The sequence below is a fragment of the Leptosomus discolor genome, chromosome 6, assembly GCF_034619465.1.
Source record: "Leptosomus discolor isolate bLepDis1 chromosome 6, bLepDis1.hap2, whole genome shotgun sequence".
Taxonomy (NCBI): Eukaryota; Metazoa; Chordata; class Aves; order Leptosomiformes; family Leptosomidae; genus Leptosomus; species Leptosomus discolor.
Genome location: NC_141396.1, coordinates 6,803,043 through 6,945,793, shown reverse-complemented (window position 1 = coordinate 6,945,793; position 142,751 = coordinate 6,803,043). Strand labels below are relative to the sequence as shown.

Below are 142,751 nucleotides of genomic sequence, written 5' to 3'. Positions count from 1 at the left end.
TACACCATGCTACGGTCTGTGATTTAGGCTCTAGTGTTTGCAAATCATTTATGAAAACTTTCTTTTGTTTCATCTTGTAAAACTTTAATTCAGCTGCTGCCCAGAGTGTTGTTAAGCTTGAGGATATTAAGTGCTGCAATGGTTTTGTTTTAAAATCACAATTCTAATGTGTTTTAGGCGTTTTGAACTCCAAAAGCATTCTCGGAACATGGAACATTTCTCATTACCAAAACTGATGCTGAAATAAACTGTGGGTGTTTTTTTTTTTTAAAGTAACCCAGCTCAGTCTATGGTTTTCTATAAAACCTTTCAAGTTGAAGGGATGTAACAGGCTTCCAGACTTCGGACAAAATGTTTTGATGCTGCTGATACTGAAGAGGCAATTCTTTCTTAAATACTTTAATGTCCCTTTAACTGGCATTACTACCGTGCACTGCTTCATGTCAAGTCAGGGTATTATTTTTATTTGGTTTGGTATATGTATTTGTGCAGGTCATTGCACCTCCTGTTTATGAATGATACCATAGAGTGGATTTCTCAGCCTAAGTGTGGCTAAGACAAATACCAGAGGAGTCTGATGGAAAATGTACAGCCTTAATAGATGTGCTGTTATGCCCTGTTGAATTTTGTTGTTGTATTTATTTTGCTCAGAAAGAGAAAACAAGTAATTAGCCAAGAAAGCTCACAGCTGCATAGCATACTCCCCTCTCTCCTATGAACACACAGTCTATTGGTATATACAAAACTGGCACTAATGAAACATAAATAGATCCTTTTCCTGTATGGAAAAGACTTTTAGCATTGAATGGGAATGAAAGCAATAGGATTCTTTGGAAATCCTGAGGATGTGTGCTACCCGCCCCTCGATGGCAGCCTCTGACCAGCCCTTCGGCGGGACAGTGGTGAAGCCGGCTGAGCTCTGCTGTCACAGGAGGAGCGACACAGCCTGGCCTGGGATACGGGCTGCCAGGCTGAAGAAGGGCTGTGTGTCAGCTGGCTGCCAAATATGAAGTGAATTTTATCTTCTTTCTGGAAGTACTGTACCCTGGGAGCGAAATGACTTTTTTCCACCCAAAAACTCCAGGAGGAACCTTTCTTGGCACAGATGCTCCAACAGGCAACTGCAGCCTCTCCACATGCCAAACCTCCTCCTCCTCCCGTGGATTTCAGGCCACGTCTCCAGTGTGCTCTGCTTCCAGCAACCATCCCTTGTGCGGGAATCAAAGCTTCTCTTCCTCCTGCCAGCCGTGGAGCCTCCATCCATGGATCATGACCCTTCATCCCTAAGATCAGAGCTAGGTCCCAGCTTCTTTTGCTGTTATCTCCCCCCTCCACTTTAACTTCTCACCTCAGTTCCTAAAAACAGTATTGCACGAGAGTCTTGGCAGGCTCCGAGCAATGCCTTTCAGCACTGTGCTATCGCCTGTGCGCTCCTCCGGGGCACCTGCCCCTCTCTCTTGCTCAAGCTAAAATAGCCACCCGCTTGCAGACCTGGCTGTGTATCATTGGCCATTGCCAGACATGTCTATTCTCTCCTCTCCTGCTTCTCTGTGAAAAATGCCATCATGTCCTCTGTCCTTTCTTCACCTGTGGTTACTCTCGAGTTTATTGTTTCGAGGAACTAACAAGCGATGCAATGAAGTCGTGACATTTATCTCTTTGCCTCCATAGCGTTTCAGGTCAGAGATGCCTTGTGTTCCAGGCATAGCAGGATCTTCACCGTGGTGCCCTGTGCTCTTCAAGACCTTGAATAAAATTCAAATAGACTTTTTGCATTTTATTTTGAAAGCGGGAAAGGCAATTTGGCTTCAGATAAGACAGGATGGATAAGACTGCATGAAATGTAGCAGAATGCTACCCTTCAATACCCTCCCAGTAGGAACAAGCTAATGAATTCCCCATTACTGTTCTTGTAGAGCAACTCAGAAGAAAACGGTTTTCTCGTTTGGTGAAACATGTTTCCTTTCTAATTATTCTGTGCTTTTTTAACAATTACTTTTCTGTTCAGGCAGTCCCCTAGCATCAATAGGAAACCTCTTATTTGAACACCTTTGAGAAGTTCACAGAAGTGGTCAGGGAAGTGCTAGCCCAAGCTCAGCCACATCTTTCCCGTTATCTAGCAGAAACCCCTCCCTCAGACTTTCTGCACGCTGTGTGGAATTTCCTTTTCTGTCTGGCTGAATTTTGGAGAGCCTTAAGCATTGGCAGTGGCTCTGCAAAATTTTTCTGGGGAACTTGGTAGAAGTTGAGCTGAAATGGTGAATTATAATGAAAGTCAAGAATATCATGTCATTCCCCATGAGACTCAGTTTCTGCTGTCGCTTTGCCAGCATTGTGGCTCTGTGTGTGTACCTGGGGCTGCTGGACCCCCAGCTCCGCAGAGCTGCTCTCAGTGAGTCCCTAAAGGTTCAGGATCTTGAGGCTTAAACAAAATGCCCTTGTCTCAGAAAGCCTTCCTTTTCCAGGATGTGTAGCAGGGAGGTGTAGGGTAGCTTATAAACAATGATAAGTTTTCAAGAGATCTCTTCTTCGTATAGGCAGGGGTATCGTGTACAGGAATCATTAAACTGACCCCCAAGCTGTTTGCATTTAGTGGTGACAAATCTGAAATGTACCAGTGACTGAGTTAGATAAACTTTGGAATGCCTAATTGTTCTGTTTTTCAAACGCGCCCTCACAGTAATGTTCAGTGCTTTAACAACAGTTTCCTTAGAAAGTTCAAAATGTTTTGTGTGTCATGATGCCAGAAAAGTTAACTTGTAGGGAAACAAAACAAATATGTAATCCTTAATGGGAAAGGTCACTTTTCTATCCCTTCCTACTACCTGCTGGAAACAGTTGTTTAACTGTGTGTGTTTGGCCATCTGAAGTGGTGCCCCCTCAAGCTTTTCTGTCTGCGTCTCCCTTTTGGCGTGGAGAATTTCAGTCTGTTATCACAGCCCTTGGTTCCTTTGTGTATGTGGAAACAGCTGTTGCCACATATTTATCGTGAAGTCGTGAGCAGCCATGGTGTGCAGCCCAGCAGCAGCAAGGAAAGCTTTGCTGGCCACCCCAGAAAGTAGCACCGTAAGGGCCATTGTGGGTGCGTCGCTCCCCGCGCAGCTCGGGGAGCCTTATCTTGCTGGGAGTGGGGCCAAACTGCAGGGAGCTCTCGCTTTGTTTTCTGTCTTCAGTGGGCTCATGTCCCCACCAAAACTTTGGGCCCAAAATGCAGCAGGCAGTCACGTAAGAAAAAAGCGTCAGGGAAGTGTTGGATCAGGGATAAGATGAGGACGTAGGCTGGTGTTGAGATCTTAATTGTGTGTGCTTGGCAAGCTGATAAGGTGGCTGGAGCCTAATCAGAAACTGGCCAGTCGGCTGTTCTGGGGGACAATTGGTGTCCCCAGGACACAATGGGAGGGGAATTACGTACTTGCACGCACACAGAGAGAGGAAGCCTCCACTTGACAAAGTGGATATTTTTGCATGGAGTTATTTTCTTCTAGGTTTGCCACTGTGTATTGGGAAAGAGACTGCAGATCTCTTTAAAAGTAGTCAGAGGAGCTGGAGTTACGGAAAGGAATCAAAATGGCTGATCACAGAGTAACTGTGTTTCCATGCTGTCTCTGTATGACACATGCACGTTACACACACACACACGCAGACAAATCTGCAGTCACTGATGTAACAGAACATTGCAGAGAATTAGTCCTGTTGCACTAATGGCTGAAACCACTTGAAATTCCTGGGGGAGACACCCAAGAGTTTTTCTTCCCAGCTGTGATTCCTCCTCCTTTGCTGCAGCCTTCCTTGGGGCTCTCAGCTGGCCTTACTGCGGTAAACTCCAGTTGTTAGCTCTTTATTTCAAGGTCCACAAGCTCTTCTCCCAGTGCCATCGCCTCTCGTTCGCCTCACAGTACAGTCTGACATGTGCGTAACCTTCCTTGCTTTGTGCCTTTTGTAATGCTCAGTTCCTGTACAAAACCCCTCTGTCCTTATTTCCCCGTTGGCATCTCTTCAAGCAGTGTGACCTTTTTTATCTCCTGCTACTTGATACGTTCACAATTAAAAAAAGTGATGTTTTGCAGAATGTTACAGAAGACCATGAAGCTTTAGGACCTCTTGTAAATACAACTCAGGAATCTTTTGAGCACACCTGCACTACATCTGGCTCTCCAGTGAAGGCTTAACTTGTTTGCCTGAAGTGTTTTACTTTTTAATTATACATATAACGTGGACTGTTTGTGTATTGTATTAGGCACATAAGAATTGTAGGCAATTGTGCCAAAAAAGAAGTCACGTCTTGGACCGTACTACTGATCTCTATAATCTGGGTAGTTTTTTGTGACGATAACTAGAGCCAGATGGCTCAGAGGAAGGCATAATGCTTTGACTCTCCTGTAATAAAATATTTGAGAAGGGTTTTTTTGGTCACACTAGCCAGGAATCACCGGACAGCTGAAGTCTGATGCTTAGCACTGATTTTTGATGTGTTTGACCCAAACACCCACACGTGCTTCCACATGCTTCCTAATAATTTGCTACAGATACAGCCCAGTCCTCCCTCTGACAGCCTGAACTGCCACACCAAGTGACCTTCTGCAGGCACCTGGACAAAGTAGCTAGAGAAGCAGCTAATCCTATTCTTAGCTCGGCATGCTAGTTATCTGCGAGAGGACCGCCTGCCAGAAATGTCTGGTGACATATTTGTCCAAGGGAGGGAGGTTTTTGCCAAGATGCTGTGTGTGCTGCTGTATGGAGTTGAGTTTAGAAGGAGAAAAATCTGTGAAAAGTGAATTCAAAAACACAGCTGTTGTTAAAGCAATAAGGAGCTGTTCCCAGTAACACACATATATATTCAAGATACAGATATTTTTAAAAAATTATTTTTTAAGTATCAGGAAATTAAACAGTAAATGTTGTGGTGTCAGCCAAAGTTAACTCTACCTAATACTTTTGGCTTGGCCACCAGAGGTGGTAGCAAGCTGTATGTGCAGTTAAAGGCTGTTTTTATTTCATTTCATTTTAAACTTAAAGCCCTTTATGCAGGTTAAACATTCTGGGACTTGTGCTTGACTGTCACCCAGCAGTTTCGGCTGTGTATGTGTAACCCGGCGGTGAGTACGTGTTACAGTTCTCCCTCTGTGCCTGGTCTGGAGCAGTTATAAATTTGTTAACAGCGTCAGGAGGAGAGCCTGGCTTCGCAGCTTGCCCAGAGGCAGCCTGTGCTTGAGAGTCACCCTGCAGTGCCTTTGCTGGCTCGGGGTGGCAGCTGCTTACAGATGCTCGTCAGATTTTTGTGAGCCACTGAGGAAAAAAAAACCAAACCAGTGATTTAAGAGCAATACCTGGCAAGCAGCTGCTCTCTGTCGTCTGAAATGAGGGCTGCTTCACTGCAGGGCGTTTAGTCTGCCTAGGCTCTGCTGGTGAGGTCCTCTGAAGCACCCACTTGCAGGCACCCACCTCACCCCACCGGGGACTCCTGTACCAGGAGCTCCCCGGTGGGAAATCCAGCTTGCTCACTCGCTGTGTTTCCCGTGACCCCCAAAGTCAGATGCTTCAATCAGGTGGTGTGAAGCCTCCCCTGAGCTGCCTGAGTCCATTTCTGCCCACCTCCCTTTGGCTGCATGCGGAGGAGCTCTCCTGTCAGAGCAGAGAGACCTGCCTTCTCTGCTCCCCTCCTTCCCCGGGGACAAAACTCTCCGCTGGTAACTCCATGACGTGGGTGGCAATTTTTTTTTCTCCTATATTCTTTAGCAGTGGATGCCAGCCAGGATTTAGGCTAAGCCTGTAGTGGTCAGGATGACCCTGGTGGGCACGGGTGGAGGTTTGGCTCTGGGAGTCCCTCAGTGGCAGCACTGTCTGGGCTGGGGCTGATGCTGGCAGGATCCATCACTCTGGAGCTCCTCCTGGAGGACCTCAGTCCTTGAAATCTTCAGGTGCTCCTGCTGCAAACTGGGTGCAATTCTGGTGCCGAGGGTAACACAGCTATTTGGGATGTGGTGCCATCTGAAAGGACGTCAGTGTGGAACCAAGAGCTGACTGTGGCTTCTGCATTGTTTGCTCTAACCATAAGCAAAGGTGGAAGCGCATCCCTGTGGACAGGTTTTGGCTGTGTTCATCTGTGCTCTGAAGAATGAAGTCAGAGTATTATTGCTTTGGATTATTAAACCCGTGGATTTCATGTGTGGATATAGTATAAAAAGTCACTTTAGTTCAGCAGAAAAATATTTGGACTAACTAGGCAAGGAATTGTTTTTTATTATCTGGATCTTGGGTAACAAATCAGTTCTGATAAATGCGAACAATATCAAGTCCATTGTTGTTGGCACCTAAAAATAATAGATAAGTTGTCTTGGGCAGTTCTAGTGGATGATGTCCAAAGATGACAGGCTTTTGGTGCTGATAAGTTCAAAGTAAATGTAGTTTTTTAGGTATATAGGAGAATTGTTGTTACTTCTGGGTACTGAGTGTTCCTAGTCTAGTTATGTAAGAACAAACAGTGACGAAGTTGGCTTGGAGCCTTCTTCAAGGTTTATTTGGATCACAAAGAGAGTTCCCTACTCTGTAAAAAGAGAAAACTGGGTTGATTTCACACTTGAAGCCATTCACTATGAATGTCTGTAGCAACACCTGGCAGAGGTCCCACTATCACAGAATGAAGGCACCAAACTGTGTATCAAAAACACAAGAGGAGCAAAGCAGCCAGGCAGGACATCTCTGTCAAGGAAATTGATGCCCCATTCATTCAGCCCTACAGTATATTTTCCTTAGACATCCTGTGCCTCCTTCAGGGTTTTAAAATGAACCATAACAGCCTGTTCCTGCAGACAAAGCCTAGTGCACATTTGTACTCACCAGGTCAAGCTCTTCCTTTGCGTGTGGGCAGAGACCCTCTGCTGAATCAGCTTATTGCAGGGGGAGCTTCACAAGTTAAAGCAAGGTTAAAAAAATTGCACTCCTGCTAATGCATAAAAATGAAATGAAAAGCCACGTAATTAGGCTTTAGAAGCTGTGGTTTTGGCTTATTGATAAGTTTTCAGGTGACTGGCATTTTTGTGGTTTACCTATACAGTGGCTAGGTCTCATCTAGTGAAGTATCAGTGGTATGTAGTGAAGGGGCTGGGGAGAGGTCCAGTTCTGTTTCATGCCCAAACTCCATCGGTGCCCTGCTGAGCCTGTAGCAAGTAATCTTGTCACCTTTGCCTCTATTTCCCTGTTGATAAAATGACAATGGACCCAGTTTCCCACCGGGATGGATGCATCATTTTAGAAGTGCTTTAGGATCTTCATAGGAAAGCCTGTGCTTCTACAGAAGAATAAAAGATATTTACTTCTGTATGTGGTTGTTGCTGTGATATATTCTTCAGCTTTGTATACCCCTCTTACACTTTTTAGAGCAGTCCCTGCTCATAGCTGTTTCTACTGTTTCTGTCCTTGCAGGAAACAGTCCCGTTCCACATTTGACAGTCATCCCCTTCACACCAGAGTTTATATGCAGTTTAATTCAAATTCAATTCAATTGTGCATGGGCTTCACTCCCTTCCACTCGGTATTTAAGGTGGTAGGAGATGAATGGAAGGTGTCTTCATCTGCATAGATATATGAATGGAAACTTCTGAAAGCAGGTGGCCAAAAGTGATGGGGTCAGGAGCGGGTTTGAATAAAACAATAGCTTGAAGGCTCTTTTTGACACCTCAGTAACAGTAGCCAATAGGCATTTTTGCTTCAGCCTTTGAATTTGCTTAGCCTAAGGTACAGACACTACTTTACTGATCTGCTGCGTAAGTGCTACAGTGTTTGTGGCCAGTTCTGGTATCCTCAGCATCGTCCTTCATCATCCTTCATTCCACCGTTGTGAACATTTTCTGTGATTAACGGGCAGAGGGAGCCCTGGCCAGTCTGAGAGCTTTCTCTTGCTGTTTACTATCATTATAATAAGATATTTGACCCATACAATAACAGCATTAGCGTTGGGTCCAAACCAAAATCTTTGGATTCAAAATGCTCTGAACTTTGGGAAATGGTCAGACCCAAATTTTGTGGCTTGGCTCAAGCTCTGAATAAAATGAAACCGAACGTGCCTAGGATTAAAACTCCTTTAGAGTTCTCCTAAAGAGAAGCTTTAGTTTCTTTTGAAAGAGTTTCATTTTTCTAATCTCCATTGTTTGCACCACTTCTTAAGACTTTGCAAATGCAAGTCAGGTTTTTCTACAGATTTTTTTTTTTTCCCAGATCCTTTCATATATGTGGATTAATTTAATAGGCTTCTGATACAGAGGAAGCTGATATTTTCCCCTTTGATTTTGGGGTACTTTTTCACCTCCGTAGTGAGAGGAAGAATTAATGCAATTGTAGACTCGATGTTTATAGGCTTCAAGCCCCTTTTTTTTTTTTTTTTTTTTTTTTTTTTGTGCTGCATAGATAGTTGCATACTTTTATATGCCACTCTTGGAAAAATACTGGTGATATGATTTTAATTTTAAATTGGTCTGACATCTGAAGCTAAACTTCTTAAGTGTCCATCTGATGCTTTCCCTGTGTCCATCTGATGTTTTCCCTTTAGAGACTTGTGTACTATTGAATCTTTGACACACAAGATCCACTGCGTGCCAGACTCTCGATGTTATAGAGAAAACCCTAGTGTATGTGTGGTGTTTAGGGCAAGTGTTAAATGCTACCAGATAGCTAGAGAGGGACTTGAGGGCCCTGGGTTGAACTTCTTTGTTTTGATACTGGTTTGTTACTTGGCAGATGATAGCCTAATTTTCCTGGTTGTTTGTTTTTGAGAAGAGTGCGAGGGTTTTCAGCGTTCCTCTGCAGCAACTAACTTCTGCCTTTCCGAAAAGTCAGATCACAGGCATTTCTCTCAACCTTTCTGTTTATCCCCTTTATAAACAGAGATTAAAGGGACCTCCCCGGGAAGTTGATGTTTAAGTCCTTTGAGGACCTCAGCGACTGGATCTGTGCGAGGGGGAGGTGGTACATGCTTACATGTCTCGGGGACGTGCGAGGCTGGCGCGGGCAAAGAAACGTGGAGCTGATTTTCCTTTCTCCTGCCTGGGTCTGCAGCACTGCTCATGGCTCCCGTTTCTCCCCGCCGAGAGCCTCCCCATCGGTCTGTCTGTCTGCAAAGCCCTGCACAGCCGCCGCGTACCCTGAGTTTCAGCGCTGCCCCTTCGCTGCACCTCCTCGGAGCCGCAGCGGTGACGGTGCTGGGGCTGGCACAGCACCCAGCCCGGTGGTGGGCTCCGCTCCGCGGGTGCCCGGGCAGCCCGGCTGCCTCCCCACCAGGATGGCAAGAAGCTCGGCAGAGGGTCTTGCGAATGCCCCGTGGTCGGGAGAGACCGCGGAGCTGCAGCTGGAGGCTTGTGGGCTGGACCTGACCCGTGGCGGGGCCTGGCTCTGTGCCTTTCCCTTGGAGAGGATGGGGAACAGGAGCTTGGGCACAGCAGCCCCACTTCTGCTTGTTTGCAGCAGCTGAAGACCTGGCCCGGGTAACTGGAAGAAACACAAAACACTCCTGAGCCTGGAGGGGATCCATAGCTCAATTTTGGGCTTAGGATCCTCTCCATATTCTTTATTTCAGTTTTTGTGGGGTTCATATTTGTATTAACTTTAGAGGGCTGTCAGGAGGAAGCCAGATCAGCTCAGAGAGACTGTGGTTAGTGCTTGTAATGCTGAACCCAAGTGCTCCAGTTCCTTGACATTATCACCACTGGGGAAAAAAAAAAAAAAAGGTAAAAATAAGGAAAAAACAGAGTTTGGTACATTGTGTTGATAGTGTGAGGGTGGTAGACATCCATAGGCATATACATTCTAGACATACCTTTACATGTGCCTGAAGAAAAAATTGTTTCAAAAGTGTGCTTCCTGATGCATTGTCCAGACCTTACGGTCTGAAACAAAACAGAAAAGGTTCAGTCAACTAATCCTCTCCTAGAGATAATACCATGATATTTCATGTCATTTTGGGGTTGTTTTTTTTTAGCAAGCTCCGTATGCGTTGCTTAACATTAAAAGGCTAAGGTAAATTACTTTCCCCTAGAAATGCCAGCTGCAATAAATCCTTCCTCCTTGCCACTCCTGTAATGGAGGGCTCGGCATTTTAAAGCCCTGAGCTGTTGACTCACCTTGCTTGCAGAAGTCCCCTTCTTGCCAGCTCAGCTTTCCACTGACCAGTGCCTCTGCTGCTCTGCGCTCTCCATTGATGGTCCTGGGGTGCTTTGCCAGGGACCATTCCTGAGCCTTCACGTGAGGCCATGCTCCCATCCCCAGCTGATCTTCTCTAGCATCTAAGGGGGTATCTTGGCACTTACAGCTGTTCAGGGACGTGAACTAACATCTGCCACATTAAACTCCTCTCTGTCATTGTCTGCAGCCCCTCAAAAACTTTCTTGCAGCTGAATGGCCCATATTTTAGGTGCAGACTGTGCTGTACCCCTGCGAGGGCATGGTTGTATATGTACTTTGTGGTATGTGCTGATTGAGCTCGGTGTGGCTGCTCTCTGATACTGCTTTATAACATTAGAAACGTTTGCTTGTGTGTAATGTCAAGTCCTAGTTGTCATGTTTATTCTGTGGCCGCCGTTGCCAGTGGGATTCAGGCTGTACCTACATGAGTGCTTTTATACATTTGTACATTTAAAAAACCAAGTGCCCCCCACTGTTTCTCCCTGTCACTGGGTCTCTGCCCAGGTCTCTATAGCCAGAGTTCCCTTATATCAAGCTGCCTCTCAATCCAGGCTCATATTCTTTCTCCAGATTGGAAACAAAACGCCCAGCTCCTTTTTGTGCACCACTCACCCGGCTTCCCTTGCTGCACCGGGTGAGGGCTTGGTAGTGCCTCATGTACTCACCCTTCCAGCGCTGGCTGGTAGGGACGTTTCAGTATTATTTAAAAAAAAAAAAAAAAACCAAACAAAAAACCAAACCAAAAAACCACAACAGAGTGGGAGGAAGATATTGAAGCTCTGCAGCGAGGCTGAACTGACAGCATTAAACGCTTATTTGCGCTTTCTTCTGCGTTACCACTGGAAAATGAGAATGTGAGGGCGGAGGAGAGAAGAGCGTTGTTTAGCGGCAACGCCTCTGTGCAAGCCCGCCGCGGGGCTGCGAGGGGCCGGATACGGCGTGGTTCTGCCGGCGGGTGAGCTGCTGGGTGCGAGCGGCTTGGCCACCGCCAGCCCCACAGGACATCAAGGTCGTCTGGCCCCGCGTTAATTCTATTGCTACCAGACTTCAGCGAAAGCCAATACGCGAAGCATTATATAACCCGAGGGGGAGAAGGAGGACGAAAATTGTGGTGCCCACAGATTGAGTGGGGAGGGTTATGTGTGTCGGTAATGAGTAATTTAGAACATCTGCAGACTGGTTTTGTTGGGTTGGTTTTTTTTTTTTTTTTTAAGCCTTTTCCATTTCCCTGCTTCGTGGTAGAGCCGTTTTTAAAAGGCCTGAAGGCAATGTTGTATCCAGCAATAGATGAATTTAAAGACCTGGATGCCTTTCATTTAGGTCAGCGCTGAGATCCAGCGTTCAAAATCAGAATCCAAATTTTGCTTGAATAATCTCAATTTGCCAAGTCTGTGTACATACGGAAGCTCACCCTGCTTCCTCCTCCCTGCCCACCCCCAAACCTGCCGTGTGTATATATAGCGAGAGACCTGCCATTTCCCGTGTCAGCGTTAGCCGCCTGATGTGCTGTTATCTGTTGCTCTATGGAGGAACTACAAATGCAGTCACCAGCGTGGACATGCCTTCTACAGGCTGGTGTGTCAGCACTGCTTTTGGGTCTGGGCATGCAGAGACCCCCAATTTCACCCTCTGCTAACACTTCCCCCCGCATCCCCACAAGCACAGTGACATCAGTAGCACTTACAGTGCCCTTTCCACCCAGGAGTGTTTTAGGATTTTAGGAAAGAGGATAATCCTCTGCTTGCAGAAATAGATCTTCAGGCCATTCTGGAGCATAGCAGATCCCAATTGCTTGGCACAGGGTCAGCTGGACCTGTTTGATATTCAGCTTTCAAATTATTTTTTTTTTTTTGGAAGAACCGATCCATATTAGAGATTTGAGCATGTCATTCCTTTGTTGTCATCTTTCAAAAGAGGAAACATTTCTTCTTTCACATCCTCAGTTTAATCAGAAGGCTGAAAATAGGTATTTGGGGATTCCGGTGTTATTTATCTTTCCCTATTAGGAAATGAGTCACGAGTAAGTGACAACACTGTCTCCAATCAGAGGGAGTCAGAGCTTGTGGATGCCAAGGACTCGTCTGCTAATTATGACTTTATCTGCACAGTCTTACAGCCATTCTCTGAACCTTACCCTGTTTCAGGAGTTGCTTTTGCCTTTTATTATTTTTCTTCCCAGCAAGCTGAAAAGGGCGTTTCACCCTTTGCCACTGAGGGCACATCCTGAGAGGTCCTGAGTGCTTTTTCATCGCGGTAATTGAGGGGGGTGTCGCAGATGGTCAGCATTGCTCAGACCTCCCTCCATCACATACATCGTAGAAACATCTATTGGCAGAAGCACTCACAAAATTACCCATCAATATCTCTGCATTTCAGCTGCCACATACTCATTGCACTGACAGAAAGTCACGTGTGTGGGCCAGGCTGGGATGGCTTTACCGGAAAGGCGTCTGAAAAGTCATTTCTCTTCCTTGGGAGACAGGGAGTGCTCGGGGCATTCTGCTTCATGCCAGTGCCACTTACAGCCAGATCTTTAACTCCTGTTAAGTTTAGTATACCTCTCAAGATGCATGCTGAGTGCTGCTTTAAGATGCTAAATATTAAAACTGAATGTAAAAAAATCAACTATGATGTTTTATTTGTTGCTCAGGACCTTTGCCATAGCACTATAGACCTTTTTTGTTATGTTATGGTTCTGAAATGAATTTGTTTGTTCCCCCTTCAGTGCTGGAAATTAATTATTAAGAGTAGAATAGATTTTATGTTAAAAAATGCTTGCTCTCTGCATTAAGAAGTGTAACTGACTCTAATTCTAGGGGAAAATTATGTTGGCTTTAAGGGCAAAGAAAAGTAATTAAAATAACTGTGTGTGAAGCCCGATGAGATTGGCTGGATCTTGAGGAAAATGTATCTTAATCCCTTGATCTGACAGTCGCCTGGCAGTCAGAGCAGGAAAAGAAAGTCACTGGGGTTTTTTTCCATCTCTGTGAGGTGGGACATGCACATCCTACTTCAGAGATGGAAAATGAACAAATAGGTCTACTGGGCAGCATGACAATCACACACACATTCTTTTCTTGAGAAACTGCACAGAGTCAGGATATTCTCGGTTTCCGGTGATAGGGGTATCACAGGCTCTGCCGGAGTCTCCTCTGGATCTCACAGGGGTGTTTACATAAGTGCCGCGTCACTCAATTGTGGAGGTTTTTATTTTGTGTAGCGTATCCATCATAGTTGTCGCTCCAAGACCTAAACAAAACTGGAGTCCTGCCACCCTGATGCTGTGGAAAGACATAGGAATAAACTGTTTATGACCAAATAATTTGCAGTCTGAGGCAATAAAAAAAATAACAGGTAGAGGAGAGGGATAGGATCTGTTGAAGCATCCATATGCCTGTGCGTTATCTGCCTATGTACATGCTTCGTTTGCATAGAGGAGGAACAGTTTCATTGTAAACATTGTCTTTTCCCATTTTTTAAAAAATTCTCTAGTGTTCTCATCATCCAATGGCTTGAAACCATGGCAGGGCAAGGTGAGGCATTGTTCTCTCTTCTTTTCAAATCTCAAAGAATTCCTTACCATCCTTGGTTTATACCAGAGTTTCTTCCTCTCCCTCTCTGACCCCCAAATGGGGGCTGGAATTGCATCCCCCCGGTACAGGCTACGGGCATTTCTGGATCGTGGAGAGCTTCCACAAAATTACCAAAGCCACGTGTGTCTTGAGGCTACAGAGTTAATTGCCACCTTCTGAAGCTTTGCTTCCTCTTGTAAAGAGCGAGGCTGTGGTCAAGCTGTAAAATAGCAGCTTGAACAAACATGTTTGAAACTTCTGATGTGCACAATAGTTGCATATAGAAGAACACCTAAGGAAGACACAGGTTTTCAGACATCAGGATAATTTATCTGGGATCCTTTCCTATGTACCTCAGCTCCACAGCAGCCTAACCCAGCAGCTCTTTGACAAAGCTGTAGGTTTATGTGTTATTTTCTAGCTGCACTGATGCTTTTGCTAGTGCATCTGTTGGAGGCAGTGGCGTGAGGTGGACTCCATGAGAGAGGAATGCTAGAGGAACTGGTGAAAAGTGTTTGTGCAAATATATGGTTCATGAAATTAAATACGTTAGAGCTGTGGCTAGTACCTGATACCCGCTTGCAGAAGAGCAGTCCAGAGGTAGAAGGATTTCAGTTGCTTTTTTAAGGGCTTGGGTTTTGTCCCTTTTCTATGTTCTTATAGCTCCTGTGGATCCTTATATATATAAACCTCCAAAGGGTATGTTAAGAATCATCCAGGTTAGGGGGCTAGACCATTACTTACACTCTGTAAATGTTTTGTGAAAACTTGTCTTTGGTTCCCCTCCTCTCCCCCATCCCCAAAACAGTAAGCCTGGAGAAGCCTTCCCTGCGTTACCGTGTCCAGTCCCTGCCACTGCCACATAATGTCCAAACACTCCCTTTCCAACCTGATGGCAGTCCCTCTTAAAACTACTTGGATTTTTTGCCTTCACTGCTCTTGTTGTTCCAGATCCTAAGAGCTTTTCTTCTTTTTCTAACCTGAATTCATCCACGGCCACTTCACACCCATTTGTTCCTGTAGCAGAGCTGCCCTCTGACTCAAACCATCCATCTCTCCCCTCTTGCTTACCCCACTGATATACCGTGGCAGGACTCATGTTTTCAAACGCTTTCCTAACCTGTTCTAGTTTCCCTTGAATGCCCTGACCTGGCCCAATAAATGCACATCCTCTGCACTGAGTTTGCAAGGGCTCGGGACAGAGTCTTGTCAGGCTTGCTCAGTTTGAATTTTTCTTGACTTGCCTGCAGCTTTCTTCTGCTCACTTTAGTTGTAATAACAATTTTTCTAATGGGCCACATGTTTATGGCTAATTTGTTTTACTTTTGTTTATCTTTGTATGATACCACTATGGCTTTATGACTGTAGCATAACAACACAGTGCGGAGAAATACAGGCCTGGTACGCTAACAGGAGTCTTGGGAAGTGGAGACATAGGATGTGGTGTAGAGGAGTACAGGCAGGGGATGATAAGTGGCAGGGCACAGGGGTTGCACTGGAGACCGCACAGCTATTAACAACTCCCCCAGTTAAAAAAGCTGGAGCCAGACAAAACTGGTTTTAGGTAACAAAGAAATGGTATCTAGCACACATAAATATATCTTAATCATACATAGTAAATGTAGGTGTAATGTGGAGCTACAGACTAATGAAGAAAGTGCAAAGGTGTGAAAGCATGTTAGCAAACATATAAAAATGACCCCAAGTGGATCCCAGTGTGAGGAAGAAGAAAAGGTCAACGGGAACATTATCTTGCTGCTGGGGGAGGGCTCTAGGTGATGGGGACTCACTGAAACACCCCCACACTCCCAAATGCCGGAGTGAAACCTCTGGCCTTGGGACCCAGAGAGACTGGGAAAGGGAGAGGATACGGCCAGGAAACAGGGTAGAAACTAAGTGTATGTGTGAATATGTAACAGTTCTCACCATACTAATATTCATTCTTTTTCTGTGAATAAAATAAAATAACAAAACAGATCTGGACTAATGCTGATTAGGGTCTCAAGACTTCAGTTATTCCAACAATAAATACTTGGCCTTTTGTAAAGTTATGCTCATCTGTACATACATTTATATATAGGGTGTACTTCCTCTTCACTGATAAAACAAGATTTTGAGTGTAATGAAATAATCAATCATGTGACATCACCTTTCAGATTAAGACTTGGGCTGTAGGCTTACAGCCTGGAGTTGATAAAGGTCCACAGTCTAGTGTCACACGCATCCCACCTAAATAATTCACACGCCCTTCAGCCTGGCCTTGGCTGCCCTTAGGACCCTTGGATGTGAATGCACGTGTTGGGTCTCAGGCTGGGATTACGTCTGTGGTGGCTGTTCGGGGTGCAGTGGAGGAAGTGTGGAAACAAAAGACCCTTGAGTGGCTTCCAAGAAGGCTCTGGGACTGCGCTAGGGAATTCTTTGTGCTAAGTCAAACTAATTCTAAAGCTTCTTTTCCCCAAGTGAGATCTAGGTGATATGTTAAAGTTTCTCTGCTTATAGTGATCAGAATAAAAAGCAGCGTAGTCTGCTGGTAGGTGAGAGCTAGGCAATCTGCTCGTGCTTTCATACCAGATGGATTAAATATTCCCCATATAGCAAAGCCCAGCCTAAGGGCTAGTCTGTCAAAAGGGCAGGCAGCACACACGAGGTGAGGGAGCTCTGCCGATGCTGTGGATTCATGCATGGCCATTGAAAGTATGCCTGTTGTGAAATGGAGATCAGATCCATGTTTGCTGTCCGCGGCTGTGGCCATGAGTCAGACTCTGGCTGTTCTCACTTCCCCACCAAGTCTCCTGCAGCTAAAAAGAAAGTGGCTCAGGCTGGGAAGCAAGAAGTGGGTCTCCTTCGGCAGCACTGGGTTTCCATGCTGCAGGCGGGTGGGGATCTGCTCAGTGCCTTGTTAAGTGAAGACGAGTGATTGCAAAGCAAGCTCTCTTTGGAACAGGTATGAATTGGTCACGTTTTCCTGATTGAAGGAAGATGTGACCATTCTCCTCTAATGAATCTTGTGTCAATATCAGAGATGATTACAGTTGTGGGTCAGAGGGGGGAGATGCCGTCTCGTACATTTGATCTTGGGGAGACTATCTGCATCCTCTTAGGTAGCAGAATAGGACATACAGCACTTGACCATGCTGGGGCTCTCCAGACAAGCAGGTCAGATAGCAACCAGTCTTCTTTCAAAGCGCTTGAAGGGTTCCCGTTGACTTCAATACACAGTCATCTCACATCTTCAAAGCACGCTCCTTGCTGAGAGCAGCCTGATGCTCATCTTCAGGACAACCTGAAGTGCTTTAGCAAAGTGTTTGAGCAGACCTATGACACTGGATATTCCCCGTCTTCAGTTTCTCCCACTCTTTCAGTTGAGCAGAAAGGTGAAGCTCCTGCTGTAGTCTGTGGGGCAACATCAGTTCAGCTTCTTAAAATTCTCTGAGGTCTTTGGTTGCCCAAGTTTTGGCCTAGATGGCCATAAAATTTCAATGTTTGATTTTTTTGTTTGGTTTTATGACTTTTGCTACCTCATGGACTGCCAGACATTGGGGCTTGGGGCGACTTGTCTTCACTTACTATGTTGAATGTTAAAAGGAAATAAAAATTCTCATACTTCAGGCTTCAAAATGCCCTTTAACGCAGTAGGAGAACCTCGGGTACATTTAATGCATTTCGTCTGCAAAAAGTGCTTTTAAACGATGGCTGCATTAAAAATATTTCCTAAAAGTAAGGTAGAGAGCACTGGATATTTATCAACAAATAAAACTGCAAATGAAAGAGGCAGCTTGTTCGAGGTTTATCTCTGAAAATTACTGAAGCATTTACAGAAAGGTTTTGTCAGGTAATTTGCATATTCATAAGCTGTAATTTCTCCAGTTGCTGTATTTAGTTGATAATGCCTTTTTTAATACTGTAATTATTTTTTTTTTAATTTAAGTTATACTTCATTTGTTTGCTCAGATGCACCAAAACAATTGGTGTTTTCCTTGCTTGTTTTAGATTCAGCTATTACATGTTAAAACATCACTTGTAAGAAAAATTTTCATACCTGACAAGTTCCTTGAAGGACCCCCTGGGTAGTTAGACTCTTGACACTGCCATAAGAGAAGCCCACAGCTACAGAGATGCTTAGATTTCATTTGCCCAGACCAGTGCATGCACTCACAAAAGAAAATTGAGGCACTAAAGGTTAATGGAGCAGGAGGTAGGTGCCTGTAAATCTAATTTTAATGAAAATTCTTTGAAGTTTTGCAAAACTTTTAGAGAAACTATAGGTATCTTCTGGAGCGTGAGAGAATGTCCTCTGAAGATGTAGAGAATTTGCAAAACAGACATAGAAAGGTGAAATTAGAAGTGGAAGCTGATGCAAGAAGAGTGCAGTTAAATGCATGGCACTCATTGAGCCTGAGGCATGGCTAGCCAAGCCTGGGGCTGTGCGACGCTGCCCACTCTTCACCTTGCACGGGTTAAGACAAACACAGCACAACCACAAACCCTGTTGCAAGACCCCCAGCACACTTCTGCACTGGGAAAGAGCAAAACGATCAAGTACAGATTGTGGCTTCTAGGGCAGGAAAGGGAAGGGTGGATGAGGAGTCAAAAGAAGGGTGAGAGCAGCCAAGCGAGTTTGTTGCAGCGAAGCCCAGAACCACTGATAGAGTCCATCCATTCCTCTTTTGCCTTGAAGCAATGAAGATTTGTGTCTGTGTGTGAGGGCTACAAGAGAGAAGTTTCTTCAGCAATCCATTCTGCAAATATCCCTGTCTAGTAATCCCATGCTTGGCACTGCAGGCTGCTGTGTTCTGGCTGGGACATGGAAATCCTATTCCATGAGCAGTACTGAAGCAGATGAGATTCCGATTAGAAGAAATACTAAAAGCTGTGAAATTTCTGATGGACAAAAATTGTGTGATTTCTTCTTAGAAAAGGTTTCTCCTCTTTCACATTTTGTCATTGGTTAGTATTTCAGTGAAATATTTTGGTGAGAGAGAGATACTTAGCCTTCCACCTGCATCAGCTGGTGTTCAATTATACAACTTTATAATAACATATAAATCTAAATGATGAAGCTAAGATGATGCATTTTGACCTTATCGAATTGCAGTATTCCAGACCAGTCAAGTCTGAATTGTTTTGATCATTTTTAGTGAAAGTGTTGACAAATTGTGTACCTTCTCATGGAACACTTGGATTTAATGGAAGCATCGTTTCCCAGTGGGAAAATGTGACATCAAACAAAATGTCAACAGCTGCTGGGCTGGAGAACATGCTAGTGGACAATGGGAGAGGAGGAAAAAAAGACACATGTGTCATTGACACACACATACGCAGTGATGAAATCAATTTCAATTTATTCAAGTTGTTCTAGCATCACTTTCAATTACATATGCCAAGGAGAAAGCTACAGCATCCAGCTGTGGGAATCAACAAGACAATTGCGCAGCAGTCGTGAAAAGAACAGTCAGCAGAGAATGATTTGCATTTGCTTTTCTTGACAGCTGATATTTTCATGATAAATTGCTGCCCTTTGTTGTTCTAGTTGCTTTGAAGAATCAACCCATTTAAGGGGGTGGTAACTTTGCCCGCGTTCCTGGCTTCCCATGGGCTAGCACAGGCTGGGGATGAAAACAGGAGGCTGAGACAGGAGGAGAAGGTAGAAGACCATGTGGCAGAGGTAGAATTGGCACAGTAATTAAAGATGTGCTGTAGACAGGGTGCTGCTCCGATGATGGTGTCATCTAGAGCTGTGAGTGCTTAAGGTCGCAGTTTGTCATTCAGAATCAGCGGATTCAGGGTCAGATTGATGGTAGGAAAGACTTTCATCGCTAGACATGAGCTGCTGACCATCAAAATAAATAGGTCTGTGAGGCTGCAGGCTGCTGAGAGAGACAGAGGAACTATGAAGTTAGATATCTTCTTCCTGTGGAGCGTGGGTTTGTGCCAGTGAGAGAGGAGGAGAAGAGAGACTGTAAAGGCAATTCTCATTTAAACTCTGAACCACGTCTGTGGCTATGCCATGGGATTTATTTCCTTAGGGAGTCCTAGAAAGGAGGATGTAGAGGGAAACATTGGCAGCAGGATATGCAAAAGGTGACTGTATCAAATATGCAAAATTGTTCCCCCAGGATTTCCCTTCAGTGGGGTCATATTGTTGTTAAATGGCTTGTTAAATAGGATTTAAATGGCTTGTTAAATGAGGTCCCCAGCTGGGTGGCTCTTAGTGGGCAGACTGGTCCAATTATTCTGGATTTGCCCTCTTCCTGCAGCAGCCTTGCCCTGCTTAATGCCAATATTTCAGCAAAATTCACTTTTACAAGAATGTTATTCTAGCCTAGGATCTGGGCCAGGTCTTTATTTCTGTTAATTACAGATCAGTCGTTCTTTTCCTTTTCTAAATGTTGAAAAAACGTGGTTTATGTGCAAGAATGGCTGATAAGTGATACACCCACAGGAACATTATATTTTTCTAACATCCGCCTCTGTGTTCTTTCTCTAATTTGCCTGCCGCTGTCTTTGCAGAGGATGTGTCTTCTTCCCCTAATGCCATCCCTGCCTTTTAGATGTTTGCCTTCTCTTCAGCCACCCTTAATTCCTACCACTGGCACATCACAGTTTATTGCTTTTTAGTGCTTTATAGAATCACAGAATCATTAGGTTGGAATAGACCTCTGAGATATCAAGTCCAACCATTGACCTAACACCACCATGTCCACTAAACGGTGTCCCAAAGTGCCACCTCTACACGGTTTTTGATCACCTCCAGAGACGGTGACTCCACCACTTCCCTGGGCAGCCTGTTCCAATGTTTGATCACTCTTTCAGTAAAGAAGTTTTTCCTAATGTCCAATCTAAACCTCCTCTGATGCAACTTGAGGTCATTTCCTCTCGTCCTATTGCTCGTTACTTGGGAGGAGAGACCGACCCCCACCTCACTACACCCTCCTTTCAGGCAGTTGTAGAGAACAATAAGGTCTCCCCTCAGCCTCCTCTTCTCCAGCCTGAACACCCCCAGTTCCCTCAGCCGCTCCCCATAAGACCTGTTCTCCAGACCCTTCACCAGCTTCATTGCCCTTCTCTGGACACACTCCAGCACCTCAATGTCTTTCTTGTTGTGAGGGGCCCGAACTGCACACAGTATTCAAGGTGCAGACTCAGTCATTGAATGTGAATTTTGTCTTTATTTCAGTCATTCTGTGTAAATCTTCACTAGAGGTTTAGCGGTAAAACCTCCTTCTCCTTTCTACTGCATGAGTGGGTTTATGAAGCGCAGTGGTGGTCCTGGCGAGAGCACAGCGGGGCCAAGACCGACACACCAGGAGCACCACAAGTACCATTCTAGCCCCTTTCAATAGGTAATCCTATTCTTAAAGCCTGTTTAAGGCGTTTTTTTTTTATAGCATCTTCATCATGTCTCCTGTTTATTTCAAAATAACACATTTGGTCATTGAATAAGACTTTTTTAAGTGCTGAAGTTAGCACCTGGGTTTTCTAAATTACACTGAGACAATAGCAGGAGGCTCTCCACATTAAAACTGCCAGTCTGAGCTGGCTTTATCCTGGTGAAGATGTGTGTCAACATCTGGTCCTCTTTAAGAATAATCTTTGAGGCGTTGGCCAACATTTTCAAAGTGCCTCTGTAGGCAGAGCTGCATCCCCTCCTTGTCACCAGGATTTAAACTTCGGAGTGCCAAAGTCACTGCACATGATGACTACTATGCAAGTTAAGGTGTATGAAGCACTTGTTGCTGTTTCCCTGTGACTGTGACCTCTAAAATCAAGTCCAACCATCGACCTAATACCACCATGCCCACTAAACCATGTTTGGAAGTGCTGCATCGACCCGTTTTTTGAGCACCTGGAGGACCAGCAGCCAAACAATCTCCTTGAAGTGTTGAATCTGTCAGCAGAGGTTGAGCTGGTTCAACATAGCGCAAAGCATGTTGAGGCATGAAAACAGACCTGGAGTGAGCTGGGGCAGTGGGTGCAGCTTGTCACACTTGAACTTTCCGTGTGGAAGAACCACTTTGTTCCTAACTTTCCACATGGAAGCACTGCTTTGTTCCTTAGGCTTACCAAATTGGCAGAAGTGGCGTTCCTTCCGCAAGCCTAACAGCCCTTTCTTCAATCTCATATCTGGTATCCTTTGTATACCAGCAACATTTCCCATCAAAATAACGCCTGTAACCTCTGTGGGGTAACCTCTGTGTCCTGCCTGAAGAGACAAATCCCTGGGCCGTTTTAGCAGGTTGAGCTGGTCATTCTTTGCTCTGCATCTCCACTTCTTCATAATCAGCCTGAAACCTCGCCAGAGAAGGTCCACCTGTGTTTATCCTGCCTACCATTTCAGACCTGAGACTTTATTGTCTTTTGAGACCCATGTTTGAAAACCACCTGTTGCCACATCTGTCCCCAGCCTGGGAGGTCTGAAGACATGTCTTTCCATGGGATGACGTATGTTTGCTGCATACATGTGGAGAAAGGGCCATTGCCGTGCCGTGCCATGGAGGAGGAGCTGTTTGAGATAAGCAGTCACATCTGACTTGGCATGCCTGGCTGGGGACAGGCCTGGAGCCAGCTCCTGACCAGGCACCTTGCTGTTCTGGCCGGCAGGCCTCAGCGCAGGCTGCCAAAAAACCACTGAGGAGCATGAAATCTGTTTTCTGGGGAAGGAACTCACACCTGGGGCTAGAAACACAGTTCTCCTTCCCAGTCCTTTGTGGCTGTGGCCCATCACATGTTGGTTTCAACTTGCTGCCATCCAGCAGTGGCTGTGCGAGTCGCTTCTTCTCCCTCCTGGTTTATCTGGGCTGCAGGGGCGAGCTGTCATAAAATTCTTCACTGGGCTCTTTGAGCTTGCTGCGGGAAGTTTCCCTTGCATCTGGCTGCAGTGAGCTGTTCTGGCCTGGCTGAGTGTGGTGTGGAGATCAACAGAGTGTGGAAAACTCCTGAGAGCTTCTGGGAGGGGATGGGACACCACTGCTTAACATAACGTGTGAACAGAGCCCCAAAGAGATTTCAGCTTCTCTATTGTCTGTGTGTGATACACACGTCTCAGACGACACTAGGCTGGGGATGAATCCTCTCTGACCGCCATTCAGCCAAGGTGAGCGTGGCACCAGAGATGAATGTGGTGCAAGGTGTCATCTCCACATTCTATAACAATTAAGAGCATACAAGTTCTTGAAATAGCCCTGCTTGGGTTTGTGTCAGGGCATTCAGGAGAGCCTCAGCCAGGGATAGGTTATGGCAGCCTGGAAGCTTCCTCACTTCACTGACCAACATCCTGCCTACGGGATACAAAGAGGTCTCTACGGGACACAGGATGCTGATAAATGATGAGCAGGAAATCGACAGGAGTGCAATTATGTTGCCCTGTGGTGTTTTGCATCAACATGCTATGAGAAGCGTACTTGTGTGACTAGGGAGAGCTATCACAGCTGAGGGGTTTTAGACATACACCTCTGCACTGGTCCTTCAGGCACTGGCTCCTGAAGCAAGCTGGAAGGATGTGGAAGGGGCACTGCCATCTGGAAAGGAAGCCCTTGGACAGGGAGCAACTGATAGACCATCTTTTGCTTTGAGCTATGCTTACCAGCAAAGTCACCACCTCAAATATATTATCTCCCTTTACCTTTTGACCATTGTGCTCACAGATGTGCTGCAGTGGGGTGCTTTGAAGGCCATGCCAATGGCAGTGTCCAACCTTCTTGGTAGTATTTGAAGGGTCATGCTTCTCAGGGTGTCCTGGTCAAGGCAGGTTAAGAGTATGCTTGGAAATTCCCAAGATGTGCATATTTGATTCTGTAGACACGTGCATCTTGAAGTGCTGTACCTCCCATTTTCTGAGGTGGTTATTTCTTGGCTGCACAATGCTACACTTCACTCTTTCATTTATGACAACAGAAGAAAATGAGACTGAACTAAAACATCCATCTTTCAAAGGCCTGAGAAATGAATGTGATTCACAGTAAGGATTTCCATGATCAATACCTTCTAGCCTCTGACCAGGGTGGGGTAGCCAGCTCTATCCTTTGAAACTTTATCTGCTCTGTAGCAGATGTTCAACCATGGCCTTCACTCTGCAGCAGCACATCTCCTGGCAATGACCAATGTGTCAGGAGAGAAGCTGGGGAAGCCCTGTGAGGAATGTCCTACGTTGCCAAGAGTTGCGGTGCTTGCAATGAAAAGGCAAGAGAACTGGAATACAAGAAGTTCTAACCTCGTGGATCAGATTACTTACAGGATTTCTTTAAATCCATGAGGAACCCATTTGACACCCTGTCCCTCAAGCTATCACTGTCTGCATCTGTCATGTTCTTGGGAAACAGGATCTCACCTATGGCCGAGGGGTTTTTTAAAGCAGAAGGAAAATGTGAAGACAGGTACCATGTGAATTCAAAGCTTCCCCTCCTTGGATCTACCCTGTATTGGTCCCATCCTAAGGAACGAGTTAGAGAAGCCTGAGGGCTGCTCTGATGAGGTGTGCCTGAAGCATAGGTCTCTGATGTCTGAGGTGCAAGAAGGGCAAGTGTCAAAGAGGTGATGCTATGCTGCTGTGAAGGCTCTGTGCCCTCCTAAGATCTCCATATGTGAGGTAGATTTTTCCACTGTGAGGCAAGCCAGCTTTTGGGCAGCTTCTTCCCATGCAGTAGTACACACACTGCCCTAATTCAGGGGCTGGGCTGGCCCCGAATTTTTAAATGTTAAAAACATTCGTCTTTTATTTCTGTCGCTGTTCAATATTATGGGAAAAGATGTTATCACAGCTAATCCGTGCGGTGTCTGTGGAATTTCTTGGCCTGTGAGGGTTTATATTGCATTGATGTATTCCATGAATTGGGCACAGGTTTTGCTTCCAACAGCGGTAGTTTTTTTCAAGGGCATCCCAATAAGATGAAAGTGTGGTCACTGACAGAAACCGCAGTGTCGGACTACGGTCTTGAGGATGTTTTGGATGGCTCTGTATTTTAATCCTTGATTTCCCCTGGCACCTAGACAACGAGCAATTTATGTGAAATCCTAAGGGGAGGGAGAAAAATGAGAACTGGAGGAAATGCCTTAATTTAATTGATCGGAATATTTTGGAAATTCATATGTGTCCTTTTTTAAAAAAGGAGTTAGCTAGAGACTAGAAACAATACAGTGTAAAATCATACTGAAGCTTTAGCACCACATTTTTCCATGTTGTTTCAGCCTTCTAAACATACTGCATATGCTGAAAAGAACAAAGTGGTACTTAATGGTTGCAAAAAATTAATACATAAGAGCAGTCAACCTGTGGAAGTCACTGCTGCAGCTTTTTGTCAAGGAGTCATAACTTTGTAGGAAGATTTTGAAAAACCTTGGTACTATCACAATTTATAAAGTTTGTGGTTTCGCGTAGGAAGAGTAAGAAAATGAAAATACTTCAGGATATGATCTATCATTTGTCTTTTCCCCAGCATTGTATTAAATATTTCAGTAGGCATTTTCAAATGCTGTTTTCTGAGGTATCAGGCAGAAACAATGAACGAATGTTGTGATCAAGGCTGAGAAACCTTATCCCATAACTTCCAGCTGTGTATGTGACTCATCTGAAAACCACAGCATTGGCTTATGTATATCAAAGCCAATAATTTACTATATTGTTCTAACATACCTTCCTGACTCTGTCTAGGCTGGAGGAAAACAGTAAAGGAGGAGGCTCTGGGCTGTAAATGAGTATCTTGTTCCTTCCTTTGCAATGCCGAAACATTTATGAATAAGCTTTGACCCTGAAGTAGGCTGAGCTGGTAAGGGCCTTTAGAAGTTTCTGTCCATTTATATTTCATTCACAGTGTTTACCTTTTGTCTAATAAAGTGGTTTGTTTTGGGTTTTTTTTTTGCCTTGTGGAATATAATTCATCCGTGAGCCCATAAACCAGCCCTTCTTACAGCACATGCGAGGTTAGCTGTGCCTGTGTGTAACATCAGTAAGTCCGAGAGGTCAGACTGAAGATTTACATTTTGTCTATTTATCTGCACAGATAGACATCACTTTCTTCAGGGCTCCTACCTAGGCCTCATGTACAGATGATTCTAGTACAATGTTCCACCAGGGATAGGAGTCCTGCCATGAAAACCCCTGGCTGTGCTTGCTGGCATACTGACAGCATTCCCTTCCCTCTAGATTTTGCTATAGAAAACTGGTGTTCAGCCTTTAGTTAGTTTATTATATACTTGCATCTTCTCAAATCTACGTTATCTCTTGCTTGTGACCAAAACTTGCTACTGATGTGCAGCCATTACTACTTTACAGCTACACCACCTGTAAAGGTGACACATGATAAAGTGAAGATAAAACATACCCAATATGCTGCAAAGCGGCACAAAAGTGAATGTGAAACAGCATTGAGCGTGAGAATACAGGACAGCTTACACACAAACTTAACTTTAGATAATCTTGGTTAAGCGTGTACCATAGTGTCATCAGATCATGCCGTTGGTCTGTTGTTGCTGTAACGACATTTGTAACAAGCAGCTTTTCTCAAAAGACTGGTGTTTGTGCAGAGTGCTGTATTCTCTGGGTGCATTTCTGAGGGTGCTGAGGCATGTCTAAACTGGACAGCTCAAGGTCACCTTCCAGGCGTTGGGTCCCAAAGGAACCAGGAGCAAAGTGAGGCTGAGAAGCTCTGCTGCAGAGGGAGACACGCTGGCAGGCGAGGCTGTTGTCCTTTTGCTGACTCTGGGCACGTCGGCACATGGAGCAGAGCATGATGCAAAGATCCCTGACCCTGCACAGACCAGGTTTGCTGCAGACTTATAAACAGCAGTTCCACGTTGGGGTGGTGGTGTGCCCAGGCTAAGGAGTGGGGGCTCTTAGCTAGTGCAGCTCTGCTCCTGGGGAGCCCTTGCAGTGTGCCTGGTCTGCCCCGTGCTGCGCTATGTGCTTAGGTTACTGGCTCACAAAAAGCTCATCCGTGGCACGATGCTGAGCCCCGTAGACATCCCCATTTTTTCCTGCAGGAAAGCAATGGATAAGACTGGGTATAAACCCCCTCATGTAACCCACAGGTCCATATCGCTTAAACTCTGCACCGCAAGCAGGATGTAGGTTTTTCTAAGAGCTCCTCAGAGCTCACAGGTGTGATATGCCATACAGAGAGCTGTCAGCGACTCCCCTCCGACACAACCCTTTTTTGCATCTGACCTGCTTTTTTCAGATAATGCTGGTTTTTTGTCTGGCCCAAACAATTGGCTGGGTTAACAGCAGAGTGCCCTGCGTGAGGCAGCTTTCTGATAGCCAGGACTCAGCCGCTGAATTTGAGTAATAATCCCACTGGCTTTAATCAAGAGAGGAGACTGTGAGAGGCTTGTAAATTCCTACAGCAGAATTCTCCATTCTCATTCATGGAGCAGATCTTGCCTCCAATGTGCTTATCTCCCTCCCTCTGTGTGCAGAGCCCTTGACGTCAATGGCAGATACGCTCTTTCGGGGGGGGGGGGGGGGGAGCAGAAGACTGAGGTCACACTCCGCCCTACAAACAAGAGAATTATGTCCCTGGCGTTGAGGCGAGAAGGCTCTACGCTTTTGCACAAAAGCAAAAAGACTTGAAACAATGGTGCGCGTAGAAAAATAGAAAGGTAGACTGCTTGCAGGAGAGGTATTTGGAGCTGTGTCAGCAGGCTGTAGGAGGATGCAACTCTGAGTTGCCTTTAAAAATGTGCTGTTTGGCAGCCATGAATGGTGTGGAGGCTTTTCATTCATTCCCCCTTACAGATCGGGAAAGGGACATGTGTCAGTGCTGAACCCGAACAGCAGTCAATGGCTGCAGCGTGCTGTGCTTGTGACCCAGGACATTTAAATCAGAAATCTAGAGGTCAAACTCTGCAGCTCAGCCATCAGTGACCTCAGTGATATTTATAGATTCCATTAGATTTACTGCAGCTTTTATGAGTAAAAGGTACTCTGCATGGTTAAATTATCAGAGGTTAAGTGTGACCAATTATATTTAACCTAATGATGGATATTACTATTTTGATTTTTTTTTTCCTTGTATTTGAGAGGACCAAGTATCTAGGTTTAAGAATCTCTGAAGAAAATATTATCAAATTAATTTATAAAGCTGCTTTTGTTGAGGAAGTGCTTTGCAGAATTTAACATTTTACCTAGCATAAACTTCGCAAAAGCAACCAGCTCATGCAAATGAAATACTGCCATTTCCCTCAAAGAGCTGTTTATTTCTTCTTCGCAATAAGGAAGTGAGTTCCTAACTCTGCGGGAAACTTGTTGCTCTGCAAATGAGGTTTGTAGTTGTACAGAAATATACCATAGTTCGCCGAGGCCAAAAGCCAAACGAGGTGACCAAAGCCGAAAGAGGTGTCCCTGGGCGCTCCCCGCGGCGCTGCGAGGGAGAAATCTTCTGCAGGACAGTTTCCTCCTGGAGTTGGAAGTCAATCAGCGCGTGGCTCATGCCATGAAGCCTGGAGCGTAAACGGGTAGTTTGTGTTGCTTTCATCCTGTCTCATGTTGCTGCTGAGGCTCTTATTATTCGCCATTTGCCTTCTCAAAATATTGAGCCAGTTAGAAAAGCAAATCTCTCTTTTGGTGAATGCCCAAGGGTGAAGCTGTAACAATGTGTGTTCCCTGCAAGCCCTAGCCGCGGGTGTCACAGTTGCGCTTGGGACTGCTGGGCTAAGCAAAACCAAATTCCTTTTTGATATGTTTTATACCTTGGCCCCGCCACACTGAGTGACCGCTTTTGTCCAGCTTCACAAACTGGGCAGCTGAAGCTGGTCAGCGCTGGGATGGGAAAAGCAGCAGCAGGGAAGGACGGGATGGTGCTTGGAGAACGTCACCCCGAGCGGATAGCAAATGGAGGTGCTGGCTGTTGGATCAGGCTCCATTGCTCACAAACTGTAAACTGCTAGTGCATTATTGAAATGGTGGCTGTAATTCTGAGCGTGAGATACAGACAGGTGTTTCTTGGTTTTTTCCTTGTTAATTGTCAGACAAGTGGGAATTATTAAGAATAGTTGAGACAGGACTACTCCTGAGTGTCATCAGTGAGATTAAATATTAATCTAAGGTCCTTGTGTTGAAATTCTACATTTTTGTTCTTTGTGTTGTCTTTTGCGTGGTAAATTAAGTGAGGTACTCCAAAAGTTTGTGTGCGTGAGTGTGTATGTGTTGGGTGAGATATTTGAAGCATAATGAAGGTTTTAGTACCAAAAGGCCAAGAAGCTGGCACTTCCATTTACATGCCAGCATTTTTGACCCCATCAATAATACTGCTGACTTATTGAAGCCCTTTATTAAACTCATCTGGTGGCTCAGACTGCCTCCTAGTAGTACTGTTTTGCACATGGTAAGTGGTCTTGCTAAGCCTTCTAAAATGAGTATAACAATCTAACTGGTGCCCAATGGGATATCCATCTTGTGTCTGCCTACAAGCACAATAAATTATGCTCTTATACTGATAATTGCTCATGCCTGGATTTGAGGATTACAGAGCTGTGATGCTGATGATTAGAACTGGTCTCTGTCTTTGTGCACAGATGCTCCCTGTGATCCACTTCACTGTCTGCCTTGGCTTTTCCAAATTGATTGTTTTTTGCAAAAGAAGGTAGACACAGGATCCAATTCCGCAAAAGCATTGCAGGCACCTAGGACCTGGTTTAAATTCTGTACAAGACAGGGACCAGAGAATATATCTTCTGATGTCTTCTAGGTAGCTTGAAGAAGTATTCTTGGGTGGTTTTTGTGGTTCTGAAAATTGGGTGGGTCTTAGAAAAACAGTATTCGGAAAGAAATAGTTTCAGAAAATTCAGAAGTATTAAAAAAGCCTGTAAAAATTCACATAAAATTAAAATATGTCTATTCTGAACTGAAGAAACAGAGATAACTACAATTTTTTTCTCTGTAAAATAATTTCCTTGTGCTCCTTAACAAGAATGGTGACAAAGCAACGTAAGAAGTTATGCTTTACGCTTCACTGCCTATTTTCTCACCCTCAGCTTAAAAATAACAGCTCTGTAGCACCTTCTGTTTTCTTGTGACGTCTACACACACTTTATGAATAATCTTCAGGGGGAACTCTGTGCTTGATCTCCGATTGGGATTTTCCCGTCTTACCCAGTGTTGACTTAGTCCTGCTTCCACGGAAGTCAAGAGTAAAATGCCCATTGATTTCAGTGTGAGCAGATTTTGACTTTTCAGAAATGCTCAGCCATATGTGTTCTCGTTTTGGAAGTATCATGTGGTTGCATTTGGCCCATGTCGTGTTTTAGTCACTCAGAAAGAACAAGCGGAGTTCCAGCCTGTCCTCACCTGCCCTCGCGATTGCGAGAGCTGAGGGCCTTAGGGAGGTTTTGAGGGCCAAAAGTTTTGCTGTTGTCCTGTTTTTGGGTTTTGCTTGTTTGTTTGTTTTTCTTCCCAAATTTCCAGAAAACATATTTCTGTTCTAACACAAAGGGAATGCAAACATTTCTAATTTGCTGTGAAAAATAAATCTGAGAAAAAATGTTTGAACTCAGCCTATCTGTTTCATTTTAATAAATGTTACCAAGACTTTTATTTTATTCAGGATGATAATGCAGTATTTTAAAAAGGGTAAAAATTGTTTAGAATCAAAAGTGAAAACACTCTATTTTAACCTTATTGAAAACCTCTTTAATTTTCTCCTTTTAAAAAGAAAATGTTATCAGAATTGACACATCTGTGAAACATTTACTTATGGCTGATTGGTATTTTCTGAGGGAAAAATGTTCCACTGAAAATTTCCATCTGGTTTTAGGCTTTCTCGTTCTTTAATATATTTACATCCGTCAATATCAAAGGGAGGCTTAGGAAATGCTCTCAGTTCACGTTATGTGCTAGGAACTGATTGAGGGCAAGATGAAAGGCTGTTACTTGAGATCGTAGGTAGCTTTAGCTAGGATGTGTCCCTGCAATCGTGGTTTATAGCCTGGTGTGATAATGTGAGTTTCAGCAGCTGTGAATGAGGACCACAGCCCATTAAATCTTACGCTCTTCAAGGGTAATAGCCGCTGGCAGAGGGGCAGGGTGAACGGACCTGTATCTGCTTCAGCCATCTCACCTGAGGCCATCTGTGATAATGAGCTGGAGCCCTTAGTTTCACGAGGTATTTACACAGTCTAACTCTTCGCCTAAAATCACGTGAGAAATCTGTGCTAGAAGGACTTAAAACTAATCCTCCCTGGGTCTGAGGTTAAGGTCCTTTCCTCTGGATTATCTTTCCTAGTAGAATCCCTGTCCTCCCATCTGCTTAGTCATCTGTAAGGTAAACTGAGCGTGCTAGGGAGAGCTCTTCTCTAGTGAAGGGTATAAGCAAATTAGGGAGACAAATGCAGTTAATCTGCACTTTCTCCCACATTCCTTGTGCTGTGTCCTGCTGTCACTGCGTGTTCTCCACTGTAGTCAATGAGGGATTGGCATTGGACAGGCTACAGCCTTTAGCCATGTTTCCTGATGTAGATCTGCTGGTTAAAGGACTTGCTGTCCCCCTAACGTGACTTCACATGCCATCAAGGTTTTCCATGGCTTTGTGAAAAATGAATTTCTGTCTTCATGTCACGCGGTTGTCCTGGTTTAAACACATTGGTTTGAGCAGTATGAGTTGGAAGGGGAGTCAGCTTGTGACTTTGAAAATGTGCAAATCACCCAAAAGACATTTGTCTCGGACGTTTTTATGGTATTTCAGCTGAAGTTCCATGAAAAGTGCAAAAAATAACACTCCTTTGCCTAAAAAACAAAGTCCCAAAACAAACAAACCCATAATAAATAAATGCTTGCCAAGAGTCATAAAAATCTTAAACTGTGATTTAATATCCTGTCTCCCTTTTGTCTTAGTGGAAAAGGTCATATAGATGAAAGACATCTGCTGTTGTATCTCTCTTGGATTTCAGGACAAGACTAAAGTCCTATTCTTGGCTTTTTTTGTGTGAGCAAATTGCCATGAATTCCTTCTATTCAGTTGTCTTAATGTGTCAGCTCTTGAAGAGGATGAACAGGCCTGTGGTCAGTGATTTCAAATGCCAGGCTGCATCCCTTATATTTTATTCTTCAGACTCGGATGCATGCCTATGTCAGCATTGGGTGAAAGACATCCAGATATGACCGGGTTCATCAGAGTGAGCTGGAGCTTCTGACCAAGGCCAAGTCCTCGTGGCAGCTTATGGTGAAAGTTTGGCCATGATCAAGTCAACGAGAAAGGATTTATTCTGTATAGCACAGAGAATGTCATCATAGAGAACTAAGTATAGCCGTGTCAGCAGGGCTGAGCACTGGCACGCAGTTGTCCTCACTGTTAGGACATTTTTTGTCACAGTTTTGCCCTACAACAGGTCTATGTAGGGCTTAGGCACAACTTGGTGCAGGGCCTGTTCGATATAGGCCAGGAGCTGTTTCCAAAACTCCTATACTTACGTATCCTAGTTGTTGGACCCTGCATGCAGGAAACATGAGACATTGCCCCATCCTAATGGGAGGCCTACCTGTCCTGGACATCAGATGGCTGGTTAGGCTGGTGGTGCTGGTGAGGGTTTCCTGCTTGTTGAAGGTGTGCAAGTATGCAGAAGTGAATTTAGGGTTCAGGGACAAGAGAAAGAGAGAACAAGTGAGAGGGAACAGGACTTCGCAGTCCACTCCTAGAGGCATTTTCTTGAAATGAGGGAAGAGCAACAGGCTCTAGGACCTTTTTCCTAGGGTTGCTTTCAAGAGTCAGAAGGTTATGGAGGGGTAGCAGTTCAGCTTGCAACAGGTCAGGGACAGAAGGTGACATCCAAGGCTGATGGATGTTGATAGTCAACAAGAGTTTTGAGGTGAAAAGAGAACAAACCTGGCAAATAAAAATAAGTAGTTAATGCTTGGTATGACAGAGATGGACAGAACTGGGGAAGACAGAAAGACAAGAGACAGCAGGATGAAAGCCAAGGAAAACTGGTCTGACTCGCCCTTACTCTTCAACGTTCTTTTCATCTTCATGTTTTTATTAAATCTATTTAAAATGTAGTCAGCTCTGGACAACAGTGCATTTACAGTCCTTAATTTTCCTGGCAACTTTTTATGATTTTTCAATAATACCACCCCATTTTGAAAAATGGGCCTTCCTCAGAAAGCAGTTGTCTTGATGAGTGGGAAAATTGTGACCTTCTGGAGCCACAGGGGATGAAATCCTATCCCTTGCTGAAAGCAAAGGCGGCATCCCCAGTGACAGCAACGGGCTCAGGATGTCACGGGGAGTGCTTTTGGCTGCTGTGCTGCGAGCTGGAAACTCTTTGGGGATGGGATCCGTGTTCTTGCGCTGCCTTGTGCAAAGAAGTCCTGAATTTGTTGGCCTCCAGACATTGCAAAATAGCAGATGTTAAACAAGTTGTCCTGTGAGCAGTGGAAGTAATGAAATACCAGTGCCATTGGATTCTCTGGTGTCTGGTATAGGGTGAGTGTCAGCCTTTTTCTCAGCAGGTCTTTTTTGCTCTCTCCAGCTCCTTGTTCTCCCAGCGGTAGGAAGGTGATGTGCAACCCCCTTGACAAGTGATCGACAGTTTGGAGTTGGTGGAGGGGATCTGCACCTGCATGTGTACGGTGCACACAGCAGCAGCCTGTGCTTTTTCTCTCCGAAGCTGGGCTGCTTAAAAAAACCTGAGTAAATAGAACATAAAGAATGCTTTTCCTTCTGGTGTCTTAGGTCCTCCCACAACACCAACTGGAAGACTTTTCAAGAAGAATGGGTCTGGTTTTATTTAAATTTTTTTTTTTTTTTCCTAATTAAAGCTGTGCATTTAAACTGTCTATGATAATTTCTTTTCCCAGTTGTGCATGTGGAATGCCTCAACAGGACTGTAAAAGTCATACTAATTTATGTGAGGGCAAAATTAATCTTTAAGCTGGAAAAGCTTTTCTATTTTTTCTTTTTCAAAAAGCTTTTAGGTCCTTAAGTAGAGGGCACTGCTGAAAAGCCAAGAGATGTGTTGGTTTTATTATTTTTGTTAATATACTTTAAAAGCAACTCAGAAGTATTGTACTTCATACCTGAAGCCAAGGCAACAAAGTGCAAACCCCTTTGTCATTTACTAACATGGAAAACATGAAACAAAGTAGATGCACCTTCTACTCTTTTTCCCCTGCCTTTGCTTCTCTACTTCTGGGTGAGAAACATTTATTTTTTTAATGACTGAGAACACTGCCTTTTTAGGCATAAAATACGAATAATTTTATTTGTAATTATTTATTTTTGTTATCACTGTAAGCGCTCTTCCACATCTCCCACGTTATTCTCCCATGAAAAACTTCCATACCAGGAAGCCTTAGAAACCAGCACTTACTCCAGAAACAATCTGCACTTACAGTTTTGTGCAGAGGGGACTCCTCAGTTAGGATCCTTATCTCTCCCTCTCTCAAGGGGCTTGTTTAAGGGCTTGCTGGCATGCGTGGCTCCCGATGAAATCAGCTGGAGTTGTGGGTGCTTGACATAGCTGGACGTGAGGCTATTAAGGTTGAGAACTAGTTCTGCTCTTGAGACACTAGTCAGGCTGTAGGACAATCATTGCCTGCACTTCAAGAGGATTAAATATACAAAAGTATGGGAAATAACTGAAATTCCTAGTATGGTAAGGCTGAAAAGTCTAATGCTCTGCTTGAAAAAAACCCACCCCTTGTCTTCAAGCATGTGAGCCACTTGTATGTTTACTGGTGATAGAGGGAGGATATTAAATCCAGTCATTCGGCTGAAGGTGGAAAACGCAACAGGACAATCCGGCTTCCACCTTCTGCCCCTGACACCCCGTGTGCCCTGTTGGGGTGGGAGAGGCCGAGCGTGGATCCGTGCCGTGCAAGGGGCAGCGCATATCCGCAGGCAGCAGGAGAACCTGCGCCGCAGGAGCGATGGGCCGCCTGGACTCGAGGCTTCCTGCCTCGTGTTGCTGCTGCGTGTCTTTCCCATAAGCACTGTTTTCAGCCGGGGTCCTGTTTTTGTTGTCATTTTAAAATGCGATTTGGAATGTTAACTTCAGCCAGCTGAAATTATTTCCTTTTTGCCCCCTTACTGAGAAGGTTTATAAATATCGAGTTACACAGGAAGCAAGTTCTCTTGTTATCAGATTGTTCTGTAGTCACTTTTCTTTTCCTCAAAAGCATAATGGCAAACTTTATCAGTGCTCAGTCATTTGTTTCCTATTAAACACAAGTGATTAAGATACTGTTTGGCTCACTGGGAGGAGTTGCTGACCTGTTTTGTCTGTAAACCTAGCTTTAACTTAGGAGACACCTGAAACTGGTAGGAAGCGAGTATTAATTGGGTTCAAGTTCCATAAGCACAGATTGCAGTTTCCCAGTGGGATGTGGTAAATAGCCGTCACTAAGATAATATTAATTACGTTATATCCCAGAGCGGTCCCAAGAGGTGCTAAAATAGCACATGTGCCACTTGGGCTTAGATGCTTAGACACAAAGATCAGTGTTTGCCGCTGTGCTGCTTCGCACAGTGCAGAGCAGGCTGCGTCACTGGGGGAGTTGAGTGAGATAAGGAGGCTTGGATTTTCTGTGTAATTGCTTGGGGTTTTGCTCTCGTGAGTTTAAAAATCAGAATGCCATCTAAAGCAATAGCTGAATTTATTTTTTCTGCCCTGACACCCTGAAAAGAATGATAATAACAACCCAAAATATGGATTTTATAAAACGCCTGAACAAGAAAGTGTTTCTTGCAGCAGATATCATGTCTTCCCTGTAGGTTTGTTCATCTCCAGAGCGACTCTCAGTGCCACACAAGGAGTATATATACCTCATTTACCAGAATCATGCTCTGTGCAACCGACTTTGTACCTGATTGTCCCCCTAGCCTTGCAGTGGTGCGCTGCCCTGTGCTACCAGCCCTGTCACAGGAGGCATGGGCTGCACCCTGACCACTGCCCATTCTGAAGCAGCAGCTTATAGGCTTTGGCTGCAAAAGCCCCTCTATTAGTTTTGCTCAGCTGGTAGTACATGGGCTCTGTGGGGTCGGCCATCCGTCTGGTGGTAGCCAGGTGGGCGCGTGCCTACATGCGGGTCAGACCACTCTGCAGCGTGTCAGGCAAACTGGAACTGCTGAGCCAGATGCCTCCCTGAGCCCTTTAGGAGCATATTAAGTCTTTGGGGAGACTGTTTAGCCCTACAGACCCAGCAGCCTTCCTCCCTTGGGTATTGATGAGCAGGAGAAGCGGGAAGCAAGCAAATATACAGTTCAATGATGGCTTGTCACTAGCGTCTCCGTTGTTAATTGAAGCTCAGCAAGCTGGGATGTAAGTACACCGGCCTTGGAGCTAGAATTGACTCTGACCTGATAATCAGACTCTTCCATCTGGGCTAGAAAAAACATGAACCTGGTGGTTTGTTAGGGACATGCTGGCAGACACTTAAAGACAGCAATGCTAAAGGCGCCATTGTAATTAGCTCACTTGGAGACTGAGCACGTAGATTTAGATGAAAACCAGTGTGTCTGTTCCCTGGTCGACGTGACCTCTGTGGAAATACACTGCTTAAAGAATATTTAGACTTTAGTCACCTAATTCAGTGTTACACATCCTTGTTGACAGTGTTACGTATTACTGCTATTAATTAAAGGTATCAGCATGTACCATAATGAGGGGAATGACTTATGACACTCTAGGTCAGTTTACGGATCTCAGAAGCTGACTGGTAGGCTGATACTGTATTTTTTAAAATTGAGAAAGTGCTTGTTCCTTGTTTACATAGCTTAAATTAAACACCAGAGGGGCTCACCTATATTCAGGTGAATGGGAAAGATGTGCCCTTCAGTCTGTTTCACAACAGCTTGAAACTAACATAACCACCTTAAAACAAAGGGGAGCTTTCATCCTTGTTCCTGCGACTTCGCATGAAAATCTGAATTGAAATGACATTGAGCAACAAGAAGAAAATAAGTAAGTAAACCTCATTCTTAAGTTGTTTCAGTCGAAAAGTGTTAGCCAGCTTCACAAAATGTCACTCACTGGATAAAAACGGTCCCCTAGTATTTCCCAGTTTCGTTAGTCCTCCCAGGATGACACTTTCTGCTCAAAGACACAGGGTTATACAGGAAAATGAAAGAGGAACTTTTTATGGAGAGGGAAAATGTAAGGAGAAAATATGCTTTTTATAATACATTCTGATATTATTTTTTTTTTCATGATTTGTCTTCAGGAAGAAACGGGAAGACACAAGCTCAGACTGGTTTCTGTGGTGCAACTCACACTCCTCCAATTTAATTTTTTTTTTTTTAATACGTGTTATATTTAAAGATCTGGATCTGATATTTTTTTAAATATAAGCAAACAATCTTTCTTTCCAAAGCGAGAAGGATAATCCATGGCTGCTCGACTGGACCCAGAAGGTTCTGTTTTGTGCTGGAGTCAGCAGCAGTTTCCTACAATGACTTCGTTTGACCTGCGCTGCTCTGGCGAGCTGGGGCTGGCAACAATCTCAGCTTCAGCCATCAAAACATTCCTTTGTAGCCAAGTGCCCTTCTGCTTTCTCTGAAATATCTGGTGTCAGTTTTAACAAGAGGGGAAACAGACGTTCGTCACCATTAAGTCGTCGGACAATTAAGCCGGTGATCTCTGACCTTCTGCCATTATTGGCTTTCAGAGCCAGGGTAAAGACCCCGCAGATATCTGTTCTCTGTCATTCCCCGTGAGCTGCCCTAGTATTTTATTTACTGAAAGGCTTAGCTTTTGCCCACCACCAGCCGTATGTATATGCTTTGTAATAAAAATTGCTAATAAGCTGTCCCAGACAGTGACATTAATCTCCAAGTGAGGATAACAGCAAGCAAAGGGAACAGCTGGCTGTCAGGAAAGCATGTGAGCAGGAATTATACGTTTATTTAGATTTATGTACATATTAGAAGTGTCTGTCCCTGGCTGCGGCTGCTTTCGGTGTGTTGGGCTAGCTTGGGCATCCGGCACCGCTTTGAACCAGAGTCAGGGTCTTCACACTGGGAGGTGTGGGATCGCTGCGTGGTGATGTTTTCTTCTTCCTTCACCTTCCAGGCTATGACAGTACCTAGGTCTTGCTCTCTCCTGGAGTCCCTGGTGGTAGGATCATTGCTCATCGTGGCCTGTTTCCACGCTGCTCCATGGGGGCTGTTGGCCCAAATCAATACTTTGTTTTAATTCTGGCCCCAGGGCTGTGGGGAGAGCAAGTGAAAGTGCAGGACTTGGTGAGCAATGAGGAAATAGTTAATCCATCCCTGGCAGAAAGCTGCTGTTTTGTGTTTATTAAGATGGTGCTTACCGCTGCCAGCTCTCGGGGTGGGTGGGTGGGAGAGGCGAGACAAGAGTGGGCTGGCTGGTTGCATCATCTGATGCTTACGCCATGCAGCCTTCAAGCCTCATTTTTCAGTTGCTGCTTTTGAAGCACTTCATTAGCTAATCAGAGGAACCCTCTGCCTTTGCTTTGCGACAAGTTTCCTCTTTTTTGTCTTCTACCTCCTAAATTTCTGCTTTTCTTGTTGAGTCCTTCAACTGGTAGCTATAGTAACACCCGTGAATGAGTGACTGTAGTACACCGCTATGACCCACTCCCCTCAGTAAAGCTCTGCCAGGCTTTCACACGCCTGCAATGGCCTGGCACCCCCTCTTATAGGGGTTTCTCCGAACAACAGGGACAGTCTTAGCTTGGGAGCCGGCTCCATCCTGCTTGCTATTTGCAGCTGCAACCCGCAATATATTGTGGCAGAAGGAATGAGTCACTGGCAGAGCAATCTGTTACATCAGATAATCACAGATTACCTCCATTAACCTGAATCCTTTCTGTAACCTTTTATAATAATGATCCTAAATGCTGACGCATACAATTGTGTTACCATCATGTCTTGGGCTGTCAGTGATTTTTGAGGACAATGTTTTCTATGATTTCAGGGGTGATTTAGCAGGGTATGACAGCAAGATCTGCAGAAAGGAGCTGTTGGTACCTTGTTGCCGGACAAGATGATGGGGCCAAAGCCAGGCTTTGTAGCTAAGTAAGGGGGAAGTCTCCCCTAAAGCTGACTGTGTCCATTCACATCAGCCCTGAGCACCCTCTTCCACCCTCACCCTTCCATCCACAGAACACCTCTTTCCTCCATAGCCAAGATGTGCCAGCAGCTTTTCCCCTCTGCCGGCCAGTCACTGCAACTGGCAAATGCTTGCTGTAACCAGGCATTTCAGGGTGTTTTCAACCCCCTCTCCACATTTCCTCTATGGAGTGTGCGAAGGCTTGTCATATGCCTGGGATTTAATTTATGCTTTATGCCTATGTCTGTAACTGAGAATCTGGCGTGTTATTTGACCAAGGAGAGCAGGGAAGATGAACAGGGTCATTATCTGCTTTTGTGGTAAAGGTGTGACTGATCCTGATCTCAAACAGAAGGTGACCCAATCTAAGACATGCTGTATTTTTCTTCCTGGCTGATTCTGGAAGGAAAAGGGATGAAGTGTCACAGAAGAGATGTTCCTGTAAAACAATTCTGGCAGTATAGCCCATACACATGTTCTCAGGAGGTTCTCAGCCTAATTTTCACAATTTTTAGCTTGTTTACATCAACTGTCTGAAAAGTGTTGAGAGAGAAGGGTGAATCCGGCCAGGCATCATTGAAGGACACTTCTTATGGCTGTTGGGCTCTCTCCCTGCACCATGAGACTGATTTAATGGTCCTCTAGACCAGTGTGAAAATACAGAAACACTGCAAGATAAAAACATACTGGTAACACTTCCTCAATGCGGTCCTACTCGAGAGTCCTCATCAGCCCTTTGCTGGGCTAATATCTCTGGTGGGATTAAAGGTGGGAGGAGAGGCTATGGTAATGCAGCAATTCGGTGGAGTATTTACCCACATAGGCAGCACAAAGGGGCTGCAGAGTCACTTTGCATCAGGCTCTCTATAGCTGAGACCTGTGTGTTGCGTCTCTAAACGTTTGGAATCTGCCAGTCTGCCTGCCAGAGAGCAGGACTGAGGACTCAGGTGGACTATCCTGATGCTTGAGGGACTTGCTCTTCTGCGTCCTTCATGGAGACTCTACACTGTTTCTTTCTTCGTTCTTTGGTGGCTGTTTTCCTGACTCAGACATAAACCATCCAGACTGAAAGAGGGTGCTGTTATTTATGTACGGAAAGCAAAACACATCTGGATTTCTAGGTTCTTATCAGAGCATCTCAAAGCTTTACCGATTCTACCAATTAGGTGGAACTAATAAATCAGTCAGGCCTAATAAAACAGCCTGTCTCAAATCATTAATTTTTCATGACATTTACTCAAATTCTTTTCTTTAGCCCTGTTGGTAAGTTTATTTAGGTGAGGGCAAAAAACCAGAAAAGAACATAATTCTCAGAGCTTGGCTACAGACTGTTGATAGGAACAGACTTGGATTCTCACCTCCCATCCAGCTGGATCTCCTCCCCACAGTTCAGAAATACTTCTTATAAAACTCAAATGTCAGGAACACAGAGGCTAAGTTCTTTTTTTAGAGACTGCAGAACTATTTGCAGGAGAGGAAGCCCACACAGCTCTTTGACAGGGACAGACAGAACCCACATCGTTCCCTGCTCAGGGCTGGGTTTTTTGCATGTTCTCCTAGAACGGGCACCAGAGTTTTCAGAAGAGCCAAGCCCTGTGTATTTGCCTGTACTAGAGCCAGGTTTCCTTGCGTGTTCCTTCTGCCTGTCTCGTGCTGCCTGTTGTGCCGTTGTGTCGCCCAACATCAGAATTGCACAATGTTGAGCAACGAATCAGGAGAGCCTTCTTAGACTTCTAGTCATTTCTCTTCATGTCTAACTAGGACCCACAAGTCCCTTCAAGGTATTTTGGCTTTAGGGCCCAGCCCTAAGTACTTTTGGGTTGCTTGAGGAACACCACTGGATCCAGGAGCACTACACATGCCCCTGGGCAATCTCCATGGGCAACAGGCAGTACAGGGACTATATGTGGGTGATGGACTGGGTTTGGAGGCATTGATTAGCATCTTGCACGTGTGTTACTACACTAGGGTAATAAATATATAGAACAGGTCATAAGTTTAAAAAGCCATTGCTTAAAGAGAGATTCCTTCCTGGAAAGATGTTACCAAGCCTATTCAAGCAGGATTTCTGGAGCGGGGATTTGCATTCTTTCTGTGGAAGAATGGGAAGCAGGTCTCCTACAGTCAATGTAAATGTGCAAATTATCTTAAGGGAACTGGTAAGGAATGTGGGAATTTAGATTCACTTGAACGTTTAGCTGTGGAGAGGCCACGTTCCTTGTTTAATTCTTGTGTGCTTCAAAACATGTGATGGTTGAGAACATTTCTGACAAAAGAATCTTCCTTTCTGAGAATGAAGTTTTGTCAAAAATGAAAGGATTAGCAGGAAAGTGTCTACTTAAAAGAAAAAGGGATTAGCTTTTTCTAGCTTCTTTTTGACAATACAGAAACATCATTTTAACAAAGTAAAGAATGTCAATTTACTGTACCCAATGATATAATATCTCTTAATACTCTATTTGATATGTTCTATGATAATGTTTTGACGTTAGAGAACTGAGATGACTCAAATGTTATCAAAATGAAATGGTTTCATATCTTTAAATCAGAATTTTCTAGAACGTTGAAATACTGACTCTAAGCTCCAGTTTGGAGGAAAACTCCGGTGAGATATTTAGCATTTGTAGCAGGGTGATAACCTTGATTCTCAACAGCTCTGTTCAAAAGATTGGTCTCCCATAATCATTGGTACTGAAGTGTTACAGACAAGTGTTTTCTGTTACCTGCACCACTGATGGACAGAGCCTCTTAATACTCCCTAGGTTCAGACGTCGTAGCCTCTACATGTTCCTCCAAGAGACCTTACAGGGCCAGAAACAGCTTCCAAAGGAGCACGGTGGCTCCAGACTCACTTGTTGCATTGTTCTCTCCTGCTCTTGTTGCCAAATACAATGTCAAACACTTTCCAGGCAGCTTTCAATTTGAAGCTGTCAACTCAGTTCATCTCAACAGCCTGTGGAACCACCCTATACATGGTAATGCGTTCCAAACACAACTAAACTGCCTAGATTTGTGCCAGTAGCCTAGTTTACTTTGCGGTCAAGAATAAGAAGTTAAAATTTTGGGCTATGCTTTATTTTACTATTTTAGATGATATCTAGTTGATTTTTACAAGAGTTACTGTTTGTTTAGTTTTTTAATAGTTTGTAAATCTTTGGTATACTTTGTATCTTCTGAATTATTTTTTATTATTATATTTTGTGACATAAACGCCAATGATCTCTTTTTGCTCATTCATCAGCTGCAGATAAACACAATATGGTTAAAATACAAGGCATAAAAGAGACAGAGACTATAATAGACAAACTAAAGCTACTTACGCAAGGGAAAATTAAACTGCATCCAAGGAAATCACCAAACAACTCCCTGTTAACATGCGTGGCAGCAAAACGTACGCCCAGCATATGTGAACTGGCCCACAAAACCTGAAGACAACCTGTTGAAATAATCTCAATTGTGCATTAAAAATACTCAATGGAGAATATAGGCAGACCTGTATGGAGAGTGCCACAATCTGGATGCCCACTTCAGAGCAACAGAGAAAATGAAAGGCATGTTTTTTCAGTTTAGTTAAGATCCTTTCAATGTACTCTGACTAGGCATAAAGGTAGCTACTGTTAAGACTTCTTTATGTTCCTAGAGTAGTATCAAAATGGCCTTGGCAGATGATAGTCAAGCCCTGAGGATCTGTCTTCAAAGACTAATCCCTTAGCTTCCTCTGTCCCTTCGGGGCAGTGGATGTTACTAAATCATATTATTAACATACACATTATTATTAACATATAAAATGTGTTATTAAAGTCATATTTCAGCCACTCATCAGTATTTACAGTACTACTTGACCTCTTATTTAAATAATGGGTGAGATTTCTGCAATAAATATTTGCTTATGAACAGTGACTTCTGTAAGCCAACGCTAATGGGACTTTAGATGCCAGCTGTATACAAAATGTTTTGCCCTCTGGTCCTCTGGTAACCAGATTGCAAAGCCAGCCTGACTGTTGGGGAGAAGCTTGCATTTTTGCTTATGAAATTCCCATCTCTGTGGTTCTGAAGCCTTAAACATGAACTACATCTGCTGTTCATTTCAAAAAAGCAATGGGATGCTTTACACAGCAGTTGCCAGGTTTGTGTATTTGTAGGAACATGCGGACGATTTATGTGCAAACATGCTGTGACAGCAGGGAAGATGGGCACAAAACCGTTATCGCGGTCTGTGACTATTCAGAGGGGCAGGTTCATCAAAAAAGGCTGCAGGAGATAAAGACAGATTAGCATCGATAAGAGGAGATACGTAATGTGATTCTCTTTTGGGGGCATGTTGTGGACTTTTTGTTGTATCTTAGAAGTGAGAGCTTCTGAAGACTGGTTTGCAGAGGTTTTCCATGCTAGTGGATGGTGAACACCTACCTGCTTTTGAAAACCCAGACCTCATACTCTTCTGCTTTTCATGAGGGTGATATAGAAGGGGATTTATAAAGAGGTTCCTTATGGTCTTGTAAATGCTGGTTTTAAGCACAGGTTAGTCTTTTAAGATCTTGTAAGCATAAAACAGGGTTTCTGGGTTTTTTCTTCTTTCCCAGATGAGAAGGGCAGGATGAAGGGCAAAGAGCAAGCAGTGTCTTTCATTCTTTGAAAACAAACCATTTTTATTTGCTAGTAGAACTGAGTGTAGGTGGGACTAATATGAAAGAAGAATGGTGAATCTGCGTGGACTTCCACATGAAGCAGGTCAAAGAAGGGTGAAACTATTTGCCTTAGAGGCTAGATGTGTTAGATATGAAAAATTCTTAGGGAAAAATGATGGGCTGGTAAGTTTTATTCATGCTGTCTCATTAGGAAGAGACACTCCAGGAAAATAAGCAATTTAAAATTGGTGTTCTTTTCCTTCACAAATACACAGTTAATCTGGGACTCACAACAGCATGAGGCAAAAGGGCATGCAACAGTCCAGGGCATTTGCCAGGAGCATAAGAACAGCTTGGATTTAAGTAGCATAGATTCTAAAAAAGAAGACATTTTTGGAAGCTATATACCTTAATGTTTTATTAGCCATATCTAGTTAAGAGGGTGTGGAAGAAAGTTCCTGCTTTCCAAATACTTTAGAAACAGCTTTCTAAGATCTTCCTCTGAAGCTGCCTGTGGTCCCCCCTGTACTAGACAGACCATTTGTTTAATCTAATATGGCAATTCCATATGTACTGTATAGCTGCATACTCTGATGGGAGAGAGTGAGTAAAGGAAGGATGGCAAGCGGAAGAGGAGAAGAAATGTGAACATCTTTTGAGTGGAAATAGGACACTAACCATGATTTTTGGACTTTTAATATTTTTTGGACTTTGTTTCACCGCTTTCACGTGCTGTGTAGTAAAGGCCTTGTGATAAGAGCATACAGAGTCGGGAAGGACTTGGAGGAGAACCTAGCTACTGTTGTGAAATGGAAGATGCAAACTGTAGTTGTCCTTCAGTGATCTGTGGATAGGTTACCTAAATTGTGGGTTAACTAGATTGCAGATAATACAGTTGAAGGCAATGAAACGTTTGGCCATGCTGGGTTAACCAGGCCTGGCAGCATAGGGTGTGCTGTAGGCTTGTCAACTTCGACAAGAACAGAGCAAAAGTATGAAGCCAGCTTAGCCATGCTTAAAAGCCACCTTTCATGGTGGCATGAGGCACAAATGGAAGATGCTACAGGCATGATGCTGGAATGAATTCATCCATCATTGTGTTTAACTCTGGGTTATGAAATATCTTTAATCAGCTGAGCAGCAGCATGGCTTTATCCTGTCCTTAGCAGGATTAACAGTCTCAAGGTGTCAGCTCCTTGCTCTGTCTCTGATTTCTCATGTCATTTTGGACAAACCACTTAATATCTCACTGGCTTAACAATGTGCGGGTACTTTCCTACCTCCTCTCGGTGTCAGAAGAGTAGATATATCCTGAATAATGGAGGCAAAAAATGTAGGTACCTTAGGCTAAGGGTAACTCCTGCTCGTAAATGTTTTACATGTGTGCCTCTGGTTATGTCTCTCTCCTTGCAGGCAGAGATCAGAGCTAGATTTGCCATCCGGCATCACAAGATGATACAAAAAATGCCATGTATTTTTCAGTAGGTAGGATGTAGAGCAAATGCTTTTGTTTCCTGTAGGACTGGTTGACATGTTAGAGAATTAGTTTCAATCCTCGGCTTGCAAATGCTGAGTTGTTAAGTGCATGCAGGGGAGTGGAGCTGAGTTTTCATGCTGTTGCTGGGAGCTCACCTTTTGTCATCATCAGCAAACCAAGATTTTAAAGCAGTCAGACCCTCCAACACTACACGATGGAACTCGCATCTAAAACATGGTATGTCTGCCAAGTCTTACCCTCAGAAGCTGCCTTGAAGATTGCAAATCCTCCTGTCCAGAATAGACAGTGCAAAGGCAGCAATCAAGGCAATGTGTGAAAAGCTTATCTTCGCAACCTGCACAATTACTGACCTATTCAGAGAAACCTCCCCTTTTAGCTTTTAGCTCTGCTAGACAATTTACCCTGCCTCAGCTGTCTCAGTGCATTATGTCCTTCAAAACCCCTAGAATTAACGTTTGGAGCCAGCAAACACTGCTGGCTCCACAAGAAATGCTGAGAGCGGAAAGGTCAGGTCGATTAAAGCACTTGATCAGAATCTTTAACATAAAGACGTCACAGGCAAAACAGTAACGCTACTTCACGCTCAGCTAAGAGCAAATGATTCATCGGGCAAGGCTGCTTATTTTTGGAGGATGGCCACAAAAGAGAAGAGAACACGCTGACTGTATTGATCACGGTTGTAACAGGGGACCACAGAGCCCTTCTCCAGTTTTGATGGAAATTTAATGTCGGAAATACATTGCCCAATGTAAATATATCAATATGTATTTTACATCGAATGCATTTTAAAAACGTTCTGGCCCAGCTTAGAAGAATCATTTCGTCTGCACAAATCTCAGAGCTGTCATTTAGAGTAAAGGTCTATTTTGCAATGCTCTGCACAGCTTGGTGCTGCTAAAGATGCAGTAAGGACTTCTGTAAAGGTGGCTGGAGAGGCAAGTGTGCTCTGAAATCTCCAGTGCTTTGCCCTAGAGGGTAGACCTTCAGTGGGTGAAAGTGTACAGGTACACCCTAAAGGATGCTTTCATCTGGCTTACTCCCACTGCCTCCCGTGTCCAGAAATGATTGGAAATCCTCTTCCAGCAGGCACTGCTCCCCAAGCAGCTGCATACCTCTTGTGCTTCCTCCAGTGCCTGCTCATACCTTAAGCAGAAAGCTCCTGCCTGCCCCCTTACAGCACCCCTCTCTGTCTATTCCTTGGTAAGAGCAGAGTGGGTCTCTGCAGTGGGAGAGGCAGCAAGAAGGGAGAGGCACATGTTTGTACACGGAGGTGGGATTAAGCTGCTCTGACAGCCTAAGGAAGGGGTCCAGAAATACAAATTCAAACCCTGTGGCTCTCAAAAGGGCGTCATTCTGCTGTGACACCAGCCCAGCTGCTTCCCTCCCTCCTTGCCCTCCCCTTCCTTCCCATCCTTCCCCCAGTGCTAATAAATACATACTTAATTCACTTAATTCCCATGGAGGCTTGACATCAACCAGTAGAACTCAAAGTTTACAAGATAAATGTGAGGGAAAACATGAAGCAATAGTTCAGGGAAGAAAATGCAGCCAAAGAGAATGGCTGGTGAAGAGAAGGAAATGGGAATTCCCGGAGGAAGGACCATTCCCCAGAGAAGCGTGTGAAGGGAGGGGATGGAGAAATGCAAGTACAGTGTGATGGGACATAAGGGCAAGAGCACAAAGGAAAGTGCCTCTCGAAGAGAAGAGGGGTGAGTGGAGGTGGCAGCCTGGTAGGCGGGAGCAGCTGTGCAGGATTGCAGCAGTGGGCTTTCAGGGAGATGAAAGCCAATGGAGAACCCCTCAGGTTGCCGAATCCAACCCCTGCAGTCGCTGGTGACCACAGCAGGGTCACGCGCTCTAGGAGAGTCAGTGAATGGACCATCACCGTGCCCACCCCAGCCCACAAAATGCTTCTCAGCGCCTTGTAGCATACCTAAGACCTGCAGTATGCCAGACCAAGTGTGGCATGCTGCAAGAAGAGAGCAGGACAGCCTCTCCGATACTGTGGCTGGAGGGATGAGAGAGGAAATGACTTTAGCAGCAGGGTTTGGGATGCGCTGAAGAGGGGAGGGTGAAGAAGAGTTCATCACAGACCCAAAGGGTACATCTGCATTGCATAACACAGCGTAGTGTGGAGGCAGTCGCAGCTTTCTGTGCTTTGCTGGAGACTAATTCCTGGAAAGGGTAGCATAGATGTACTCCTGATAAACAAGCTTGTTCCTTTATGGCTAGTGCAGATATCTCTGCTCTACATTGCATAACATAGACATACAATAAGTTCCTCTCAATAAGGCATTTAAAAGAATTCAAGGCAAGCTCTGCAATGTCAAAACCATTGGCCACCAAAAGCAAAGGAATAAAAGGTGAGATGCAGAAGGGACACTCCTGCGCCAAAGGTTGTGCGCTGTGTAATCAGAAACACCCCACAGAGAGCAATACTTCACAATTTTTTCCAGGGCTCATGTTTTCTCTGTAATGGTCTGCTACCTTTTGAGTCAATGCTCTCCTAATGTAGCCTGCAATATCATGTAGTACCCAACACACCCTCAATCTGCAATTGTGACTCTACCAGCCCCTCTACGGAATGAACTCAGCTCTGAATTAGTCATTTGATGTGCCAGTGCATGTAAAATAGACTCAAGTGAATCAGATTTTGTGTGCAGGGACTGAATTGCAGTAAATATAGTGACTTGGAGAATCTCAGACTGCATTGGGGCTTTCATGTCTGGAGGGATACTCTTTCTCCATTGGCTGCACAGCCTTTCCAAGCAGGGCAGGCACACAGACGAGGTGGGAATGAAACCCCCAGCACCACACCACACCTCCTGCCCTCTGCAGTAATGCCGATGTGGCAGCATAAAAAATGTGGGGGCATAAAAGAGAAGCCCAGGTGAGGGCTGGAGAATGACAGTGCCCAACAGCAGGTTAAAAAAAAAAAAAAAAAAAAAAAGACAAGAAAAAATCAAAAATGTCCTCTTAGTCTGAGCTGCTTTAGATCTGAGTGCCCATCTAGCAGACACCGGGGAAGAGCACGCACAGCATGTCAGCCTGCATTAGGCTGCTTGGGCTGAAGGAGCCTCATCCTGTAGGCGGTGTGTTGTCTAGTGATACCAGCAAGGAGCAAAGTGAGGTATGCTGGAAACACTACCTTTACTGATCAGAGCCCAGTGCAGAAGGCATCCCCCTTGCAAGCTCAGATATGGCACCTAGAGATGCCAGTGATGCCTGCAGCAAGGTATTTATGAAGGGACATTGATGAAGGAGATTCATCAGCATGGGTCTTGGACTTCATGCAGCCAGAGCTGGAGGAAGCCAGCTAGGTCGTTCGCCTTGAGGACAGTCCAGTTCAAGAAATCTCGGGGAAGAGTGAAAAGGGGGAAAAAGAAGCAAAAAGATATTTTCTCCTTGTGAAGATATTATATTAATTTTCTCCCACTGTTCTCCTGTGAAAGCAGCGGTGACCAGAGTATGTAACATCAGGGGTAACGCCATGTTGGCGGTATATGTAGTGTGATGGGGGCATGGCGAGAACTGAATTTTGGTCTTCAGTTTCCAGCACTTCTTTTGGGATGGAATCAGGGCTCGTCCCAAAACCAGAAGGGGGAGATCCAGGTTGAAAAGATGTGAGCTGTAATTTTACAAGATTATATGATTTGCGCAAAATGGCTTTCGGCTGGGGTGGACATGGTGTTGGAAATGCTCCGTTCAGTGCTGTCGTCTGAACTGGACCTGGTGGGGCACAAGCCTGAACTCCCAACTTTTAGCAAGCTGATCTTCTGCCATATGCCTCCTTCTGGGTCTGTTTCAGTCTAGAGAAGCTCAGACATGATCCATACATCTACCCACAACGTCTCAGCTTAAATTGTTAATGGTATCAGTAAGAACTGTGACTGGACTGGTAAACTCTGGATGGGGCTATATCTCCAAAGAAATCTAATCACGATGTTTCTTTCTCTGCAGGGGGTGGAGGGAAGCGCAAAGGCAAAAGCAAAAAGTGGAAGGAAATCTTGAAATTCCCTCACATTAGCCAGTGTGAAGATCTCCGAAGAACACTAGGTAAGAGCTTTTCCCTTCTTTGGAAGTACTGCATAAATAAAACATGCCATCGAAGCTGGTTCAGCAGCATGGCATTACAGGTACTTATCATTGAATGGAATCAGTTTAGAGATGGGCATGCAAGGCATATACCTCCCACGATGCTCACATCTTCTGGTTCCTAACAAGGCGCTGTGGATCAGGCAGGAGGGACTGGCGTAATGCACTTGGAAGGCAGGGCTTGGGGCTGGCAGCAGCCGGGACCTTTGCTTTGCATGCACAGACTCTGGGAGCCAAAGGGACTTTACCGTTAGAGAATACCTGCTTTATGGGACAGGTTCTTTGATTCAGTACCTACCAGGACCAACAGGGCTGTAAAGAGACATTCAGAAATGAATCCCCTCATCATATCCTGCATTCCCTTGTCATAAGTAGCTCTTTATCAGAGAGGAAGTGAGGCTTGATGAAAGCAGAGAGATTGCTGATGTAGCTGAAGGTTAATATTAATTATAGTCTGATATGAAGTTTGAAGCAGCAGCCACTGCCCTCTACCAGGCAGGTTTGCTCAGCAGTAACATCTTCTATGCAAACCACAACCACAACACTACTTTATGTAGGTTTTTTACAGGATGTGTAACTTTTTTTAAAAAAAATTACTTTGTTTTATTGATGTGAGCCAACCACTGCAAATTTGGAAGGGAGCTTGCAGTGGTCATTTCCATAACACAGCATTTCTCCTGCTCATACCTGCCAAATTTCAGCATTCTTTTGACTGCTGCCTTGGCAAACAAGGCTAGCAGCTATCTCCTTGTGCATTCTCTACCAGAAAGCCCAGTATTACTGGTCTCACCAGAAGAGGTTAACTTCAGCAACTGAGGTTCCTTTTCTCCCCTACACTGACATAAATCCACCCACTGGCAATGAATGAATGAAAGGCAAGAAACCGTAACAGCTGAGATAACGGGCAGCATAATTTGTCTAACTTGGGTGAACTCCTGGGGTCTGAGTGACAGTGCCCTGGCACTATTTACATTCAAAATTCACAGCGTGTTTATGCAGAGAAAATATGTGGAATGTTTTGAAACTCTTTTCATGGTCTCCTTCAGTAAATTTTGCTTCCCTCATCTTCTACTGTAGGGCTAAAAGGTGGTAAAGAATGGAAGGGGAAGCAGGAGAAAAGAGCATAGGTTTTCCCCATTAATGGGCACTCGACAAACAGACAAACTCTGGAACAATTTCTGAAGGTACAAAACCCGGTGGAAGCAAATCTGACTTAATATATTGTAATTTGCATAGAGAATGCTCTCTGTTATTCCATCAACCATGATTCCTACAGGGGGAAAATGGCACCAGAGGAAGCGCTTGCTTTTTACAAAGGTGTAATATCCTAAAATGAGCAGTCTTAAAAAAAGTAACTCCACCAATGAATTCTTTTCCTGAAATGCTGTTTCTGGCATTTTTGGGGTGTCAGCTTTTTCCTAAATGTAATTTGGTTTACATTTTTTTAGTGAAGGAATTGGTGAAACAACAGGGCAAGAGCCCTTGCGATGCTCTCGGTTTATTTGGCTTCACTGCAAAAATTATCTGTTGACTGGGAATTTTAGCAACTGACTTCTACACAGTGGGAAATAGGGTCCCAATCCTTGTTCTGTGGTTCTGATTTTTATTGAGTAGCTTTCCCGCTGAGCTGGATGTGATTACACAAGGAATGAGGCACTGCTAAGCCTGAGTAAGGTCATCTGTCCTTGCTGGCTCTACCGTTTTTCAGTTAATCCAGTTGAGGTTGAAACATCCCAGACAAACAATTGCTGTTTATAAACTTCTCCTTTACATACAGGGGATCTGACACATCTTGGATGAGCTAGACTCTCTGGGTCTGTAGCATTAAGTCATTTGCATGTGTGTGGCTGATCCGAGGTGCTCAGGATGGATCTGTTGCATGTGCAGATCCATTGCACTGGGCCCTGTGTGGCTCATGGGCATCCAGGGGCAAGTACCAGTCATTGCAGTCTGGCCTTAAACCGCTTCTTTTACTGTCTCTGCCAAGGCAGAACAACTCTCTTGGCTTTAAACCATCTTCATGTGCTATTTTCTGCAAGTCCATTATAAGGATCTCAGGATTTCAGGTGATGACGTGTCTCCACAGGCAATTTTGTGAGGGAATGTACTGAAATATCTTTCTTGAGCCATCAGCTGAACTGCTTTATGGCTTGCAGGGGATCCAGCTGCTCAGTGTGTCGCCCATGAGTCCCTCCCCTAACAAATCCTTAGCCCACTGGTCAGTGCCAATCAAATTTGATAATGAAATAGAGACCCCGGAGAGGCTTTTTCCTCCAGTCTCTATGGAAATAGGCAACCAGCAGAGAAGAACAACTCTATACAAGGAAAAGGCTACAGCCTCAATTCAATGTGTTTAGAAATCAAGACAAACACTAGTAGGTTCTGCTCGTCACAAACCTCTTTGCTGTGTGTCAGCCTCCCAGCGCTTTTGGTCAGACACAGTCTTGCCACTTTACCACATGTTTAAAAAAAAATAAAAATCACACTGAGTCTTAGAGAGTTGCATGAAGTGGAGGACTAAGCTGCTGAGGTTTTGTTGTACTCCTCTTTTCTGGATGCTTCCCAAGAGCCTCTGTGGAAAAGCTGGAGGCAGGGATGGGATGGACCTTTTGTTTTGGAGTGGGCATGCACTGCTGTGAAGAAAGGCAGGGCTTAGTTTAATGCAGCTGTAAGCCATGGATGGAAAATGGTGCTGTTGTGATTGTGGCAATACAGGCTACACGTGTGTGCAGATGCCCACATTTGGGTGTAAAAACGTGTGTGCTTTTGCACCCCACTAAGGTGTACTGAAAAGAGTCTGTGTCTTAAAAAAAATAGTGTAGTGTGAAAAGAAATCTGTGAAAAACAGGAAGGCTGAAATAAACCTAGGGTCTGCGACCTGTGTTGACACAATTATGAGTCAGTTCATACCTTTTGGTTCCCTCTGTGTTTACAGGAGACTCTGTGTTTGACTATCCATCATCTGGTGTCTTACTGAAAGACTTGCTTAGTAAAGCCCTTTTTTCCCCTCCTGCTTGTGCACAGAAACAAAAATCAAAACACCCGAGAGAAACACTGTTTTTTGATAAATAAACAAATGCTGGAAACATCTTTGAGTGCTATTTAGCCAAGGAGCTATTTTTTTGGATTGCTCTTAAAAGCAACTTCTTTTCTCCTTTCTTTTTTGTCCAAAGTACGCAATACCTTTTGCAGAGAAGTTCAGTGGCCTCCATTGTGTGCTAATTAAATAGGCAAGTGGAACAAGGATGCTCTGATAATACCTTTACTGGGCTCTGAGAGAGGCTTGTATATGTATACTTGTACACTATATATGAATGGCTAATGTACGTTTCCATTAGCAGCCCTCTTCCCGGCTGTATTTGATTGCATTAAAAGAGCTAGCACTTTCCAGGTTAATATGGGCATTAGTGGCCCTTTCAGTCGATGAAAACTGGTGTTTGAGATGCTAGTGACAATGACTCACGTGATGGATGCTGCTGGTGGATGGTGTTCTGCTATCTTTAAAATTCACAGATGATAGCTTAGCGAAAGAGAGATGTTTCAAGGGAAGGGAAAAACCAGCAAGGCGCAGCTTTAAAAATTCCTGCATTTGACAAACACAGCATGAAGAGACACCACAAGTTAGGGATACCCACTAGTTTAAAGGCCATCAGTAAACAAAAATATAAGAAAAAGTTGTAATTTTAAAGGCCAGAGTGTCTTTTTGGTGATAAAAGATTCTGAATGTCTGTAAATATTTCTGAATGACGCAAAAGGCTCTGTTGGTTAAAAGTGTGGAATTTTTATTTATTTTGCTCAGACCCATTCTGTGCTTTTTTCTTCCATAAAAAAACTGCTTGGGTGAAAGAGTTGATTATTCTGATCTTTGGCAAATTTTCTTTCGCAACTGTCCAAATGCTATATAATAAATCAAGATCTTTTTTCCCCATAGATTGAAGTTTGTGGGGAAACTGCCACAGAATGTGTCTGCTGTTTGTTGCATACAGTGATTTGTTGCATTATTGCAAAAAACTTTAACTCCTTCAGTAAAGCAGTTTCTACTTGTGCATTGTACTCAGGTAGAAGGAGAACTCTGATGGTTTCTCTTGTACAATATTTATATTCAGTGAGATTTCAGTCAGAAAGATCAGCCCCATTAATACTAATTTTGCCATGCGTGATTTCAAAAGAGAAAAAAGATCCTCCCTGTGCCATTTAACCTCTTATGTGACATTTGCATCACATTTATCCAGGGTAAAAGTAGCTTGAGCTTCCAATTCTGGCAGGTTCTTTTCTGTGTTGTTAAAAATACACTTCTGTGTGAGAAATGCTTTGTAGAGATGGTGAACAGAGTAAGTGGGACAAAACTGAAGCCACAGAGTTCACATGCTCACTTTTTACAAAAGCTGGCTCTTTTTTTTCCCCCCACTTTTTTTGTATTGTACTTTTTCAGACATGATCAGGACCTTCACCTACCTGATTTTTTTTTCAGTCCCTTTGGAATTTATCTACCTGGAGATACATTGATGGTGCAGGCTCTGCAGACCTACCTACACGAGGTTCTTTGAGCCGCCAGCATGGGTGCTGATAGCAATCAAGAAGAGCAGTAAGGACATCAGTGCCAGAGGGATGCTTGAGTATTTATCCAGCTTCCTAGAAATGCTTTGCAGCCTGCACTGAGCTCCATCCTGTGGCAGAAAGACTGCTACTATACCCCGGCTATCTCATTTAAAGGTAGCTTAGGCATCTCTGCTCTGCTCCACGGTGCTGAGGCATCTTTCATGAATTCCCACCAGGAATTGTTGGGTTCCTTGGCTTCAGAGGTTTGCTAGTGCTGCAGAGAGAAACACATGGGTGAGGGGGCTTGGAAAAGAAAAGTGTGAGTTTTCTTTCTCACGAGGGAAGATGCCTCTGAGAGATCAAGTGATAACACAGCATATCGATGTTCATCGCAGGATAAGGTGTCTGTGTGGCACCCTGTCCTGCTTCAGCTGGGGACGACGTCAGACCCCAGGGGGTGTATCTGCTCGGGGAACGCAGATGTAGGCAAAGAAATACACTGCATGTGCACATCCCAGAACCTGAGACTACTTCGTGGTGTCACTTGTAAAGCTCAGGCACTCAAACTGGGGAAGAGAAGGCATCAAAAGCCTGGTCTGATCAAAACCACAGAGAAGTAGCCAGTTTTCTCTCCACCAAATTCTTCAGCTCTGACGTTCACCGTGATTAAAAAGCAAGGTTTAGAAATGCACTCCTGAAGCCAACAAATAGATCAAAGGAAAGAATTGCAGCTTGCCTTCCACGGTAAATAACCGAGCACAACTGGTTATAACTTCTGTGATTGTCTTATGGCATTGGTCTGAATACTACACCTAAGGCTGGTCTCATGGTTTTGACTAAAACTAGAGTTTGAGTTTTTGAGAAAAGTTTTTGTGTTTTTTTAGAAAGCATCAGCTTTCCTTGGAAAAAAACTTACATTTTTATTGGAAACAGTTTTTCAACAAGAAGTCAGAGTTCTGTGGCATGAAATAACAGTAAGGGGAATTGTCTCCTCTTTTCTTCCTAAATATGTAGTCATATAGGTAGCTGTGTCAGGAAGATGCTGGTGGTGTGTGTGCATACAGCCACAGCTGAGCACCCAGCACAGAGCCCTACAACACCTCTGGGATGCACTAGGTTTTCTGCAGACCTGGGAAACTGGAATCAGTGGAGTAGAAAATACTATCTAGTGGGGGAAAAGAAAAAAAAGACAACATGCTGTATCATTGTTATACTGTTCATTGAAATATCGTTTCAATGAAATTCATATCATTTAAGGCCGAAGCTGATAAACATGTAGGCTCACAAATAATTTTTTAGCTACACAGGGAGTCCCTTTAAATTCAGTTAACACCAGATGTTTGGGTTTTTTCAGCCATCAGAATTATGCTCAGTATGAAAATAAGTTTTCTCACATCAGTGCCTTTAGATAGCTGCAGCATAAGATATATTTCAGTCACTATCAGCAATAGCAAAGTGATTTCTTGCTGGTGTTTTTGCATCACCCACGTGTCAGCTTCTAACCTAGGAGTTTGTTAGCAGCCCAGGCTGCCTGTGCTTAGGGGAGGGATGGGGCTTCCACCGCAGGGGCTCTGCATTGCCCCTCAGGCTCCCACTCACCGCAGCATGACTCAAGGGCTAGTCGTGGTGCTGTGGATAGTCCCTTTGAAGCCAGAGCGGTACCTAACAGAAAATCTCCCCATATGAGTTGTCCTCTGTGGTGGCTGTCTGCTGGGCGAGTACAGAAAAAGCACAGAGAGAGGAACGCAAGAAGGACTGAAAGCAAAATTGGAAGAACTGCCGAAAGCCGTGGATAGGATTTATTGCTCTGGAAAAAGTTAGGCAGATTTTTTTGGATAACATTAACGCATAAAAAAAAACCCTCAAACTGATCTGTTTCTAAAGAAGAAACAAAGTCCTTTCCCTTGACAGTCCTCGCTCTGTACACTACCCTTCCACCTCACTTTCTTTTTTTCTTTCTTCTACAACTTTCACCTCTCTTCCTTCAGCCAAAAGGTCTCTGTTTCTCCTTCGAAGTACAGCTTATGCAATCTTTCCAGCATAGACCTGGCCTTCAGCAGTACCCTGTAGCTTCTTGGATCTGACGTGCTGTCCCATATCATGAATACATCTAAATTAAATTAGATACTCTTCAGGGGCAGGAACTGGCCACATGATAAAAACTGTTCCAGCACATGAAATGATACGGCTGACGTCAAAACCATATTGTTTGTTTACAAACCCACAGTTGGTTCAGTTCCTTTCTTTAAAATCCTTCAGATTCAACTATAATTCTATTATAAACATAGGTTTCTAGTGCTCTAATGATGGACAAACAGAGCAATGTTTGGTGCCTTTGCAAGATTCGCTGTATCCAGCGATGGGTGGAATTGAGAAGGGTTGAGTTTTTTCCTTGCGATTTTTTTTTTTTTTTTAATGCCATCACAGAAAGTATGTGAAAAACAAACTGGTTTATGCATCTAGTGAGACTCAAGACTAACACTGGGAGAACAGGCTGCTTGCAGGCTGCTTGTACTTGACAGCTTCCAGGACGGGAAGGGGACGCAGGGGAAATGAGTTGAAATGATCTCAGCCCACATTCTATTTACAGAATTCATTTCACAAGACTTAATCCATTAAGTATTACCTTGGCAGTGGCAACCCAGAAAGAAACCAAGACAGACGTTGCTATTCTCTGTAAAGAACGGGGAGCAAATCCACATCTCCTTACCAAACAGTGAGTCCACAGCAGTCGTCATTCAATAGAAAGCCTCCTAAGGAACAAATATCATCACTAAACCTCTGTGTTTTGATTTTGTGGCAAAGACTGTATTTGGTGCAATAAACTAGTCTTTGCAAATTAAGAAGAAAAAAAAAAAATGCCACGACACACTGTGAATTATTTCCAGAAGTTATTACAGGGATATGCAGAAAAGGAATTAGAAGAGAATATATCCTTTTAAAAGATCCATTTCATCTCTCACTGAAAATAGAAGTAGATATTGTGAGCTGCAGGGTTTTTCATTATCTTATTAGGTAATATGAGTCATTAAGGCTAATTAATACTTATGCAGTGATTTGGAATTGTAAAATGCTATAGAAGTGCTCACGGGTCCTGTTAAATAGTAGTACTTGGTTGTTAAGGAAATTTATTTTAAAACCAATTTAGCATTTGCTTGATATGAGGAATGCGAGGTAGGGCTACATTTATGATAAAACCTTACTCTTCTTCCTGCTGAGCGCACTTGTAACTCTGCTACTAGTAGTGATGAGAAGAAAGTGGCAGGGCAAAGCAAGCCTCTGGTTTGGTTGACTCTGTTCAGTTCTGCTGGAGTCAGTGAGAAAGCTCCCCTTAAATCAAATTGTGGGAGAGCCCTCTTACAGTGAAAGGAGGGAACTGTAGGGAGGGAAGAGAGAGAAGAGATCTACCAGACCTACGTCATAGGGATGCTCTGAAGTGCGCTCGTGGGATGAGGCGCTGGAAATCCTCACGTTTGGGGACTCATCCAGGCTTTTAGGGAGGGATGGGATTAACCTAAGTTAGTGCTTCTGGAGGAAGGTAACTCATTTGGAGTAGCTGGTAAAGGAAGCATTATTTTGACTTGTTTTCTGCTAGTTATTACAGAGGCCCGTAGGACTGTGGCTGGGAACTTTGTTTTAGGCTTTGCTGGGAACAGTCATGCTAGAAGTGTGGCCCCCTGAAATGTGGTACATCGGTGTAGAAGAACATAAGAGACTGAGCCCTTGGTTGAAACATTTTGTAATAAAAAACAACTTTTTGAATGAAAAGTGTGTAGTAGAACAGTGTAGTTACTATTCTAGTTAAAATCTGAAACCAAACGTTTTTCTCTTTTATTTCCTCATTCCATGCCCTTCTTTGGTGGAGGAGAGGCAGGAGAAAAAGGAACATCCTATTCTTTACTTAAAACCAGAACATAAGTGGTGGTCTTAATTTCTATGAAACTCACCCCAAGTCCATAAAATATTTTGGGTGAAGCAAAACTCACATTTTTTTCTAAAAAAAAAAAAAATATAAGCTATTTTGAATATCTGCAAAATATAAAAGCAATCTTTTACTTCTTTTTTTCTATTTTATTTCTGTCTTTGTAGCACTTGTTTTACTGAAGCACTCTTTGCCACAAAGTGTACTTCTTTGGCACGGGGTGTACTTCTTTCTTCGTTGTGAAGGTCCTTGATCTGTGCACTTCAGTTCCACTGGTTTAGTTATCTTTTCCTGACAGTGCAAATGGACAATAAAATGAATATAAAAACAATATTTCAAATTTAAATATAACATAAGGCACTGCAATTTATTTTATGGGTTAACAGAGTTGGGATTCATACTCCTTGTAAATCCATGTCTGAGGCGAGACCCTGGATAAAGTGCCTTAGTGCAAATCTGCCCCATTATTATCCTAGTGCTCCTGTTTTCTGGCTTTCAAGGAAAAGAGAGGTTGAGAGCTTTTAGGATAATCCCAAACATAACTTTTAATTCTGGTTTTAAGACATAGCGTGGGGGAATTCACATGGGAATGTTAAAAGCCTGATTTTTTGGTGGTTTGGCTCAGTCCCTGAAGTCACCGAGAGATTCCATTTATTTTTCAGGTAATCAGTGTATGCTGCTTTGAAAACACTTTGGAGTTGATAATTGGAAATATTTCTCTTTGCTCTGTAGATCAGAAATTGGGGCATGGCCATGAATTCTGCTAAATATTGATATTAAAGTAGAACTCCCACTTGGCAGGTTCAAAGCAGGAGTTATGAGACCATTTCTAAAGAGAGTTCCTGGTTATGCCAGTACTTTTATTTACTTATTAATCACATTTTTACCATGCTAAACAAGTGCCAGGGAATCTAAGACAAGTAAAATAAAATATTCCCTGCCCTAAACTGCTGTCTCTTAGCTGAAGTAATGGAAAGAACGAGCGAATGTCCAATGCAGGGAAGGGGAACAAAGTTATAGAGCAAGATGGTATCATGAAAACTATGAAAAATCTCCCAGGTTTGGAAAGGAAGGTAGACTGGTATTTGATTTTGTTGAAGAACTCCCTGTTGTGCTGGAATTGGTGAAGTTCAGTGTAAAAATGGCTCAACAAAAAGTCTGAACTCTTACAATCCTTAAAAAATATGTTAGGGACCAAGACATTTAAGTCATGATTAAATATAGTATATTAAGAAAAATGTGAAGGTTTTTACCTTTTCAGAGGAATAGTTGATTAATTCCAACAGGCGGGAAGTATTTATGGTATTAAGTGACCCACAAAAATATAATCTCTGCAAGTAGTTGTGAACTCCTTTGTACCTGCCAGATTCTCCATCCTCCTGCCCTGCACCAGCATTATACTTTCAGTGGTACCTTGAGGGTCTCTTCACGTCACATTGTTTTTCTGAGCTCTTGCTTGGACAAGTTGGGACAAGGAAGTGTTGACAGATTGGTGAAGGCTGTTCTCATGAGCAACAGGCCTGGCTCAACTACATATAAGTATTTGCAATGTCGAAACAGCCCTCTATAAGTAAGTGCTTTCAGGCTTTCATAACTCCTAGTTCAAAATATTTTTGGCATTTGTAAACATGGCTTATGGAGGAAAATGGTTTTGAGCACAGGAAGAATTTGGTGTAAGTCACTTCAGAAGCATGGTAATCAGTCCAAACAAACAATATTCATCCCTTCAGTATCATGTTCATCGCATTTGACCTTTCAGCGTAGGTATAGTTTGTCTCATGAGCAGTGACTTTGACACACTGAGCCCCAAGTGAGGTCTAAGAAGTACGTAAGGTGCAACACTGACTCTAAAACACATAAGAGAGAAACCTCTGGTGGGGAACTTACAGAATAGCATGGAATACCTGATTTGATGTAGCAAACTATGACATACTCATGCTGATCAACTCTCCAACAGCCAAAGCCAGCTAGTAGCCATGCCACTTCAAGCAAGATCCTTTTCAGATCTCTTTGGCTGAACCTGCTAAGCCTGAGCATGAGTAACTAGGTGGGATATCTTTGGGAAAGACCTCTGTGCTGGTGACAGGTTGGGCCCCACATGGAGGGAGCTAACCTGCCCTGGGGTGGGAAGAGGCCAGCGCTGTTGGCTCCTGGAGGCCTCTGTGTGCCCCAGGTCTGTGCCCCAGCAGGACGGAGAATGGAAGACAGGAGAGTGGGTGGACTGAGGGGACAACTGTAGGTAAATAAGGGAACATCCCCTTTGCATCATCAGTGGGAGTATTCTTGTACTGCTTCAGAGAGGAGAAAAAAGCCAGCATGAAAAGAGCAGCTATTAAGCAGCCGTTGTGTTGGGAGAGGACCTCATGACTGTCCTTAGCTCCACGGAGGCTTTCTTCCACCAAGGTAGAGACTCTTTCCTTCTGAGACTGCTTTCATCCCTGCCCAGGAGACTGTGGGTGTCCGTGGGGCGCCATAACCTCATTATCTTCTACGGAAAAAAAAAACCCAAAACCTTCTAAAAATATGGTCTATGCCAGTATTGTCTATGCCAGTGTGACTATGAATCAGTGGTCAGAGCTGCGAGGGAGAATTACAGCCTTTTCTCCCTGTTCTTTGCCATGGACAACCTCTAGTCCTATGACTAGGACTAATGTCTTTTTTAGAATCTGCTTCAAAGTCTCCTTGGGGGCCAGAGCCTTTCTTCTGAGTTAAAAATCAACTGGTTTAGGTAAGATCTTAAGGAGTGGAAGGCGGCAATGCAAAGTTTCAAATTCTGCAGAGGAGCTGCCAACGCAAAGGTCACACAAGGTTGTGGTTACTCCCACTGCAATGGGCTTCATGCGTTAGTGCAGACTGGGATTACAACAGGGCCGGCACAGAGAGAGGGAAGACATGGATCCACCCTGTAGCCCTGTGGTTTTCGCAAGTTTTCTGGCACTGGCCTTTATTCCAAATCCTAAAGGAGCTCTGATGGAGACCTGCCATCCTGGTTCAAAAAAAAGGAATAGGATTTTATTCTCAATAGCACCGTTGAACTCCATGGAAAGTAACCGTCACCCACAATCAGTTACTAGTAAGCACCTATAGACTGCTTGAAATCTGTAAAGAGCTCTACAAGTGCTTACTGTAACTCATAGCGGAGGTCGGATATACCTTTATTTTCTCTTTTGTCATGTGATATGAGACCAGTTGAAAACATGTCCTTCTCCATTCCCAAGGAGAGATTATGTTTTTTTCCTAAGCCCCAGTGATTTTAGCATTCGTCTCACTAGTTGCTGGGAAGTGATGATGCCAAATCATGTCTCCCAAAAAGCCTTTATCCTTTGTGTAAATTAGCTGATAGCTTCCTTCTACTGATGCAAGTCAAAACAATGTTTTAGCTGGCAGAATTATGTGGAATTCTGCCTCATCTGTTTTTTTCCTCCCATCAGCAAACTCATATTTCCCTAACAAGTACCCAGATCTGGCAGCTTTCCAGCGTTTCCCTTTTTGGTAGGCAGCAACAAGGAAGGGAATCTCGTCTTGCTGCCAACTCACCCACTTAGAACACACATTGGGGAGGGATCAGAAATCCTTTCCTTTGACTGATTCAGAGCAGAGAAGGCACTGGGAGTTCAGCTGGAGGCTCTGCCTGTGAGATATGGATCATCAAGACTTACTTGAATTAGAGAGCAAATACACCCCTTTGCTTTTCTTCCTCCCTTTTTTCCCTTCATTTAAGTGAATTTAAGTCCTGCTGACAGGTAATGCACAGATAGCCCTTGAAAGGTAGGTGTTGTGTTTATCTCCCAGACAGGTGCAGTCTGATCTCCCACTCTCTGCTCTGGCCCCTTCCAGGGTGGAGGTACAATGGCAAGAGAGTGAATATTTCAGCGCCCATGATCGCTCGCTCTTGTCTGGCTCTGCCAGCCTGGATGCTGATTGTGGTGGTGGGTTTTACATAGCTGTGGGTTTGGTACCAGTTTGGCTTGCCAACTGCCACCATAAGCTGCGTAACTTGCAGCTCCACAAATGCCATGCCAGCGTTTGTTTCTCATCCTACAGCATTTTAAATAATGCACATTCCCAGCTGTCTTCTCCTTCCTTCCCAATTTCAAAGCACAGTTTGTTGGTTTCATGTATGGCTCTGAGATGCATTTTCAGGCTATGCAGACCATGTGCAAGGCAAAGCTGGTCAGGGGCCTGCAAGATTTGACATGAACTGTCCATGCCCTCCTCCTCCAGCATGGTCGTGAGTTGAAGCAGAAGAAATCCTCAGCTGCAAGGAGTCCTACAGCTTGTGGAATGCGTTAATTAAACAAGCATCTCTGGAAGAGGTAAAATGGTAGAGGACCTCTGTAGATAACTTGGCAGCTCCCTAATACGGTATTCATGGCTTCAAGTCTCTCAGGAAAAAAACTGAACAGCCTTTATAGAGGGTTTTTTAAAGCCCTGCTTTCCAGTAGGAATGTAATTGAAGAACACTGTGAAGGCCGTGGAAACATGCTGCTCACAAGCAGAGGAAAGATTAAATTCCAGTGCTTTGTTTGGGGTAAATTGCTGACCTTTGTCTTGAACATTAAAGGCATCTGAAGAAAACCATTCCTAGGATACAGCAAAATGAGTTGCTTTTGCAGGATTCTTTCCTGCATACAGTGTAATATTTTAATATGAATATAGTAGGAAACAAAGAAAATTGAAAGCATAACTCATTTGAATGGCATGATGTAAGAAGTGATTTCTTTTAAGGAGCTAGAAGGCAAAGGGATCAGTGTTAAATATTTTAAGTGGGCTCTTGGAACAATCCCTTAATGGAATTTTTTCTCCCTCCCCCCCTTTTATGACTCTACGTTTCCTGCTAGTTCTCTTTTTTATGTATAGACTTTAAAACCTTAATCAGAACAGTTTTACTTGTCAGGTTATAAAAATCCTCTATCTTCTGTCCCACAAAGTCAATTAGTGTTTGTTTCTTCATCTCAGTAGCAGATCCCCATTCTGCTTTCTGGGCAGATTTACTCAGGATCGGTGTAATTTCTACCCTCTCAGTCAATGTCTCAAGGCACAACCTCTTCCTGCTTTGCTACAACTAAGCATTTCCTATGGTAGCTTTATAATTTCCCAAATTTCTCCTCCCCCTTCAGAGCCTGGGAAAGCAGATGGACCCTACAGCATGACCTGGAGGTCATGAAATCCAGGCTGTTAGAGCTGAAGTGGGGAAGTGCATTCCGGAGGAGCCAACCCTTCCACCAGGAGCGTTTGCTGCTCTCCAGTCCTCACGGCTGAGCCGATACTGAGCTCTTCAAGTGATTGCAAGTGACGTGGCCTGGGGCACGGAGACAGCAGATGTCTGGTATTTAGGTTGTTATGGCTCCGTGTTTTCCACTCGAGCTGGAACTCAACTGCTAGCTAATGACAGTCATGGGGACCTTATGCAGCGCGCGTCTCGAACAGGGCACCCGGGAAGAAAAATCCATTGAAAAGCGTCATGCTGCTCTCAGTCACATGAAAGGGGAGACAGCGTGCGGGCAGCCAGCGGGGGCATGAATCACCGTAGAGAGGTCCATATTCAAATGTCAAGCCCACAGTTTTCGCATCAGTCGTAAGGAGAAAACCACTTGGCAAATCCAACCCAGCCCTGAACCTGAGTGACAAAACAGCCCCCTTCAATTTGGTCTCTCATAAATGCTGGCTTTTTCATTATGTTTAAGTAAATCGCTTTTATTTCTCACCCCAGGCTTGTAAGCTCCAGTTATGTCCCTGAATCATATTGAATTGGCCTGTCACTCGGTTGCCCTAGAGCATATCCAGTGCTGTCCAGATGTGATGAACCTTCTGTCCTGTCAAAGCTCTAAACATGAAATAGAGCTAGGAATGACGTGGATCTCCCGTGGAAGTCCCTGGGGTCAGAGAATCGGTGCTTGGCATTGCTCTGCAGCTTCTGTCGCTGAAGAAGGAAAAGGCTGTGTGGTCAATGTGCTGCAATAAATATAGCTGACCTATCTGAAAGAACTGCTGTGGATAAATAGTTAGCTCTGGCCTGGAGGAGGTTATCAGTCAACACAAGGAATGTGGCCTCTGGGTCATATTCAGAGCTAGAATCAAAAAGATCGGGGTTAAAGAGTCTGAGAACGACAGAGCTATGGTCATGGTAAAAGATCACGCTCTAATTCAAGGCAATGGAAAGTTCATCCAAAAACTGTAATCTCTCAGGCAGCATGAGGCTGAGATGACTAGTAAAACATGAATGCCACCATGAAAACACATCATCGAAAGGCAAAAACAAATCAAGAAGAACAAAACCAGCACCCCCAAACAGGCACTCTGGTTTTGTACTGGTGCAGGCTTTCATGATCTCTTGGTTGGGTAAACAGAAGCTATTTGTGCAGGGCCCTTCCCAAGCAGTCCATGGATTACAGGTGTAATTGCAGGTGATTTAATGCAGTGTGCATGGGAACAGCCCGAAAAGAGTGGCAGCATAGGCTCGTTAAGAAGGAGCAGGAGCAACTAATGTTTTTGAAGGGCTTCACCCAAACTGAAGATGAACATGCCATGGCCTTTCATGTTGTTGCATGTTGCAGCTGGGATAGCCTAGTAGGCATTTGCTATCTCACAGTGTACGTGTACTGTCATTTCATGGAGTTGATCTATTCTACTTAGAGTGCTCTTACAAAGTAGATCTTACTTGAACCTTCTGGTCTTTAATTTGCAGCAAGTGAAACTTATGCCCCTATAAATTTTAGAGAGAGGATATTTTAAGGCTTCTTTTCAGGCATTTCTTGTTATTAATGACCTACTGTACCTACCTATTGATGAGGGTAACCAAAACCAGTTTTCTTAATTGAGCTAGAAATTTTATGTCTTCCTTCTGTCATATCCTTGCTGACATGCTGCCTGTATTTGTACAAGCTGTTTTCATTGAAGAGTGTAGATTGATTCTGGGGAAAATAAGGCAAGTCAGCCATACTCACCATGTTGACTATGTGATTCAAAAGTGGTTTGGCTGCTCCTGAAAAAAAAGGAAAGAAAATTCTCCTGGTCTTTGGCAGAGGATGAGGTGACAACCTTCCAAACACCCTAATTTCCTTTCATTTAAAGTCTGGCATCCAAAAAATGGGGAGGCTGTCGTCACATCATGAGTGAGTTCATTTGAGAGCACGATGGTACACACAAGGGAAGCTGGCCAGCAGAACAGGGAGGAAGAGAGGCCTTTTGCAGACAGTTGTTTTTTTTTTTTCCTGTGGGACATAGCTGGGACCCTCCAAGGCAAAATACGCTTACTTTCATCCACAACAAATGTTCTCCAAGTGCTATACCACTTTCAGCAGTTGCAGCCAGGGTCAACTCAACACTGGATGTTGCCCAGGACTGTAAATTCTGGTCTATGTAGTTTGTTGTGTGGGGGACTATCAGAAGAGATCTTTTAATTAAGCTGGTTTCTGCTCTGCTTGGATGTTGCAGCCTATATGGCATTTGTTAGTAAGAGTAGGATGTTAAATGTAGTGTCCTGGCTAAATTCCAGCCTGGGTGTTTATATTCTGCTCACTTAAATGCCGCTGTTGGATCATTATATGAGAGCAAACTGTGGTGCTTGTCCTTTGCTAGTAATGAATCTGCCCCTAAGACCTGCTTTATGGGGAGGCACATCAGCTCTCCTCTGAGGACCATGAAGTCATGATTCATGTTAATAATGATAGCATGCACCAGATCAGACCTTGTGGATTTTTTTTTCTTTATTTTTTTGGTAATCTCAAGGTTTATTTGCTTACTCCTGCAGTATCATTGATTTTTCTACAGTGTTAGTGTCCCTGAATTATCACATGATGTATCTCCAGCATACTGCTGTACCACAGGCCCCTGTAATGGGTGAAGGATAAAAAACAGATCCATTAAATCAGGATAGTTTCTCAAATGCATATTTCTTGAAGAGGCCTGTTTAGTCTGTTTCTGTTTTGCCACAATGCATGTTTTTAGAGAGTCTCCTCCTTTACCTGAATAAATCATGGTTCTCTTTTGCTACTTCAGTACTAGTGGTTGAACCTGAGAAGACTTGGAAAGTGTCTCCAACAGGCATCCAAAAGCAATGAATATTTGTTCGTATTCTCAAAACCTTTCCTCTCACTGGGGCCTTGTTTTTCTGTGTTTATTCAGTGCCTAGCACCATGCTCCCCTCCATATGATCTTGGTCCCGTGCCATGATTAGGCATTAGCACAGTAAAATAATCTTTATTAGTAATAATGTTACAAATTAGTGAAGAGTGAATGAGGAGGCAGGACTTTGCTTTCCCTCCTTTGCTCCTCTGGGAGATTTGTCGGGCAGATCTCTGTTCCAGTAAAGCAGTTCTGCAAGGGTGGAGCAGAGGTCTATTTCTATCTTCTCTTTAAGTCTCATATCACTGATTTCCCCTTGTAAAGAGACTGAGTGGGTTACCCACTATGCTGTAGCCGCTGCTCACACTACTCTCAATATTAAAATGCATATATAGGAGAGCTTGAGTATTCCTGCTGGAGTTTCCCACTTAAGGCTGATAGATAACCCAAAGGATACCTTGATGAATTACAAAGTTCTTCCTCCACAGTCTGCTTTACTAACACTTTTCCCTCTTTGCAGGCCACAACCTGGTATTTATTTCATTTTTAAAACCACTGATTGAATTATCTTATTTTCCAAATGGAAAGAATGGTAGAAATTATTGAGCTGTAGAACTGTGGCTTGAATTGGCCATGTCAGGCGTACCGACCTATTGAAAGGTAGGGGGATTCTGGGTTTCACATAAAAGATGTGTGCCATGGGGAGGAGAAGCTGTTACAGATCTCATTAAGGCCAAGTACACGGGCATGCCATTTTATATTTCAGGTTTATTTTTAGCTGGGACATAATTAATTCAAGAAGCTAGTTCCACAGGTTATATTTTTAGATAGTCCTCAGCCCAGCTAAGAAAAGGAAAATGTGTAATTTCCTCGTAGTTGGGTTGCAGTGAACAGAACAAGAACAATAGCTTTTAAGGGGGGAAGGCTCAAGCCTTCTTACATAATGCAATTGGGGGCTGGAGTTCACATATGAAGAACATATCTTTAGATGTATTCCGAAAACAACACAACAGAAATATTGTGTTGTAACTTGCGTAACGTGTAACTCTGTTTCCCAACAGTTTAGTGCGCGCTGTTACTAGCAGACTGCAACACCATAGCTTTAATAGCAAATTCGTTGTGTGAGCTGAACACATCCAACCGACCTCAAGTTGCCTTCAGACACCTCGACTGACAAAGTGTAGAGCTGAACGTCTGTTTTTTCATAAGGGGATGGCCCCATTAAGAGGGTCAAAGCTATGTTAAGGCTGATGTTGGCCATGCAACAGGCAGTAAAATGATCTTTGCCTGCAAGTGCTACTTCCTACAGTTTCTTCTTGACTTCATCTCCACAGATGAGATCAGTGGAAAGGAAGATGGGGAGGGAATAGCATGGAGATTGCAAAACATGCTGGGAGAAATGTACTTTTCCATGCATGTCTTGCTTGCTGGACTGCACATTCCTCTTTCCCTGATGACAGTATTATGCGCTGGGTTTTGCTGGTAGCTAGGCAGCTACCCAAAGCAACAAATCCAGGTGCCAATGAAACTTTCCATTGACTGAAGTGGGTTCAAGGGCAGCAGTAATAACTCACAATTCAGTCTCTTCTGAGGCCACAACACAAGGTCTCATACAATATTTTTAACTGCAGATTATTCCAAAATCTCTCTTAAAACATAATCTGTACTTCATGCTGCATATCTGTACCAAGAATTTAGAAGGAAAATGGGTTATTAGTACCTAATTTACATTTTATGTTTTATCCTTCCTGGCAAGTTAAAGCTGTGGTCAATGGTTCGGCCCCAAATGGCCTTTCATTACTCAGGCTGTCCAGACATTCATAACCTTATGAGTCCTTACCAAAGAGGCTCATATTTGTGCCAGAAATATTGAGAGAAGCAAGCGCTCATGTGGAATATGCATAATGTAAGAAGTAAATGGAATTTAGGGAAAGTAAGGTAATATTAGTCCCTGATAAGCAGATAGGGATGCTTCATTATTACAAATCATAAAATTATACAAAACACTGCAAAAATCTTATGAAGTCTCTCTTCTTTTTCCTCATATTCTGCTGTTTTATGTCTATCTCTTTAGGCTGAAAAAAGTCTCTGGAAAAGAAGCTGCTTGTGTTTTGATTCCCACATATCCCTCAAAGATAGCATCTTCTGAATTTTCCAGTCAAGCCTTCTGAATTCAGTGAGACTACTCACAGGTCAAGGTCCTAAAGCATCGCAGGCAGGACAGAACTGGCTCTGTAATACATAATAAATAATAAAGACACTCCTCCCAAAGCCAACCCTTCTGGGTAAGGGTGGCTGTTACTGGTGGGCTGGGTAGCACCATCCATTATTGACACTGCCTAATACAGCACATTATAAGATTAAGATTTTGCCAGAGTTATGCAGACTGGATGTTTTCTGTGCTATATTTTTTTTTTCCCTCTCTCTCTCTTTTTTTTTTTTTTTTTTTTTTTTTTTTTTTTCATTAAAAGCAGCAGGGAGCCAGGATTGATCAGAAAGACAGAGAAGTAGCATCAGTCCACTGAGAGCATGAGTACTGGTGACTTCACATTGCTATATCTATTCCCTTAAACATTCAGGCTAAGTGCAAGATAGTTTATTCCATTTTCAGATGAGGTTAGTTACACTGCATATGGCTGAGGGAGTTCACAAAGCTTAACTGTATTTTGCTGCAACTCATCTACCTGTACATCCTCTTAGTCAAAAAGGAAGGAGGCCATCTAGGGTGCATTTCAGGGAAGGATCCCATCCTGAGGATCTCTGAATGCTTTTCCCTCCAGTGAAAGAAACTATCCACTTCAGACTGAGATGCAAAGTCTTAGCAGATGTCTCCCAAAGGATGTCCACTTGGAGAGCTGTTGCAGAGCTGCTGGTATTCAGTGAATTCATATCCCACTTGTACTGCTGCATAATATCTTGCTGGTGTAGGACACATCCTGGGATCAGATGGGTGTGGGATTTGAGACCCATTATCTAGAAAGATTGAGACTGAATGTAGAAGTGGAGGGAACTCTCTTCTCTTAGGGAAACTAGAATGGAGAAGAGTGCTGCTGGGAAAGACGGTGAGAAGTTACAGAGGGAAGGTGAAAGAAAAAAAATGGGGAATCATGGTCCAGAGAGATCCTAGAACTGAGGATGACCAGCTAACACAATTTACAGCTCCTTTCCCAGCTCCCAGCAGCACAAGTGGATACAGCGACATCCCTGTTTCAGCTCTGCTGGTATGGGTATCAGTATGGGTGTCAACATGATGGAGTTTCTGTTTCAAAGAAAACTTAGGAAAGAGCTCAGAAAAAGCTGTGATAAAAGGACATTCTTCAAGTTGCCAAGTCACAAGTTCCCAGCCTTTTGTGTGAGCTCTTCCTAATAAGCAAGGGCTTCTCTGTTGGTCCACAGCAAATTTTTTTCTCTCGTTTTTTCCCAGTTCCTTAAAAGCTTAGGAAATTAAACGTTTAAAAATAAGTGTTAAAATGATTAGCACCTAAAATGAATTTTGAATTAAGGCTGCCTATGCAGCTTAAACATATCTCTTTATATATCACATGCTTAAGTTTCTTCCTCAGGGGCCCTAATGCAGTCGGTTCAAAAGACTGAGTTAGTCTGGGGATGGAACTGGGTTGTCTAATAAAGGAGAATGACTGACTCATTTATTACATGAGGTAAAAGGTGTGCGATAAATTTCAATAGGGATTTGCAGCATTGAAAGAAATGGTCTCATGGCCAAAGCAATTGAATAGCACACTAGGGAACTGGACAGGAATAAGTCTTACATGAGGGCAGGCAAGTCACTTAAAATGAGTTTTTCACAGTTGGCCTCTAATTGTGCATTTCTCATTTTCTGAGTAGCTGCCTTGAGATTTTTGTGTTTCAGTACGAACATCTGCAACTGAAGCAAATGGAAGATTGGCTTTGAACAGTGAGAATAGTGTATAAAGTTAAATACACAAAAAATCAAGTTGCACCGATCAGTGGATAGATTTTGCCTTAATCTTCGTAAATTTAAGTATCCTGTCTGTAAAATTGGACTAATGACATCCTCTTCATCTCCCAGAGGTGGTGTGAAAATAGATCCATGAATACGTGTGAAGTATTCAAAGGCTACGGTGGAGAATGCCACAGAAAGGTCCATGGGGAAATGAATCACTCTGTCTTCAGAGCAGGCCTGACTGGTACGCAGTAAATAAAGTCTAGGGCCACACATTGAACCAGAGGAGAAAACGAAAGACTGAATAGCTGCTCATTAAGTAAGCACTGTCCGTTCTGTGCGTTGAATGAGGTGAAGGTCCTGTGGGAAAAACAGTTTGCAGTGATGTAATTAAAGACTGTACCAGAACGCACGCACAGGGAGGAATGGCATTCAGCCTACACGAGCAACTTTAATTTAGGTTTTTCCTACGTTTTGAGGCTTAACTTTGCAACCTCAGTCACGTTCCATTAATAATTTGGGTGTGTCAATGTAACACTACAGCTGAATTTTCCTTGTGGAATATTATGTCTTATAAAAAAAAACATTCTTTAATCAAAAGTGAATGTGTTGCATTACTTCCTGTTTGCTTCCCGTGCTGCTACGGTTAATTGCTTCTTTCCTGCGGGTGGAATGAAGACTGTTGAAGTCCAATGGCCTCAACCATGGGCTGCTTATTCAACGTGGCGTGTAAGCAGCAGGGATTTCCTTGTCCCTGGCTAGAGACCTGCATACTTTACCTCTTCCATGCAAGTGGGATGAAATTAATCAGTGCTGGTTTTCTCAGCAAGCAATGAAATTTCAACCGCTGCAATGTTGGAGGAGGAAGACTCCTCAAAGGGGACCAGGAGAAAAGGCATGAATGAGAAGTTCCTGCCAAGACATGAACACTACGTTTGAGTGTGTCTGAAACGTTGGGCGCAGAGAGTAAATAAGCCCCATGACAGGTCTAGCCTAAATACCCGGCACTTCTATGGCAAGTAGCCCATACTTTCACCGACCTTGGCATCACGACGAGGATAATATTTTTGCAAGGATGAACTGCACTCGAACAATGTCTCTAATGTTTCAATGTCGTTGCAAACATGCTTTCCTTTCAGATCAACCATGTGGCTCTTCTTTTCCGTCCCTTTTTTTCCTTTTTCTTTTCATAGAAGTACATTTTATGTGTCTGCTGAAGAGGAAATCCCTGTCTCCTGTGCAATTCCTGGGCTCATCTGAGGACTCAGAAGACAGTGCACCTCAGTCCTGGGAATGTAGGTGTTGACCCTTAGCTGATGGTTCTCTTCCAGCCTAGCTCACGGTACTTAGTATTCCCATATCTCACTCTCATAGGAGAATCTGCATATCTCTGAGGATATGATTTCACATAGCAATCTTGACTTCCGTATTTTGTAAACTCCTCCCAGCAACCGTTGCACTCCCTAATGAAGTAACGGGAGCAGTCTAGCTATGCAGATGGGCCACAGAATATTGCTGGTGAAGTGACAGCTTGCTCTGAACATCTGAACACCAAAAAGCCATGTACAGCATCTACCCTACTCATTCTGGAGGTCAGCATGAGGGTACAAGCACAAGAGGCTACTCTTCTTGGTGGTAGAATTGAAAGGGCAGCCAGAATCTTAAGTGGCTGCCCCATAAGTGATCCTATTCCCCAGGAAAAGGGTCCTAAGAGCACTTTATCTCTGAGCATCACTTCGCAGTTACGGACACAAAGCTGAGCTTCACAGAGAGGAGGTAGTGTCACCCAGCAGAAAAGGCAGCGTGAGCTGCTGCAGAGTTCCCACAGTTGGAAATAAGCCCATGCTTATTTTTAGCCTGATCCACCCTGCCTCCCTATACGTTCTTGACCAGAATAACTCAAGAACAGGTTTCTCAAAGAACTAACAACATCTAGTTGTGCTCCTGCTCTTACCACACCAGTGCTATTTCCTGTCACTTGTTGGTCTGGTATAGAAGTTTCTGAGATAACTGGATTAGGCTTCAGTGGAGTTTTTTAATACTCTGTTTATTTTACCAAGCTATGTGTGCATACCTCCTATTGATATTCTTGAGTGACACAGTGTCTGAGTGGGTCAGCACTTGGCTGGAAGGGTGCTAGAGAACACTTCAGACATGCATTAGGATCTCAGTTATTGATGTGTTTCTTTAGATCTAACATGTAGTGCGAAGGGATGTTGAACTATCATCTTCCAAGTGGGAAGTAAAATGTCTAAATATGTTTTCAACATCTAAATACCATAGCGCTAATTATGAGGTAGGCAACCCTAGTTGAAGTTCTTGTTAATTTTATATTCTGCCTGCTGAAATTCTTTCAGTAAGCTTTGGAGGTGATAGTCTGGGCTTCCTGCTTTGCAGATCTGAACACCATTATTTAGTATTGCTGAACATTTGTGGCTGTACATTGACATTTAGGAAACAAAATGTTATGGGGGAAAAGCACTTTATAAGGGTAAGACATTACTCATATTACAGTGTGAAACTAAACCAAGAAATGACAGAAAAAATAAAAGAGATAAACTGAAGAAATACAAATATTAGAATAACCTTTAAGATTACAAAAGTTGTCACTAGGACAACCCAGTTTTCATAAGAATGAAGAGGAAGTTGTCTCTAAAATTGCGGGGTTTTTTTGGTAGACCTGAGTAAGACTGTTCACGGTTCTTGTGTCTGGACACCAGCTGCCATGCTCTCTACATCCATTTCAGTAATTTGGTATGAAGAGATCCTTGGTACTGCAGACTTCTTTCAAGAAGGAGAAAAAAATCCTTTCTGTTGGCAATCCCCCTCTTGCTCAAGTTATTTTTGGTGTATTTGGGGTTTCTAAATTACTTTAAGATCTCTCTTCCACTATTCATATCAATTTTACTCAGCAGCTCAGCTCCTTCACACCCACTCAGAGGGGGCTGTCACACAGCAGGCAGTCAAATCAGCCTCTGAATATAAACCAAGTCAAAGTCAGTGTCTATATGATTACAAGTAGACCACTCGTACTTGGGTAAAAGATCCAGTTAAGTGGTAATTTCACAGTGTTGTCAAAGGTCAAAATTACCTTTAAAATTGTTGAGGGTCTGGGTTTTTTTCAGTGTATTATTGTCTCTTTGATTATTTAGGTTGATGATTGAGCTTATTTTGCAATTTTTTTAAAGACTGGGATTGACAAACACTTAGAAAAATAATTTACCAGGCTAAGATTGTTTTATTGTACTTGAAGTTTGGGATCTCAAAACATCACAAGAGAAATTGAAAGGAAAAAAAAAATTTAGGAATGAAGTAACGACTAATAACATCTAGTATTTTGTTAAAGAAATCGCTGATAAAATGGCTGAGATGTTTAGAATTTGCAGTGACTATTGAACGACATGCAGAGTTAGTAATCTCTGTGAATAGTTTTATTATGTGCCTGTCAGCAACGTATGCTGCTTAAATATGCATTCACAGAGTGACGGTGCTGGTGGGTATATGCATTCTGCCATTTTATTGACCTGGTAAAGCTTTAGTTTTGATGGCTGCTTCAGTTTCCACCCAGGCTAGTTTAGAAGTCAGAGGGTAGTTTTGCAGAAGTCTTTTCGTCTTAAGAAAGCGATTCACAAGATGTCTCCTTTAGTTTCCTGGAATCGAGATGTTTATTTTGTGCTATGTACAACAGCAACAGTTCTGTAGATTTCATAACCTTAAACATTCAAATTACAACTTTTACTGAAATTTTCTTTCAGCACGTATTAGTCAGAATATCACCAGGCAGGAGTCTAAATAACAGCACTAGACAGAAAATAATTTCAATTAAAATCTTTAAGACTGGACATCAAAGTCCCAAATAAAAAAAATCTCAGCAGCTACCTTCTTTGAGGACAAATCATGCAGTTCTGTCATCCCGATCCAAAGCAGAACAAAATGAGAACAACCAAGTGTTTGTTCCTCGAATTTCCCAGGGCGCTTCTGAGGTGAGCTTTCATATTTCTTTGAGGGATTTTTTCCATTCCTCTGGCCTTGCCACAGAGACATTGTTGAAAGGCATTTAAGAAGATAAAGACAAACTCCTTTTCTAGTCAGGGTAGTGGTCACGATTATGGTGTGGGCAGCCTATCCCCTGGGGCTGCAGAACAAGCACCACATTCAAGTGCTGGGAAATTTTGGTGATGGTGCATCTTCTGTGATCAATGTGAAGTAGTTTGGAAGTCCACCGTGCCCTGAATAGCTTTGTGAACAGCCATGAAGACAACGGTTCAAACACTGTGCTCAGGAAACCTCATCAAAGGCATTGATCCAGGGGCATGTGCTTTTCAAGTGTAATCTATGGGAATGGTAACCAGCTTACTACTGGTTAGTCACTTGAATTCTTTAATCAGAAGTGTAGCATCTGTCCATCTGTCTGTCTGTCAGTCAGTCAATCTGTCCCCCTGCCTTTTTTTGCTTTGTGTTCCCTTTTTGTGTTCCCTTTCTGTGCACTGTTATTCTAACTGGTAGCCAAATGCAAAAGAAAGCCTGTGTGTAAGACAGTGGTACCTAATGATTTCCATTAAAAAAAGATTTTAAAATATTCCTGTTGCACAGTTATGATCCAGATATCCTGACATTTAATCACAGTGCATGCATTTCCACTGCCACACTGATGTTGACTGTGGAGCTGAGAGGCAGACTGAGTATTTTGTTCATGTAAATTGTGCTTGGCTGAGGTGGGAAAACTAGGCTTGGTCAAAGACCCACTGGAACTGATGGGAATCTTTCCATCCATTTCAGCAGGCTTAAAGATCACCTTCATTATATGTAACAACTATTTGTTGTCTTTCTCTGCACCCCATGCTTCATGTGACAATATATATTTTTGCTCCTATGGTTTAAAGAGGCTCAAACATTAAGGGCAAGCGTCATCTTCTCAAGATAAACCTACTCTTGACCCTGCAGTATTTGCAGTCTGCTTTTGACTCAGGGCTTGATCAGTGACTCACGCAGAAAGGAGTGCCTGAACAAGTAACTTTGAGAAGATACCAGAAGTGTTGGAGGAGGGCTGGAATAACTCAGCAGAGTAACTCAGACTCTGTTAGGATGAGGATTTGTCTTCCACTGGCGAATAGCCTAGTCTCAAGGCAGAGCATTCACTCTTCACCATTTGACTGCGGTCCTGGCGCAAGGCTGGGTGACCAAATGTCTCCCCTGAGACAGCTGAGGGTCCCTCCCCAGGCTCTGGACCCCACTTGTGTTTTTCTGTGACTATATTGAGCTCAGAGGATCTCGTTTGATCCTCCTGTTGCTGCTCCAGAAAGGGTGGGTGGGTTGTTATCCCTCCTGCCAAAATCTTTGTCCAAAATCAACAAAGCCACGTACGCGTTCTGGTTCAAGTACTCGTGCAAACATATTTATGCAACTGTTTGTGGGATTTGACTTTCAAATAAAATTCCATGAGCAAAGCTTCAATACAGCTGCTTTCAAAAAACAAATGAGAAGTTCCATATATATCACTGAAGTGTATTTAACTGTGAATTTGTTACAATATTCTCCAAACATTTTTTCCGTATTGGTCCAACTCTAAGGTTTGGACTGTTTCCATCTTCAGTGTAATGCTGCGGTGATGTGTGGAGTTTATCCCTGTAGCCTAATACCATTAAAAGAGTGGAAATAAGGAAAGTTATACAAAGCAAACACTGTCTGCATCTGAATAATTACATTAGATGTTCGATGATCAGGAGATTAAATTTTGTTTGTTTTAAAAAAGACAGCTGACAAGCAGAGAAAATTAAGTTGGCAGGACTTAAAGCCAGTTTGGGGTAATTCCATTGTCTCAAGTAAGTTTGATTGCATTTGTATTTTTAATTAATTAAACTTGGATAGCCAGTGCCAAAGCAACACTCGCTGTAACAGCATAGATGAGGGTCTCCAAGTTTTTTGTAGAAATCCTGAATTTAAGGGGAAAAAAATCAACCAAGGCCAAAAAATATGTCCTTCCCTGAGGCTTCATGTGTAAGGTCTAGAGCTTTCTACAGCGATAAAGTGCTGGTTTTAACTGCAGACCGGGATGAGCCGCTGTTTATAATAAGGAATTTATCAAGCTGTTATCCTGTCTTAAGTTGTAACAATTTCCATATTTTATGAAAAATAAAGAAAACAGATTAAATATTTATTGTTAGAAGGAGCGTGCTCTTGCCACCAGAAAAAGAACTTCATCACGGCCCTTGGCTTCAGAGTTTCTGTCCTGCACCTGCGCAGCTCTGGCCCTGCCAAGACAAACAGTCTCCAAGACAGGGTCTACGTCGTCTTTTTTAATCTCTGTGAAGTGCCAGGTGAAGTTATGGAGCAGTATCGCGGTTAACGTATAAAAAGACTGCTGTGCTCTCTTGGACTAAATTTCCACTCCAGGAGTTTGCACTGCAAGTAAATAGGAAGGAGCCACGGGGCTATCCAGCAGCACTCTGGGCTTACACACTTTAATATACTTATTCTGGCCACGCTGCTTTAAGGTAGGGCGGTGCTATTAGCCCCATTTTATAAATCCAGCACGCCACAGAGGTCTGCAGCATGTAGAATATTAGTTGTACTGGTAACTGAATTCCCAGGGGAGCCTAGATGCTTGTATTAGGCTTTTATAACATGACTTACTGCCACAGTTCCTGGGAATTTTTGAATGAGTTGAAATGAGGCATTTTTATTCCTGTCTTGTATTCTCTAACCATCTGACTTGCCTCACTTTTTAAATGCACTGCTGAAGACAGGGCAAATGGAGAGTCCTCAGCATCTCAAAAAACAGGTGTCCATATTAAAGAGAAAAAACCCAAAGCCAACCAAAAAACCAAACCAGACAAACCCAAAACCCCACCAAAAAAAAAAAAAAAAACCAGACAAAAAGGACAAGACACTTCCCTTCTGTTGCTTCCTCCCATTCTTGCGACATTACCAAGCAGTCACCATGAAAAGGAGATCCCTCACTACCTTCCTGTACATGGACTTGGCCAGGTTGTACAGTTTAAACAGCAATATCCACGTTTCTTCATCAGAAATGAGCCCGTATTTTCAGTTTCTCAAAGAAAGAAATCTGGTGTGTTTTTCACTGCAAGTACGTGGGATCTCAGCAAAGTTTGTGAAGTTCTGATGGGCCATGCCATCTCCAGTACTGAAGGCCTTTGAAAAATCAGAAGGTAATAAGTGGGTCTGCAAAAACTTTACGTGGCCAATCTTGGGATCTTGCTTTTGAACAGACGGATTATCTCTTGTATTGAAGCATATTTATTAGAGATGGAAAACCGTCTTTTGTAGAATGGAAGAGCTAACGTTCCAGCTTTCCAGATTATTCTGAAATACAAGAGTAACACAGACACTGTTAATAATGCAATCAAAGCAATTTAAATCCCTTTAAAGCATCCACAAAGGATCCTTTGATAAGAAGCAACTTTCATCAGCCTCAAAGACTAGGCAGTTTAGTATGTACCGTTTATTAAGTTTGTATGTAGACAGTGGTAATTCCAGTTTCAGCTGGAGAAGAGCAGCAGTAAATTATAAGACATATTTATAAGCACTAGTGTTAGACTTGCTGGTTTTAAATGAAAAATGTATTTATGTTAATATAGCTCTAAATGGGGTTATTATTCAGTGTTGAAAGATGCAATTGGTTTTCCATTAGTACCCTACTGGACACAAAACAATTCTGTAAACTTTAAAGGCTTTGGTCTCCTTTTCTTGACAAAAAGAAGGAAATTGCTACAAGCGCACGCTGTGCGATGGGCTGTGAGAGCCTGTTTAGTTCAGTCACGCTGCATATATTTTAATCTTACTTTTAGTTCCTGTTTTTGTCCTCCTTTTCATTGTGTGCCCCAGTAAGAAAGCTTAAATGTAGAAAGCAGAGATGGGCAAAAAACCCAGAAGTGGTTTTAGATTTGGGCCGGGGTGGTTAGGATCTCTTTTAGCAGCATCCTCCCACCCCCGAGTTTGAATGAGGAGGGAGGCCTGTGATTTTGGGGCATCTCTAGCTGAAGTTCCCATCCATCCCAGGGCTGGTGGGAATCTCTTTGACAGGCCCCAGCCCCTTGGAAAAAGGAAGTTTACTTTTGGTGTCCCAACAGTCTTACGAACGGACTGCTAGCCCCTTCTGGCTCCAAAGCTGCTCCCTATTGTCCAGCTTGAGCTTAGGGACCGAGGGTTCCCTTGTATTCAAGTGCTTTCTTCAATGATTGGTGTGCTTTTTGTTGTTGTGGACTAAAGCAGGCCAGAGGAAGAGAGCAGTAGACAAATAATAGACTTGGAAAAACGTCTGTTTGAAAGATATTGATTCACCTTAAAAAAAAATTGGGAAGAGAAGATGAGTTCTCGTCTTGGGTCATTGAGCATGAGCAGGAAAAGAGCAATTAATTCTTCGTACATCCACTTTAGAGTTTCCAGGTGTTAAGGAGGGTTTTTTCCATTTCTTTTGTTTGTTTCTTTGTTGTTTTGGGGTGGGTTTTTTTGGGCACCAGAATTACATTGCATTTAGATCTCACTCAGTTTTAATGCCAAGGAGAGCAGAGATCCAGAGGCCGAGTCCAAATTTTCCCGTGCAGCAGCATGGTGCGTGTCTTCTTGGCCGTTCTCCATGCATTTCTTTGAAACATCTTCTCTTGGGATTCCAGTATGTTGGAAAATAAAATGCTACTTAATAGATAGTACATAAGAGCAATTGTTGGTCGCACCAGTGATGACCACAAAGCGGAAAAAGATGTTCCTGCCTTTTGTAGACTTAAAAAGTGAGATTTAAACTGAGCTCATCCCTCCCCACAGACACCTACAGGAGGAAGCCTCACCAGCTGATTGGAGGTGTTGGATTAGCAGCCCTTCAGAACGAGGGCTTCTGCCCAGAAACAGAAGTACAACTTTCCACAGCAGTCTCACTTAGACACCTGCAGTTTACCCTGAATGAAACAATATCAGAAAAGACTGGTTTTCAGCCAAGAGTCATCACCCAGTTTTGCAGCTCATCACTAACCCATCAAAACCCACAGATATGTTGCAAATGTGAAAGAGGAGGGGTGACCTGATCTCTCTGCAGACCACTGTTTCTCTCCAAAATTGCTAAGGTGATGTTTTGAGCCAGCAAAAAAACGCTATGTATTTGAATGGGAAATTAAGATGCAAAAATCTTCACAAGGCACAGGGAGGTTTTTATCTAATTAAAATATTAGTTTTGCCTTTTACTTGAAAGACAGGGATTTTACCATCAGCAGCTTGCTTTATTACCTTGGTTTGTGTTTTTCACTTCATCAGAGGCACGTTTTAATCAGTATGAAATTTTATTAATAGGACTATTTTTCCCAGATCTTTTTCAGAACCTTACCAGAGTATCTGTTGGGAACAAATTTGGCCGTAGACTTTGAACAGTGGTGGCATCATCTGTATGCAGGTGTAACTATTTTGGTATGTTCTGTGTGCTGGGTGCTTCTTAAGGCAGTATTTCAATACATAAGCGACGAAGTAAAGGGAAAAATGAGTCAGTAGACTTTAGAATGAATGTTATTTATCTTTATTTGTCTTATGAATGTTAATGATGGCATTTTACATAACACTTTTTCTATATTAATCTGTGTCGTTACTCTGTTAGGAAGATAAATAATCCACTTGTACGTGCATGTTATTTGCCAGTGATATTTTCTAAATAAAGAGTTTGGCGTCAGTGAGAGGTGACGGTGTTCCAAGGGTTTTGACCCACCCAGCTTTTCACCCCTGCTTTGGGTGACCTTGCAGATGTTAAACAGGATTGCGCTGAAGCAGGAGGGTCTGACTACCAAAGATACCGCTCTCAGAGCTGTTTTAGTTACACTTCACCGTCATAAGCATATGGTTTCACTTCCAAGTGTTTAACATTTCCATTTCCTCAGGAAATCATTCTTTCTATTTTTTAAACTTTTGAAACTGGGTGGATATTTTTACTGGCAGGCGGACCGGCAGCGACAGGGCGATTATCCCCAGCCCAAGGGAGCCCCTGGCTGCGGTACCCGCCTGGCTCTCCATCCCCTCCCCTCGTGCAGCAGCTCGTGAGCACGGCTTGGGGGCTTCAGCCAGGTCTCCGGGGTGCAGCACGCTGTTAAAACACTTCTGCTTTCCTTACTACAATACAACTACCCACTCTTTTTTTCTGCTTTAGCTGAGAGAGGTGTTTTTCTTTCTTAGTCCTCTCCAGGGCCCATGCATCCCAAGAATTAGCAGCGAGCAGACTCCTTTAGCTGACTTAGTGAGGCCAACGGCAAGATCAGGGCCTAAGAAAATATTTTGTGTCACCTGCAAAGAATGAAAACAGTTGCATCATGTATTTATTGTCTGTATTGGTATATCCAGCACTTAAATGAACATGACCAAGGAGTGGATGGCTCCAGGGAACTGCTCTGGCTCTTGTGTTTTCAGAGATTATTTCTGGTATTTCCTTTTTCCTCATTACGAACGGGTCACCCTTCTCATGTGTTGGCCAAGTTGTGTACCATAGGAGGAAGTCTGTGCTCATGTCTTCTTTATGTTTCATTTATCCACATATGTAATAGTGTTTAGGCGCTTGTTTTCTTTTCCTGCTATGCTATAAATTACAGTTATTGGATATTTGCATGCTTATTTAGCTGATATCACTAGCCCTTTTGTTAGAAGAGCATCCTCTGCTACAGTGAGTGTCACCACTTCATAACAACTTTGATAAACTAACTGCATTTTGTACAACAAGCGTTGTCACCGTGCATCAAATAGCACTGTACAAGAGAAAATATAGGGCAAACTAGCTGATTAATGTATTTGTTCCTTTGTGTTTTGTTCTGTTACAAATTCAGACAGCCGCGTTTTTTTTGCACTGCTTGTTTAACGTGAGGAAGCTTGCTGTGGGTTTAGGCTTCTGCAGGGATTGAGTCCTGCCATCAGGCAGGCTGTGTGCTACCCATATTCAGGGTGTATATTTTATTCATACCCTCAGAAGAGTTAGTTAGTCAAGGCAGCAGAAAACAGCATCAGACAAATGTAGTTCAACCTCCAGACCTGCCTGGAGAGCTCACCTGAGCTGCTCAGCCTCCGGCTTCGTGCCAGACTCTGGGACATTGTGAGTTGCTGTTTTGATCCACTCAGGCTCTTTCCTAATTCTTTGCTTACCTTAGTGCTGTGCGTGTCTGCACATCCCTTCAGCAATTACCTTCTCACTAAACAAGCTACTGGGTCCAGCAGTACAAGCTTGTACCACTCGCAAGGACACCCCCAAGGCTGCTCAGCGTCCAAGCGAGCCCGCTGGCTTCCTTGCCGTGCGTGTCTGTGTCGTGATGTTCCATGCTGCAGGCTCCAGCTCATGCAAACAAACCAATGCCTTGGGCTTGCTGCTGATAGATAGATAGACTGGAGGTCAAGTTAGGATTTACACAGAGATTTCAATCCAGTTTTATTTGCTAGAGGATATCAAAGCATTGCAATCTTCTGGATAGATTGAGTGATATCCTGATTTGAATTGGCCTGGCAGTGCCAGCCACAAAATGGTGCTGTTACGTTGTTCCAGACTGTTTCAGAAGACCAGAGCAGAGCAGGACCATGCTGAATTAAAAGCACAGTCCAGCTAGCCCCAACGCGTGTCTCCAGTGACCACCCTGTAGGTGCTTCAGGGGCCAGTTCCTGAAGTACAGCCCTACCTGCACGCAGGCGCAGCACTGGGCAAGCACCCTCCTTGCTCTTACAAGAGGCAGCCTTGGGTGCTCCTGCCCCCCTGCCACCCAGCTACAGGTCAGCAAGTCCAACATCTCATACAGGGTTTTCCGTTCAGGAGGGTTACCCTGGTTCGGCCGAACACGGTCCCCAGGGTGCGACCCGTGATGAGCGAGGTGCCACCCTAGCAAAGGCGAGCTCCGTTGCGGCTGTGCGCCTGCAGATGTTCCCCTTGGAGTGGATGGAGCTGGATGAAAGGTGCAGGGGGACAAAGCAAAGGGGGAATAAAGGACGTTGCAGGAGCAACTCCAGGCCTGAGAGGGAAGTAACCAAGGCACTGACAACTTGTGTGGGTTTCGTATGTCTGTTTGCAGTGCTATGTTATGTGTTTAGAAGCTGGTTGTTTCCATAATAACAGCAAGTGCCATATGGCAGCGAGGAAGGTGGTGAGAGGAACGCTCAAGGAAACACAGTATGTTGTTTGACATGTGTGTGCTTCTAGAGGAATAACGTGTCTCGAGCAAGAACTGCTGCTCCAAACAGGCTGGGGAATTTGCTGCTCTCACCAGAAAAATATCCAAAGCTCTCAGCGTTTGTACTGGTGCAATGCCAGTTAAAAATGCCTGCCCTTCTCCCATGTTTTCGTGCAGATAGTCCCTGTGATGGGTAAAGGACCTTTTGCTTTGCTGGGAGTGATGGTTCTGGATGCATCAGCACGGGGGAATGGCTTTTAAACATGGCATTTAAGGGGAAATACAGTTCTGTAAAGGAGTGCTGCATGAAACTGAAACCAGCTAGATGCCATATGCTCCATCCATTCATTAATGCTCAGCAAGTAAATAGCAGAAATTTTGAAACCTTTGAAAATATGTAGCTTACAATAATTGTTTAGTAGAGAGTGGGTTGAGCATTTCCAGAGATTAGGGGCACTTTAGTGCATATCTAGGAAGCATCCAGGAAGGTCTCCACAAATCCCAGCTTTTTCTACCCTTTAATGTATGACTCACAATTCAGGGACTTGTCATTTGCTCCCCTCATTCCCACAAACACCACCAGTCTGGGCGGTTCCTTTGAAGACTGCATGTATTGCCACCACAAAAAAATGTGAAATTTCTTTTTCATAATAGCTGAATGGCTTTTGCAGGACTTTTACCAACATCAGCTCTGTAAAATTGAGCCTCTTTTGTTTGAGTCTCGAAGCCATTAATTATATTTGTATTTGGATACCTGAAACATGGTGGCAGGGAGACAGCAGCAGTTCTGATTTGGGGTCATAGTTCTGCCCTCACTTACAGCGCTTTAAACTCCTAACCAACCCAAAAGGCAAAGCTCTTCTCATTTTCATGCTTCTCTTCTTCTCTTTATTGTCTCTAGAGAGAGATTACTGCAGCATATGCGAAAAGCAGCCGATCGGAAGGCTTCTCTTTCGGCAGTTCTGTGAAACTCGACCCGAGCTCGAGTGCTGCATTAGGTTCCTTGACTCAGTGGTAAGTCAATTCTTGTGATATTTTGGGGTGCTTTGCAGTGCTCTCCTGACAGAGGAGACTCCCCTGACCCCAAGAAATCACTGTTCCATGGGATGTGATTTTGTGTCTATGGCACCTGAGCAAGCAGTGGACAGGGCTGATCCCCTCAGCATCCCAGCATCACTGGTGGTAGAAGGGCAGAGCTGCATACAGGGTTGGTAGCAGCCTCGGGGGAGCGGGAGCCACTGGAGCGGGAGAAGGACAGGCACACCGGCACGGTGCTGGCGTAGCCTCCCTTCATGTCAATGCCTGAGCAGCTGAGCTGCTGTGAGTAATGTCTTTTGATGTGGGTGAAGCCTGCAGTGCTGGGAGGCGCTGGGAGGAAAGGGAAGATGACAAATGGACTGACAAGAGAGGATGAGGAGTGTGGTAATACTAATATCTATCTCTTACCAAGGCTTTTCATTGATAGACTTCAGGGTGATTTACAAAGGACATCCTGATTGTTATCCTGGTTTTTCAAATACGGAAAACAGAGGCACAAGGTATAGAAATGATTTGGTTGAGGTCACCAACAAATCTCATCCATTTTCCACCCCGGCGAGCTATCAGTTAACCCAGCCTCTGAGCAACATCCCCCAGCCCTGGGGGCACCTGATGCTCTTTCCCAGTCTGGCAGCTCTTGGCCGTGTGTAGTGCCAGCAGGAGAAGCTGTTCACAGTAGAAAAGTCTCTCGGTGGCTTTCTTGCTGGGAGCCTGCAGAAAGGTCGGGTGTTGATGAGCCAAAAGGCTAAATTGTGCTAGGGATGAAGATGAACTCATCACTGCTGAGTGTGAGCGTCTGAGGGGCTTCGCTGTCTGGCTAACACTGACAGTCAAAAGCAAAACGACGCATACCAACAGGAATACATTTTTGTTTGTTTGTTTGCACCATAGTGAAGTTATTCTGAAGGATATGGAGATGTGAGGATTGCACTGAAGTTGTAAGAGTCTGGGAGAGGACATGTGATCACTTTATGTTGATGTTAGTACTGCAGTGTCTACAGCAAATCTATAACAACACAGAAACTGTTGGATAAAGTCCTATTCAAATCAGTTTTAGCTGGTCACAGCTTCTACCTGATATTCCTAGCTCTGGTTGTGATTTCCCTCCAGTGAAAGGTTTAGCCATCAAGGTGTGTGCAGCTGCTACATCTGACAAGTGCTCTGTGCAGCTGTGCTCAAGGCCGCCAGGCAGAAGGACATTTCAGGTACCCTGGCTGTGTTTGTCCTGCACTGAACCAGCATCATCTAGTGAGGTGTCCGCCACAGATGAAACACCACGCACCCGTCCTGGGGGTAAGCATCCCTGCAGAAATGCCACATAATGCGGGTGTGACGCCCACAGCCCCGAGGAGACGGGCGATGGCTGTCCCTTTAGGAAGCCACAGAAATCCTTTTGGGAGACAGCCACAAAAGACTGCTTCCAAGTGATTTTAATCTCAGAGAGAAGAGACAGAGCCTTCCTCGGTTTGGAGAGGGTTAGCGAGGTTCTGTTCTTTTCCCATGCTTCCTCGCAGTGACAGGCATCACATTTTGGTTCCAGCAGCACCCAGGGGCTGTGGAGAACAAGCTCAGGGCGCACCGTTTAAGCTGACAGTGGTAATAACGTCGGAGCAAAAGGAAACGTTACTGTCCCCCTGTGTGTGTCCCCAGTGCCACCAGCCCCAGAGCACCGAGTGATAACCTTCGCTGCAGCGCTGCCTGGAGCCTCTCCCAGCCTGCCCAGCCCGGCTCTGGCTGCTGGAATTGAGGGCACTGTGTCATTTCATTCTCCCGAAGCCCTGTGGAGTGGTGCCAAGCGCTGAAACTCAGTGTCCTCCCAGCATCCGTGCAGCACAGGCGACACTGGTCCTGCAAAATCTTGTGGTGGGACTGGCTTTGTTTTAAAGCTCCCTCTCCGAGCAGTTCCGGACTGATATCTTCAAGGGTGTGCTTTTCACCCAGCACCGGGTTACTTTTGCAGACTGGAACCGCCCTGCATACCTTTACTGGGCCAGGGACTCATTCCCAGTTAGGCTTAGACTGGCAGTATGAGCATTTCATTAACAAAATGCCTGGCTGTGTGGAGGTCTGAATATTTACTCTTTCTCTCTTCTTTTTAACACTAATTAACAGCAGTCTCCTTTGTTTATTGATTCCAAATTCTGTACAGGCTTGCTCCCAGCCCATGAAAATCCCAGTATTAAGCAATATTAAGGTCAAGCAACACAGCCCATAGCCATTAAATTGGATGATTGCTACTGAAATTCACCCAGCGGGGTCACACTGCGTTGAGTAGTGGGATTCAGGCCAAGTCCTACGTTAGGCAAAGAAGTCCTACAATGAGACCAGAATTCGGACTTTACAGCCCTATTCTGAGACCACCTGGAATGTGAAGCCTTTTGGAGACCACCTGCTGTAACAAGCCCCAAGCAGAAAAGGCCAAGACCCTCCATTTTCTTTTGACTCAGTTATTTTTCTAACACGAGATGCAAAACCTATCTTTTGTATATATCAAGTAAAAAGAAAAAAAAATGAGGAAAATATTTAGCTGTTCATGAGAGGCTCGCAGAGCTTTTGCACATTGAGAGGTAGGACCACCTCTCTTTTACAGAGCACAGCTAAGTGACTTTACCAGGTTGCACCGTAAATCATTGGCAGAAGCCAGTAATTGGTGCCTCCCAATTTTTAATACAGTTTTTAACCAGTGCACTCAACTGTCTGCAAAGAAAGCAGCAATCGGGGCTCTTGGGAGGAGACCAGAACCTGAGTCAGACACCTACCAACAACCTCCACTCCCATACTGATGTGAGACTGTTTTGCAAGCTCTCTCTCACACCTTTGCTTCCAAACACTGGTGGGATCAAGCAGACCTTGCAAAGCAGAATATGTAAAGAGGAAAAAAAATCCCCTCTTTGCTGGACATTTATTTCAGCTTTTGCATGAAGTAACTAACCTGGACTGATGTAGTCTTGTGCAATCTAATTACAGCAGCATCTGTGGATATTAGTCTGTACAGTTAAACAGTTGTTATGTTGGTTTCTAAAGAAAAAAATAATTTATGTCATTAAATTCTGCATCCATGCAGGTATGTATCTGTCAGTTCCCTCTGAAGCCTTTGAATGCTTTGGCCAATTTCAACCATAACTGAGATTAAAGTGCTCAGAGACATAAAGTTTCTACATGTTTTCTGAGAACAAGTGTTTGGGTAATTAGCCACAATCTATCAATTGTAAAACAGACTGCAAAGGTATGTTGTTTGTAAGCAGTAGGCCCCAACATTGAATGATAAAAGTGATAAAAACGAAGAGATGCAGAGCTTTGCAGTGCAGCGCTGGTGGAGCTGGGGGCAGTCGATTCCCATCACTGCTGTGGGACCACTCTGGGACCAGTAAGCAGCCATCAGTGTGGCTGGCTGGCTGGGAAACAGGGCAATAGCAACGCCTCCTCCTAGCCGGTACAGTAGGGCTATAAGGACAGATATCTTATTACAGATATTGTCAGAGGTCCTGACTTGACTAGATAAAATATCTAGTAAGAAGTACTGATGGCTGGAACTTGTGCTGCTGAATGCGTTGTGTGATTATCTGTGTGCACGTGAACATGAAGGTCTCCCATGAATAGTTCACCAAACCCTTATGTAGACGTTCAGGTGAAGGAACTGTGCAAACATAATCATTAAATGGAGATAGTTTATGGTTAAATCAGCTCCCCTATAAGCCCCTAACAAAGAATTCACGCACAGCCCTAAAGCACGCTTTGCTGTGCTTACCGGTGTTTTAGCGACACCACACAACTCCGGAGCTGTTGAAAGACAGCCATTAAAATACAGCGTTAGTGAACACGTTTCTTGTGCTGAAAGGCAGATCAGTGAGCAGGGAATCTGCTAGCAAGACGTGTTTCCTTCCTCGCAGCCCATGCCTCCAGCACAAGAAGGTGGCAGTTCAGCGGGGACCTCTAGCCCCTGTCCCCTTCTCAACAGCACATTCCTGGGGTGCTGGCTCTTGACGTTTTACTCTCCTCTCCTGTGATTTTTGTGTGCTGTTATAATGAAGACTTCAGCTTCTGGACTCCCTTTTCTGCTTTGTCTAATCACATTTATAATTTTTTAATTCTTTTTTTTCCAAGAGGGGGCTTTTAACATACTCATGTCAACCAGATTTAGATTGACTGGAGGAGAACGTGGCTAATTCTGGTCAAGGAGGAAATAACCTGACCTTAGTTTCTCCCTAACCTGTATGATGTTATTTCTTCGCATTGAAGTTGCACAGAAATACATCCTCTGAAGGAAAATAGCCTCGCTGACTCTTCAGGTTGTTTCTGCTTGTGCTGTCTGGGCACGGGGGACGGGGTGAGAGGCACAATCTCCTCGGGTGGACTTTTCAGCTGAACGCTTCACTAGACATTACAACTTATCTGGGGTAAAAGGATGAGTGAGCATTCATTTAATGCCATTTGTAAAAACCCTGTCTCACTGCTCAGGAGATTTCGTTTGGTTAAGTCCCTTACATGGTATATAAACCATCTGTGTATGTGTGTCTTAAAGCTGTTCAAGGCTTTTTCCATCAGAAATGCCAGTTTGTTGATATCAACAAACTCATTAACTCAAAATGTGTTTTTAAACAGTCAAAAGGGCTCTTTTTGCCCTGCATTTAAATATGAAAAATGTGGTTTCAAGTTCACTTTTCATTTAGAAATGTGGGTTATTATGAATCCCAGCTGTTTGGGTTTTGCCTTCCAATTTTCAGTAACAGATTTTAAATCTCCAGTGGAGGCAAGTGCAAGGGCAGTCGCTGGAGCACAGAGCAATAATGGGGCAGAGCCTCGAGTGCAAGGAAGAAGTGAGCAGGAGCTGGGGCACAGATCGATGCTGGGGATAACAGAGGAGGGAGGTGAGAAACTGGAGGTGTAAAATTGGGACCAAAACGCCAATAGCCTCCTGCAGATGCTCAGGAGGTGACTTCACTGCCTCTGACATACCAAGAAGCCGAAACCACTCTGGTGGGAGTGTCTATTCCCATGTCCACCTCGTGGTGGATACGAGGGACTGACTCATGTGGCCATGCCACGTTCCCACAGACAACCAGCAGCTATCTGCTGTGGGAGAGAGTCTGCAGAGAGATCCCTTTGGCTCCGTTTTTCAGTTTTCAATTTAAGCCATACAGTTTCAGGAGCTCAAAAAAGAGGAAGATGAGAACCAAACAGTAGATAAAACGACGTGTCAGAATTAAGGTTTCTGATGCGAGCCCCCACTGGGTCCTTGTGCCATTGCCCTGGCGATGCTCTCCATTGGTCACAGGAAGCCTCCAGTCCCTAAACCTCTTGCTCAGCCATCCCTGAGCCCACAGTCCTGTCCCACAGCCAGCCACAGGCTGGACATTGCTCCCTTTCCCAGTGGAAGTGAGTTTTTCCGTCCAGTCTCACTCAGCCCATCCCGAGGGTGGCTGCTCCGAAGGGAAGGATGCTTTGCACCCCTGTGCCCCCTTTCAGCCAGGGTTGCTTCCAGGGAAGCAGGAGCCACTGAACTAACTACTACCTCCAAAACAGCAGCCAAAAGAAAAGTTAGCAGCAAACAGCAGCCAGCCCACATCCTCTCACCATTTGGACTGAAGGATCCGAGCCTTCCCTGCAGCTCGTCCCATGCAGTCAGGGTGATCGTAAATCCTTTATGAGCTATGAATAGGGCCCTGTCTGATCTAACTAGGGCATGGAGAAGCTATTAGACTTCAGAGCAGAAGCCTTGAAACACATGCCTTGATTCATCAAAGGAATAATGGAAAATATTTTGTTCCACGTGGATTTTAAGTAATGATGTTATTTCTAGCAATTACGGATTTGCAATCTGTAGCCTTGCTTCTGAGTATGGTAGAAGAAGGGGGTGTATCTTGCGATTTAAGCACAAGATTGAGAATTGAGGACCTTGGTATGCTTCCCAGGCGTGTGGCAGAGTGAGCATGGGGACATCACTCTGTATGTCCACATGGGCAATTCTTTCTGTAGTAACAGTACGTGGCTGAAAATGTACCAGTATCTGCTGCTGAATAGCTTGAAAGTGGCACTGAAGGGGAAAATGATAATGAACTTAGCAACAAAATTAAATGGGCTTCCAGTACTTGAGCTCCAGTGAAATCAACACTATTCACAGTCGGAGCTTATGGTTCCTTCTCACATCCTCACTTGTCTGTCACTTCCTACCTTCACCACCAGAGTGTTGCATTTTCTGAGGATGCCAAATGCAAGTATAATTAAACTTTCCCTTTATTCCTTCACAACTATCCTGAGATAGAATTAGATATTGTGTGAATGTGTGTCTGTGTGTTTGTGCATTTAGCTCTGCATATGTTGGATCCCATCAGGAACTGCATTTCAAAACACTGGTCCAATTCCTGCTTCTGGTCTGTCCTGGTTTGCTTCCTGTTGTACAATTCGGATGGGATGTAAATCTAGGGTATCTGTGGCAAAAAGGACACTGAATTTTTTGACATCTCCCTGGTGCACTTCAAATGGCAGACGGTGACTTTGAATCAGGTTTTATTTACCAGGGAGCCAATATATTACTAGGATCCAGACTCTAAAAGCAAATGAAGGAGAGAGAAATGGTCATTATTGGATAAATTGTAAATAGCATTGAATGGAGGACTCAGAAGATTTCCTAGGTGCTTCCATGCAGAGGCAATGCCAAGAAGTTCTCCTTTCTTTGCAGTCTTCTGCACAGACATTTACATTTAAGTACAATTATTTTCTTTTATTAAAATACATTATTTCTGTTTTCTTTTATATGAAAAACACCTAGTTTGTCTGTGAACCTAACCATAAAGTGTAAGATCCAAATAAGATGCAACTTTCACCTTTAAAAAAATTGTTCCTTCTGTTACTCTTGTCATTACTTTATCCCCTAGCAAAGAATCATGGAGAAAAATGATGTTAAGATGCTGTAAACATTCGAGAAGGTCTGTGCTTTAAGAGCTGAAATGACCCATACTCAGATACCATCTAAAAGGACAGGAAATTGGATGAAAGATTTTTTTAAACCCTTGTATTAAGTTTTATGAGAACATAATCAGTTCATCCTCAAAATGTTCACTAAAAGAGAAGTACTGCACTTGTGGATTTTAGCTTTCAGTGTATTTTTCATCAGCAGTACAGGTTTCTCTACTATTTGCAGTCATTGTCATTTCCCAAGCCAAATCAGATTGTAATTCTAGATTGTTCAAGCAGTCTGCTATGTATGTGTATAAATATGTAGCTTTAGACTTAAGCTGCAATAGCTAAATCAGCAGTGGCCAGATAGATGGGTAACAGCATTATTACTGCGTGGTGGTTTTCATGTCATTCCTAGGTCTGCTTAGCTAGGGTATCCATTACAGCCTGCCTCTGGATTTATTGCATCAAGCTTGGAGCAGTACATACATCTTCCAGTGGGCAATAGTTCTGAAATTTGTTCTTCCAAGTCTTTGCCAGTTCAGTCTGATTTACCTTCTTTTTTTTTTTTTTTTTTTTTTCCCTCACTTCCTCCTCATTTATCATTGCAGACAGCTTGTATTGGACCAGGTTACTTAATTGGTTTGGCAGGGTTTTCTGTGATCCTTTTTTTAATACGAACAGTCATGAAAGCTATTAGGCTGACTTTTTCTTTTTTTTTTTTTTTTTTTCTGGAAAATATTTTGATCCTAAGGCTAAAGCTTCATATCCTGGGCAGTGCCAAGTGGGAATGTCTCTAAGAACTTGTCTTTGTCATTTAGCCATGGGGTCCCGTGCGGCACATGTTTCCTTCGAACGCCTGCCATGGATCCAAAACTTTAACTGAAGTGATTAACATCTTTGTGGTGCACAAGTAATGCTTCTTTTGCTTCTTATGTAAACGCCCTGAAATTCATCAAAAGTCAGTAATGCTACAACACATGGAATAGTTAGAATCTTAAAATGCTGGTAAACTTTGTGGGGGGAAATGTCGTGCTCTCTTTTTTTAATGCACTGGGGAAGTCAAAGAGAATTTTGCCTATAGTGTCTGTTCCTCTAAATCGTCTCTCTTGTTTTATCTTGTTCCTAAGTAACCTGCTCTTAGATCTGCCTTCTGGAGAGACTGAGTCAAGGATCACTAAAAGTGATGGGCAAGTAGCTCTGCTTTGCAGAAGTATTGTTAGACTAAGGGGAAGACATAAACAAATAGGAAGGACACATCTGACCAAAAAGACAATCTACTGGAGTGGTGCTTGAAATACCGCTGTGGCGAGAATTAACAGACATTCACTTTCTCTACTAGCCAGAGAAATAATTTTACCCTGTATCCACCTTCCCTTTGAGCAAAGCCAAATAAAGTTGCCGTCTGTTGTCACTGAATGCTTTCTGAAAGCTGGCTTGGCAAGGCTATAAAATGTAAATTAACTAAATTGTATTGGTGTTAATTAAGAGAGATTATCTCAGAAAATGCACCACTAGGATTTGGTCAAAATACAGTGGAAGGTTTTTAATAGGACTGTATATACAGGTTTAACTTCCATCAGAAAATGGTATTTATCCTTCAGATTTTTCAGACAGAGCATTCCGTTAAGGCCACATCCAAAATGAAGTTATAATGGTGAAACATGAGTGCAAATATTGACTTGTTTTTATATCTGTTCCAGGCAGAATATGAAATTGCTCCAGATGAAAAGCTGGGAGAGAAAGGAAAGGAAATCATGATGAAATACCTCACCCCAGAGGTAAGGGGCAGCCAAAGGGGCATTACTGAAGGAATGCTGCAAGGCACACCTTTGCTAAACAAGGTTTTTATAGGCTTTGTAAGCCAGACTCCTAAAATTTATGGTGGCAATCTCCAGTGAATAAACCTGAAAGTCTTATACAAACAGTCAGAGAGAGAAAAAAAAATATAATCCAATCCAGAAATTGACTTCTAAGGATGAACTTGAGCTTACCAGGGGCTTAATTCATCTGTGGACGAGCAGGGGCCTTCTCTGGTCTCTTCTTGGTGTGCAAAGCTCTGCATCCGTGGTGTAATTCAAGAGACGTTGGCTGTTATTGACAGGTGCCACAAGTATTTCCTATCCAACTCAAAAGAGGTGGTGGCATTTCATACACTGTTGTTTAGAAAGCACGGGCAAAAATGGTCTTTGGTAACAGACACTGTATTTTGGCACAAAAATTCCTGCTCCTCCCCCCCACTATTTGCCTCAGGGTAGCCAGGGACACGCAAGACTGACATGGGACAGCGTCGTTTGGAGCTGAGAGGTGCTATCACCCCTTCTTGTTTCCACCGCTGTGGGTTCCTGAGCCTTGTACCTGGGGGTGTTGGAAGGAGAGGAGCCCATGGCAGCAGCCGTGTCCACAGGGTGGCACTCCGAACAGAACTACACATCTGCTGCGGGAATTTTGGACAGGCTGCACTGGGACTAACCCTTTTTTGGAGGAGTTACGATGATTTGCTGACCAAGTTTAACCTTTGCAACAAAAGTCACTGCCAGTAAGCTGTAAACATCCAACTTCAAACACAAGAACAATCCTAGGGTTTTTCCTTAATTGCCTTCCTAAGAGTAATCAAGACGTACAATTGCTGCTTCAACTGTTTTACAAGAGAAATACATTTGACCATCAGGGGAATTAATTTCATTTTTGGCAGATGTCTTTCTAGAGCATTTAAGTGATACAATATGTTTTGGAGGTGCAGGGGCAGAGCAGACCACTTTTTTTCCCGGTCAGTCATTTTCCTACAATAAATTTCAATGCATACTTTCAGTTATCTCAGACTGCATTTTGGGATCTGGTTTCATTTACTGAGCCTGGCTACTTTCATGTGCAGCCATTGAGCACTGCCAGTATGAGTTCCTGCTGCCCATTCATTAGGGGCATGGAGTCCCACTGCTTTTTAAATCCACCAAAATGACCGTTTGTCTTAAAATTTCTGTCAACAGAGGAACGCGGGACAAATACTGGGGGAAAATATTTCCCGCTGCCCCAGTTCCCATCTGGAAGTGGAGAAAGATAGCAGAGCTAGTAAAGTCAGAGAAGGATAGAACTGCTTCATTTCAGCCAGTCTCAGTGCAGGTTTCCAGATGCCAAAACCCTTCACTGCTGTCCCGTGGCACTCCTGCCACCCACAGTGCAGCAGAAGCACATGGAATAGTTTAGTGAAGTAAGTGAATGTGCAGTGAAGACCAATCTGAGAGCAGTTGCTTCTTCATCAAGAAAAAATGGTGGTGTTACGAGAAGGGAAATCCCTGGGACTCCAGAGCTGGAGTTTTCATTCTCTGCCATGCTCTCTCTGCTCTTCATAATTTGACCTGTGTGCCTGGTTGGTCAGTACGTGGAATGGGCACAGGATATTTACAGTCTGTTCTGAAGCTTTCCTGGTATTTGCAAGTTACCTTAACATCTTTGGGCAGAAGGCAACCCTTGTAATCTAAAACTGCCTCCCTGGTGGTGGTGTTTTAATGTCTGCAGTGGTCTTGATGCACTTTTTATTCTTAATGAGAAAATTCTGCTTCTTCCCAGAGGGATGTTTAAGCCCCATGTAGCAGAAGATAGTTCCCAGAGGCAAGATTGACTGTGCCATAGCAAGAATAATAGATTTTCTAACAGGTCTCCCACACAACAAATATTTAAAAAACTAGAGCAAGGCCTGGATTAATTTCATTTCTTTTTAGATACCTAACTAAGGTATTCAGGTTAGGACTACCTCATGGCCTACTGTCCTTTCTTGTCAAGAAAGAGAAATAAGAATCTCCAAAGGACACATTTTAAGCCGTTTGAAGTCAGTGATTTGAAGCCAGGTTAGATGCTCGCAATCAAAAGAGGTGAATTTGGATCCAAATATCCTAATGGAATATCATCCTGGCCAGCAGAAAAACCTTCTTGTCATTAGGAGCTGCATTTCTCCGTTTAGTTATCATGATACCTTGAAAGATAGAAATTGCCACTGATTCCAGTCTTCTGCTTTCAGTGGAACGCTTCTTTTAAGTAGGTATGTGTCTGTGCTTCAGAAAACCTGATTGTCTTGATAGAAAAATAGTGTGACATACAGCTTGACTGATAGAATAAAATTACAGGTTTAGCTCTTGGACAGATAATTCAGTCTTATAATGTGAGGAGTATTTTTCCCAGAGTGCAGGATCAGAAGCAAAATGAAAACAAAAAAGTAGACTTCATGCGTTCTAATATTTATAAACTATTTTTAGTCCTTGCTTAGGTTTTTAAATGTCATACATATTTAACATACAATGTGTCGGTATGTCATCATTCTAAAGTGCATTCATTTGCATAGGGACCATGCACTTTATTTAATAAAACTTATACTACTTGCACAGCAGGAAGGAAAAGAAAACACTTTCCCAGATGAACAGACATCACGCCAGTACTTAACAGCCTCACGTGACTCACGCAGCCACTGTCTGCAAGATGCTGCTACACCACCCATGTTAGCAGACTCAACCGTGTGGGAGCAGCGAATTCCCGCGTGGAGAGCTCTGTGTGAGAACATTCAGCACCAGCCCCGAGGCTGCTAAACAAGCTCAGTGCTTGCCAAGACGGTCGAGGGGGGAGTCACTTTTTCAAGTAATCACAATTCAGGCTCTTGGCAGCTTTAACATCCTGAGCAGCCCCTACGTGCTCGCTGGGGAAGTGGAGAAGAGGTCTAACAGCCTTTAGTTGTGGTTGACACCAGGGACGGCATGAGTGGGTCAGGCTTCCGCTATCTCCCTTGCCTACAGGCAACAGCAATGACAAATTCTGAATGTGTCCTGGCATCTGGAAGGGAAAATGGATGGTTTAGGCCCTCAAAGAAGTGGCACGTAGGAACAACCTCCCTAGGGATATGGTAGAGTCCTCATCACTGAAGGTTTTCAAGATGCTATCAGACAGAGTGCTAGGTAGTATCATCTAGGCTCCCCTTCCCACAAAAGTTTGGGCCAGATGATCTTTAAAGGTCCCTTGCAACCTGAGCTGTTCTATGATTTTATGTGCTCAGATCCTCACCTAGGAAGACATTAGTATTCCCTCTCTCTTGCCTAAAGTTTGCTGAGACATTCATATCCAACAGGCCATTCTGATGGGAGGGGAATGCAAGGAGTACCTGTGATCTTCACGCTGCAGATGCCAAAATACAGGCATTTTCATGGCTTCCGTAGCAGCGTCACTTGAGTGGTTAGCAGGAGAGTGAAAGCTCACAGGAGAGGTGTCCTCTAGCTGAAGACACCCCCATCCTTGAAACATGCTCTGAAGGATTGTTAACCTGCTGCTCTGAGGAGGTCCAGCTGTGAGCTGGCTGCTCCTCAGGGGCTATGTGGGGACGAGCACTGGTGAGAGGGCCTTGTCCGTTAAGAGGAAGAGACCCAACGAGGCATGTGCCGCTTCAGTACTGTGATCTGGAGGGAACTCCACCTGCAGGCTGCCTTTGCTTGACAGGAGCAGCGCAATGGTTGCCACACTGGCAAGGTCGAGGTTTCTTGACTGGAGTCTTGCTTCTTCAAGAGAGGCTTTAACAGTTTCCATGAAAAAGGCACTTAAAGCTGCCTTCTTGACTTAATAAGCCCGTAGGGCAAAAGTCCAACCCACAGGAAGTCTAAAATTTCTGAGGTTGTGAAATATGATGGTAAAACTGCTAAAATGAATTGGTCACAAATATTTCTTTCCTGGCTTTTCCTAATCTTAACAGTTGAGTGGGAATGTTTCAGTTTTAGGTTCCGGTTCCGTCTGTAAATGGAAAAGCCCTCAGTGCTTCGTGGAACAGTTGAGTTAAACTGAACCCAGCCTGGCTTCATTACCTGGCTGCTTCTTGTACTGGAAGAGCAAAGAGACATGTTTACCTTTGTACCACTTTCAAATTAGAGTTTTGCATCTCCGTGCAGCAATTCTTGCCATCCTGCCTGACAGCTGCCATGCCTTAATCTAGTAAATCATTAGCCCATTATTTTCTTTTTCACTGTAAATCACCTTGAGATGCTTTAAGAGACGCTATATAAAACTAAATTGATTTGAAATGGCTCTTAAGACAGTCTCCATCTTCCATTATAGGTTATATTTGGACTCAGCTGGGTACTAAAAATGTTACTGAATAGGATGTCTAATGTGTATTGTTATCCCCATTAATATACTTCACAGAATACGACAAACAGCAACAGCATTAGTTTTCTTATCTGAATTCCTGTTCAGTCTCCTTTCCTCCAGGAAACGCACAGAATAAAGGCCACGTTTGCAATTTCTTTCTGTGCTGCAAGAGGTTAGCGGGACACAGCAATAACCTCCTTACTCCAGTCTAAGGCTAGCAATGGGTATTTTGCTAAACGAAAACATGTCTTTGTTTTTATGAACAATTATAGGATAAGGAAGGGAGGGAAAAGTCCCATGAAAGGGAAACTGGCTGATCAGCAGTGCCTGGCCTTCCACTTGTCTACTGGCTAAAATGTGCTCTTCTCTCAAATCAGTTCTTTATGGTGAAGAAACAGCTATGTAATGTGGGTGGGATGAAATTAAAATGATACATGAGCCCTTCTGCTGGACAAAGCCATGCAGTTGAGTCCAGGCTCCTGCTCACAAACACCCTCTCTCAGCTCTGGGCGTTGTCAAAGAGGAGTTTTCTTTTTGCCCACCGTTGCTTTGCCTTTGGTTGCTCTCTCGTTGACATTTCTTTCCCCCTTCCTATTTTCACCACCAAAATAAACGCAAACTTGTGCTTCTGAGTGAGTCATCTTCGCTGATCACTAAAGCCTTCCGTCTCCCATAAGGAAAGTTTCATGTACCACTTTTTAATGATTCTGGCTGGATCCTGGAAGGGCAGGTCATACTGTACCAAGAATTGGATTCAAGTACAGAGACCTTTTCCTCTAACTGTTTAGTCTTACTTAATGCCTTCTAGGGAATGTGTTATAATTAGGTTTTGGAATGGCCAAACCAAAAGCTGAATGTCACTGTAAGGGAAGCTCTGAAAGAAAGAAACATTAAGCTTCTGTAAAGCAATCTGCAGAGTTTAATAGGAGACACAGGCTTCGTGTTTTGAAAGGTGAGCCTTCAGGGACTGTTTTCTACATTGTTACCTTTCTCGTACAAATTCAGCTTATATCACTTACATCCAGCGAGTCATCTCCGTCCTCCTGTAAGCTTATTGTCTTGCTGATAAAAGGCCAACACAATATCGCTTTTCGCTGGCTGCAGTGGATGGTCCCTTAAGGCTTAGTCCAAGAGTTATCTCCACAGCTAGTTTTCAAATTTTTCTAAACCCTATGCATTTCATTAGTGATCCAATTGAAGTAAGCAATGAATGAAGTGCCTGTCTGAACACAGTGTGTTGCATGGATTCAGGATGGGCTAGAATTATTTACTTGCTCAAAGCATTATTCACTGTGTCCTTTGGGTTCCTATTAGGAGACTTTTCAGGATGCTAAATACTTAAGTAGAAGTCCTGGCCTTACTTGAGCCAAGGAGAGTTTTGCCATTTAATTAATTGCCCTGAGACTTTACCCTTTGACTCAATGGATTTCTCATCTCCCCTTTCTATTGACTTCACTACTCTATGGGCACCATTTTAGCCACAGATGATAGCATTACTTAGGCCTCTGCTTTGCAGCTAGCATAATCGATACATAATCCAGTCTCCAGAGAAATCAATACATAATTCTTGTTGTTGTTCCAGAGACAGCACAATCAATATCTCTGCTGATCACTATGTCTTGGTCCAGGAAAGTACCTTCTCAGCGTACTTTCTGCATAAGCTCATCTTTCCAAAGTTCAATTCTGGGAAAATGTCTGAGCAGCAGAACAGCAACCTTGTTACTAAATCAATGCTTTCTAATCAGAATTTATTTTAATAAGCATTCTTCTGTCACTAGGGCCAGGCTGTAATACAGAGTGGCAGAGGAATCTGAAAAATCACAGTGTTGCCTTGATTAGGAGTCCCCTTGCTGTGGTCTGAGACTAAAAGGCATTTTCTCACGGTTTGCTCAAGTCTTATTTCCTCCTCCTTTACTCACTGTTTATAATACAAATGTTAGTTAACTAAACACACTGAGGATTTCTGTCTCTTGCAATGGTGCCAAACTGCATGAGAGCCTATGGAAACAACATGGAGTCTGCTCTGTCCCAGATGCTGCCCCAGAATAGGTCCTTGGGCGGTCCTGCATCCTGTCCTTTAGACCTAAGGAGGGCTGCATTTGCAATGCATTTGCTCAAACTGGTTGAAAGTTTGGGCTGGAGTCATTAACTACACTGGGTTTATGCTAAGCAATGCTATTAGTTGAAGCTCCGCTTTTCCTTCCTGGTTGTTTTGGAGAGGTTACACTCCCAAGTTCACATGCTTCTTAACTGTTTGTCGTTTGTGGTCAGGAAAATCATTGGGATGACTTGGTCAGTGGGCAAAAGCCTTCTAGCTTCCCTCTGTTTGCTGGAATTACTCTGACTTGACCCTTTGGGAAGTGGAAACTTGCTTCAGCTAATTGATGTCAACCACACATGTAAACCTGGCTCACATCTGTCTGCTGAGGCAGGGCAGGCCCCCCAGGCTGCTCTGACTCCTCTCGGAGACTAGCCAGGGCACCCAAAAGGGCTGAGGACACTGTGCAAATAAAGAGCCGTCTGCTCAGGATTATCTGAGAACAGGAAGGATGTACTTGTCTGCCCTTGGCTAATGAATATGCTCATTATAGTTTCCTCCTCTCATGTTCAGGGGGGTCATCTTTTCCTTAGTCCCTCTGCATACCCCTCATCACTCATACTCAGTTCATATGGATTATCCAATGGCCAGGGAAGTTAATTCTAAGCCTTCAGGGTTCATTCAGCTTCCCCAGAAACAGCCTCTTCTGCCTGAAAATTTTGCCCACATGGGAAAAAACGAATCAGCCTTTTCCAGCTGTCTGAAACACTGGCTTGTAAAACATCCAGAAATCTGCAGGAGATGGCTTTTGTGCGTTTGCACAGAATGACATTAAAATAGCCTTCTGCTGAGTCCAGCCCCTCACTCTCCCGATACACATATTGCAGCCTCGGTTGTCCAAACACAGGGAGGCATCTAGGTAGGAGAGATGAGATGCCTCTTTCTGCCCCCTGACTACAGGGAGCCCAGGTAGACTTTGAGTGTCTCGGGTTTTAGTGATTAAAGTTCAATGAGGTGAATTCCATGCTAGGTGTAATCCATAATACATTAAATTACATTGCATGGGCTATCCACACAGGTTTCTGTGTACGATTTCTCGATGGTACGGGAGCCCTTTGAACACCTGACCTCCACAGCCCTTCTACCCACCCGCTGCGACTTGCAGCAACTTTTCTGGTTGGTTCAGCTTTGGATTTCTGAAGCTAAAAGTGTAATGATTCAACAAATGTCTCTCTGAGCTCAGGATCCGTTGTGCTAAACTTGGAAGCAGTAACAGGCAACCGTATGCTTGATCCCAACAAAGAAGAGAATGAAGAGGCACATGATGAAAATGGAAGTTAAACATAAACATTTCTCATCTGATTCCCTTGTAATAGGAAATTAGGAATTTGGAAAAACATCTAGAGACTTCAGCAGCTGAGTAGCCTCACAAGAATGGGCCAGGCAAATTCAGATGAGATGCCTTAGGCTGACACCTTTGGCTGGGACAAGGCAACTAGAAGAATCACTAAGCTAATAATGTTAGAGTGTGTTATTTTGAATTGGAACCAGGAATCACAGCATTACCATAAGGAATGTTTTAAATTTCACAGAAAACAAATATATTTCAATTTGTTAAAATATCACTAGATTAAGTGCAAAAAATAAGAAAATAAGCAGATTTTTTAAAAAAAAAAAAAAGTCTTTTAGTTACAAATGGATTTAAAAATAATCAGCATATGTAAGTTGTGGATATGTGGCACTTCAAACTTTTCATGTTTAATATTTTTATTCCCAGTAATGCAACTAGACTTACAAAATTCACTTAGCCTGCATGCCAAGCCTCAGGTTGTATGTTAATTTATTATTTTTCAATCAAGCCAGACTCTGACCTGAGTCGAAAATGAAGCATATAGCAAGTTTATTACCATGTCACAGATGCTGTTTGTCCAACAAGCAAAACTGAGGAAGAGCGGAATATGCCACTGCAAACAGTGTGTCATCTCCTACAATAAATGTCTTCCCTCTCAGTTCTTTGCAGATGGCTATTACCATATGATCGTTAATGGATCGTGTGACACAGGTGATTAGGGAATGCCCTGTTCCCAGCAGTGCTAGTGATTTTGTTTGCTTTCATGGGTGTTTCCAGTCTTTCTGTGAGTGGTCCACTCGTTCCTGCCTGGTGTTTATTTAATTCACTTCCTAATCCTTTTCAAGGCCTTCCTGAACTCTCTTTGGGATTTTTCATTTCTTCATTCAAGTGTTTCCTCAGGATTTTGATCCGCTAATGGAAAAAGATGAAGGCAAATTCTGCAAAATCCCCGCTGCGACTGATAGCACTACAGCCATTCACTTGAGCACAGCCTGGATCAGGCCTTCATGCATGAGCTACCTTCATGCAAAGCAAATAGCTCGTGGGCTTCAGTGCGAGGATCGCTTGCAAGGGAAGGGTTACTCATGTTTACAGGCTTATGTCTCAGAGGAGTGAATTCAAGCAGGGATCTGTTTGTTTTCCTGCAAGAAAGCCATTCAATAACGTTGAGGTTGTAAATGAGTGTTTATAGATTTAGGGATTTTTTTTAATGGAACAAATGACATTTGGTTTACCAGAGGAAGCCAAGCTATGACTGTTGCAACATAAGGTTGCTTGCTAATGTTTAGGCTATCCATCAGTGCAGGAGGATGTTAAAAGGTAGAAAGGTTCTGATAAGAGGCTGGACACTGGATGCTATCCAAACCTATTAAGCACACGTGATGAGAGAGAAAAACTTTCTGAGAACAGAAGCTTTCAAAATTGTCCTGTCATCTTTGTTGCTACTAATGTTGAGAGTACCATTCTTTTCCCAAAATGCTTTATCGAACATCTGGCTCCTTGTAGTAATGCGCTATAGCAATGGTTCGGTTGGGTTGCTAACAAAAAAAAGGTTACATGACACTTCCAAGGACTGTGAGAGTAACCTAGCTTTTGGGTAGCTAGAAAATCCTGGTTAGTATCAGCCTTCTCTTCTACTCTGTTTCTTAAGCTACCTTCTTCATCCTCCTGACAGCTACGGGTACTGGTTATTTCATCTGTGTTTTCATCCTTTAATCTGTGTGCAAAATGCTTTTAATGCAGAAAAATAGGCAACAACAAGTAAAGCATACTTTCCCTTCCCCCGCTTTAAAGCAACTTTATATAAAACAATTTCAGCTGGCTAGTTTATGAGCACCCCTACACCAGTAAATCTATGTGTCTACAGAAAGGAGGAGAAATTTCTTTCCTTGGTAAAGAAACCTCTATAAGCTGGCTTTCAAATAATTATTTAAAAAGTATGGGTGGGGAAGGACTAGCGTTTAAAGGTACCGAAAAATACCTTGCCAAGTACTTCTTGTGAGGCCCAGTTTGTCACTAACTGAAGTCAAAAGCATATCTTCCGTGATGACCAGTTTAGGTTCTTAAACTAAGCTGTACCAAAACCCCATAGCTGGTTGGGATTGCGGTGAGTATTTCTATTTAATTGAAGAGTATAAAGTCTGCAGCTGATTCACTGGACTTGCAAAAGAAGCTGATGAAACAACTAAATTTTGTCTCATGGGACAATTTGTTATTTCAAAATTACTTTCTATGGGGCTTTGAGTGTTTAAGATTTCCTCTGGTCACCTACAGGAGCCAGGAAGAAATTTCTCCTTGATCTAGGCAATCTTTTCTCTTCCTTTGTTGCTCCAAAACTCATGTTGTGGTTACACCCCCAAATTTCTCTGAATCAAATAATTTAACATTCCAAGAAAACCACACTTTGGATTGAAGAGCATTATGTAGGAAACATTTTGACTCACACCATTTGCATGGCAGTTGCTTGTCTGCCACTATCAGGAACAGAAATGTGGTTTCTAGAAAGGAGCAGCTACAAAAAGGTCTACTGAGAACAGGAAAAACAAGGTATAGCTCGATAGCAGGCCCTGTTGCTGATTAACAGGAGAGCCATGAAAAATGCTTCGTATACTTTCTATGCACTTGTCAGAAAGGAAACCTCAGTGGTTGCTAAGTTTCTCCAAGGAAGGGCATAGTTCAAGGCTACAACTTATACCCCAGCACCAAAGAGGAAGGATGCTGGAAACCCAGAGAAGAAACTTGTCCTTTTCCTACCAGTGGGCTTGCCAAGACCCAAGAGGCAGCCCAGCGAGTCCAGAGCAAGCAACTGGGCTTGAAGCTACATCAGATGTACTGCAATAAATGAGTTTATGAACTGAGGTGGTTATCGTTGCCTTTTGTGATGGATGACTTCTGCCCCTCAGGCAGAAGAACATGTTGAGCTGTTTGCTAAGGGCTCTATTGTCTTCAGTCATTGTATTTTTCTGTGTGTCAACACATGGTTTGATAGTTTAGTAGAGTGTGAGGGAAAACAGATTCATCATGATTCCAGATCAGCTTGCAGCTACAAAACAAACCCCACAGTTGATAGGCCCTGCTGATTTGCTTCATCTAACTAACAGCAAGTGATCCTGTCCTCAGTACTGAAAATGCCATTTGATCAGAGAACAGGGTTCAATTTTTTCCGCTGTCATTGACCCACTCTGTAATACTGGGTGAGGTATTTCATGTCTTTGGCCCCAGTTCCCACTCCCAGGGCTATTGAGACTGGTTTGCTTTGGGAGCTTTAGCTCTCATGACATGTGTATGTAGTGCCTGGCATTACAGGCCCCCATTCTCAGGTATAATGTCTACATGTTGTCGTAACAGATAAATTGCTGCTAATAATGCAGCTGCTCTCCATGCTCCACGTCCACCTCACTGCCAATTCCTACATCTGTCATCTCAAAGCAAATATCCTGGAATTATGAAGCCTTGTGCTTTACTGGTTTGCCTCATACAGACCCAGATGACTTTGTGGTAGGAAAAAAAATAAAAAGAAAATGCAGAAGTTGATTACTTAAAGTGTTGCAGCTGCTCCTGATGTCGAATTGGCTGTTTACTACATATACAGCTAAAACCGAACGGACAAGATCAGACACAGGGCAAGAAAAAAGAATGTTCCAACATTTTTGCGCATAACACCAAAAAGCATCAGGAGACTGCGTATGCTGTGACAGTGCTGGGAACCTTTCCCTCACCAGGTTGAAACACATGCCTAACCCAGGTTTCCCAAAATCAATGTAACACCAAGACACTCTATCTCCTCTTCCATTGCTTTCCTCTGCGTTTCTCGGTTGGACTTCATGATCTTAAAAGTCTTTTCTAACCTAAATGATTCTATGGTTCTCACCGTCAGCCCCTTCACACTTCTCCTCCGTCAGTCACCAGCTGCATGGTCAATACTTCCCAGGCTGTAGCTCAGGCTGAATCTCAGCTGGCACTGGCCTGCCCTTGCCCAAAGCGGGGAGGTGGGGGGACATCAGCGTCACCCAAAGTGGCTCCAGACATCTCCCTGCGGTGGGGCAAGCAGAGCCCAGGCTGTGCCCTGCACTGGCATGTTCCTGCTCTGAGGGCAGCAGTGCAGACCCCAGTGGAGATACCACAGGCCAGTTCTTGGGGTGAATCTCTAGCCACAAGTAGCAGATCAGCCTTGGAGGCACATAGAGGCACAATTTCATGGCCTCTGTTTTGCCCTCCATTACCTTTCCCCTTCAAAAACATGCATTACCTGAGCACATAAACTTGTCTTTCCTTGATTTTGCGCCTACCAGCATGACTTGTATATATCTACCTAGTCTCGCTTTTTCTAGTAACTGCTCTGATTTCAGTCCTCTTTTATGGCTCCTTATGAGTGTTGGCCTCAAAGGACTGAGGACAGTCACCCCATTGCTACTTGTCCTGCTACTCCCCGTGCTAGCTGAGCCTTCCTCAGACAGCTAGAGAACTATGTGACTCTGCAAAAGCACAGCAGAAATGGCATTGTCTGTGGCAGACTTCCCATCCTTGACACAAACCATTGCTCTCCGTTGCTGGTCTTGGGTCACGGCCCTGTGAGTGCAAATCAAATGCAGCCACATAACAGCTGGATGAAACCAGTATTTCCAGGTTTTTGTGTATGAACTCTTTTCATCCCATCATGCGCCATCTCACACCAAAGTTCATTTTAGCCTGTTTCTTTCATAGTTTTGAGATCTCTACTGGTAGCAAATCTGTGTGGAGATTTGCAAATAGATTAGATGTGGAAAATTGCTGTCAGCATCTGAAAATACACATCTCATTAAGACAGAAGTGCTTGGAACCGGAGACAGCTCAAGAAAAGTTATGGCTTGAACTTTTGTCCATTGACTGAAAGATTTTTAATTGTTTTAAGCTAGTTTGTTGTGGAATGTTTTCATAACCTGAGACATAACATATGCTGCACGTTATTTATTTTATGCAAGTGACTTTTAAAACAACTCATCATGTTTCAGTATCATGGCTGCATGTCTGAAACTCGCCAGGAAAGCAGTTGTGTTTACGACAGAAGTTTGCATGAAGACTATTCCATCTAAAAAGTGTGGTATCTTTCTGGTTCGTGTAATTTTTGTAGTGATGAGCAGTTGTGCTTTAAAATGACTCACATCCACTGGCAGGAGCTGGTATAAAATGAAAGCCTGTATTTCTAGGTTTCTGTTCCTTATTCAGTAATTGCAAGCTACAAATGCACTGATTTGAGGAATCTGAGCATTTCTAGCTTTCATTTATCTTAGTAAGACTTCTTTGATTTCAGTCACAGATGATGATCAACTCTTCCGCAACTCCTAACCTCCCTGTTCACTGTTCTGTAAAATATTGAGAGATTGCCACCTAGCTCATGAAGACTTAATCATGCAATGAAGCTTTAATATTTTGAGGTTCTTAGGTGAAAGGCAGTGAAAGGATAAAGAATTACCTCCAGGCTACGGACCTGCTCTGTTTCTTGCAAAGTCAGTCTGACCGAAGTCAATGCTATCCCTTTTTCTGATCTGAAGTTCAGGGCTCTGCAAGCCATTTCTTTTTTCTAGGAAACAGCGGTGATTGAGACAAGTGTCTTTGAAGCAGGACTGTTCATTTGCAAAGGTACTTATTCCGTTGCTCAGAGCTCCAGATTTCCTTTGGTGAGCACTCAGAATACAAACTCCCTTCCTCATCTGTTCTCGGGGCCATGCCACGTGCCTGTGTTTTGCAGCGTCCAGTGTTTTGCAAAATCATTGGTACAAAGGACTGGGAGAGGGCTCAAGAACCTCTACCACTGAGCAGAGATCAAGTACAGATGCCTGTCTACCCTCGGAGGTCTTTCAGACCTCTTTCAGACACTTTCAGACCTCTGAGAACAGAGTCCACAATATTCATATGCCTGTTCTTGTGCTTCCCTATGTGAAAAATTAGAAAAAAAGCCTTTGTACCCAGTTAAGTGGATTCCTTCGCATCATTCCCCCGCTGTAGAGCAGAACATGCAGAATAATTGATCCCTGCCCTCTTTATTAAAAACATTTCTATATTAAAACACCTTTATCATGTTTCACTCTTCCTTTTCCAGACTAAACAAATCTAGTTCCTCAACACTTCCCTTTGGCATTTTTTTCCCCAGCATGTTTCTCAACCCTGCAGACACTTGGTGCTCTCATCAGCTCCCTACAGCTTTCTCAAACGGACCCCAGCTGGATACGTGTCTCTGGCTGGAGTCTCAGCACGTCCCTCTCAGTTCCCTTTGTCATTCGGGCACTTTTCCCACAGAAACAGCAGTGTTGCACACAAGAAACCAACTCTGCACGTGCAGGTTTGTGTTACATGTGCAACTGCTCTGGGCTCCGTAGAGCTATCGGAAGTGATTGGAGTCAATTACACAGCGACACCTGCTACTCACCCCACCTCAGTTTCCGAAAGGCTAACCCCAACTGCTGGGTTGTCAGGAGAATGCTTTTGCTCACTGGAGTTGCAAACCCCTGCTAGCTAGCTGTCTGCTTTCACTTCCACAGTGAAACACCTATAGTGCACTACGTCTTGACCGATGTCATACACTTTAAACATTTGGAAGTTCTGTCTTAAGGAAAATTAGAACAAATAGCATGTTTTAATTAATTACCAGAGAAGGTCTTCTGAATGCCTCCCTTGGTACTGCTGGCATTTCAGCTTGTTTTATAAAGAATTTGATTAGCTGATAGATTGGCAAAAGGTCAGGCGTCTTCTCCACACAGTCAGAGGGGAAACACTTACAAAGAAATGTTGTAAAAGTACCACGGCAAACATATAGAGAAGATTTTATGAGAAGGCTTATTTGTTTGCTGTCCTGTTCAGTGAAGGTCAACAAATACTGTGTCTTGAAGGGCTGAGTGAAGTAGCCTGTAGCAAAACTTACAGAGCTGTCAAAAAAGGAGAGTTTACATTTTAAAGTACGGTGATGCAACATGACATTCAATATAACAGATAATGGGGAGGTACACAGCCTGGAAGCTTTCATCTGATCTGAATCAGGTTTTGCTTCTTTTCGGTCCTTGAGCATGGGGACATGGGCAGTACCAGACGCAGCACGGACAGACACAGCTGCCTGGCAGGGCTCCTCTGGCATTCAGGCTGCCAGGGACAACTGTGGTAGTGCGGGAAAGACCAGATTCCATTCAGCCTGCAGTGCTCTCCGCTTCCAAGAACCTGGTATTTATGGGTGATACTGCATTCAGCTTCAACCCTAACCACCGTGCTGTTTGTCAGTGGTTGCATCCTAGTGAACAGGAGAGGAAGGGGGAAGAAGCCACCATCAACCTCTCAGCAAAATATGGAAACTATCTTGCAGGCCCAGAGGCTTAATTTGGAAGGAACAACGATCTCCCCATTTTTGCAGACAGGAGCACAAGTAACCTTGAACAAGTCTGTGACATCTCAGCTGTTTTCATGCCATTTACTGAAATGGAAGAGCAGCTGGGAGGATCTCTTTTGTCTTTTAAATTAGAAAAAACGAAGTTGAGAAGTGGAGACTTTTTTCTCAGAGTGTGTTAATGGCACTCATAAGTAACTGAATGTCCATTTCTTGTTTCTCAGACAATCATTAATCCAATTCCTAATTGCATTCTTTTCTTAAAAATTAAACAAGAGGGCATCATAAAACTGATACGTTGCTTTGCCAGCAGAATATTTACATGAAGGTTTTCAGTTTCTGGCCATAAATGAGAAGATACAGGAGATAGGAGATTTTGATTAAAACCTGGTGAAGGTAGTTTGGACTTTCAGACATTTGTTAATGTCTGGTTGAAAAGGATAACGTGATGAGAGAAATTTTTGTTGTTGGATCAATGTAAGCACTTTTGAGCTGCCAGAATCTTGGGCCACGAATCTGTTTTCAGTTCCATCATCAGCCGTACCCTAGCCTTACTCTGTTGACTTGACTGGCATTTTTTCTGATTTACATTATTGTAAGTGAGGTCAAGAAACACTTTCTTTGCCTCCAGGAAACAGAATAGCCACTAGGGGAAATATAGGACTGTACTTGTTAAAACTACCCAGCCTTTTGTTTTGAATACAAGAAAACGTAACAGGTTTCTGCAGGTGTTTCTGAAGAGTTAGCAGAATATTCTTGGTCACACACTCAGATGTAGTGGTCTTAATCATGGTGTATGACTCTCCTAGCTGCCACAGGACATTTAATACGCTGGAAAAGGTGTCTCCGTTCCCCTGTAAAAGCTGAATTTGCTTTTACAGCCATTACCCATAATGCAGTGGGAGAACGGTGTTACTAACCATTTCATCGGGGCTGCAGAAATGTTTTGCACCTCTCCAGGGAAGAAGCAACTTTTTCTTCTGAAAGTGGCCAAAGTGTTACCTTTCGAAGCTTTCACTCTTGGGATCCAAATGCTTTTTTGTACTCATAACCTGCGCTACCTAATTGTTCTCCAGGGGAGCAAAAGCACGTTGGTGGGTTGGGTTTTGGCTTGTAATTGTTTCTGGCTTTGTTTGAACATTTGAAGGCTGTAGGTATGCACCGTACTCAAACAGGTAAAATGGCAGTCATGGTTATTTAATGAGAGCAGTGGGAGCTATGAAGGCTCAAGTTAAATCTCAGGAAGGATCATACAAAGACTCCCTAGAACTGTATGCAGAGTTGGAAAGGGTTGGGTGTGCTCCTCCCACAGATGTGGTGCAGCTGCTCTGCCCTTCACACTATGAAGTGGTCACATGTCAATAATGACACGAAATATTTTGCTGGGCCTATAAAACCTTTGGAAATGATCAACCTGTGACAAAAAGTGCAGGTTTGTTATAGAAAATGAAGTCGTCTAGTAAAGTGTTTGCACTGCATTGTAAGGCTTTAGTCCAAGTGCAGGGTGTCAGTGTATTTATGTCTTTACCTACCTTGATATTGTTAGCTTGCTCTCGATTTGTTCAGAGGAAGCAAAGCTTCAAAGGTCAGCAATGAGTGGTTTTGAAAAATCAAGTGGTGAGTGTATCTCCCACAAACTTGGAGAGAGGAATCACAGTTCGTGCCATTTTTAAATTCTTCCCACATTGTCTTACAGTTTCTTTTGCTCATTCTTCTCTCCTTTCCCTTTAAGAATTTCGTTTCTTCTTTATCAAAAAGAGTTAGCTGATGCTTTTTTTTTTCCCCAAATGTGCTTTGATCTCAGACAAAATTTGATGGAATTATTACTATAATGCATCATGGGCATGATCTTCAACACTAACCTCCAGGCAACTTACCTCCCATTGTGAAATGAATTCCCACAGGGGAATGAAGTTCCCTGGGATGAGTAAGAATCAGGTCACTCGGTCTAAATGACTAATTATGGGGTTTAGTACTTAGCTTTTGAATCCCAATTTTCGCCTATAAATGTAGAACAACTTCTAGATTTAATTAGTAGTAACTTCAATTAGAGGCCCTAGTATCGATTTTACTTAAGTGCAACTCCATTCGCGTCAGAAGACACTCCTGGTTCACAGCAGTACAAAGACTATGGAGTTCAGTGGTGTTCCTGTACCCTGTAAATCAGAAAGATGGTCGAGATAACCAGGTCTCTGAGCAGCGGACTCACACAGCCACGTACAAGCTTTGGGCTGCCGATGAGCTTGTGTACACACCCCACTGAGTATGCAGACTATAAAGTACAGGTGTCTAAGTCATGTGGTTTCTATCTGAAATCAGCTGAAATACTGCTAATCATTACACTTTGGTTTGTATCTGAATATTCCTTTAAAAGCCTTTTTTTTTTTTTTTTTCCCCTTTTTCCCCTTTTTATTTTCAGTAGTTTAAATGCAGCAGCTGTAGGACTGGAAAACAGGACTTCTGAGGTTTTTTCCTAGCTCTTTCACTGCTTCACTCTTGCCTCTACTTACTCTCTCGAACTAGAACTGGGACTTAGATTTAGTCATGGGCATCTACAGTTAGGAATTTCTGTAAGTTGTCTGCGTTACTGAGACTTGTTCTACAGTTCTCAGTTCCTGTCAACCTCAGTGGCCAATCAAGATGAGAAAATCTGGCTTTGTCTCAGTCTCTTCAGTTTTTAGATGATAATGTGGGGGCTCATCTACCTCTCAAGAAACTGTGAGACTTCTTAATTATTAGCAATATATTCTGTCTGCAATTAAAGGTGGGTGTTCCCTAGATATCTTTTGCTGAGGAAATGGAGGAATATATGGAGGAAATGTGGAAATATTTCAGTGAGGTCAAAGATATCCAGCGTGTTCTGCAGATTGTCTGTCAAGGTTGAATAGTGAGAGTGCATTACGCAGCATGCACAGACAGTTCTGTAAACCATGTTCCTATTTAAAAACATTCAAGTGGAACAAACTTACTTTTTCATGTCACAACCAGGATCATACTCACATTTCAGCAGTGGGAAGGAAAAGATAAAAGACGTAATTCAGCTCTCACCATGCTGGAGGTTTTCTGTGGCTCCACCTCTGCCCCTTCCTCTGTCCTCATTCCCAGTGTTTTTGAACTCTGCCTGCAATGCATTTCAGTGCTTGCCAAGATATCCCCAACTAAGGGTGAGTTAATGAGAACATCTGGCCAGGAATGAGTGATGATGCTCTGTGACCCACCCACTCAGCACATCTGGTGGTCGTGGCCATGGATGGGGAACCTTACTGAGTGTTAAGGCTTCTGCAAGGAAAGAGGATTTTGTCATCTATGGCTGGATTTATTGAAAATAGCCAAATCCGATTGGTTATATAAAGGGGCTTTCATGTGAACAGGAGAAATGTCTATAAATAAGTGTACACAACACACACACTCACTCCTGCACACACATGCATATATACTTTTTTATATAATTACAGTATACTGTCAATGAGTAAGAATGTGGACTGCCTAAACACTGTCTTTATAGATAATTAGTCCCAAAAGTCCTAAACTGGTTAACCATCAAGGCACACTGCAAAAGACCTCTCTTTGGAAAGGGCTTTTTGAAGGGGCTGAATGTACATTCTCTCTAAAGGGAGGAGAGGATGAAAAGAGTTTATGTGTTTGGTTGGCAGAGTTCCTTTTTGAAATTATTATTTTAAAACTGTTGGATTATTTTCGTCCTTCTAATAATGAATTAAGGTGCCCAGACACTTTTGCGAGCACCTTTTTGTATTATTTATACATAAATCAATAAATACCAATGCTCTGCTCTTGTTTTCTTTTGCTGGTAAAAAAAAAAAAAAAAAAAAAAAGAAAAAAGAAGATGGATTTTTCAGACAGCACAATGAATCATCAATGAAGTGAAAACACTGGGCAAATTCTCTTTTGTTTAGGAGAATGGCCTGTATACAGTTCAGGCCAGCACATTTTTCATGGGATGCAAGGAAGCAGTTCAAAGAATTGGCAAGGAGTGGGTCCTGCATATTCATGAGGCTGGGCAAGGAGGTGAAGGTACAGGAGAAAGCAGAAAAGCAATGTGAGGATAGAGTGGAATGTGGAGCGAGTTACCACGGTATCCTATTTTACTGCCGTTTGACGTAAAGCTCCTTTGCTTTTACACAACCGCTGGAATTGAATGGAAGCAGCTCTGGGCATAAATAATGAATGTGTCTTTTACACGGTTAAGAGAGGAGAATCTGCACCTCATCACAGAGATAATGTGCCCCTCTCTTCTCTCGCCAGTCTCCAGCCTTCGTTCCTGAAGTCAGTCAAGATCTTATCCAACAGACAGAGGAGAAACTTGAAAACAGCCCCTGCAAAGAGCTATTCTCTCACTGTACAAAGTAAGTATAACTCGATACCCAAAGATTGCAGGGCTGCAATCAGCAGCTTGTAAGGAATGTGTCAGGTAAAGAGAGACATTTCAATTTGAACCTGAAGCAGGTATCTTCAGCTTATCCTAGAGGCATAGCTGACAAGCGGTGAAGTCATTTCATCTGAACAAAATATAATAAATATTTCCATGCCATTATATACACTACACACAGGCACTTAGTGTTTCAGGTATTTGACAGAGTGTTCTAGCCAAGTAAACCAGCCATGGATTTCATGCTGTGTGAAAAGAGCTACAATGATAATGTATCCAAAGAAAACATCTCTGTTTCAAAGTGAATAAAAATTAAGTGGCTATACAGTCCATTTAGACAGAGGAATGTGCAAACTTGCTCCGCGTGGCTTTTCCAGAAAATCTTCACCAGGAGAATGGGGCTTTTTTAATGCTTTCTGTCTGTCTGTGGCGTTCAAACGAACGTGCATTATTTCATCCTTTGTCTGGGAAGAGGCTTATCAGTTTTTGTAGCGGTGAGGCGATTTGGACTATTATGCGCTAAAGCTCCAGGTATGCAATCTGCATTTGCAAACACTGACCCGAGTACGCTCACGCCAGTAGATCATAAACCAATAAAAATATGAAAAGGAGGGATCATCGCAAGCTGGCCCATGTGGTTTCTGGCTGAGCATGGTTTGTTTTCCCTGGATGATGTAATGGGGATTTGTAAAATTCGCTCCACTGTCATTCATTGTTTTGACTCATTTCATTGACCTTTTCTGTTTTCAGTTATTCTTTGCATTGGTAGGAGATGTGGGTTATTTCTGGCCTTCTCTTATAACATAACCAGTTTCCTTGCATTGGCCTGGTGTCATGTAGACACCATGTGCGTATAACTCGCACCAGTTGTGTGTGCCAGTCCCAGTGACAAAGGCAGAGCTGTGCTCGACACAACCCCCCCCGATGCCTGTTTCCAGTTCTCAAATCAGTTTGAAAGCTGACAGTTCCCTCTAAAATGCACTTTGTTGTTGCCAAAGAGGGCAACTAAAAAGCAAACAACTGCTGAAAGGCAGCTATTGTTCTTTAAAATACGTGCAGCTTTTAATTAACTGAATGGAATAGGCTAGCGTTGGACACCACTTAATTCAGGCTCGTATTCACCAACAGCCATTCCTTCATTGCAACTGAAACAGATAAATGAGCCAGGTTTGAGACCTTGTTAATAAATATGCTGGTCATTTCACATGGACTGAAATGGGGTCAAAAGGAAGTTTTAAAAATTTGCTGTTGGTATTTACTGAATGTACTGAATAATGTTAATTTTGGAAGAGTTCACAGTCAGACCAAAAAAGGGAGGCATACATACAAATGTGAAGCTTGCTGTCCTGTAGGAGCAGGAACAGGGATGAGTTTCAGACATGTCTTCATAGATAAGATCAGTCTGCAGGAGAAATGCATGTATAACTAACTTCTGCTTTGACCTTTAATATTTTGACCATCTGCTCCCACCCCCCTCCAATTTCCCCATGAATTCTGGCTTTGAATTTGGACATTTGTTAACGCTCATTAAGACTTACTTTTTATTTTATTTTGTAAGCTTGAATCCACTTAGGGGAAACCGTATGATCTGTGTCCAATCAAAGCTAATGAAGACAACAACAATTTGACTTCTGAATACTGAATGTGTTCAGTTACCTGCCTGTTCCAAATTGATGGTGCAAGAATTACCAAAAAAAATTCAAACAGCTGAGAAATTCCAAAAAATTATGGATAGTGGCTCATGAACAGGGAAGAACTATATTGAGGAGACACGTTATCCATGGTGAATTGTTCACTCAGATCTAGAACTGCCCCAGGATAAGACATAGATTATCCATTCCCAAACCAGAGTAGTTCTTCACAGAGGATTTTTTCCTCCAGCAAAATCTGGACCAGTGTCTGTATACTCTTAGATACAAACACAAAGTGTCTGAAAAATGACCACAAGAAATGAGTATTTCTGTCTTGGTGGATATGGACACAAAGTGGTCATTTTTCACCCAAAACCATGTTTTGTCCCCACCAATGCTGCCAGCAGAGCTGGATGCAGTGGCCCCCAGTAAGCAAGGCAAGAACCAAAACCAGCAGGTCAGCAACCCCCTGTTAAACAGCATGACCACCTTCATCTCAGGCAGCTCTCAGCCCATCTTTTCTTAGCTCTGAACTCCTGGCCTTTCTTATGGGATGTCTGTTGGTCTCTGGCTGCTTGTTGCCTGTCACGAGCAACATCTTTATTTCTCACATTTGCAGACTGGACTTTTTATTCCTTTACTCCTTTGATTATGCAAAAGACTTGTACATCCACTGTGCAAGCCCCAAAATTCTTTTCTTGATCCAGAAACAAATCCGCATCCCTGTTCAGACTTTCTTTCCTCTGCTTTACTCTACAAAGCACAGAGCTGTTAGGAAAAGCCCTGTGACTTTAATCACAGTTACTACTTCTTCTGTATAGCAGGAATTGAAATGGATTTTTTTTTTCCTCAAAATAACACTTCTGATGGTCCCTCTTTAACAGAAATGGGCTTCAGCCAGAAATTTTCAGTCCAGATGTAAACATCCCCCAAAGTTCAGGAGCTCAGTTCCTCAGGGTGTTGTGTTAATTTTCTAACAGAAGCGAAGACGTTTGTTGTCTAGTGACTAACAGCCTTTGTAAAAGTCCATTGAAGCCGGTGGGAGACGCCCTGTTAATTTTCAGCAAGCATAACCAGTACATATTACTATTCAGCTTGTATAAGGCCTCTTGTTATGAAACATATCACTTTGTTCCTAGATTGAAAACGTGGGTAAAATAAAGTACAAAATAAAGTAGAAGTAAAATGATCCTAACGTACAAGAAGTCTGGGTTTTCTCCTTTTGCTTCGTTTCTCTTTTGCTCCAAGTTCAGGATTATAAAATGCTTATATATCCTTTTCATCTGAGATAGATCTGTCCTTGACCACCTCAGTGGGGAACCATTCCAAGAATACCTAAACAGCATGTACTTCGACAGGTTTCTCCAGTGGAAGTGGCTGGAAAGGTAAGTGCCACAATTTTTTTTTATTATTATTAAAAATGAATACAAAAGGTTTGTTTTCACTGTCCATACAAAGTCTGTAGAACACGCTCAAAATCTGGCAGCAGAGATAGTAGTTTGCTCCCTTTGCCTTCACAATAAAAACAGTTTGGCCTTTCTTCAGCATTACCAGTGCCCCATTCTAATGTTTGCCATTTATAGCCCTCTCTGTGCAGTGATTCTCTCCCTCCTTTCACTGCTGACCTTCAGGGAGGCCCATCAAGACTCATTCCCCATTTCGCTGAGCTGTACTCCAGGGAAGCTCTCCCAGAGAGCTCCAGGAAGGCTTTCCTCATTCTAGCCTTTGGTTTTAAGTGTTTGTTGTTAGAAGGTTCAAGAAGAGGTAATGGCTTTAGCCACAGGAAGATGCCACATAGAAAAGTCATGGTTGTGTTGGCATTAGACTCAATTTAACCATGAGCTGAATCTCCAGCTGTGACCATCCAATGAGTGCGATTGTTGTCCGGGATAAGGATGGTGCTCCTTCATCCTCCAGGAGTGTGCTTACACACATAAATACTCCTCAGCCGCTCCCTTCTCTCTTTAGGGACATCTCAGTCCTGTAGGTGACATGCTCCAGCAAGCAGCTTGAGCACCTTTTTTGCACAGTATAGGAAAAGACCTACAGCCTATAAAAAAAGTAGGAATTCAAATCTCCTGTGGTCTAAGAAACGTCTGTGCCCAATTTCACTGCAGGCCCTGTCGCCACGAGCTGCTCGTGGCACAGCTTGAAGGACACATTGCACGTTTTTATAACTTGCCCTTGTGCTCCTGTAATGCTAAACGTAAGATACGCATCCAGTCTCTGACTTTTGCATTTGCAAACACCATGCCCAAGCAAGACTGAAACAGATGCTGCTCTCTAGGGTAGTAAAGAATAAAACAGAAATCCAGCCCAAAACACCAGGGAGCCAGTTTTGGCCTCTAAAGCTCAACTGTTTGGCCATTTAATGGTGTTAGGTCCATTAGGCACATTAGGTATGATTAAAGTACATTCAGCAACTTCAGTTGTCTTTCTGTTTAGTTACGATCTAAATATGGTGACTTTTTGTCTGGATCAGTTATCACTATTATTAAATCACTGTAAACAGTTAAAAATACGGCATAGAGGTCCTGACACCATATTTATTGGCATTTCTAAGCACGTTTAATAACCAGGCAGCCTTAGTGGGTATTAATTTGTAAGGAAAGGGGCATCTGCCTTCTCCTTGTCAGTGAGGGCTGTAGCAGATGTAGACTGCTGGGTAACAGTGACCTTGAGTTGAGAGAAGCCCTGGGTTCCACAAATGGAATTAATTACGGCAGATGAGTTAGGGCCAGATCCATGAGCGGTGTGTATCAGCATGATGCCTCGGAGATCAAAGGAGCTGTGCCAGTTCCTCTCCCTGGAAAGCTACAAAGCTTCTTCACAAGAGGGAAGCGAAGCAGTGGGCAGAGGGGAGAGCCATTTCATGCCAAGGCATCTCCACATGCCATCTTTACTGAATCCAGCATTTACTCTTCCATTTCAATTTTAAAAAGTCAGATGATTCATCTCTAGCCAGGCTATTTCCTATCTATTTTCACATTTGGGAGAAGGAATTTTCTGAAATGCTTTGAGGATTTTTCTTTTTTCCATTCCCCCAACAAATGTGAATAGCTATTGGATATGCCTGGCTTAAGAAGCTGGGAGAACTGTTTTTAGGATTAGCAAAGAGGTGTTAGTAGCACAGAGTGATCAACAGCTCCTTCTGGCAGTCTGCTGGCTCCAACGGAGGAGTCATATAGTCCATTTACTCCAGGGACATTGCTGAGCATGTAGTTATCACTGCTAATTGTTGCTTTTAACCCCAACAGCATTTGCAGTATCCTCACTGAGGCCTCAAAATAGCATCTTTTCCTCTTCTATTTTTGGCCTTCTGCATATTTTTCTTCCCCCACTTTTAAAAACAAGAATGAACACAAATGTAACGATTCACTTTAACATTTACTCCTTATTGTCATCAGCCTCATCATCACTGTTGTGGGAAGAACCACGTTATTGTGCTTCCTCTGCCTACTGGCTGCCCGCCAGAGGCAAAGCAAGCTGGTAGGAATATTCATATCGACAGCTAATATAATTGTAAAACTCCAGTGATGGAGTGGTGGACACAAAATCGGGTCTCTCTGAATCTAGAGTTCTCCTTTGGCCACGTTTTAGGGTAACAAAGTATAAGTTAGATGTAGGGTGGAGCCATTTTGGTAAAGCAGAATTTTGTGGGAATCCTGTGAGATCATATAGTGACCATGTCTAGTGATCGTTAGGGAGCACTCTGCCCTCAGAAAGAAAGACAGACTTATTTAACCCTTAATTTGGCCCTTGAAAGGAAAGGGATGCTTTTCCTGCCCTCTTGCCCGTGATGCTCACCCAGGCAGCAGGTATCCCAGGCGGGGCTGGATGGGCTTGGAGCTTGGATTCCTACGCTCCCTTCCTGCAAACGGCACCCAAACCCACCACACTGGTTCCCAGGGTTGTTTCTTTCCTTGTTTCACATCAGTCTCCTGTTTTGTTTGAGGTCAAGACACCAGAAATATTTTCTGGTGGATTGAATTTTGGATCTCTTTTTCTCATCTTGAAGACCAAGCAAAGCAATAAAGTGTTAGCCCAGCACTACCCTTAAAAAAAATCCTATATATCATGAGAATTAATATCTTGTTGGAAGCTCTCAGGCCTCGCCTTTGCTTAACAAAGGCCAAAGCTATGTAATGGAGATTCAGAACCCTCCTTGGTCTTAAGATGCTAGCAGAAATTATACTGATGACTCACTAATGTGTTGTATTTTATTACAGCTTAATATGTTGGAATTGAAAAGTTCAAGCCATACATAGTATTGAAGTAATGTAATTACATAATTATATATTATATTCTATAATATGATTACCTTGAAATAATGTGATTATATAATATTTATCTATTTTGCTTTTCAAAAGTATGCTCTGAAATAAATAAATCACAGTGAGTGCATTAAATGTAGTGTGTCTCTTTTTTTTTTTTTTTTAATTTCCTTTTCTTCCAGGCAACCAGTAACAAAAAACACGTTTCGGCAGTACAGGGTACTAGGGAAAGGCGGCTTTGGGGAGGTGAGTGATTCTGAGTTTCTGTTACAAGTGCTTCTTACTTCTGAGGCACTGCAGGTTACAGGAGCCTGATTCGACAGAGGCTGATTTTCATTAATTGCTGACCGTTTTATTTAACCTCTCCTGACACTGTAATGTCAAAAGGACACTTTTGAGGATTACTTCGTGTTGCATTCACAGTGGAATTAGGGTCACACCCTTATTTGTGTTTTACTGATGGCTCGAGGTCACTGCCTAGGCAGCAGAGTCAGAGGAGGCGCGGACAGGCTTCAGCTGAGCAGATTACAATCTGCACAGACAAAAGGAGGTGGGATAGGAAGCAGGCGGAGGAAAGTGAAATAATTAAACCAGTATTACCCAGCAGGTTTGGAAACAGTGGTGGGTTCCCCAGCTGCCCCCGCCTATGCCTTATTCGCTCTGCCGCCGTCTCTAACCTTAAAAGGACTAAATCAGATCAGATCGCGAGGAGTAAAGTGCAACCCAGACACAGCGTTTGCTTCGATTTACCCAGCAATTGTTCTCGTTAATTCGCAGGTCTGCGCTTGCCAAGTCCGAGCGACGGGGAAGATGTACGCCTGCAAGAGATTAGAGAAGAAGAGAATAAAAAAGAGGAAAGGCGAATCCATGGCACTAAATGAAAAGCAGATTTTAGAAAAAGTCAATAGTCAGTTTGTAGTGAGTATTGAACTCCTTAGAGCTCAGCTCCCTGCTCACCTGCTGAGCACTGTTCTTGGTGAATCTGATGTCTCTTCCAGCTCCTGCTACAGGAGAGGTGCCAGCAGCTGACTGCCTTCACTTTGCACCTTAGTCCGCCTCCATGCCCCTTTGCTGAGTCTCATTTTAGTCTCCCGTCTGTGAGAAATGCACCAACGAAGGTGCCTGTTCCTACCATGGGAACATGATGCATTTTACAGCCTTGACTTGCATCAGGGCTGCAACAGGCTGAGCTATTTTTATCCAGCGTGATTACCTGAATTCCCAATGTCTGGGAGAAAGGAGCTTGGAGGAGGCTGAAGGAGATTCAACCCAAATAGATCAGAAGAGATTGGCTAGTAGCAGCATCTAGCCAGTGATGTGGAGCTGGTCTGCCTGACGTAGGGCTTTCCTGAGTCGTGCCAGCTCTTACGTCTTTAGAAACTTGCCTTAGATTTTTTTTTTTAAAAAAAGATGTTATCTCAGCATCTGTCACGTTCTTCATACTTATTTTAGGAAACACAGTGAATACAACAGATGCAAGATGTTTGCTTACCTCTGGCAGAGGCAAAGACGATGGACATGTTTAAAAGTGATGGGTACCTTTTGGCTTGTCTGATTGTTCCTGGGGCACCCGCCAGAGCCTCGCAGGGGTGATCCTGACCTTCATGCCTCAGTGACGGTCTGTCGGCCACCACAGGACTGGGCTATCTGAGCCTTCCTGGCAACCTACTGAGATGACAGTTTTTTTGAGAGCTACCCAGCAAAACAGTGCAGAGGGAGGTGTAGATTCCCTTAATTATTAAGATTTCTCTTACATGGAAAACTATGCCTGGAATTAGTATGTTTGTCCAGCCCGTGAGGCTATCTGAGCATTAACCTTGAGGGTTTCCGGTGATGAGTAGGCTGGATTCAACAAATTAATCTATAAAATCCTCACATCTGGGTTTTTTTCTGTATTTTTAAAATGTATGTTGTAATAAGGCCCATATCAAATTCAGTCAATGTATTTTTTTTCCCTTTTCTAGAGAAAGTCCTTAATGAAAAGTTAGTGCTTTCTTCTTGGCAGCTAACGGAACTGTCACGACTATGCTACAAATGTTTTTCTAGGTCAATTTAGCCTATGCCTATGAAACAAAGGATGCACTGTGTTTAGTTCTGACCATAATGAATGGAGGCGACCTGAAGTTTCATATCTACAACATGGGAAACCCAGGCTTTGAGGAGGAAAGAGCTCTGTTTTATGCAGCGGAGATTCTCTGTGGCTTAGAAGACCTGCACAGAGAAAATACTGTGTACAGGTAAGCACTCTAGAGTCTTAGGCCGTCTTTTCTGGGTAGAAAAAAATTGCCTGCATCCTCCCTGCTCCCTGTGGTGTGCAGCTTAAATGCCTTAGTGCTTCAGCTGAAATTTCACAGAGCCCTGTACGAATACAGTATGATTCACTAATCATGGAAGGAAGCAGTTGCTTCACTAAATACATCCTGTCTAAATTATACAGAACTAACACAAAGCTCCCCAAACCCTACCTCCGTGTGCACTGGGTGACATAAGAAGATGATGAAAGTTCCTTTAAAGGGATTTCTTTAAGGAAACTAGTTTCTAGTTGGTATGAAATGGAGATCGTTTCTATTCAAGCCTCCACTTTAATCAGTTAGATTATCTTGCATTAGGGGCTGTAGCACGTCAGATGTGGAAGAACCATCTCCCCGTTCCCAGAGGGAGCACAACGAGCGCAAGAGGGTGTCTGGGACACAGGGCATGGATTTACTCTCTAGGACATGAACTAGTTTGATGAGCTACGTTGGAGCGTGATGGCCGTAGCGTGCCAGCCCTGGAAGGAGGCACATTCACAGCCACGCCAGGGAGGCGTCCTGCTGGCAGCATCCCACCCGCTGCGGGTGCAGCCAGCGGGCAGGGTGCTGCCCGGCACAGTGACAGGCAGCCAGCTCCCAGAAGGACAAATTTCAAGCTCTCAGATCCCAGTCTGGCTTACAGCTCTGTACAAGCGCTTTTCCAGGGCATCGTAGGGTTTACTTGCTGGATAAGCAGGGTGATTGCAGACAGAGTTCTTCTGACTCCGTGAGGATTTATTTTTTTTAATCAACCACCAATATAGTTGTAAACAACATTTAATGTTTGTCTTCATCATCCCAGCTTGTGAAATCATTATTGCTGGCATTCACAGCAGAAGAGGTCCTGTAAATTGACGAAAGAACTTCCAAGGACAATGATTAATAGACAATAATATGCTATTTTTAAAAACTAAGCCACACTTTAAATCATTTGATATGCCCATGTGTAATAGGCATTATGTGTATGCTTGTATACATATAAAATTACAATATTGTTGTTCCTTGGAGGAGATCTGTAGCAAACTGCCACTTGGTTGCCTCACTGTGACTCAGATCTTGCTAGCTGGCACAAGGAGGACAGACAGATAACACGCTGATTTAGTTGGCTCTGGCCCAAGAAGGAGATTTTTTTTCCCCAAGGAACAAAATGGAATTAAGTGTTTAATGTCAACTGAAAAATCAAATAATGAGTGACGTGTCTGGTTTCCCTTTTCTTTAAAAAACATCCTACCACATTCAAAGAAATTTTAGGAGTCATTATAGTGTTTCTTTAAAAAGTACTAGATCACAAGCATACTTTATTGATGAAAATGACTGGTACATCCATAACATGGTTGGTAAAATGCCATCCTAATTGCACTTTCTAATAAAACAAATTAGATCTGGCCATCTAAAATAGTACGTGGCTCTGAGAGAAATGTCATCCTACTTCCTTAAGCAGTTGTTTTCATGTTCCTCTTAAAAGAGCTGCTAGTTTACAGCTCAGATGGCACATTCATTTAGGCAATGAATGATATTATATCCTTGTAGGTGACATTTTCTAGCAGTATTTTAGGAGCATCTGCAGAGACCCCTAATTTGTAATACCGCAGCATGTTTTGGGACCCCTGAGAAGTGCTATATAGGCCAATAAAATATAGCAGCTAAATGCTGCCTCTTTCTCAAGGTGAATAATTCATCACAAAACACTTTTTCCTCAGACTTAATTTCATTTTCTACGAACAAAATGCTTCTGAGTAAATCACAACATCGGAAAATACATCCCCATCTCACGGGCCGGTGACGCACGCTGCAGACATGACCTGCGAGAACAACCAGGCTCAGAGGCAGATTTATCTGATCCAGAATTCCCTTGCCAAACATGGCACTTCTGTTACATTTCTCAACTGCATCATGTTAGTAAAGGTCAACGGGTTGATTGTTCATGGAAAGCAAACATAAAAAAGCTGCTGTTTCTCCTTGAATTATTTATATATAAAATATATTTTATTATAGGTATAATTTAATATATATAAAATTTATTTTTATATATCAAAATTTTTTATATATATACATTATAGCCATGCCTGGAAGCTCCAGTCACCATCAAGGTCACATTGTCCTAGTCATTACACAAATATACAGTAAAGCCTTGTCCACCATGATTAATTGAGTTGTTTATGCTGTCCTGTACCGCCAAACAATGTACCATCGCCTTTCCAGCGTGGGCACATTGCCAGCAGCGGCTGTTTCAGTATATTTAGGCAAGGCTAGTTTACATACGAGGAGCAGTACCATCGGGAAGCAGCCTCACATGTAACTGTGTCCACTGGGGAGTTTTGTTTCTCCTAGACATTTCAGTACAAGAACCACGTTCCTCCTTGGCCCTTGGAAGTGCTGGCCATGCAAAGAAGCCAGCCTTGATACTGAGGAACCAGAAATCTGAAATTGGAAATGACAACTGATGTCTGGGGCGAAGGAAAGCCTGGTCTAGTTGCCCTAAATCGCAGAGGACTGTAAGGACCGAACTGCTGTTCTCAAGAGTCCTCGTGGTCTCTCTCATTTTCTCATTCAAAGACATTTCCTGACTTGCACGCAGGATTCTTGTCATTTGGCCACAGTTACAGCTTTAGGTGGGACTAATGACTGCTGGAGCGGAAGATGAAGTAACTAATGAAGTCTGAGTTGTTCAAGGAAACAGTTCTTAAGGGATTTGGAATAAATTTTCAAAAATAAATAGGAAATGCTCTCAACTATGTTGCTCCAGCATTGGAAACCTGCTGATAGGGAGGGAAAGCCCACGGTGGTATGTTGAACAAAGTCACAGCTTCTCCTCATCATTCAGCTGCCCTTCACGTATTTCAGTATTGTTTGTTTGAAAAGTAGGTTTGGTACCACTGGTTTATCTTGAGAGGTCAAGAGGGTCTGAAACAAGCAAGAAGAGGAGATTGTTCACAGCGCTCTATGCTCTTGCTTGAAATAATAAATAAAAACAAGACAAGTTTTGAAATTTTGATCTCAGCATTGTCAAAACTATCAAACACCCCTCTCCATTCACAGGAAAAACCACAACCCCGGAGCGGTACAGCTCAAGACGCAGGCCGGGCTCCTGCACAGACTGTGCAATGCACTGATCTCGAGGGTTTCTCTTGCATGCCCCCCGCTCTTTGCTCTTCGAAAAGAAATGTGTCTTGCTGGGAAGCTAACAGAATCAAGCTGCTTCGCAAAGGCAAGGAGGCCTTAAGAAAAGACGAGGCCAAGCACTTCTTGGGTTTGCACCAGGCTAAACGCTGTGTTTCAGTAGGAATCGATCAGATAAAAGTCAGGGCACGATGTTGTGAACTGCGGCGATATGTTTTTCCCTGCCTCGCCCGGCCGTGCTGGTGCCTCATTCGGGCTCCTGAGCCAGCACAGCCTGCTCCCGTCACACAGCCCTCCTGGGATGCTCCCTGCCCAGCACGTCCCCGCCTTCCCTCCAGGTCCCGTCCCATGCAGGCTGGCTTCACTCCCATTCTGCGCTAGCAGCAGGCTGTGCTCCGTCCCTGCTCGGCAGCACGGGGAGAACGGGAAGGAGCCCGCCTGGCTCCCACCCCGCCAGCAGCCCGCCAGGAACGGCCGCGGCGGCTGCAAGGCTGTGCTCAGCCTCCAGGTTTGGAAGACAGCCTTGGTCGAGCGAGGGGGCTTGAGCGTGGCTCATCTCAGCAGCATCTACAAGCAGCAACTGGTGGAGCGGGTTTGGTGCAGACAAACCTTCCAGAAGAATGACCTGCCAAGGCTTTGCTAAACATGTGAAAACTGAGATTATTTTTTTCAGAAGGTTATAACTTGGCCAGATTTGGGAAATATTTTTTTTTCACAGGAGCAGTGAAAGACACAGCTTTGACATCAGAGTGACCACCTTGCCAATTTTCATGGCATTGCTCCAAACCACACAGGCACTAGAGTTTAACAAATGTTTGTAAGAAGAATTTTAATTTGGGCACAGCCTTCCCCGCCCCTCTGCCCCCCATTTTCCAAACTCACTGAAATTATTACACATGTGCACAAGTGCATGTACGCATATTCACCTATTTGGTCTGAGTCAGAGACCAGGACTAGAAAACTTGAGCCCAACAGATTGCTACTTCCATTTTCATATGCAAATAAAATATTTTAAGATTTAAAATATTTTTCTTTTTAACAAGCATTTTTATAAAAGAAAGTCTCACAGAGATTTAACAACACACAGGACTATAGGGTTTGGTTTGCAGGGCTTACTGGACTAGATGGATGAGTCCATTATAAGAGTGGATTAGGAACTAAAAGCTTGGCTTAGTGAAAAAATGTAACTCTAGTTTAGAAAAAGACATATGGTTTCAGTCTATCTGTGAAGTGAGTTGTAGAAAGTTGTATTGGTTTCATGAGTTCCTTGCTGTTTGAGTTGACATTCAATTGGTTTATTACTAGTAATAAATGCACTCACACACTGTCGTATGGTTATGTTATCAAAACCAGCTTCATACAAATAACTGCTATCTTTCATTTTTAGAGATCTGAAGCCAGAAAATATCCTGCTGGATGATTATGGTAAGTCTCAGAGGTTTACAGAGGTGCTTTCACAGGAAAGTAGATTAAGTTAGTTTTAGGATATATATTGCACAAAGACAAATAATGCTCTGAAGTGACTAAGAGGCTCAGCATACACTAATTCTCCTGTCTTGGGGTGGGTGAAGTGCTGAAGCTCACCACAGGGATGGAATGAAGCAGCCGTGCTGCTCAGCAGGGTCTGTTCTCAAGAGCATGGCTTTGCTGGGGGTGTCTGCCTTTTTTCATTGTGTTTCCATCCTTATTGTTGCAAGGCTGACACAACACAAAGGAAGCTGGGATTTCTAAATCTGTGCTTCCTGCTCCATTTTCAAAAGTACTTTCATCCTTTGCTGAGCCAACTCTTGTTTTATGCAAACCCAGGTACCCATTTGTTGCTGAAGGCAGCGATAATCGAATCTCATGTGGACTTACAGACCAGATGTAGCCCCTTCATCCATCAGAGAGTTATAGAATTATGTCAGCTCGTCCATCCCCTGTGATCAGCTCAGGATACTTCCCTACAGCATGCTTCTCATTGCCTTTTTTTGGTTGGTTTTAAAATATCTAACACAACCCACTCTAGTCCATAGCCTCACTGTTGAAATTAATTTCATTGCATTGTAATGCAGTTAATAATTCCTCTTTTCTTATCAATGAAACTGCTCCAATTCACTGATTCAGGACACTCTTTTCTTAAAATGTCTGAACAGTAAATTGCAAGAGTATGGTAGCAATGACAAAAGTTGTGGTTTTGGACTAATTTGTGTCATATTATTATATCTGCTTTGTGTTGTTTTGTTTCTTTTTTTTCCTTCCAGGTCATATTAGAATATCTGATTTGGGTCTAGCTGTTAAAATCCCTGAGGGTGAATCAATCCGTGGAAGAGTAGGAACAGTAGGGTATATGGGTAAGTCTTCAGTAGCTCATCTTTTTTATAATTTGCTGAGATTACTTGAGTTTTGGAGATCTTTCTGCCACATAAGCTTAAGAAAAAGATTCACATTCAGCTGGGTCCAGTTCCCTGCAACAACCTACCAAGAAGTCATGCTGGTGGAAATCAGAAATGGGCAAAAGGATGGACCACAGCAGCTATTAACGAGACTAGTCTACAGTCTTAAATCAGCAAAGAAAATTAAAAGGGGAGACAACAACTGGGATTCTAGTGATTTTAGTGTAGATTTATTTTAGGAAGGTTATGTGCTAAAGGAAAGGTTTCTGTCTAGTTGCCACTTTGTATGACAGTTAAAATGTATTTGTATGTTTATGATGGGTAAGTCTGCACCTATGGTCATCTTGAGTCCTCCCCTATGTGCAGGGGAGGCTGCACAAAAGAAGAGTAGAGTTTTGTACGTTGGTAAAAAACACACTCCCTGATTTAATTAGATCTGTTTTCTAAATTCAGTGTAATTATTTTCATGCATTCTCTGGGTGGGCATATTTCTTGGAATAAAAATGCCTTATGCTTGCTTGACTAAATAGAAACTAGCTGATATGAGCCACTGCTACACCATACAGAGACTTTAATGAAAGCAAGCAAATCGGTTGTCGTGTCTCAATTCTGTTCTCTCAGTGTAAGTGTGTGCGCACGCTAAGGCTGTGCTTGTGAGCACACATGTGTGTGTTTGTACCCATGTATGGAAGCGAGGATGCCTGCAAGACAGCGACTGTATGCCCAAAGCACACTGGATAATTGCAACACAAAATCAATAGATTTTTTTTTTTTAAAGGGGGGAAAAATAAGTTATAAATTGAGCAAAAAGACAGAATTTGCTTTTGAAGAAATGCCAGTGCTGTTTTACAGTATGTGTGTTGGTATGTCGTTTCTTCCCTAAATGGAGAAATCTGGAAGGACTCTTAAGATTAGCCTCTGCTTAATAATTAGCTTTAACTTCTTTTTTGTTCGTTTTTAATTGTTCTGACTTGGTAGAGAAGTCAGAAAACAGCATGCACATGGCATGTAGCACATAGAGAAAAAAATAAGGCCTGTAGCATGCTGCATTTTCTGTAATGCCGTCAACAGAAATCAGGAGGTATTTTTATATTTTACCTACCATTCTCTGTGTATTCAGTCACCAAAATGGAACTTCTAGAAATTTAATTTTTTTGCCTATGTAAATACCAAGCATTTGCACAAGACACATCTTTCTCCTCCACAGCTCCAGAAGTGTTGAACAACCAGAGATACACACTCAGCCCTGACTACTGGGGGCTGGGCTGTCTCATTTATGAAATGATTGCTGGGCAATCACCATTTCGTGGAAGGAAAGAGAAGGTGAAGAGGGAAGAAGTGGACAGAAGAGTGCTGGAGACAGAAGAGGTGTACTCCCACAAGTTTTCTGAGGAGGCCAAGTCCATCTGTAAAATGGTAAGGGGCTTGAAGGCCCAGTGTTGCAAGCTCTGTCTGACACGGTTTGAGCAGTAATACAGTACCATAGAGCGGCTGCAGAGATGAGGACTAACAAAGCTCATCTGTTGATGGGATGACTGCATTCTCTATTCATTCAAATTTTGTTTATTTGGGCTTGCTTCTCCATGAGATTCGTCACGGTCATCTTGAGTCCTCTCCAAAGTTTTATGGCCAAGGGAGCGGTATCTATTCTCGTGAGACTTTGAATGTTAGTTTGCAGTCAAGAATGCATTTCTGTCTTTTATAACCTTGTAGAAAAAATAAAAAGGACTTGGTGATGCAAGACTCTGATTGTCTCCTGCAAGGAATTGAAAACCCCATGCTTCCATTGTCTTTGGTGAGAGCTGGGGGTAAGCAGGACAAAGATTATGCAATGAAATTATTGTGACACTCAAATGTTGTCCCACCCCATCTCACTAACCTTATTAGCAGCTTTTCCCCCGGGGTGCCCGGGTATCCAGCTTTTTTTAATACTGTTGAGCTGTACTTTAAAATGTTTTCTCACTCTTTCAGCTGGGAGTCATTTTTGTAGCACAATAGCCATGTCTGACAATGGAAATCCTCAAACCCTCTGAGAAATCTCAAAGCTGTGTCTGAATTCATCAGTGTCTTGTCAACATCCATCTTTAGAAGGCTGAATTGTACTTTGGAAAGGGATGTGTCCTTTTTCTTAATGTTGTTTGCTAAAGAGTGAAGTCTCCTTTGGAGACAATGACATATCTGTGTATACTGGTAGAGAGAGAATGAAGGGGAAGAAAGGTCAACAAATAGGTAGTGAGAGTTTCACCAGTATCTTGTGCAACAGGCAAGCAAACAGCAGATCAACAACATTCTGGTTGGCTGGCTTCATGAAGAGACATTGAAGTCTCCTTGCAAAATAATAATGGTAGTATTGCCAAGTATCATGCCTGGAAGTCATTAACTCACAGTGCACCAACTCATTGCTGAATCCCAAGGGTAGTAATTAACTGACATCACTCTTGATAGATACTCTAGGCCATGCACTGCCCTTAATCTGCGATTCAGAGCCCCCAGTGAAGTCGGCGTGGGAGGATCTAGGACAGCCACAGGCTCTTACAGACCATTTCATGTGCTCAAACAGCCTGCCATCTCTTCTCTAGTAGCATCTCAACTCCCGCCAGGTGAGGAGCAGCATCTGCTGGAGTGGCAGAGAGTTTGTGTGTGTCCTGTTGTTAACATGAAATGAAAATGTCATGAGACAAAAATTATGTTCTTGTTGCTTGACCTGTAGTTAGTTGCAGGCATGAGGAATAATAGAATGAAAATAAGCTTTCAAATTAATCGAGTCCGTGAGAACTTAAAGCTGGAAAGAATTAAATGTAGCATTGATGGGATAGTGCTGGAGATGAGCTACCACTCCCAAGGGCAATAGACAGTGAAAGTCATTACACTGCAGTGGTCATTTTCATCTTCAAGGCATAGAGTCTATGGTGTCAGGGAGTTAAGGACCTCAGGAAGTTGTCTGGTTCATTCCCTTGCCTCAGGGAACCAAGTAAATATGGGCATATGTAAATCATTCCTGACAACTTAATCATTACTGCTTCACTGTCCAATCACGTGGCATGTTTAGGTGGTTTGTGCAAACTCTTAATGGATCCAAAGATAACCCTGTCATTTTTCAGCATTAATGCATTACAATTACTGTGCCTTAGGGCTGGAGAGCCTTACTTCTGATACTGAGCGTGATGGCATTTGTGGTTTTTCCATCCAAAACTCATTTATTTTATCAAGTGATTTTTTTTTTAATCCATGATTCAAATATATTTTCTCAAATATTTTTTGCTCTTTATATTGAAACCCAGAACTTTCTTGCTTTGTGTCAGCATCTTAACAAGGAAACAAAAAAGTGATAATTAAGTACCCATCATACCTGCAAAATGAAGCATAGCGTTGCAGTACATAAATCCAGCTTGAGCCTTCGCAAAGATCCAACACAAAAGGCTTTCCTGTAGTGGACTCTTTCAGGCAGGAGTGAGGAACATGTTTTCCACCATGTCTCCTAACCTTCTCTTCAAAGCTTACTCCATGAGCTAATAGCATCTCCATCAGGAAACATATTGTCTTTATTCATTTACTTACGTGAAAACCTTTTAGTGTCACCCCACGTCAACCTTCCCTTCCTGGATGTTTATGCCCTTTGCGTTTTTGCAGGAACATATCATATCTCCCGTTAATCATCATCCATCCCATATTTCCATGTTCCATTTTGTAAGTCACTTCCCACAAATCAGCCCTCATTTTGGAGTGAGACAGAGATGAATAATAAATAATTAGGAACAGGGGCAGCTGGCTTTCTGGGAAGCTCCCCAGCCCATAGTTCCCATATAACATAACTGCTTCATGGTGTGTCTTTTTCTGTGAAAAAATCCAGTCTTTCTAGGAAATGCTCCCTGTCTGTTGTTGTTACGACTTGTACTTCATTGATGCACACGCATGTTTTCCCTGACAAGTGCAGTCTTGCATCCAGAGATGAGACTTGAAGTGCATTCAAGTCAACAGTATTGGATGGGCCCACGATGCTGTGCTCTTCTGTCACTCTGTCAGTGTCCTGTTTGTCTGCATTTCCCGCAGACTATCTTCCCTGACGCTTCTTGTTCCTGCAGCTCCCGTTTGACTCTGCAAAAGGGACCTCTGATTGGAGGGTGCAAAGAAGACAGTGACAAACTCTCGGTTTGGTGCCCAGTGACAGGACCAAGAGGCCGTGGGCACAAACTGAAACACAGGAAGGTGCCTCTGAACATCAGGAAATACTTTTCCATGGTGAGGGTAGTCAAATACTGGAACAGGTTGCCCAGAGAAGCTGTGGAGTCTCAACACTTGGAGATATCTAAAACCCAACTGAACACGGCCTTGAACAACCTGCTCTAGATGACTCTGCTCTGAACAGAGGGATTGGACTAGAAAATTTCCAGAGGTGCCTTCCAGCCTCAGCTGTTCCGTGTCTGATCTACATTGCCTTCCTAAAGTGCATTCCCAACCAACTAAACAATGATGAATTCTTTTTTCCCTAAAAGCAGATTTTTCTTTTCCTCACTCACCACCAGGAGCTGTTGTCATCATACTGATACTACTCCTGCCTGCTTTCATCCCTCCTCTCTGCTTTCATCCCTGGAAACCAACTTGCTCCTACCTTATGACACCTTAAAGTTTATCAGTGCTGCCTGAGAATAACTGCTCTTTCATCTGTCTCAAGAGGCACCTCACACACATCAGGGTGCTCTTCAAATGATTATCATTGCTATTGATGATAATAATAATAATAATAATAATAATAATAATAATAGAAAAGAATCATAATAATAGATCTTCTGTAGTAAGCCTTTGCAATAAGCTTAATTGTCACCCATGCCGAAGAGAGTTTTGACTCTTCAGCTGGCCAGATTGGGCTGTGATTTCATAAACGTAAGCAGTCCAATATACAGCCATTTATGTCATTCCGGCATCTTCAGTTCCCACACTACTGTCTTGTCTCATTTAGTCACTGAGAGGTGACCATAGTATTATGGTCATTGTTTAAAATAACATTTACTTCTGTTTAAGGGTGGAAATTTATCTAGGTGATCCCTTAAACTATTTGATCAGCTGGGTCAATGGAAGTGGTTTTACCATTCCCCTTTTCTCCGTTCATGAGCAGCAATTTTTTGCACTCTCACCCTATAAAAAGTTTCCCTCACTCCTATAATTTTAGGACTAACATCTTAGGACTTGGAGTTATTTATTACATGGTATGACCTGGATATGAAATGACTGATCCCATGAAGATAAATAAAGCAGCGCTTTGGGGACTGTTGGGGTTTTTTTTAGCAATCTTCACAACAGTTGTTTCTTTTTGTAAAGGAAGCAAAACAAAGTCGTGGAAAAAGTCTCAGTCATTGCAGAGTTTGAATCCCCAGAGGGGATCAAATGAGTGACATGAATGTATCAGAGAGTTCTTTATATCAAGAAAAAGATCTCAATATAACTTCACTTCTGCTACTCAAGACTCTTCTTTGAAAGTCCTATTCTAGTCACACTTTGCCCTTAACTCTGTGGACTAAATCCTGCCCTCATTTACACACATCCAGTGTCATCTGGGGCTTTAGTACCAGAACATAAAGCTCTGCTGCTTGCTATCAACTTCATGCATGGTTGGATGGCCTAAGCCATCTTCAGATCTGAAGCTCTGTGAATTTTCCATAGGGTTGGCTTTGGCTGTTGATTACACTTAAATTATGTTTGATTGGGTCACGTGCACTGCTGTCCCAGTAGGGCTTGTCATCAGCCTGATGTAGTTGCTTCTGTTCCGCTTTCTATTCATACTAAATATATCCTTTGAAACTGAATTAAACAAAAGTGTATAGATGACTCAAAACATACAGTTGTTATCTCCATTTTCTTTTCCTAGTCACCATCCCAAATGGGACGCATATTTTAGGCTATTATGCAGGTTTACTATTGCAGAAAGCTGCTGGAGCTGCAGGAAATGGTACAAGACTCATTATTGCTTGGAGAAAGGAAGGACTTTCCCTTCTGGAAAATATTCTTGTCATGCTATCTCTTGATGTGCACAACAGAAGCCAGGAGAAGTGTCTGGTTTCACCTGTTGCCATCTCCAGAGCTGGCTGCAGCTACAGCTTACCAAATGCCATTAATTTCTTATTTTTTTCTGCATTGGGACTCTCCTCAAGAGGTAGGCAGCTGCTTGCCTGCGGCAGAACTTTGCAGGAGAATCCTCTCCTTTCTGTCGTCTTTCAGTCCCAGCCCATTCCCAGTGGCCTGTTCCCTTTTGTGTCTTTCAGCCTGCAGTGGCCAGCCATCCACAACCAACTGCATTCATGCTCCAGAGACTTTCTTCTTGCCTCTGAGGTTACTGAATACTCCTTTGTTTATCACAGAGGAGCCCAGGAATCCCCAGACAGCTTTTTTCTATGTTCAACTACCCTATCCTCTGACCACACACTCCAAACAACTTCTAACATTTACAGCCTGGCGAGGGTAAATTCCCAGATTAGCTTGGTCTTCCCACCTAGTCCAAAAGTAGGACTGGCTTCCCACTGGCTAGTCCAAATTCCAGTCCTGGCTGCACAGACAGGAAAGTAACCCCCTTTCTTCCTTTCACAGCTGACTTGTAGAGCAGAAACTGCAGAGGTCTCCTTTATCATCTACAGGCAAGTCCCAATCTACCCCTTCGTACTACAACTTGCTCCTCAGCAGCACTGTTCCTGAGAGCTTCAAGGTATCATTTCCAAAAATATATCAGAGCCATGGGTAGTAAAAGTGCTCCTTCTGCCTTCAGATTCTTCTTTCCACCTGTCAGGAAAGTCCTCTCAACATGAGAATAGAAGATCAAAAGAACGTTTGTCTTCTCTGCTCAGCCACAATAGGGCAAACCAGATCTTGACTGGAGATTCCAAAGCAATTTTCTTTATGTAGGCTAAATCCATATGCCTGTTGGGATTTGAAACAAAAACAGAAACCCCACATCAAAAAACCTTGCCTCAAGACCATGAAAGCTCAAAGTTCCATGCAAGGATTTGAAATCAAAACATCCCTCTTTGCTTCTACCCAGGGAAAGCAAGCTGCAGAGAAGTGCCCTGAGAAAGATCTTTTCATATGAGCTAGATCAATATGGTGCTGTATTATGGGACTCTATGTGCTCAGAGGATGGCAAGGCATAGAGATGTTTCTTCAAGTCTTTCTCCGTCTATGAACCAGTCAGTCATGGTGACCAGTCAGACCAGATGTCACCACTTAGACAGCAGCAGAGTCAGAGGAAACTGTGAGGAAGAAGGGGATGTTGCTATCTGGAAGCTGGAAGTTGCTGTTGTGGCCAGAACCACTACCTTTTCCCCCATCCTTCAATCCATACAGTCTTCTCTGGCTATTGCTGCTGCTCCTGCTGAAGCAGAAAACTTTTCTTTTATGTCCTACAAACCCCTTCACCACCTCCTCTGGCTGCTTGGCCTCTGCCACTGTAGTTTGCTGGGACTGGTTGGAGGATGGTCTTTGTATACATGGGGCACATGGATTGCCAAAGCCATTTGCTGTCTTAGGCTGGAAATGAGGCCCCTAGCAAAAAAATGCAGAACTGAGGAGGCTGTGGAAGTCAGATAAGAAAACCACTGATGCCCAGGGAGTAGCAGAGCACTCAGAAAAGCCTAAAGAGCTGTGACCCTGTAAATCCATGATAAGGACAAGAAAACCCAGCTCTAGCCAGACGCTGGAGGAAAGATTACCAACCTCACATTAGCAACAAACTGTTCTTTCAAGGTTTCTCCTCATTGAGATGACATGGCTGAGAAACTGGGGCATACCCTGAGCTGGGAAGCCCACACGCAACATCTCCAGACAACCTTGCCTTAGAGGGGAAGCTGCCTGGGTCCCCGTTCCCAACCTCCTGCAGGACTGCACCTGATTGTCTACCTGATCTCCGTAAAGACTTCTTTTCCTCTCCGACCCTCCCAAAGTTATTTGTCTCCTGCTTTACTAAGTGAGCCCCAGCCAGTTTCCTGACTGCCCTGGCTTACAGCTGGTAAGATTCCCAGGGATTTATCCAAAGGGGCTCCCAAGGGTTCAGTCACTTCACAGACTCAGATGCTCAGAGAACCCAAACCACCCCACTGTCTTGCATGGGCACAGAGCCCACCATGGGAAAGCAGTCCCAGGGAGTTTTCCTAATCATAGAATAATGGAATCATAGAATGTATTGGGTTGGAAGGGACCTCTAAAGGTCATCTAGTCCAACCCCCCTACAATAAGCAGGGACATCTCTAACTAGGTCAGGTTGCTCAGAGCCCCATCAAGTCTGACTTTGAATGTCTCCAGGGGTGGGGCTTCCACTACCTCTCTGGGCAACCTGTTCCAGTGATCCACCACTCTCATCTTAAAGAACTTTTTCCTAATGTCCAACCTAAATCTACCCTTTTCTAGCTTAAAACCATTACACCTCATCCTATCACTACAAACCCTTGTGAACAGTTCTTCCCCTGCCTTCTCATATGCCCCTTTCAGGTATTGGAAGGTTGCTATAAGATCCCCCAGAGCCTTCTTTTCTCCAGGCTGAACAACCCCAACTCTCTCAGCCTGTCCTCACAGGAGAAGTGCTCCAGCCCTCTGATCATTTTTGTGGCCCTCCTCTGGACATGCTTCAACAGGTCCATGTCCTTCTTGTGTTGGGGGCTCCAGAGCTGGACACAGTACTGCAGGTAGGGTCTCACCAGGTCAGAGTAGAGAGGGAGAATCACCTCTCTCCATCTGCTGGCCGCACTTCATTTGATGCAGCCCAGGATGCGATTGGCCTTCTGGGCTGCAATTGCACATTGGTGGGTCATGTTCAGCTTTTCATCCACCAGTACCCCCGAGTCTTTTTTCCACAGGGTGGCTCTCTAGAATATCTTCTCCCAGCCTGTATTGATACCGGCAGTTGCCCCGGCCCAGGTGCGGGACCCTGCGCTTGGCCTTGTTGAACATCATGAGGTTCGCATGGCCCCACGTCTCCAGCCTGTCCAGGTCCCTCTGGATGCCATCCCATCCCTCTGGCGTATCGCCTGCACCACCCAGCTTGGTGTCATCAGCAAACTTGATCATTCCAGTGCGACTGGTCCGCCCAGCCCACCCGGGGAGGGGGCGAGGGAAGATCGCCGCTTTCCAGCTCCCCGCTTTGGAGCGGCGCAAGAGGAGGTGAAGCGTGAACCCTTCCCTCCCGCGGGCACCCAGGCACCGTTCCCCCTCCCGCCCCAGGGAAGAGTCCCCGACACAGCTCTCCGAGGCCGCGGACTCGTCGGCGTCCTTCCCCGCGGGGCGCGGAACGCCTCGCCGCCGCCGGCCGGGCCCCGCCGCCGCCCCGCGCCGCCCCGCCGCCGCCCCGGCCCCGCCGCGCTGCCCGCCCGCGCTGCCCTTTCCTCTGCTGCCCCCCGGCGGACCCCGCCGCGCCCGGCAGCCGCGCTCCGCTCCGCCGCGGCCGCGCCGGGCGTCCTCCGCCGCCTGCCCCGCTCCCTTCCCTTCCCTTCCCTTCCCTTCCCTTCCCTTCCCTTCCCTTCCCTTCCCTTCCCTTCCCTTCCCTTCCCTTCCCTTCCCTTCCCTTCCCTTCCCTTCCCTTCCCTTCCCTTCCCTTCCCTTCCCTTCCCTTCCCTTCCCTTCCCTTCCCTTCCCTTCCCTTCCCTTCCCTTCCCTTCCCTTCCCTTCCCTTCCCTTCCCTTCCCTTCCCTTCCCTTCCCTTCCCTTCCCTTCCCTTCCCTTCCCTTCCCTTCCCTTCCCTTCCCTTCCCTTCCCTTCCCTTCCCTTCCCTTCCCTTCCCTTCCCTTCCCTTCCCTTCCCTTCCCTTCCCTTCCCTTCCCTTCCCTTCCCTTCCCTTCCCTTCCCTTCCCTTCCCTTCCCTTCCCTTCCCTTCCCTTCCCTTCCCTTCCCTTCCCTTCCCTTCCCTTCCCTTCCCTTCCCTTCCCTTCCCTTCCCTTCCCTTCCCTTCCCTTCCCTTCCCTTCCCTTCCCTTCCCTTCCCTTCCCTTCCCTTCCCTTCCCTTCCCTTCCCTTCCCTTCCCTTCCCTTCCCTTCCCTTCCCTTCCCTTCCCTTCCCTTCCCTTCCCTTCCCTTCCCTTCCCTTCCCTTCCCTTCCCTTCCCCCGCCGGTGGGGCCAGCCCCTTCCTTCCGCCGCCGTTTGGGAATCGGGGTACCAGAAGTGCCGGGCGGTGGGGTGGCCGCCTGGCTGCGTGCCTGGCTGCGGGAGTTGGACCCTTCCTGCGGAAAGGGGCTGGTGTTCGTATTTCTTCCGTCATGTCGCAGTGTGGGTATGTAGTCTCTTCCCCCAGAGCGGAGACTCCAGCAAAGCCCTGACTGTTTTCAGTGCATGTTTAGTTGGCTGTTGTACTGAGGCACGTGTTTTGCCATCTCTTTAATAGGCAGTTGAAATCTCTGAGCAGACTATGTTGAGTTGAGTTCTATTTTCCCTCCTCTAAGAGAGCATCATGCAGGCTTCCTCAGAGATGAATGGAAGCTGAAAAAAAAATGAAAAAAAAAAAGAAACAAATTGTGAACCTTCACTTCTCAGCAGATTGTCTGGAGTCACTGGTACATTTAGAAAAGCCTCTGTCCTAAGTGATGGTCTTTTCCATGAGTCATTCGCATGCTGAGCTCTGCCTCTCTTCAGCTGTTTAGATGTGATGTCTTAAGACACTGATTTAGGCTACTTGATTCTACGCATATGATTTAAAAGAAGAGGCATTTTGGTGAAGATTTGGCTACGTGTTCTGTCTTCTCATCCACCAACTAGTCTGTGCAAGATTTGTTCTTCCATCGAACTGTTCTCTTGCAGATCAATTAGTCCATCCGTACAAGGTCTTCCAGGACCTACAACCCCTGTGTTTGTGTTCATGGACCTACTTATCTAAAAGACCAAGGATGCTGAGTTCAGTTAGTGTCCGTTGCTCCATTACAGGTACCCAGGAAACAGGCAGGACTTGCTGTAGCAGGTAGAGGTCGTGCATTGCCCTTCTCTGAAAACAAACAAGGCTGAACTAAGGATGGTTACCGATACTGGCTCCATGGACAAAACTCCCCTGGAGTTCAGCAGAGATAAGCCCATGAGCACAAAGGGTTGGTTCAATGTGTCATGTGAGGTACTGGAATACACTGCAGTGGGTGGTGGGAAATACAATTGGATAGTGAAGTCACTCAGCCTAAGCAAGATGGGAAAATTATTCTTACAGGAGTAGCAAGAAGAAAAAAACTCAGAAAGAGCATGTGAGACTTATGAATATGCATCTATATATATTATTTGGGTATGTCAGACCTCTTGTTGAAAGTGGTCACTGAAAGTAAGCAGAAACAACTGTCTCTATTTTGACTGTAAACACTTTACAGCAGGTAATTTTCAAAGGGTTTCACAGGCATGTTCAACAGCGCAGTCCTAATCCGTTTAACTTTGGCCATTAAGTAACAGCGATTACAGTTTCCCTCTGTACTTCCCTCTGGGCACATTCAAAACCAACTGAAGATAAAAATACCTTTGTGGAGCTCTTGCTTTTCTGACATCCTTACCGTTCCTCTTGGCATGTTTCAGCTCCTCACCAAAGACGTGAAGCAGCGGCTAGGATGTCAAGGGGAAGGTGCAACAGAAGTGAAGAAGCACCCCTTTTTCAAGAGCATGAATTTCAAGCGGTTAGAAGCAGGAATGCTGGATCCTCCCTTTGTCCCTGATGTAAGTACCATAGGAAGAAACCCCAGTGGCCTCTTTCGAGAGATTTGTTTCTAAAATAACTTCTCTCTCTTAGAGCTGTCGTCACTCTCTGCATGGGTAGCTGCCCTAGGAAGATGTGATAAGCGGTAGGGCTGGAGTGGGGAGGCTGGGAGGGAGAGGAGAGCCGCTCTATAGACGTGTGCGTGCAGCGTGGGAGGGTCCCCAGGTAGAGTGGTAACCTGGGGCTTGATTCATTCCCACTCACTTTGTCACAGTCTTCCTGTGCGACACCGGAGGTACCACTTGATCTGTTCATGCCTGTTCCCAAACTTTAAACTGTGAGCCTTTGTATTCCCTTATCCACGGTAGTAGCATGAGAATAAGTACACTCAGGACCAGGTGGTGCTCAGAACAATCAGCAATGAAAGCTACATGTATGCAAACAGATAAATAGGTATATACACTGAGGTGAAACCAGAATTATGAAGTCCAAAGCTCCATGGGACTGAGGAATGGATTGGATCATCATGAAACATTCGTTCCAGAAGCTGAACCAGGTTCAGATATCAAGTGTCACCTCAAGCAGAGGAGGTGACTTGGACCTGAGAGAGCATTTTGAACTTGTTAGTATTCATGGGGCACAGAACCCAACACCGAGTCCTTACTCAGGTTTACACACCAGTCTTGCACATACTGAAAGTCTTTGTAGCGTTGGCAATAACAAAACTTTTTCCACCCTTTTGTGGTATCAGTCTCTACCCCAGTGCACAGAGTTATCTGATTATTTTCCTCCTGCAGGGCTCTCTTTTTGGCTAGACCTTCTATCCTTAAAGTTCCCATATGGTTCTAAGTAAACACTGCCATTTTAATGTATTAAGGAAAGTAACAGCTTGGCAGCTCTCGTTCACATTGCTGCAAACTCAACCAAACCAAAGTGGTTTGAACACTGCAAAAGTTTACTTTAGCTGCTCTGGTTTTGCTTTACATTTTACTATGCGGCCTAGTTATTCCTGCCAATTAGCCCGTGGTGTTACGACCTGCTTTAGTGGGAAGAAACAGGAGACAAGCTACTTTTTCTTTCTGATGTAGAAAATTAGAAAATTCTGGGCTCAAATTTGGGATCCGCCAGAGTGTATTAAAAGCTTAACTGTGGCATGTAAGGCCTAGAAGGCACCTCTTACAGACATATTTGCTAAAGCAGAGGCACATAAATTTTTATGGCTATTTATCGAGAACTCAAGAGCTGCCCCTAATTTAATTTATTTGGCCTTTCATCCGTAGATTTCTGAGTCTTTACTGAAGTCAGCTGAATCACCCGAAGCTATATAGCCAATGGCAGAGGTTGTAATCCAACCCGTGTCTCTCCATCCTCTTCTAGACTACTTTGTCTCCACAAAAATGTTGTGGACTGCAGCCGTCAGGAGTGCAGGGAGATGCAGCCTCCAGCAAACAGGACTTCCATCAGGAATCAGCTAGATTTGTTTGGTCAGATCTAGATAAAATACTGCACGGTTGGACCCCTGGGCTGTGCAGTCGTGGTACCACGTGTAGACAGTAGGATTCAACACGTGCTTGAGTTCAGCAGGTCAGGCTAGTCCCACAACCACCTCTCAATTATTCCTGCACATCAAAGGGTAACTGTGTTGTTGACAGGAACTCTCTAGGCATGCAGATGACCACACTGACAGGTAGCCAGTGATGACTGTTTCTGCTTTCTGTGGCTGACTGCTGGAATATGAGTGAAAAGCAGCGTCACTGCAAAGAGTCCTGTCTTTGTCATCCCAGAAGATTAAGTAGTTTAAAAAGGCAAAGCCATTTTGTTTGAAGAAATGCAGCCAAGTTAAAAGAGTTAATAGAGGTGATTCTGGACAGCTTCCAGCAGCTGAGCTATTAATAAAAACAATGGAAAAATGCCAAACGTCTTCTGTTTTCTTTAGCAATTAGTATACGTTCCTTTAAACTTTCAGGCTGCAAACTCCACAGCTATCTGAGCAGAAGGACACTTTTATTTGAGGTCCCTTTTCAGAGCTGTCTCCAGTGCGTCAGTCATAAACTTTCTGGTTTTCTGTTGTTCCCTCTCTAAAAGAAAAGACTACTGAAGGATTTGTTTTTTATTTTCTTGCTCTTTCTTGTCCCTTTCCCCTCACCTCTTAACCATGTGCTGCATGGATGCCTAAAACCCCCTTTGGCTGTGCTGATGCTTTAAGGACTTCAAAGTGGGAAGCTTAAAGCGAAGTCAGCCTTTGGTGATAAACATGCGGGCAGAGCAAGTCTAGAGAAGCAGGATGCAGATAGTCACTTGTTAGGCATTCTCACTTGACTGAGTCTGTGAATGAAAGCACATGGTCAGACTCAGCAATAGTTTTTCTCTTGCTGTTTTTCTTTTTTTTTTTTTTTCTGCTGAGATAGCCCAGAGCAGTATACTGCAAGGATGTGTTAGACATCGAGCAATTCTCCACAGTGAAAGGAGTTAACCTGGACCAAACAGATGATGATTTCTATTCCAAGTTTTCCACAGGATCAGTGTCTATTCCATGGCAAAATGAGGTAAGGATGTATCATAGTAAAATTACTCCAATAAACCCCCTAACACAGATGGTTTAAGAGGAGTTGTATATTTCCAGTAACATATAGCTACTGGATAACTTGCCAGACTCTAATGCTTTCGTAAGTTACAAATGGCCTCTTTCAAGATCTATAATGTACCACAGATGTCAGGTTCAGGTGACTGTATCTGTTGGCTCTGCGTATTTGTGTAAATTGGCAAGGATCCTATTGTACTTCCTTCTCCTGGATTTCTACAGAGGTGTTTCGACAACTGCTCTCAGGAACTTCCATGGGATGGCTGGAAGTCCTAATGGGAGGCTCTTCCACTGGTGATCCTGATCTCACCCATTGTCTTGTACCTGCTGCAGCAGTTGGCTCTGGACCTTGAACTGCTCCAGAGTTTCCAGATCTGGGTCTGTGTTTCTGTTTGCTATCAAAACACAGCCCACAGTGGATTTCATAATCCAACTCTGGATCAAACAGCAGATCCACTTAGGCAGAAGGGTGCTAATAACTGGGATTTTATGAGTATACCTGTCTTTACCCAATATTCTCCACAGTGCTAAAGAAAAGAACAGAAAGCTTTACGGGGCAACTTCTAATAAGACTGATGTGCAAACATGCAGAGCAGACTCAGCCTCTCTTTTTCATACATCCTATTTGCCTTCTATAGCCACCAGCAGGAATTCCACTGTTAACTCTCCTTACATATTGCTCAAGCTGCTGGTCCTGATCCTGACTTTGAACAACCTAGCACTGCTGGAACGTATTTAATGCAGATGTATAATTTCTTCTTTTCTTTCTTACTGTTTTCCACTAGATGATAGAAACAGAGTGTTTCAAAGAACTGAATGTATTTGGACCAAATGGTACTATTTCACCAGATCTAAACAAAAGCTACCCCCCAGAGCCACCCAAGAAAGGATTGCTACAGAGAATATTTAAACGACAGGTGAGATCTTTTACAACTCAGACAAGGGAACTCCGATAGATGCCCAGTGTCACAGCCATGTTCTGGTGGTATTTTCGCACATTGTTTCATGTCACACTTCCCTGCTAATTTCCTGACCCATACTGCATATCCCAGGTTTCCCATCTACCGCTTGTGATTTTTTTACCACCAGAAGTTCCAGTGTTGTTCATGAGCTCTGTTTCCAGCAGTTGAAAATGTCTTACCCAACCTGTTTTTCAGTGGTATGCTGAAATGCCTTTTGAAATGGTTATATGGTTTTAGTAAGTTCCTTGTGAAAAGCCTTGATTTATGTGTTTTTTAAAAAAAAAAAAAGAAAATGCAAATTTTGAGTGAGGTAGTCACGGCATGAAACCAAGATACTGGAGAAGAGAGCAGACCAGATAATACGTGATGTACAGCTGTCATGAGGCACCATGGCACTAATCTAAATAATTTTCACATGCAAATCTAAATAACGTTCTTAGACCAATCTATTTCTGTAGGGTTAAAACAACGCCTGAGCATTGGCAGGTATCCTTTGTATTAGTCAGATTTAGCACATACTGACATTTTGGAGTGAATTGATTTGACTCCTGGAGCTTGAGTGAGTCTTTTTTGCTGCATTCCTCAAGAACTGCCATGGTCCTAACTGACCTAAAGAGAATACAGGTAAGAAAGTGAAGAATATTTTACATCCAGAGATCTTCAAAGAAAAATCTTGCAGTCCAGTCAGTATGTTATCACCAGAAAATGAACAATGTTGGACTAAAAGAAAGCATGGCGTATTTTGGGAATCTAATTGTCATTGTCTTCCTCTTTCTACAGCATCAGAACAATTCAAAGAGTTCTCCAAATTCGAAGGCCAGTTTAAATCACCACATAAATTCAAATCACGTAAGTTCAAACTCCACTGGAAGCAGCTAGTTCCAACTCAGTTTTATGAAACAACATGTTGCATCCTTCCACTATAATCTATGGAGCTTCTATGGATGAGAGAGCCTCCACCGTTGAGTGAAAAAAAAAGGGATCTCCCAAAATGGAGATTTTCTATCCATTCCTTCCAGTGGAGCCTCACATTTTAAGAAGAATTTTCCACTCAGGTCTGTTTTTGGAGGTGGCACTCAAGACTGTGTGAATCAAATTTGTCTATTTAGAACATTGCAATAGAAATTCAATGAACATGACTACTTGCACGTATTTAAATAGCATCATACTAGAACTGAATTTTGTCTTTATTATTTTTAAAGAAAAGTTTTGTAAATTTCTCTATTGTCTCAGTTTACATTTTGTACATTTGTATTTAAATGAAAGTCAGACTTTGGAGGTGTATATTTTCCAAGCAGCAGCTGTAAAGCCATGTGTTTTAAGACATTTTTTTAAAAGAAAAAAAATGTGACTCAAGACTTCCAGAGCCTCAAACGAGAAATCATTCTTTTTAGTAATTCTAGAAAATTATTCATAAATCACTTTATCAGACTGGGTTTTATTGACATGCATTTTTATGGAACAGTTTATTCTTAATTATTTTACATCTGTATATTTGGTTTACAGCAACACTGCATACATTTCTTCTCTTCATTAGTTTGTACTGTCTCGCATTAAATGCTAAAAGACAAGATTTTGATGCATTCAAGAATGCTACTTGCTACGCCTGAGGTTTGTGATGTCGTGGGACCAGCACAGCTGAGATTTGCACTTACTTATGTTGTTAGCTCATCAAAACCTTTTTGGTTAGAAAGGGAACCATATTTTAAGCCCTTCTCCTTTACCAGTTTTTGTGCTGTTTCTAATGACAGCAGGAACACAACTGAGTGAGAGGTGACCAGGAAAATTTATTTTTCAAGAACTTGAAATTTGCTGAAATGAGAGCAAAACTCAAAGTGTTCTCCATGCTGCAGTCAGAAGTCCAAGACCTTTCCACAAGTTGCTCCTATCAAGGAGGTAGCAAGAGAGAGATTCAATAGTCTGGTTTGTGCTGACCATGAGATTCATGACAGCTTTCTAGAGCTGAGCTGTGAGGGCCTGGAGGCTCAGAGCGGGATCCAAGCTGCTTTTGAGCAGTAGCAGAACCTGTAGGTTATGTCTGCACTTAGAGTACTTCCATGGGTCATGCCAAATACAACATGACTCTTCTCCTCAATTAGGTCCTCAACTTAATTGAATGAAATATCAGTTAATGAAGTGTCAGTTATGAAATAATGCCTCCCACTTTTGGTTCCATCATTCTTTGTCCAGGATCCTTTAACTATCAATGAAAACGTTGTTCCCACTAATAGAAATTAGGATTGGTCAGAATCAGTAGCAGTACCTCAGGCGTCAGAATCATGCTTTTCTCAAGTATGCCACTATCTACTACTATGAAGAACACCAGATCAAAACCATGGTTACTTCCCTTCAACAGGAATCAGAAAACCTTTGTCCCCCCAGGTGCAGACAGAATCTCTACAGCCCAACACGATCCGTAAAACGTGTTGGTTCACCATGCTCTTTACAATGTTGGCTAGAGTATGCTGACGATTTTACACCTTTGGGTCATCAGGAATATCTGAAGGTCTGGTGTGTCTAAAACCCTGTTAGCTAGTATTGGAGTTATCCCAGGGTACAAGGAAGCACTGTTCCAGTGGAAGTCTTAGTAGCCAAAATTTATTAAGACTACCATGTGCATCTAGCCAATGCAGAGGGGAAAAAAAGATGCAGGTTAGTAGTGGCAAGTCTCTGGATGAGATAGACACAGGAATTACATAAAAACATCTGGAGGTTATGAGGGAGAGAGACAGAACAGGGACAGGATTTGCATAAAGCAGCTGACAGAGAAAAAGCAAGAAAAGGACATGAGGCTTTGGCGCCTTTATCAGGAGTAAAATACATTAGGATGCAAGTCCACACCATTTCAATAGCCTTCAGTTTTCCTGGTCATTAGTAGACATGTGGTGAAGCAGTGCAAGTGTGCCGTAATATCACCAAGAAGTTGTTCCTCTTTTTCCTTCAGTTCAGTGTGGTCCAGAAACTCCTGTACTGGTGGTGCTCAGGGAGAGCTTCAGCCACTCTCCCATGTCAGAGGATGGCATTGCAGATCTTATAGAAGATGCAAGATTTTAGAGAGACAGTAATAGATGAGGATTTTGAGTAATCTTCTCTCTCCGTATCAGCTGTGAACTAAATCTGTAATAGTTTCTGCTTCCTGACAGGAGGGGAATGAAATATT

At 43.6% G+C, this 142,751-nt stretch overlaps 1 protein-coding gene across 1 annotated transcript; it reads left to right on the top strand.

The window, feature by feature from the left end:
• The first annotated feature begins 91,226 nt into the window (after nt 1-91,226).
• GRK5 (G protein-coupled receptor kinase 5) lies at nt 91,227-140,470 on the top strand. The gene is made up of 13 exons (XM_086467409.1): nt 91,227-91,265; nt 110,605-110,705; nt 113,652-113,744; nt 116,816-116,879; nt 117,411-117,551; nt 118,680-118,870; nt 123,432-123,469; nt 124,288-124,377; nt 125,627-125,835; nt 135,931-136,068; nt 138,457-138,594; nt 139,415-139,546; nt 140,372-140,470. The coding sequence occupies exons 1-13, from the start codon at nt 91,242-91,244 to the stop codon at nt 140,468-140,470; spliced, it is 1,458 nt and encodes a 485-aa protein (XP_086323535.1). The 5' UTR covers nt 91,227-91,241.
• Nucleotides 140,471-142,751: the final 2,281 nt, after the last annotated feature.

Bases quoted from the DNA above. Each gene is read 5' to 3' on its own strand.
- GRK5 (XM_086467409.1), top strand. From the start codon at position 91,242: ATGATGAAATACCTCACCCCAGAG. The intron at 118,871-123,431 runs GTAAGCACTCTA...TTTCATTTTTAG, and splicing joins AGAGAAAATACTGTGTACAG to AGATCTGAAGCCAGAAAATA. The intron at 124,378-125,626 runs GTAAGTCTTCAG...TCTCCTCCACAG, and splicing joins AGGAACAGTAGGGTATATGG to CTCCAGAAGTGTTGAACAAC.